Source organism: Zingiber officinale, chromosome 8B (genome assembly GCF_018446385.1).
Source record: "Zingiber officinale cultivar Zhangliang chromosome 8B, Zo_v1.1, whole genome shotgun sequence".
NCBI lineage: Eukaryota > Viridiplantae > Streptophyta > Magnoliopsida > Zingiberales > Zingiberaceae > Zingiber > Zingiber officinale.
Window position 1 is genome coordinate 36683080 of NC_056001.1, and position 115310 is coordinate 36798389.

General features: G+C 38.1%; 11 protein-coding genes and 1 long non-coding RNA gene across 16 annotated transcripts; 6 read left to right on the plus strand and 6 right to left on the minus strand.

Annotated features, from left to right (window-relative positions):
* Positions 1-6183: 6183 nt before the first annotated feature.
* Positions 6184-7025, minus strand: LOC122014238 (protein NETWORKED 3A-like). The gene has a single exon (XM_042570410.1). The coding sequence runs from the start codon at positions 7023-7025 to the stop codon at positions 6636-6638; it is 390 nt and encodes a 129-aa protein (XP_042426344.1). The 3' UTR covers positions 6184-6635.
* Positions 7026-44147: 37122 nt separating this feature from the next.
* LOC122016420 (protein MAK16 homolog A-like) lies at positions 44148-49402 on the plus strand. 2 transcript variants are annotated; one of them, XM_042573716.1, is made up of 10 exons: positions 44148-44437; positions 45583-45717; positions 45824-45933; positions 46853-46971; positions 47052-47149; positions 47291-47378; positions 47455-47595; positions 47676-47784; positions 47958-48106; positions 49027-49402. In XM_042573716.1, the coding sequence occupies exons 2-10, from the start codon at positions 45656-45658 to the stop codon at positions 49072-49074; spliced, it is 924 nt and encodes a 307-aa protein (XP_042429650.1). In that variant the 5' UTR covers positions 44148-44437; positions 45583-45655; the 3' UTR covers positions 49075-49402. The 2 variants fall into 2 exon arrangements, with proteins under 2 accessions (XP_042429650.1, XP_042429651.1); XM_042573717.1 differs by having other exon boundaries at positions 44148-44415.
* A 1168-nt stretch (positions 49403-50570) lies between these two features.
* Positions 50571-52444, plus strand: LOC122015267 (cysteine-rich receptor-like protein kinase 10). The gene is made up of 5 exons (XM_042572065.1): positions 50571-50777; positions 50885-51024; positions 51098-51311; positions 51501-51895; positions 51973-52444. The coding sequence occupies exons 1-5, from the start codon at positions 50708-50710 to the stop codon at positions 52378-52380; spliced, it is 1227 nt and encodes a 408-aa protein (XP_042427999.1). The 5' UTR covers positions 50571-50707; the 3' UTR covers positions 52381-52444.
* Positions 52445-52499: 55 nt separating this feature from the next.
* LOC122015266 (DNA repair and recombination protein RAD54-like) lies at positions 52500-70457 on the plus strand. The gene is made up of 21 exons (XM_042572064.1): positions 52500-53110; positions 54653-55036; positions 55317-55403; positions 55523-55763; positions 55873-55998; positions 56186-56242; positions 56321-56407; positions 57481-57576; positions 58220-58270; positions 60637-60711; positions 60814-60900; positions 61732-61823; positions 61898-62030; positions 68041-68160; positions 68240-68353; positions 68431-68514; positions 68852-68929; positions 69006-69064; positions 69146-69347; positions 69445-69543; positions 69902-70457. The coding sequence occupies exons 1-21, from the start codon at positions 52884-52886 to the stop codon at positions 70205-70207; spliced, it is 2805 nt and encodes a 934-aa protein (XP_042427998.1). The 5' UTR covers positions 52500-52883; the 3' UTR covers positions 70208-70457.
* Positions 70458-71181: 724 nt separating this feature from the next.
* Positions 71182-72004, plus strand: LOC122013335. Its single transcript, XM_042569593.1, has one exon. The coding sequence runs from the start codon at positions 71313-71315 to the stop codon at positions 71697-71699; it is 387 nt and encodes a 128-aa protein (XP_042425527.1). The 5' UTR covers positions 71182-71312; the 3' UTR covers positions 71700-72004.
* Positions 72005-81549: 9545 nt separating this feature from the next.
* Positions 81550-85237, plus strand: LOC122014629 (65-kDa microtubule-associated protein 7-like). The gene is made up of 11 exons (XM_042570952.1): positions 81550-82005; positions 82218-82421; positions 82618-82878; positions 83075-83290; positions 83367-83522; positions 83612-83771; positions 83862-84013; positions 84094-84181; positions 84255-84328; positions 84432-84506; positions 84601-85237. The coding sequence occupies exons 1-11, from the start codon at positions 81946-81948 to the stop codon at positions 84928-84930; spliced, it is 1776 nt and encodes a 591-aa protein (XP_042426886.1). The 5' UTR covers positions 81550-81945; the 3' UTR covers positions 84931-85237.
* Positions 81849-82308, minus strand: LOC122014631. Its single transcript, XR_006120726.1, has 2 exons — positions 82170-82308; positions 81849-82043 (listed from the first exon to the last, which is right to left on the minus strand). It is a non-coding gene; the product is annotated as an uncharacterized LOC122014631 (long non-coding RNA).
* Positions 85238-85406: 169 nt separating the features above from the next.
* LOC122014630 (protein Barley B recombinant-like) lies at positions 85407-87415 on the minus strand. 2 transcript variants are annotated; one of them, XM_042570954.1, is made up of 2 exons: positions 87375-87415; positions 85407-87057 (listed from the first exon to the last, which is right to left on the minus strand). In XM_042570954.1, exon 2 carries the CDS (start codon positions 86948-86950, stop codon positions 86108-86110), a length of 843 nt encoding a protein of 280 aa, XP_042426888.1. In that variant the 5' UTR covers positions 86951-87057; positions 87375-87415; the 3' UTR covers positions 85407-86107. The 2 variants fall into 2 exon arrangements, with proteins under 2 accessions (XP_042426888.1, XP_042426889.1); XM_042570955.1 differs by having other exon boundaries at positions 85407-87054; positions 87375-87413.
* A 212-nt stretch (positions 87416-87627) lies between these two features.
* On the minus strand, positions 87628-90956 carry LOC122016310 (protein GAMETE EXPRESSED 1-like). The gene is made up of 5 exons (XM_042573562.1): positions 90169-90956; positions 89355-89821; positions 88686-89273; positions 88307-88620; positions 87628-88224 (listed from the first exon to the last, which is right to left on the minus strand). Exons 2-5 carry the CDS (start codon positions 89813-89815, stop codon positions 87797-87799), a joined length of 1791 nt encoding a protein of 596 aa, XP_042429496.1. The 5' UTR covers positions 89816-89821; positions 90169-90956; the 3' UTR covers positions 87628-87796.
* Positions 90957-91092: 136 nt separating this feature from the next.
* Positions 91093-93791, minus strand: LOC122016311. Of its 2 annotated transcripts, none has more exons than XM_042573563.1 (2): positions 93158-93789; positions 91093-91298 (listed from the first exon to the last, which is right to left on the minus strand). In XM_042573563.1, exon 1 carries the CDS (start codon positions 93680-93682, stop codon positions 93158-93160), a length of 525 nt encoding a protein of 174 aa, XP_042429497.1. In that variant the 5' UTR covers positions 93683-93789; the 3' UTR covers positions 91093-91298. The 2 variants fall into 2 exon arrangements, with proteins under 2 accessions (XP_042429497.1, XP_042429498.1); XM_042573564.1 differs by having other exon boundaries at positions 91219-91698; positions 93158-93791.
* A 5128-nt stretch (positions 93792-98919) lies between these two features.
* LOC122016372 (putative vesicle-associated membrane protein 726) lies at positions 98920-101624 on the minus strand. Its single transcript, XM_042573642.1, has 5 exons — positions 101264-101624; positions 99701-99839; positions 99505-99625; positions 99363-99425; positions 98920-99178 (listed from the first exon to the last, which is right to left on the minus strand). Exons 1-5 carry the CDS (start codon positions 101451-101453, stop codon positions 99032-99034), a joined length of 660 nt encoding a protein of 219 aa, XP_042429576.1. The 5' UTR covers positions 101454-101624; the 3' UTR covers positions 98920-99031.
* Positions 101625-102306: 682 nt separating this feature from the next.
* LOC122013415 (diphthamide biosynthesis protein 3) lies at positions 102307-105692 on the plus strand. Of its 2 annotated transcripts, none has more exons than XM_042569691.1 (3): positions 102307-102435; positions 102524-102877; positions 105449-105692. In XM_042569691.1, exon 2 carries the CDS (start codon positions 102613-102615, stop codon positions 102859-102861), a length of 249 nt encoding a protein of 82 aa, XP_042425625.1. In that variant the 5' UTR covers positions 102307-102435; positions 102524-102612; the 3' UTR covers positions 102862-102877; positions 105449-105692. The 2 variants fall into 2 exon arrangements, with proteins under 2 accessions (XP_042425625.1, XP_042425626.1); XM_042569692.1 differs by having other exon boundaries at positions 105465-105692.
* The last annotated feature ends 9618 nt before the right edge of the window (positions 105693-115310 follow it).

The window sequence follows — 115310 nt, forward strand, 5'->3', positions numbered from 1 at the left end:
CAATTAATCAATAAAATTAATTATAATTTCATGTCCCTCAATGGTTCCACATACTCGAGTTAATATTTATTCATGAATCCAACTCGTATGCGAGTCAAACTTTTGTTTGATCATATTGAACCAACCCTTCATTAGACATTAATTTCTCATTCACTCGATAAATTGGTTTACGACGATCTACTCACAAAATAGTCATCTTATCCCTATTAATTTATTGGTCACTAAAACTAATTTTCCAACATTTTCAATATCATATTGAATAACTTCTTAAGTTATTCAATATATCATTTCCCTATACACTTTCATATTTCTATCAGAATATCCTCTGATTTAACTGTTTTTCTATTGTGAATCTCATTTAAAGTTTATTTTACTTTTAAAATTTGAATTCTATGATAAAAATTTAAATTTCTATACTATTTAATCTATTTAAATTATCTAAATTAAATTTATCACCTAAACTTTTGTTAAAAATGTAATAATTTTTTTTTTCATCGCTCTTTTGTTTTCTTATCGTTCAATAATATTCTATTGCATTAGCCTTTAATACATCCCTCTCTCTCTCTTTTGTATCTCATTTTCTATATAAGCGTTCAATTTATTTATTTTTACTTTATTCAATATTTTATTGGCTACTATATACTTTTTAAAAATTTTCTCATTCTTATAAGCAATATCTTATAGACTATTTATTTATCTTTCATTTTTTTTTACTTTCTTATTCTATCACCGAATTTACTTTGTGGTGCACGTCCATTTGATTCATCGAGTACAATCTTGACTATTATTTTCATCTTCAATGTCATGTTTTATCTTTTGTTGTGTTCAAGTCACTGTGTATTTCTAATATTTATAACTTTCTCCTCTCCTTAAATATCTTTTGTTTCTTATTCTTTAATTTTCATCACTTAATTGTAGGAGTCGTATATATTTATCTTCTATTGATATTATACTTAAGTCATACATCTTACATTACTAATCTATGTTGGATAGTTAAGTTTTTTCTAGGGATGATTTTGTAATCTTTATAATATTCTTAACCATAAGAAAGTCAATTTAAAATTTATTGTTCTCATTTTTTAATGTGACCAAGTGTTTTTTTATCTTTTATTGAAAAACATATTAATTAGTGTAACATTATATGCTATTACAAAATTTAATATAGTTTTTCCTTTTTCATTTTTTGTTTCAAACTTATAATCCTTCGTGCATCTTCTTATATTTCTCATTTTTTCATTTATATATGTCTAATTAGATCTTCTTCTATTAAAATCATTTCGATTAGCAAAATATTTTGTATATATATATGCTAATTACATTAATTGCTTTATTTCATCATCTATATGTTGGTCTCTTGCATTCGGCAAGAGGGTGTGAATTGCCTTGCACAAAAAAATAAAATACCTTTCTCAACTTGATCGAACTTTAAAACAATTACACACTTAAAGAAATATTACAGAATAATATAATTAAAATAAGTACGAGACACACAAATTTACTTGGTTGACAATTAGTGTATTGCTACTCCAAGGTAAGTTGGTTCAATAAGAAAATCTCCTTCTCGAACAAAACTTTAGAGGCGGAGAAGCCTCATACATGAAAATGAAGCTCGAAAGTGAAGAATTGAATAAAACTCGAAGTACATAGTGTGTTGTTCTAAAAGGAGAAGACAAGTACTCTATTTATAGTCCACTGGTCGAATACAACTGTTTACTGACGTGACATAGTCTGATCCCAATCTGGGTGCCTGGAGCTGGTCCGAGCGCTCAAACCCTCACAGATGTTATCCGCATACAAAGGCGCCTCGGGGGCTCCCTAGGTACTAAAAGTGGTTTGAGCGCACGAACATCAGTCAGCTCAGAGTTGACTTTCTGATTCTGCTCCTTTCCGATTCCGCTTGCTTAGGTGATCTCGGTCATCTAGAATAGGGCTCACCCGAACTCATTTTTCGGCCTTCTCGAGCCATCTTTCGTTCAGGGTTCTTGTTCCTCGGAAACGCCGCGTGTTTCCTTCTCGTCCGCCAGCGTATTCTTCCACAACACCTCGTCCCTTGGACACACCTACCCAGTCGACTCTCTCCCATATCATCCTTCTTGCTAGCTGCGTCTTTTGCTCGACATTCTGTGCTCCTAAGTTCTTGCACACTTAGACACAAGACATCTTGACTTGATTGATCATATCAAAACTATCACGGGATACTTACACTATAATCCTATTCTTTTTCTAACACTTCTACTATTTTCTCTTTTATCAAACTATCTATAATACTTACTTCATTTCTTATTTTACCCCTTTAAGCATACCATAATTTAAAATACAAATTTTCTATCATCTTTCTCTTTTCTCTTACCCATTGTATATCTTATATACATAAAATATTAATATTCTCATAATAATAGTATCTACTACTTTAATTACTTTATTAGTGAGTGATCATAAATGAGATGTTCTAAATATTAGTCAATTAATTTTCTTATAATATTTATACTTATCTAACTTAACTTTTGGCGTGAAAATTTTTTATATTTAACACTATGAGAAATGTTATCCTACACCTTATCTTACACACCCAATGAGCACTTAATTTTTTTTTCGATTTGAATTTTTTTTACTTAATATAATAATTCAACCCTTAAATCTGATAAATTTTTATTCATATATACACTCAAATTCTCGTACAAATATAGTGGTCATTATTAATATATTAACCCTAGAACATGTTTCTTTCAAGAAACATTCTAATATTAACATAATAATTTAATAAATTTATTTATTAAATATTTGACAGTGAAAGCTAACTGTGCAACTCTCGTCTTTTTTTCATCATGACTTATGATTGATATTAACAGTTTTAATTATATTTTTAAAAATGATGTTATACTTATATTATATAAAATCAATAATTTTTTTAAACTATTTTTTAATAAATAAGCTAATATATATATATATATATATATTTAAAAATGATGTTATACTTATATATATTATATAAAATCAATAATTGTTTTAAACTATTTTTTAATAAATAAGCTTATATATATATATATATATATATATATATATATATATATATATATATATATATATATAATTGAATCCATTTATGTCTTGTAGCCGTTCTTGTAAGTTTATCCACGTTTATCATTTGTTCATATAAATTAACAATTTCTACCACCAGAATAAATGCCTTCGCATTATCCGGTATCTAATATGGAAATAATGATGATGAGAATAATAATAGTATATTTATTTTTTTTAAAAAAAATCATTATAAATTAAACCGTTTCCTCACTCCTCACTGATATCCCATCGCCTGTCGAGCCCTTCTCCTTCCAGCAATGGCTGCCCTCACTCCAATCGAATCCGCCGACGAAATTACCGTTGATGCTTTTCCTTTCGCCCGTGTCTACAAGAGCGGCCGCGTCGAGCGTTTCATCGGCACCGTCGTCGACTCCGCCATCAGCGTCGTCTCCAAGGACGTCCTAAAACAGTTGAGTATTCCTAATAGAGTGATCCACATTGAACCTGATATGAATCATATCAAATCCATATTAAATCTGATATTGAATCATATCAGGCCCACGTTGGGTTTGATATGGAATCATATCAGGCCTAACATGAGCTTGATATGATTCATATCAGACCTAACATGGGTTTGATATGATTCATATCAGGTCGAGCTTGATATGGAATCATATCAGGCCTAACATGGATTTGATATGATTCATATTAGGTCTAACGTGGAGGTTTTTTGATAATTTTTTCTTCTTATATTTTAACACATTTCTAAAAGTCAAAATAAATAATAGATAGCATATTTGAACTCCTTGCAACATCAGGAATCCATAGGAACTGAAATGGATGTAATCGGAACTCTCTAGGTCCATTAGTGGATTTCGATCAAAATCTACTTATGGACCTAGAGAGCTCTGGTTGTACCCATTTTAGTTCATGTGGATTTCTAATGTTGCAAAGAGTTCAAATATACTATCTATTGTTTATTTTGACTTTTAGAATGTGTTAAAATACAAAAAAAAAGAATCAACAGAAATCTTCACGTTATGTCTAATAGGAATCATATTAGACCCATATTAGACTATGCATGCATGCAAATAAAAAAGAGGAAAGAAAAGAAACGATATGCATAAGAGAGATGAGGGAGAAGATAGGAAATAGAAGAGGGAGAACAAAAAATGATAAAAAAAATTTAAATTTGTGAGAAGGATAAGAAAGAAGTGCACTTCAAAAATATATTATTTGATAAATATCAAAATAACATACCTTCTTTTATCAATTAAAATTTATAAATGTGTTATTTGATAAATTGTCGTTTTCTTTCTTTTCGTCTTTCGTCTTTGTTATCGTCGCGGTGGACCATGATGGGCGGAAAGCGATATCGGTGACTAGTTATTTGACCGGTGTCGTGTCGTAAGCCTTTGCTTCCGTGGCTACGTGTATGGTCAAGCAATGTGCATTTAAATAATTTGAAATAACGTTGTCGTTATCAAAATAAATTTAAGAGATTATTTAATCATATTAAATTTTCGTGAGGAAATTTTCTTGGACGTATTTAACATTCATCAAATTGGTTATATTTATAAATTTAAATAACTCATCAAGTGAAATATTAAAGATATACATCTTCAAATTGTTAATGTTTTCAAATAAAAAATTTGAATTATTTATAAATAATTAATAGGACATCATCAATAACAATAATAATAAGAATTATATTCTATTAAGTTTAAGAAATATTTTTCTCAAAGAAACAAAAGAAATTAATGAAGGGCTCGGCAGACACGCTGAGTCTACAGAATAGGTGACGCATGCCATGACACCATTACGCTTGGCTTGCTCCATTTTTATGGACTAATTGTATCCATTTGTGGTTTGATTTTATTTTATATGACAAAAGGCCATTTGTTCATTAAGTATCTCCATCAATTTAATCTCTAATTAAAAAAGATAAATTATTAATGACTATTATATAATAATACAAGTAATTAAGATATAAAAGAAAGCATGCTTAAAATTTTGACCCTAAAATTTTATATAGTAATACTTTATATTTCAATCATTTTGAAGAAATTTTATTTCTATATACCATCAATTTTTTCCCTTGACACCATTAATATTTACATATCTATTTTTTGATCAATTTTCAACCATATAAAATATATCTGATTTATCCATACTATAATTTTTATTTAATTTTAAAATTATTATCATATAATCTATTTTAATGTTTCTCTTGTTGTCTTTATAAATTGTAATCGGCGCCGATAGTGACAGAGCTGTCAGATGGCCAGTTCTTGGTGGATGGATCAGCTCGTTAGATATATGTGATTTGATGGATCGGCCTGTCATTTTGGGGGCCGGATCTCCTGGACCAGAAACTCCTGGTCCCTCTTTGGACCGCATACCCCATATAAAATCTTCCCTCACGTGCGAAGCATGTGCACACGCCAACGCATGAAAACAAAGCCCTAGCCTCTTCCAACTCTAGTGTCGCCTCCGTCCCTCTAGCGCCGTCTCCAGCGCCGGCCTCCCCCGTCGCCTGCGGCCTCCCTCCAGTGCTGTCTCCAGCGCTGCCCTCCAACGCCATCCCCAGCGCCCTCTCCAGTCGCCTCCCTCCCTCCAGCACCGGCCACGCCGGGAGCATCCTCTGCACGACGAGCATCACCGGGTTGGTCGGCAGGCTGGTGCCGCTCACCTATTCACTGTCGAAGGCGGCGGCGGCGACTGCAGTGCGGTTATCCGCAGCGGAGCTGAGCAACCACGGGATAAGGGTGAATTGCATCTCGCGCGGTCGGGTTGCCAACGCCATTCAGGATCAAAGCGATCAGAGAAATCTTCCCGTATATGGAAGAGCAGCAGGCGGTGGAGATGATCGAACTGTCCTCGGCGGAGTTGGCAAGGACGAAGTGCGAGGTGGAAGACGTGGCGAAGGCGGCGACGTCCTTGGCTTCGGATGAAGCTAAGTACATCAGCGGCCATAATCTCGTGGTGGATGGAGGATTCACTACATCTAAACGCTTAAAACTTTCACCATAGTGATAAATCCTGAGGCTGTGAACTGATTTTCATTAATAAAAAGAGATCATTTCATTTTGTCTCACAGTTTATTATTATCTTGTTTTTTTTTAAAGAAAAACATATCTCTAAATTAGTTTAATGAAAGATTCGATTGATTTAGTTCGCCAAACTTACAATTGTAGTTTGATTCTTTGATTTCCAACGAAACAGCTTTCCAGAGAACATATCCCTGGTCAGCTTGTTAAGCTCAAAGAAGCCACTCTTTCTCTCTATGTCCTTGAGGCATTTCCTCAAGGTAACGTGCCCCCACGGGCGGGATCAACCGGTTATGACATGGTATTCTTGCAACATGGGTCGAGAGGTCGAAGGTCTGCGGCAGCAATTGCGATAACATCAATATCTGTCCGTGCTAAACACCTTCGACCGCCATGTCATCGCCGGGCCCGTATTCACCGTGATTTACTCCCTCTCATACTCGTGGGGCAGGGGTGAGGGGGCCGCTGGGCGGCGGGACCCGCCTTTGCAACAAGGTAACGTTCTCCTCCTTCAGCATATCCAAAGACAAAGCAAGCTGTCTGATGACCGTGATTTACTCCCTCTCATACTCGTGGGGCAGGGGTGAGGGGGCCGCTGGGCGGCGGGACCCGCCTTTTTGCAACAAGGTAACGTTCTCCTCCTTCAGCATATCCAAAGACAAAGCAAGCTGTCTGATGACCTCCCTCCTCTTCATTTTTCCCTGCTATTTCAACTCTAAGTTTAGCATTCTCCTCTTTGAATCTTTCCGGTTCTTGTTTCAGTTTCACCAAATGACCGTTACTCCCTTCATCTGGCGTCGTTCTTAACTTCGTCTCTGCTACAATTTCTTCTTCGGGATCATCAATTTCTGAGTCCTCTGAATCGATCATGTTCACGAGCTGAGGCCTCTTCTTGTAGTACATCTCGGCACGTTTAGCAAACGAATCAGCATCCTCCTCTGTAAGGTTTAGCATCTGCCTGGTTTTCTCTTCCAATTCTGCTTAAGAAAGAAGCATACTGAAATGTGTTTGGTCATTTGTCATTACAATTTGGCTCAATTTAGGTGTTCCTGGGTGACGTCGCAGGGGAGGAAGGTGGCCCCGGGGCAAGCATCTGCCGTGCTTGACGACCGCGAGGTCGACGACGGCAGCGACTTGGGGCTCCTAGGTGACGTCACAGGCGGCGAAGGTGGCCCCGGGGCCGAGCTCGGCGGCAACATACTTGCCGAGCTTGTGCTGGATGTCTGCGAGGAGGGAGGGAGGCGACTGGAGATGGCGCTGGAGGTCGGCGCTGGAGGGAGCGCTAGAGGGAGGCGGCGCTGCTGAAGATGGCGCTGGAGGCCGGCGCTGGAGGGAGGGAGGCGACTGGAGAGGGCGCTGGAGATGACGCTGGAGGCGGCGCTGGAGGGAGGTCGCAGGCGACGAGGGAGGCCGGCGCTGGAGGGAGGGAAGCGACGCTAGAGTTGGAAGAGACTAGGGCTTTGTTTTCATGCGTTGGCGTGTGCACGTGCATCGCACGTGAGGGAAGATTTTATATGGGGTATGCGGTCCAGGGAGGGACCAGGAGTTTCTGGTGCAGGAGATCCGACCCCGTCATTTTGACGGGTCTATTCAAAATGAATTACGAATTAAACCGATCAGTCTGTACAAAAAATAAAAATTATAAACCAAATCCATACGATTTATTTAATTTAATTATTTTATAAATAAATTTTGATTTGAAAGTGTATTTCTATTTTAAAATTTTCATTTCTTTACTCCTCAATTGGCGGATCGGATCCATTCCAGCTTAGTCCGACCTGATTCATTTGGAACCGTAATCCACGCCAATTAATCCGTTTAAACTCATTTTTAATTCAATCAATTTAAATTATTTTACGAATAGATGCATGTGGTTATCGAAGTATATACATCGGAAATTTTCCGCATCCAAATTAGAAAGTTTTCAAATCGCCCATCATGAGAATGATCAAAGTGTCTATTGCTTTTGGCACCGTTCCCGTTCTACCCATTCTATCCACAATAGGTTTTAATTCTACTCCGAGCCATATTTAAAAGATTAAAAATAAAAATATTTTTGGGATTTGGATGCAAGCAATGTAACATCTCGAGCTTTCCCGGCATCCATTCGTGAAAAGCAAATTTCTCTCACCTTCTCTCACATGTGAATATTTATTTTTAATCTAACTTTTAAAATTAAAATTAATTATAACAAAAATGATTATACACATCTGAAGTGTCTCATAGCCTAAGTCTCCAGATTATATATATATAAAAAATTAATCTTTATCCAATTGTAATAAATTTGTCACCGTCTAATCAATTGGACATCTCATAAAAACTACTAAAATCAGAATTAATTGTAACAAAAGATAATTATATTCATCTAAGACGTCTTCCACAACTCATCCCTGGATTATATTAAAGGAGGTAAATCAAAGAGTAAAATTATAATCAACTATCAAGTTGGCTAGGTAATGGGAAGGGTTTTTTCTCGAGGGCATACACCCATCGAAAATTAATCCCTTGTCCCATTATAGAAAGTATGACACCCTCTAGCTAGCTACTAAAATTAAAACCAATGGTGGCAAATGGTATCAAATTCCCAAAAATCTAAATAGACTAAGTTTATGAGTGGATTTCGGTCAAAACCAACATATTGACTTAGAGAGTTTTGATTGAACTCATTTGAAATCCTATGAGTTTCTGAAGTGCCAAGGAATCCAAATGTATAATTCTTTACTATTTTCGGACTTCCCTAGTAGTGTCAAGGAGGAAAAAAGTCTTCCAGACCTTCTAAAAGACCTTAAATGATATTTATATGTTTGAAATTGGATGGTTACGGGTTAGCCCCGTAACAAATAATCGATCTCTAAACAAACTTTGTTTTACTTCTAGAATGCCCCAAAACTCATCCTGAGTTAAAAGTTATGATCTCTACAAGATGAAACTATCACTAAAGAATTAAGCTTGAAAAATAGTAATGGAGAGCATATTTAGACTCCTTGCAATATTAAAAATCCACAAAATTTGAAATAAGTATAATCTGAGCTCTTTTGGTTGATCGTGTAAGATCAATGCATATGAGAAGGGGGGATAAATCACTTATATTTAAATTTTGTTCTTTTTAAAATGAGTGCGTTGCGGAAAAAATAAACTAAGAAAAATAGAAAGAAAATAAAATATGATTATTTTTCTTAATTTGGAGCCTTCGACGATTCTTACTCCAAGACTTAGACCTTTCGACTTTTCTAACAGGTAATCAACTAATCAATCGTAATTGAATACACAAACGCAAAAGAAAGTGTAACAACGTCTACACTTTATTTAAGCAATAATTAACTTTAAACTAAAAATGTTACCTGATCCGGTCCGGAAGCTGAGTCAGACGGGCCGTCGGGTGAGGTGGTGAGAATGTTGACGAAGTCACGACGTCTTGGAAGGGGGTGTACTGAGATGACTCCCGTGTTGACCAAGTCTCCAAAAGTCCTCTGGTCAACGCTACCTGCAACCAGTGACCGGGTTTACCCGGCCCCCGGTATCCCGATGCTCGAGATAGATCCAACGAATATATGAGTACAAGACTAAGCTATGAAATAATGAAAATGCATATGAAATATGAACGAGGAACGTACCCTGGCCCAGGGGGGCGCCCTCGGATGGGACGCGACTAGAATTGTCGCGACCCGGAAGAGTAGATGACTCCGATCAGGCTGGAGAGCTGGATCTGACAACGAGAAGTAGAACGCGGCATGAGCCCAAAAGACGAGCTGCAGGTCGGGAGATAATAGCGCCACGTAAGCCGGGGCACGAGATCGGCACATAAGCCGAGACCTGAAATCGGCACGCAGGTCGAGACAAGACATCGGTACGCAGACCGGGATAAGACACCGGTACGCAGACCAGGATAAGACACCGGTATGCAGACCGGGAACTGATATCGGCGCGTAGGCCGGGAACTAGATCGGTACACAGGCCGGGACACGACACACAGGCAGGATGAGCGCGTAGGTCGGAATACCGTACCCAAGTCAGATCGGCGCAAAGGCCAAAATACAATAAAACGGCACGAAGGCCAGGAACACAACGGGAACTAAATACAGTCCAATCAATGACAACAGCCACGGTGGAGGCCGCACTCGGCCACCGACGACGGGGAAGGGAGAGGTAACCCGGAGGCGACACTGTACAAGGGGAGAATGGAGGCAGCAGTCCCCTCCCCTGGGCGGCAGCGTGTAAGAGGGAGGAAGTGGAGTGTCCTGGAGGCAGTTCCGGCGAGGGGAGGAGAAAGAGAGGCAGAGTCCGCGGGGAAGAGGTGGCTGCAGCGGCATCACACGAGGAAGTGAAACGGCGGAGGCATTTGAGACAGGCTCGCGGGGGTGAGGAGAAGGGCAGTGGCTGGTCTGCCCCGCGACGGCATGGCGCGGAGGACGAAGGAAGCAGCACTGTCGTCGCCGGCGTCGAGAGGAGAAGGAAAAAAGGGGGAAGATGGGCGGTCGTCGAGCCGGCGGCAGCGCAGCGAGGAGAAGGAAGATGGTGCTGTCGCCGTCACTGTGGGGAAGAAGAGGAGAGGGTTGTCGTCGCTATGGTCGGTGCTGCGAGGAGGAAGAAGAGGAGAGGCTATCGCCGGCGTTGCGAGGGTGGCGGCGAGAGAGAAAGAGAGGGAAAGGGAGGAGAGGTAGCGACCAGTGGTGAAGAGAAGGAGAGGAGTGGAGAAGAGGCGGCCGGCGACCTCGGCTCCGGCGACGTCAACGCGAGGAAAAGGAAGGAAACCCGCTACTGTGGCGGTGGAAAACCAACCACGAAAAACCCACCTCCTCTTTTTTTGCTACAGTGCCTCCCCCTTTTCTTCCAAAGCCCTAGCCAGCCCCACTAGACTAAAACGCCCTCCCATCTCCACTTAATTACACCTCTACCCCTGAACCATATCCACGTCATTACCCAATGCTTAGACGGAGATCTGAATGCACTCGTGCATTGGTGTTTGTCTGTCTGTAGTAGTCGAGTATAGCAGCGTCGTAGTACAACAGTAGTACGAAGTCGAAGCAGCCGGAAGATCGAGGAATCACGTAGAATGTTGTGACTAAGCTCTTGTTTGAATGCTCCTTATAAACAGCATTGGAGGGGCCTCTAGTGGTTCAGGGCGCCTCCAATGGTGCTTATCTGATCCGAAGACTTCGGCCTTTATTCGCTTGAAGACACCTTCCATAAGTTCTAAGGTGTCTCTAGTTCACTTAGAGGCGCCTTCATTTAGCTAAACTTCATCTACAAGAGTTATCTGTGTGGAGGCACCTTCAGACATTGAGGGCACCTCCAGTCAGCTCTGAGGCACCTCCAGTCAGTTTCGAAGCACCTCGAGCACTGTTCATCTAAGATTAACTTTTTCACTTTGCTCCTACCAAACACTTTAGTTCAAATAACAAAAGGAATCTGCAAAATAAAGTTAAAACATACAAAATAAGATGAAATAAATTTATTAATTATATCCTGCTTTACCAAGACCAAGATTTATTCTTGGTCTCAACTTGGTATTTCAAAATAGATTTAAGTTGGACCAGCGCCTACAGTGCCACTAGGACTCGTCCTCACTGAATCACTCTCGTCCAGTGCTTACCTTACTTATCATTTTCAGACTTACTTAACTCTTGACCTATAAGATCTTCCTGTCAGATGCTTTATATAGACTTCAATCTATTGTCAAGTTCTATGGACCAAACTGAACTTCCTGCCAGATATCTACCTATCCGAACTTCCTGCCAATTATCAGGTCCTCCAAGCATAACTGGACTTCAGCCTAATGCTAGGTCTCATTAAATCTGCTAGTCTTGCACACTTGGTAAATAGATTAGAACACACAATATCTAACTTTACCTTTTTGTCATCAAAACCTGATTATTAGTACTAATTGTATCAATATTTTTTCCATTTTGATGTGATGCAACCTAGGTTAAAGTTCGAGAAAAAATGCATGATTTGAGTCAATTTAATTATTTAATTATGAGTTCTCTAACCCAACTCATTATTCTTCTCCTTTGGCATACATAAAAACAATGTAAGATACAATAAACAAGCAAAACATCAATACTTTTGAACACATCTAGAATAATATAAGTTAAAATATCTGCTTTCAAAAATGTCTGAAGGAAGATCTTTTCTTGAAAATATCTCTTTTTAAATTTGCCTTAAAAAATCATCTTAGATTTTTCAATCAAGATTCCCCCTCAATCTAACACATCTTTAGAAATTTTTATTAACTACAAGAAAAATTCCGTATCTGTCTTATGAGGTTTTATCAATATGAGAGGGTTACCATATTTTTTAAGTTAAGGTTCACTCTTCCCCTTTCAACACACATCAAAAAGATTTAACTAATTGATTTTTAGGTGTGCACCAACAATAACTTTTGAAAAATTAAAAAAATATTTCTAAGCCATGAAAAATATTTTAAGTGAATGGGAAAAAAGTTTTGACAAACATAATTAAGACACATATTACTTTTTCTAAAAACACTTAAAATATTTGAGATAAAACATTGTCTTCAAAAATCTTTTAAGTACTTAAAAAAAATTACCAAGTACATGAATTTTCATAAAGAATTTTTAAAAGAATTTTCAAACTTTTAAAGATTTTTCAAAACATTAGGAAGAATGTGTTTTAAAATATTTTCAAAGTTTTTTTTACGGAACACATTTTCAAATCAAACTATTTTTCAAAATATTTTTGTTAAAAATATATATTTCTATAGTAATTTTCAAAGATAATGGTGAACACATTTTCAAAGTGTTTTACAAAGAAAAAATATTTTTCAAACAGAATTCCATAATTATGTTGAACCGATTTTGTCAAAAAGTTAAAGATAAAATTTCCAAGATATTTTTTAAAATATTTTATTTGAATATCTTTATAAAATGTGTCTTCCAATTGAATCTCCCCCTTTATCTGACATTTGCTTATAAACTCCTTATTAATTATAAGGATTACATATCTATGTATTTGGGGATCTAGAAATTTATAGTTTACCTAGAAAATATAGACATTAAGTGTTTTTTGACAATCATTTTAAAAATGTATGTTTTTGAAAGCTATATAAGTAATTGCACTTAATCACTCATGAATCATTAATATCTTGAAAATTAAAGTATTTTCAATTTACTTTTCTTAACATCTCAACCATTCTAGATTTTCAAATATAGTAACTTTTTATGATTAGAAAGATACTTAATGATTTTGTCTGAAAGTGGAGAAGATGACGGGCTGGGAACGTGACTTTGTGGTGGACTAGAAGTAAACTCCTAGCTATCCTGTAAAACCAGGGGTGTTAGTGCTATGCCGAGAAAGAGTTTTCGACGTTGACCCTTCGACGTTCAAGTCAGCCTTCAATTTAGTAGAGAATAGCAGAAAGACTGTAGCTAAAGCGTGTAGAATAACAAGATATCACATACCTCCACCTGTGTATAATGTCAGTGTAACATCTATGCACGCATGTCAAATCGTATGCATGTTTTCCAAAGCTTCCTAGAAAAAGGCGAGTCAAAAAGTGTTCCTAACATCTTTCCTTAAGTGAGCAAACAAATATCTGATGTGATAAGCTAGAGGCTTCTAAAGTACGATTTGCATGATAGACATGCTCTATTGTTGGCGGCATAAACTACCAAAAAAATATGATGAGATATGGAGGTGGATCCCATTATTGGCTGATTGGAGCTCGCTCGATTAGAAGCTTCTAAAGTACGATTTGTCTGTTGGGCATGCTTTATTATCAATGACACAAACCTCTAAAAGGGTATGATAGGTGGGTCCCACTATAGGTCAACCAGAGGCCGCTCGGCAAGGACGTCCCAGCTCGGTCATATACTGAATAGAGTTATCTTTCTTCACCCAGCTTTTTCAATGTTGGAGGATTGCCTTTCATCCGACTGGCCATGGCATCCAGCCATGAAGATGGTCCGGGGGATTTACGACTTGTCTCTTAACCATAGTCACAAGTTCTCAGCGGATGACCGTCCGGATAGTCATGCCCTTTTGAACCGCTACACCCGGTCGATGGACCTGAGCTTTGACTATCTTGAATTTGACCCCCACGTCAGTTGTTCTTCCCTACTTTGACCCATATTCGATGGGACCCCTCTTTATCACTGTATCACAAGCCATCCTCTCAAGTCTAGTCGAATGAGACTGTAAGCCCGACTGATTAGATGATTAGTATGTTCTACAACTTTTCTTCCTGATCGGGTGTTCCAGGATTTAGAGCCACTGCTCGGCTAAAACATTCACTGCTCCTGTCATTTGTCAATGAGATGCCTTTTCCTCGACAGAACGTGCTAGGGTTTAGAGCTGCCGCTCGGCTATTTATATTCCGAGGTTGATGTTGCTTAGATCTAACACGGACAACACTTAGTTGTTTTTAACTCCCTTTTGATCTCTACTCCGATTGGCATTCATACTTTGAGGTTGATGTCACTTAGATGAAACATGAACAACGCTTAGCCATTTTTTAACTCCCTTCTAATCTCTTCTCCGAGTGACTACCCTCACTTAATGTCTTTTAATTGCTGCTGACATCACCATAATTTCTCGAAAATTGTTCAAATCCCTAACTATTAATGCAAAATATGTTTGGTCATACCTTTTAATCATGCACTCTCCTTCCTCATTAATGCCATTGGTGGCTGAGTGTCACGTGTCGCAATCCTCTACTAGCACATGTATGATGTGATAGACGACTATAGGGATTTGATCTAATGGTTGCCTTTTTGAACTCAACAGCCAACATTAAATCTCGTTTTCCAAAACTCTCGATCAAACGGTTAGGGTGATTGCCCACAGGGGTTTAAAATCCTTAATTTCATTCTTTCACATATATGCACCTTCGTCTTCTTCGTATCTACACCTTCACCTTCTTACTTTCTCCTCTCTATTCGTCGCCGACGATCCTTTTTCCTCAGTAAGTTCCTCTTTCATTTTCCTTTTAATACTTACTTTTCATCCCCCTTTTCATGGCACAATCTCCTTCCTTACCCCCAGCCATCCGGGGTATAGTACACCTCCATCAAGTCTGATTTTAACAATGATAAGGTAGATCAAATAAATATGACCTACCACATTTCCGACAACTACCAAATCGTCATTCCTTCCGCCTATGCTCACCCCCATACACCTCCAGATGGTTTCCTTCCCTTCTTCAAAGACCAATTCTTTGTTGGTCTGTGATTTCCCATTCATGCATTCTTTTCTTAAGTCTGAAGGTACTTCCAAATTCTTATGCAACAGTTAGTGCTTAATTCATTTAGGTTATTGTGTGAGGTTGTGATCTTGTTCCGTATGTACGAAATTCCTCTTTTGTCCCGTATTTTCATTATTTTTACCACTCAAAACTGTCCAAGTCAGGCACCTTCCTTTTTCAAGCCCGAATGAGGGCTGTCTACTTCGAAAAGATGCCCACGTATAACAAGGGTTAGAAGGACCACTGTTTCTTCATCTATCTTCCCGGTCGGTCCACTTTCTCGACTGGGTGGCAAATTGAACTACCAAAAGTCCCTGCTTTGAGAAAATACTAATGGGAGTCGACCTACCTCCAAGTAGTCTCGCATCTAGTCAGTCAGAAATATCATATCCACAAGTTGCTACAAGAGGGTGTCCTATATATGTTTGGACTGAGTCCTCTCCGAACATGGCTACCCAAATCCCTCGGTAAGTCATTCCTCCTATCGTTTTTAAATCTAATTGATTTTTTTTCTTTTGCAGCTCAAATCATGCTCAAGTCCTTACTGAGCGTCACAAACAAATTAACTGATGCGGTGATCAACTCCCGAGGGGCTGCTGAACTGGAGAGCCAACGATTAGGCCTTTTTGGAAGAGCATACTGGCAAGGTGGAAGCAAGCTGGGGGATAGGTAGTGACGCCGCGGCTAATACTGTCGAGCTACCACCAGAGCATTCCTCCATTGTGCCTATAGAAGTTCCTTTGAAGTCTGCTACTTCTAGCGACCCGTTGATTTAACGCAAGCACAGAAAAGGCCCTTGCTGGAGGCTTCTTCTTGCTTGGCTACCTTTGTTCCAAAAACTTCTATCGCCATGCTAGCGATGCGACCCCCATCGAAGCGAGGTGAAAGTTCTTCTTCCACAATTCTTGAGAGGGCAGCCAGCCTGCTGACTCCTCCATCTTTTGATCGAACGCTGACTCTGACCACACTTCTGTCCAACATGATGATTGATTAGACCTTGGCTTATCTGTCACTGGTGTCGATCGGTCCTTCGGCTCACATCTCTACCATCCACTCCACCCCATCATCCAAATCGAAGGGGAAGGCCAGCTCGGAGGCGATCAACGCCATCTCTCAAAGGTCTATAATAGTAGTTCTTAGACTACCTACCGATGAATGGAGGTACCCGGATCCTGACCAGCCATGCACACCTGAGCTCAAGATAAGAATACAGGGTCCTTTGGCTTAGAATTTGGTGGATGCTAAAGCAAGGGCGACGATGATTCTGCCCGGCGAGCTCTCTAGCAGCTTTAGCAAAAAATCCACTAGAGTTTGTTCATTCAGACTTTGCACATTTGTGTTTCCTGCTCTGACTTACATGACTTCTTTTTCCGCCTGTGCAGTTTTGGGTGAAGAGCCTGGCTATGTGCCAGATACTGACCTTCCTCGAGCATAAGAACAAGCAGCTGCAGGCCTCGATCGAGGAAGCAAGTGCCTCACGAGCCCGGGTTGAGCAATTAACCACCAAGGTGTACCGATTGAAGAAAGACCTGGACACTTCCTCCGAGCAACTCTTAGGCCCCGAGCAGCTCTTAGGTTCCAAGCAGGTACTAACGGTGGAGAAAAATAAAAATCATAACCAAACCCTCTAACTCGACCAACTAACCAAGTAGGCACATCATTTTGAGTTAAAGATCAACTCTGCTAATGTCAGGAAGCTTAGGGCTATTGAGGACTCGGAGCTAAAGAACAAGGAAGCTCGGGTTCTGGCTAAAAAGCTCAAGGATGTAGAAAACATCTTAGCTAAGGAGTGGGTCGGTCGTATGGCCGAACATACGAGCCACGAAAGTCAGCTTAGCAAGTTCAAAAGAACAGTTGATGAGAAAGATGCCTAGCTATGAGCACTGAAGGCCGAGTTGGCCAAATTTAAAGGAGAAGAACCCGTGCGGTTAGACACCTACAGGGTGGAATATCTCTACTCAAAAGAGTTTAACCAAATGCTCATAGACCGGACCATTTGCTTGTTCAGCTTTGGTATAGAGGCGACTATTAAGCAGCTAAAGGAGAACGACTATCTTGTAGTGAAGCTCCCGGTGATGTTCATAAAATGGGAGAAGATCATGGAGACGCTCCCCGACAGTTAACCGCCGATCTGGCATAGTTTTTCTGCGCATTTAGCGACAACCCCTTGTATGTGCTAAGTATTTCATGTAAAATGCTAAGTCTAGTTCAATGCACTCCCGTTTTGCCTTCTTGAGTTTTTTTCTCTATATGTGTTCTAATTGAAAACTAGATTCTAACATTTGAGACTTAGTTTTCTTGGTCTACTCGAGTAGTACGGTGCGTGAGAGCTGGGCCTGCTCAAAACCTTGGTTGCATGACATGATATTTTAGTATACTTGGCACGAGGGATTTGTCCGTGTATAAGTTGGTCGAACGACTCAAGAGTATGGAAACCTCATAGCTTAGTTCACTTATAACTTGTTCGAACGGAAGAGTCATTGACATTTAGGCGTGAAGGATTTGCTCGCTTATAATTTAGCCGAACAGCTCAAGAGTTTGAAAATATGAGAGCTTAGCTCACATATAACTCACCCGAACAGGTAGAGAATCTTTGACACTTAGACATGAAGGCTTTGCTCGCTTATCACTTGGCCAAATGACTCAAGAGTCTCGAGACGTGAGAGTCTAGTTCACTTATAACTCGGTCACACAGCGCGAGAGTCTTTGACACTTAGAAGTGAGGACTTTGTTCACTTATAACTTGGTCGAACGACTCAAAAGTCTAGAAGCGTGTGAGCTTAGCTTACTTATAACTCACCTAAATGGCTCAAGAGTCTTTGACACTTAGCCGCGAGAAATTTACTCACTTATAATTTAGCCAAATGACTCAAGAGTCTAAAGGCGTAAGAGTTTAGCTCACTTATAACTCATTTGAATGGGTCAAGAGTCTTTAACACTTAAGCATGACAACTTTACTCGCTTATAACTTGGTTTAATGACTTAAGAGTCTGGAAGTGTGAAAGTTTTGCTCACTTATAACTCACCTGAACGGGTTGAGAGTCTTTGATATTGAGGCGTGAGGGCTTTGTTCGCTTATAACTTATCCGAGCGTCTCAAGAGTCTAGAAGTGTGAGAGCTTAGCTCACTTATAACTCGCTCGAACGGGTCGATAGTCTTTGACACTTAGGTATGAAGGCTTTGCTTGCTTATAATTTGGCCGAACGGCTCAAGAGTCTAGAGGTGTGAAAGGTTAGCTTGCTTATAACTCTCCCGAACTAGTCGAGATCTTTGACACTTAGGCACGAGGATTTTGCTCACATATAACTTAGTCGAATGACTCAAGAGTTTGGAGGCGTGAGAGCTTATCTTGTTAGTGTAATTTTCCTATGTCAAGGTTGACCGGGTTCACTAAGCTTGAATTGGCTCAAGCTTGAGTCATGGTGTTTGAGTTTTGATGTTTGACAATGTATAGAGATTGCAGGTGCAATCATTCATTTGGGGAGATTGGTGGAGCAATTCTCCTTTGGTCAATGGTTGACCAGTTTGATACGAAGAAAAGTCAAATATATCAAGATTAACCGAATACTTAACTGGGAAGTCCTAACTAGAAGTTAGGCAAGGGCAAGTCCAACGGAGAGGTTGGTAGATGATGAAAAATCAAGTGGGTCAATGTTGATCAAACACTTGATGTGGAAAGTCCTAGTGAATGAATCTAGGTAGTTGGAAAGTCCTGATGAGTGATGACAGACAGATAGAAAGTCCTAGTGAGTGAAGCCAGACAGTTGAAAAATTGATATGAGTGAAGCCAAGTGAAAGACCTAGTGAGTGAAGCTAGGCAAATGAAAAATTCTGGTGAGTGAAGATAGGTAAAAGACCCAGTGAGTGGAGCTAAGCAGTGAAAAAATCCTAGTGAGTGAAGTCAGGTGAAAGCCCTAGTGAGTCAAGCTAGGTAGTAAGAAAATCCTAATTAGTGAAGTTAGGCAGTAAGGAAGTCTTGATAAACGAAGTCAGACATGTGGAAATCCAGGTGGGTCCAGGGTAATCAGATGTACATCTGGTGTTTAGAAGTCCAAGTGGGTCTTGAAGGACCAGACACTTCGCACGAGACAATAAGTCCAAGTGGGTAAAGATTGACCAGACACTTGGCACGGCTAGAAAAGTCCAAGTGGGTCAAAGGATTGATCGGACACTTGGTAACGAAGTTCCAGCACGTCAAGGTTGACCAGATGCTAGGCACGAGCGAGACCCAACAAATCATAGTTGACCAGATGTTAGATTTGAAACCCTAGACTTGAGTTAGTCAAGTTAGGGTTGGTCAATTGATCAGCCAATCGATTGAACCACAGCCCAATCAATCAGTTATCGATTGAGGCTAGGCCAATCGATCAGGCAATCGATTGTAGGTCGCTCGCGAAAAGCACAGTTTGCTCCCCAATTGATCAGTCGATCGATTGGGATACTCTAATCGATCAATCAATCGATTGGACCTTGTTTTCTCGCAAGATCGCAAGGTAGATGGAATTAATCGGTAAATCGATTGCAGATTTATTTATGAGAGCATTAGTCGATTGATCAAAGTCTCCCCAATTCATTGGTCAATCGATTGAGATATGACCATTGCGCAAGTTCAAGCTATGGATGGCTAGGATATGATGTGACAATCAATTGGGAGCATGCCCAATTGATTGGGAGCTCTAGAAACGCAGATATAAAGGTGACAATGAGTTCAAATAATATAGGCCTTTCACTCTGATTCTCTCTAGCTCTTCACACTCTTCATCGCCAGATCTTGAAGTGTTCTTGGGATAAGTGTTGCTACACTTCCAAGAGTCAAGAGGCATCCTTAAGCTACACAAGATCAAGCAAGAAGAGGTTTCTTTTATATTTTTGTATTTACTTCTTGCTTCGAGTTGTATCTTGTTATGTGAGTGTTGTATGAGATTTCTCCACCTCTGATTTTTCCGAGAAGGAGTTATTTTATTAGTGAAGGGTGTGCTCGATGTGTTGATTCTTGGATTAGTCACATCTTCTTGAAGTGGATACCAAGTAAATATACATATTAGCATTGAAGATCTTGACTTCGATTTTATCCACTATAAACTAACATCTATGAAGTAAGAGAACGAGCAAGATGAGCTATTCAACCCCTGTAGCTCTAAAGTGACCCAACATAGTTGACTTATAACTCACTCAAATGGGTCGAGAATATTTGACACTTAGGTGTGAGGGCTTTGCTCGCTTTTAACTTAGCCGAACGACCTAAGAGTCTGGAAGCATTAGAGCTTAGCTCATTTATAACTCGTTCGAATGGGTCGAAAGTCTTTGACACTTAGGTACGAGGGCTTTGCTCGTTTATAACTTGATCGAAAGGTTCAAAAGTCTGAAACATTTGCTGATTTTTTATTTTTAATTTTTCTGCATTCATGGAACAAATATTTTGCAATTTACATTAATTCAATCACAAACTTACTACTCGGCTTGGTAGGGTTATAGATGGTTTGCACTCCAAGGTCATTCCAGGTTCCTCCCATTTTCAACTTGTAAATACTAAGATCCCAAACTGAGCTTCTAGATCACTTTATATGGTCATTCATAAGGGGCCTCTAACTTATTGACATTGTCGACCGGCTTGACTCATTTCCAAATCAAGTCGTCAACCTGGAAAGATTTGGGAATCACCCTTCTGTTATAGTTTTGTTTCATCTTTTGCCAGTACACCATTAGCCGAATGACTACTTTATCCCTGATTCCGTCTATGAAGTCTATTTCCATAAGACGCCACTCGAATTTTTCTCGTCATAGAGCTACACCCGATCAGACTCCACCCCTATCTCGACTAGCACCACTGTTTCTCCCCTATGTACCAAGTGGAATAGGGTTATGCCGGTGGCTTCTCTGGGTATGGTGTATTAGACCCATAGCACGTTCGCCAATTCATCCACCCAACTTCCTCCAATGTGATCGAGTCGAGCTCTGAATCCTCTAAGGATTTCTCTATCAGTGACTTCTACCTGACCATTGCTTTGGGATAGGCTACCGAAGTGAAGGCCTGCGTAATACCATAGCCGGAACGTTACTCTCTTAGCCTTCGTTCTTAAAATTGCTTTCCATTATCAGAGATGAGCTTGTGAGGGACACCGAACTGACACACAATATTTTACTATAAAAATTTAACAATCATCTGCTCGGTTATCTTAGGGAGCGGTTATGTCTCCACCTATTTAGATAAGCAGTCCATGTATATAAGGAGAAACTTTCTTTGAATGGTCGTCATGGGGAAAGGTCCAACAATATTCATACCCCACTGGTCAAATGGATAAGACATGATGGATTCCTTCAGCTTTTCAGTAGGCGAGTGTGGTATGTTTTGGTACTTCTGACAAGATAGACAAGTTGCAATTGTCTGGGCGACATCTACTTGCAATGTAGGGCAAAAGTATCTGGCTAATAAGGTTTTCCAAGCCAGTAATTGACTGCCTGGGTGACTGCCACAAGAACCTTAGAGTACTTCTTGTAGGATGTATTGAATGTCTTCTGATCTGATGCACTTGAGCAATTGCCTCAATAAATCTCTTTTGTATAGGCGGTCTCCGATTAATTTAAACAACCTGGCTCTCTTTTTTATTAATCGAGTCAACTCCTGGTGGGCTGGCACGCTGCCTGAATAGAGGAACTCAATTAAAAGTATCCTCCAATCGCTGAAGGCTCCTCTTTTGGCTGATCTCTTGAAGGCTCCTCTGGATTTGCTAATTTGGCCAGCTCGTCCGCCTATTAGTTGTTCGCTCGAGTGATCTTTTGCACAGTCACCTCTTGGAATCCCGCCTTTAACTTCTCGAAAGTCTCAACATATAATTTCTGCATAACATTATTTATTTCAAAAGTACTTGTAATTAAGTTGCTAAGCCACCAGTTGGGAATCCGAGTGGATTAAGACTAGGGTGACTCCCACATACATGGCTGCTTGCAGACAGGAAATCAGAGCTTCGTATTTTACATCATTGTTCATACCTCGATAGTCTAGCCAAACAGACAACTACATTCGATCTTCGCGTGGTGATATCAAAAGTATGCTACTCCGCTACCTTGCCGGGTGGACATCCCATCTACGTATATTTTCCATGTCGCCTCTAGCTCGATGTTCTGTATTTCAGTCACAAAATCGGCTAAGACATGGGCCTTGATTGTCGATCTAGGCTGGTATTGTATATCTAACTCGTTCAACTACATAATCCATTTGATTAGGCTCAGACACCTCTGGGTTGAGGACTCTCCCTAATATGGTGTTAGTTAACTCAGTTATGGGATGTGATGGAAAATACGGGTGTAACCTCTTAGAGGCGAGGACCAGCTCGTACACCAATTTCTCAAGATAGGTGTAGTGGCATTAGACATCTTTCAATAAGTGGCCCAAAAAATATACCGGCTGCTGTTCAACATCATTCTATTGCACTAGCATAGATTCGACTGCTTGCTCTATGGATGATAGGTATATCCAGGGTGGCTCACCAATAATGGGCTTTTCCAGTATAGGTAAGGAAGCTAAATAATTCTTGAGATCTTCCAAATCTTTATCGCTCTCAGTGTCCCATTGAAACATGGTAGCTCAGCATAGGACTTTGAAGAATGGGTGACTCCGATCAGTCACTGAGCTTTCTTCAAGTTGTGCAGAGGGGGCATGTCTTGGAGTGCCTTTACTTTGCTTAAATTTGCTTCGATCCCCTGCTCGGTTACAATATAACCAAGAAATCGTCCACTCTTTACTCCCAATAGGCACTTGCTAGAGTTGAGCTTGACTCCATACTTCTTTAAGGTCCTGTAGGTCTCTTCTATATCTGCACAAAGGTCAGCAAATCAGAGGGATTTTACCAAAATATTATCGATGTATATCTCCATATTTATGTCGATCTGCCTTTGAAACACCTTATTTATCAATCTTTGATAGGTGGCCCCGACGTTCTTCAACCCGAAAGGGATGATGTTGTAGCAGTAGGTCCCATCTGTCATGATAAAGATGATCTTTTCTAGATTTTCCTTGGAGAATGGAACCTGATGGTAGGCCTGATATGCATTGAGCATGCAAATTAACTGACAACTTGCTGTAGAGTACACCATATGATCTATGTGAGGTAACAGGTACTTGTCCTTCGAGCAGGTTTTGTTTAAATCTCGGGAGTCGGTGCAGACCCGCCATTTGTTACCCAGTTTCGAGATCAGTACCACATTGGCGAGACAGTTCGGGAACTGAACTTCATGGATGTGTGATGACGAGTATTTTGATGCATTATTTTGACTCTTATACTTAGCATGTTTTACTTCTCATATGTTTAATTTCGCTCTTATATTATGTTTTGCGAGTAGGAGCCTATTTCAGACTTAATTATAAATTTTCTATAATTATGGAGTTAAATCTCATGTTTTTAATGTGATTTTATAGGAAACCCAAAGAGCCATGAATTAGGGTTGGATCAGATCAAATCTGGCTTGATTTGGAGATCAAATGGAGGAGATCAAGCTAAATCAATATGAACCGTTGATCCAGAGGTAGAGAAATCTTCTTCCTTCATTCAGATCTAAGCCATCCAGCTGTCCATCCAAATTTGAAGCTATGTGGACCATAAGATCTAAAGATCAAATAAACATCAATTTAATGATTTCTCCAAGTGGCGACGAATTTTAGTGTTTCCGATGGTTGTGAGCGACGACAAAGACATCTCAGTTCATGCTCAACTCATCAGAGTGGTTCTCCAGCACTTCCCCTTTCTTGGCTTCCATGTTGCTCTCGCCAACATGGATTGTAAAAGCTAGGGCTTCAAGGAAACAACGGTGGGGGCAAGCTCTGACCATCTTCACCTCATTGAAGGGGTTCTCTAGTGGTGTCCTCCACCTCTAGCGTTCTTCCTTCACTCCTACCTCCCTGGGTTTGGACGTGCAGAGGAAGAAGTGCGGCGACAGTCCATTACTTTTGATTCTTCGGTGAAGTTCCCTCCCTCGTCTATAACCAGTGTTGATTAGAGACACTCCTGCCCTCTAGGGTTCTGATGGTCAAAATTGTCTTCTGAAGATCTCCGATAGTCATCCTACTTCTCCGACAAGATTGAAGGATCGAAAGATGCGATAGAGGGGGGGGGGTGAATATCGCACGTTAAGAACTTTTTTTCGTAATATAAGAGCAAGAGCAGTGCGGCAAAAAATAAATGACTCATTTTAATTACTTGGTTCGGAGCCTAGGTCGACTCCTACTGCAAGACTCACGATCTTTGATCGCACCATTGAGAAATCCATTAAAACTCTTCTTTCCAAAATCCTTCGGAGAGAAGCAATTTGTACAAATGCAATGTATAAGATAGTAACAATATACTATCTTATTTTAATCTAAGTACAATGCAAGCTAATAAATAATAATTATACCGAAAAAAGAATATCGATGAAGTTTGTCAGTGTTGTGTTGGAGCAATAGCTTGCTTGAAGGTGCATTGTAGAATAGTAGCACGAATAAAGCCTTTACACAGAGCTGAATTGAAAACTGATTATCAATCTCAGACCTTGAGCTTCACTTTTATAAGAATCGTCATCGTTCGGTCAACTGATCCTTCGCAGCGTCGTAGGAGCACAAGAGAACAGATTGTGAGTTGTTTCGTTGTTATGTTGACCTTCAGCCTTTACCCTCCTTATATAGGAGGTTCGGGTAGACCCGACCCCGGGCCAGGTCTGGCCCGGACCCGACCCAGGCCCGTAACCAGGTCAACAGGCCGATTGCCCGTTGACCTGGTTCGCCGGGTCGAACCGGAACCGGCCCGGCAAGTTGCCGGGTCGGTTCCGGTTCATTCGCTGTAAAACTAGCAAACCACCGGTTAACCGGTGGGTTGAACCGTCGGTTCAGTCGATAATTTTTTTTTATCTTAAACGGCTTGAACTGCCCGTTAACCGACGGTTCATAGCCGTTGGAACCGTCGGTTAACCGGCGGTTCGTAGCCGTTGGGAGAGTTTTTGAGGTATTTTTTTCAACGGTTAGGATCATTTGACCATTTTTTTATCAATGACTATGATTTAGTGTCCGTTACTATCAAAACTCTATAAATAGAGAGCTCATTTCATCATTTTCCACACACATATTCTCTACTCTTAATCTCATTTTCGTATTCTCTAATCTCTAGACTCTACACGCTTTCGTTTCCAATTTTCAATTACAATGGAAGGAGGCCACGGAGGTGCATCATCTCGAGCTCGGAAGGGAAAGCAAATAATGAATCCGCGAGAGGAGGACCTCAATATTCAATCCACCGATGATGAGATCGAGCATCTTCCGAATCCGACACCTGAAACACAAGGAAGTACCAATGCAATTACTTCTAAGGTTCATGAACTTCCTCCTCTAAAGTCTTCTATTTTCACTAAACATTTTGAGAAGGTCACTCTTCCGTCGGGAGAAATGCGTGCAAAATATAATCACTGCAATGCTTCCAACAAATTCCAAGCCGACGGTGGCTATGAGTCGTTGAAATGACATGTAGAAACGAAGCACCCAACGGAATATGGACTCGACCGTTCTCAAACATAATTATCAAGATTTTCTTCAACTAGCGGTAGTACCGATTCCGGTTTATTTTTATATTCGGATAATAAATTAAGAGAATCATTAGCTAAATTTGTTTCCGTAGAACATCTTTCTTTTAGTTTTGGATCTAAATGCACATTTGAAGATTTTTGTAAAGAATCTCTTAATCCATGTGCTAAACGTGTTCCTAGAACTACATTTACTCGTACAATTAAAAAATTAGTAAAACAAGAAAAAAAATTTAATTGATGAATTTAGTAAATTAGATAATAAAGTTTCTTTATATTCCGATATTTTGAGTGATCATTGGCAAACACATTCGTATATGAGTGTGACTTGCCATTGGATCGATAACTCTTGGAACCTCCAAAAAAGATTATTAGCTTATAGAGTTTTTGATGAATCACATAATGCTCATAATATCGCACAATTATTATGTTTAATTTTAGAAGAATATGGTTTAACTCATAAAATATTTTCAATATCATTAGATAATGCTAGTTCCAATATCGCTTGTATAGATGATCTAAAATTTATTTGTCAACCTATTATTGGAGGTTTATTTTTTCATATTCGTTGTGTATGTCATGTTTTAAATTTATGTGTTCAAGATGGTTTAAAACTTTTAGAAAGTTATATTAAACCAATTAGAATTGTAATTTCTTATTTATGGTCTCATCCATCTATAATGAAACAATGAGGTAGGTTTTGTAAAATTAATGGGATGAGACCTAAAAAATTTCCACGTGATGTACCAACACGTTGGAATTCAACATACAAATAATTATTACAAGATTCATTTCAATATAAAGAATTATTATGTTCATTTTTTACACAAAACACTAATACTAATATATATTTATTTTCACAACAATGGAATATTTGTAGTAGTATTTGTGAAATTTTAAAAGTATTTAATGATGCAACTGAACAACTTTCCGGTGTTTATTATCCCACTGCTCAATTAGTTTTAGAAAATTTTTCTAATATAGTATTAGTTTTAAATGAACATATTAATAATGAATCTTTATCTCCTTTCATCTTAGCTATGAAAACTAAATGGGAAAAATATTTTTATTTAATTCCTGAAATTTATTTAATTGTATTTGCTTTAGATCTTAGATTTAAATTAGAAGTTTTACAAGAAATGTTAACTTTATATTATGATGCTTTAATTCCTATTAAAGATTCTTCTTTCCCTGATCCAGTTAATATTATATATAATGTTAGAATTTATTTATATGATATTTATAATCAATATTATGTAAAATATGGAACACAAATTAATATTTCTGAAATACAACAAACTACTAGTAGTAATTTAAAACTTACAAAAGCACAACTCTTATTAAAAGAATGGACAAAACATCCACGAGGATCCTCAAGTTCCACACAGGAACTTGAGAATTATTTTACGACTTCTTTTGATTTTAATGAAGCAGATAGCGAAAACTTTGATATCTTAAAGTGGTGCTCACAGAAGGCTCAAAGCTTTCCCGTTCTCTCCGTGATCGTAAAACAAATTTTAACTTGTCCAGTGTCAACTGTTGCTGTGGAGTAGACGTTCAGTGCTGGCGGTAACATATTAGATGAACGACGATCAACTTTGTCTCCCGACTCATTGGAAGCCCAAACATTACTGGACGATTGGACCAGAACAGTGAAAAGAATCCAAGGAATGCAACTTTCAGATGACAAAGTTGAAGATTTTGATACTGAAGGAATAAATATGATAGGAACAAGAAATGGTAGTGAGTGAAAATGTAAAAGGATAAAAATGTAAAATAAAATGTAAAAGGATAAAAATGTAAAATAAAATGTAAAAGGATAAAAATGTAAAAGAACTATGTGGGATTTGATTCCCCTAAAGGGATACGTAAGCAACTTAAATAAGTACAAGCCCTTTTTCTAATAAATTTTAATTTTTAATGTTTAATTTTAAATTTTAAATTTTTTTAACATAATAATCTTGAACCGTGGCAAACTGTGATGAACCATGAACCGAACCGTGAACCGATGATTCCGAACCGTAAACCGTAACCATCTTCGGCGGTTAAGGTTAAGGGTTGACCTGCCTGGAACCGTCGAACTGGCGGTTCCAAACCGTCGAACCATCGGTTTCGAACCGTGGTCAGGTCTGGGTTCGGGGCGCTCGGATCCCTTCGGGCGCCCTGAATATGACGTAGCAGACCCAACCAGGATGCTCGACGCGGCGAAGTGACATTTGGGGATAAAATTCACCTCCGGGTGCCTGGACCTGTTCCGGGCACCCGGACCTCCGGGAGCCCGGATCCATCCCGGGCACCTAGACCCTGGTTTTCCAGCAACTTCTTTCCTGCAAGAAAACATTAGTCCGGAGGCAAACATACGATATATATATTCTGCAAATCAAAGTGTTAGCACAGTTTAAAATTAACAAGTAGAGTATTAGTTAGATTCTGTCTCCTCGAGACCGAAATCTAGTCACGGTCTCGACTTAGATATCCGAAATGGGTCTAAGTCAGATCGACGCCTAATGTTCCCTTCCTGGGAACGCGTCCTCACAGTCACTCCCCTCCAATGACTTACCTTCATGTACCTGTCAGACGTCCGGTCAGCCCTTCGACCTATCTGGGCTTCGTGCCAGCTATCTGGTCAACCCCTCGACCTAGATGGACTTCGTGTCAAACGTCCGGTCAACCCGTTGACCCGTTTGGACTTTGTGCCAAACATCTGGTCAGTCCGTCGATCTGTTTGGGCTTCTCCTGCACACTCGGTCAGAGTGTTAGATAACAACAAAACTAACTTAACATATTTTGTCATTCATCAAAACTTGAGTTAGACCGTTAGTGCTAACCGCACCAACAATCTCTCCCTTTTTGATACAATGACAACCTGATTAAGTTAGTGAAAAAATATACAAGTAAAAACAAGCATAAGATTGTTAAGTTAGCCTTTTAAATTTTATTATTTTTGTTGTTTGTTTAACTAACTTAAATCAACTAACCCTCCCCCTTTGACATTAATCAAAAATTAACATAAAACAAATTATAATTAAACATGGAACAAAGTTTAGAAAAGTCTAGAAATGTAAGTCAGATTATCTTGGGGGAGTTTAAGCTAGAAACATAGACTATTTTATTTAAAATCATAGTTAAAAAATAACTAAGTTTTAAAGCTTTAGAAAAGTAACTTTCGAACTTGTAAAAAATTTTAAAATTTGCAAATGTAACCTAATTTTTGAAATAAGCTTTGCAAATATAATTTTCAAATATAGCATTTTTATAAAAAAAATAATTATTAGGGCTAAGTCCAATTTTCAAATCAAAATTTAAACACTAAATGAGATTTTATTTTTCAAGACACAGTTTGTAAAATCCAACTTTTAAAACTAACTTTTGAAACTAAGTAAAATCTCTTTACAAACCTAAGTTTGTAACCTCTAATTTTCAAAATAAATTTTCAAAAATATGTTTTTAAAACCAAGTAGTATATAATTTTCAAAATGAAGTATGAAAAAGCTAAGTTGCAAAATTGAGTAAAGTCTATTTTTCAGAATTAAGCTTGTAAAATTTAATTTGCAAATATACGTTTGTAAGTTCCAAATTTCAAAACTAATTTTATTACATTTTCAAAATTTGTTTGAAAAATCATATTTTCAAAACTAAATAAAATCTAATTTTCAAAATCAATTTTCAAAACTAAGTTGGATCCAATTCTTAAAAACAACTTAGTTTTATATGAGTTAATTTTCAAACACATTGAAAATATTTTTTAAAAAATATTTTCCAAAAACTAATTTCAAAATAAAGGGAAAATTAGTATGAAAATAATTAAATCTCCCTCTAAACCTGACTTAATTTAAAAAAAAAAAAAAATTAAACCTCCCTCTGAATTTGATATTCTCTTAATTTATTACACTCCCTTAATTTTTTTTAAAAAAATTTTAAAGCATTTTTAAAATGATTTTTAAAAGAGTTTTTAAAATAATTTTCAAAGTTTTTAAAATGATTTTTTAAAATAATTTTCAAAGTTTTTATAATGATTTTCAATTTTTTTTAAAATAATTTTTAAAGTTTTTAAAATGATTTTTAAAAGATTTTTTAAAGTTTAAAAATGATTTTAAAAATATTTTTTTAATTAATTTTTAAAAAAAATTTAAAATGAATTTTTAAAAGAATTTTTTAAATATTTTTTTAAAGAATTTTTAAAATATGTTTAAATAATTTTTCAAAGGATTTTTAAAAAGATTTTTAAAATAAATTTTAAGTTAAAAAGATTTTTAGTATAAATTTTAATTCAAAATAATTTAATTTAATAAAATTTGCTTTAATGTTAATTAGATTTAATTTAATTTTAATTAAATTTTAATTCAAAATAATTTAATTTAATAAAATTTGCTTTAATGTTAATTAGATTTAATTTAATTTTAATTAAATTTAATTAAATTTTAATTAAATTTAATTTCAGTTGGATTTAATAATTTTAATTGAATTTTAATTAAATTTAATTAAAAATTGCTTTAATAATTTTAATTAAATTTAATTCAATTTAATTAAATTTAATTTAATTTTAATTAAATTTAATTTAATTTTAGTTAGATTTACTTCGATTCAATTCGATTTGTCTCGATTCGATTTAAAGTCCTTAGTCATCTTACCTGATTTATATTTTTAATCAGGGAATCCTATAATTTTGTCAGATGAGTTCGGTTTAGTTTTAGGGTTTGATTTAACTTTGTGTTAGATTCAGGTTTAGCATTGTGCTCAACAAATAGACATTCTTGGGATAAACTTTTGAGCTATGATGAGTCACTTAGACATCATTAGAGTAACCATGTTTTTGAGATTTTCAAATAGTCCTATCCACTGAACTTAATACAAAACCTTGGTCTAACTGGTTAGGATCCATAAATGGCAGATTGGGTTAGTTTCACTTAGCCAAATGTACCAGGTCGAAACTATATTTTCTTAGACATGCATAGACTAAGCTTCCGTAACGTACTATCATCCAAAACTTCGGCAATACCATAGGTCAAGTTAAACTATTATCCCTTTTTATTTTAATCCTAATTACCCTACCAGGTAGGTTAGTTTTGGTTACCCTATCAGGTAGATTATTTTGGAGGTGCCAACTAGTTTGGAGCCTCCCCCTAAATTGTTGATTTTCTTTTTAAGATTTTTGTATATTTTTATTTAATCTGTAAGTTTTTAATTTTGAATTAATTAGATGAGGCAAATTGTCTTTCTTTAAATGAGTGTATTTAATGTTTAAATTTTCATTCAATTTTAATTTTATTAAGTTAATTGAATTATCTTTCTTTAATAACTTATTTTTAATCTTTAAGTTTTTATTAATTTTTAAATTTGAATTAATTAAATTATTTGAATTATATTTCTTTAAAGGTTTATCTTTTAGTCTTTTAGTAATTGTTAATTTTGAATTTTCTAGATTATCTTTGTTTAATATATTATCTTTAACATTTAATTTTAAGTTTGTTAAATTTAGTTTTGATTTTATGTGTTTGATTTTATCCTTATATCTTCTTTGTCTTTTAAGTTGATATGATTACTTAAATTTATTAGGTTAGTCTTATCTTTGTTAATTAAATTATCTTGGTTTTGGATAGCATGTTCTAGATTGATTTTATCTAGATTATTAAATACTTTATTAAAATATTTATTAATTTTATCTAAATCCATTCTCTCATTTTTAACTTTTAAATTCGAATTTAGTTTAATGTTTGACTTACTTATGTCTAAATGTTCACTTAAGTTTAAATTGTCTGAATTATTTGAATTAATTTGGTCATTATTCTGTTTGACCAAGTCAAGGTTGATGTCAAATTGATCAGAGTCTTGATTGACTTGATCAGAATGTAGATTATTTTGTGATTTTGAATTTAAATAATACAGATCTAGATTATCATGCAATGGGATAAGTTCATACTTATCTGAATCATCATGCAAATTATTTAAACTACTACTTATAGGGGTATTTTGGTAAATTACACTAACCTTAAGCGCATCCCCTAATTCAGTAGGCTTTTGAATTGGATTTGAATCGAGTCCAAAGTTGATTTTGACTTGATCATCTACCTCCAACGACTCCTCGTGAAGCTTGGTCAAATAGGTTTAAAATTCGTGGGCATCCTTGATTTTTCCTATCCTACAATTAACTTTGTTAAGTAATAAATCTGAAACTAACTTTATTACCTTTTGATTTGCTTCTGAGTTTTGTGTTGATCTTCTCAGTGCCAAGCCACTATCAAAGTCATACATGAAGATGAAGCTTTTCATCTGCATCATTCATAAATTGAATTCATGCCTCTCGTATATCTCATATGGAGGTGGTTCGTCGACGCTCCGTTCTTCTAGAAGAGACATTAGTCTTGCACACAAGGAAACAAAAGAAAGATCCCAAGACTTGGTCTTGGATTAGCAGGGCTGGAGGAAAAGAAATATGCGAAAAAAAAGATAATAATTTTTTTAATAATAAAATATTTTAAAAAATATTATTACAAATTTTTGAAAATGCGATATTTCGCTAATACCGACCAATGGTGAAAAGATGAAAATGAAGTTTTCAAAAACGGTTTTTGGAGGGAAAAACGATTTTAAACCCAGATGATGTCTATTTTACTTTTGAAAAGAACCTCCCTTGCTTGATTGATGGTTGCACCAAATCAGAGCAGTACTTGCTCTGATACCACTTGTTGGATCGATGAGTTCGCTAGAGGGGGGGGGTGAATAGCGATTAAAAAAAAAGTAGAGCGCACAGTAGAAAGGTAAAGACAAAAAAGTAAAGCAACGCTAACAAAAGTTATTTTTACTTGGTTCGGAGCCTGTGCCGACTCCTACTCCAAGGGTTGCACACAAGGGTATTTTCGATGGGCAATCCACTAGCAATTCAAAATGAATGTTACAGAAGAAGTACAAGAATTACTTAGCAAGGAAAAATCCACAATAAGAAAAACAAACAAACTAGTGCTAGTTGGAGAATCTTTGCAGCGCCGCAGGAGCACAAGAGAGCAGATTGCGAGTTGCTTCGTTGTTGTGTTGACCTTCAGCTTTTACCCTCCTTATATAGGAGGTTCGGGCACCCGGATCCCTTCGGGCGCCCTAAATATGACGTAGCCGACCCAACCAGGATGCTCCATGCGGCGAAGTGACGTTTGGGGATAAAATTCACCTCCGAGCGTCTGGACCTGTTCCGGGCGCCCGGACCTCCGGGAGCCCGGATCCATACCGGGCGCTTGGACCCTGGTTTTCCAGCAACTTCTTTCCTGCAAGAAAACGTTAGTCCGAAGGCAAACATACGATATATCTATCCTGCAAAACAAAGTGTTAGCACATTTTAAAATTAATAAGTAGAGTATTAGCTAGATTCCGTCTCCTCGAGACCGGAATTTAGTCATGATCTCGACTTAGATATCCGAAATGGGTCTAAGTCGGATTGACGCCTAATGTTCCCTTATCGGGAATACGTCTTCACAGTCACTCCCCTCCAGTGACTTTCGCTTACCTGCCAGACGTCCAGTCAGTCCTTCGACCCGTCTGGGCTTCGTGCCAGCTATCCGGTCAGCCCGTCGACCTAGCTGAACTTCGTGCCAAACGTCCGGTCAGCCCGTCGACCCGTTTGGACTTTGTGCCAGATATCAGGTCATCCCATCGACCTGTCTGGGCTTCTCCTGCGCACTCGGTCAGAGTGTTAGATAACAACAAAACTAACTTAACCTATTTTGTCATTCATCAAAACTTGAGTTAGACCGTTAGTGCTAACCGCACCAACAGAACTGTCTTGATCTCAACTTGAAAACCTTCTCAATTTCTTCAGTTGGATCAGCAACCTAGGGGTTGTTGCTTTCTAGAAGACGACCTCACCATCACTCCTCCAGTTTCATACCTCAACTTACTTGCCAAATATTTATCTTTTAGACTTGTTTGGACTTTCTCTGCTCAGTTTCTGATCCCTGATCCACTAAGACTTTTCCTGTAATACTACATTAGCTAATAACAATAATAGTAATACAGAACCATATGGTAAAACTGAACTTAGAATTACCGAGATGTGCTGGTCCGATCTACAACCTTGCTTGGAGTTCACTCCTCCAAGACTTTCCGTTACCTAAGGTTACCTCCTCCTAGGATTTTCTCTGTCTGACTTCACTCACCAAAACTTAAGGTTACCTCCTCCTAGGGTTTTCTCCACCTAGCTTCACTCACCAAGACTCTGTTGGTGCAACATCCCTCAGGTCAAGGTTGACCTGGTTAACCAAGCTGAGTCTTGGTTTGAGTTTAGATGTTTGACAATAAGATATTGATCGAAGAAGAGTCAAGTAGGTCAAGGTTGACCGGATACTTGACTGGGAAGTCCTAGTGAGTGAAGCTAGGCAGAAAGAAAGTCCTGGTGAGTGAAGCCAGGTGAAAGTCCTAGTGAGTGAAGCTAGGCAGAAGGAAATCCTAGTGAGTGAAGCTAGGTGAAAGTCCTGGTGAGTGAAGCCAGGTGAAAGTCCTAGTGAGTGAAACTAGGCAGATGGAAAACCCTAGTGAGTGAAGCTAGGTGAAAGTCCTGGTGAGTGAAGCCAGGCAAGGAAGGAAATCCAGATGGATCAAGGATGATCGGACATCTGGTGTTGGGAAGTCCAAGTAGGTCAAAGGATTGATTGATACTTGGCAAGGGAAAATCCAGATGGATCAAGGATGATCGGACATCCGGTGTTGGGAAGTCCAAGTAGGTCAAAGGATTGACTGGATACTTGGCAGGAGGAAATCCAGATGGATCGGATGATCGGACATCGGTGTTGGGAAGTCCAAGTAGGTCAAGGGAGTGACCGGATACTTGCACGACGAGTAAAAGTCCAAGTGGGTCAAAGGATTGACCGGACACTTGGTGGGGAGTCCTGGCAGGTCAAGGGAGTGACCGGATGCTAGGCATGATGTACCAACAGGTCAAGGTTGACCGGATGTTGGTTAGAGTTTGGGACTTGGTTTTGGGCAAAAACCAAGTCTGGATCGATCCGTGGATCGATCCGAGCTCGGATCGATCGGTGGATCGATCCATTCTTCGATTCAGACGATCCCGGATCGATCCGTGGATCGATCCAGAGGTCTGATCGATCGGGACGATGCTGCACGGATCGATGGAATAGCCGGATCGATCCGTGGATCGATCCAGCGCTTATCGCAGGCGCTCTGGATCGATCCGTGGATCGATCCAAAGCCTCCCCGATCGATTCGGAACATTTGAATCGATCGGGATCCGACCGTTGGCGTCGTTTATAGCTGCAGGCGTGCGATGGCTGCGAGCATCTCTTAACCGATTCATTCCAGCTCTTCATCAGCTTCTCCACAGCTCTCTACAAGCACGTGATCGCCAGTTCTTGAAGGTTCTTGGAGGCTTTCCAAGTCAAGAGGCGGATCCATTGCAAGAGGAAGAAGTTAGGGTTAGAGTTTTCACTGCATTTCTTGTAAGCTTGTACTTAATCTTTACTACCCTTTCTTCTTCTTGTACTGAGAGTCTTGTAGGGCTTCTCCGCCCTCGGTAGTTACCGAAAAGGAGTGTTTCATAGTGGAGGGTGCGTGCGTGGTGTGGATCCTTGGACTAGTCACCTCCTTTGGAGGTGGATACCAAGTAAAATCCTAGTGTTAGCGTGGTTGTATTTGTTTCTTTATTTTCCGCTGCACATCCAAGAAGAAACAAGCAACGCCAAGCAACGAAGCGCACCAAGCGAACGCGACGAGCTATTCACCCCCCCCCCCTCTAGCTACTTTTGGTCCTAACAAGTGGTATCAGAGCGAGGCCGCTCTTCACCGGAATCATCGCCGGAAGGGTCAAGCGTAACAAGAAAAGCTAGAGGGTGAAGAAGTTGAAACAAAATCTTCAAGTTCAAGATTTTATCAAGCTCAACTTCAAGATGCAATTCCAAGATGGACTTGGATTTGACACAAGGGTGGCTCCACCATACACCTCTACAAGCTTCGATTCTTGGAAATCAAGAATCGAAAACTTTCTTATGATGGAGATAGAGCAATGGTTTGCTCTTACGGAAGGCTTCGAAGCTCCAACAAATTCCAAGGGCAAAGCTCTAAAGAAAAGCAAATGGAGCCCGGAGCAAGTCCAAAGGTGCAAGGCCAATGACAAAGTGACCAAGCTTTTGGTCAACTTATTGCCTAGCCACATCTTGGCTCAAGTTGGAGAATTCGAAGATGCCAAGGAGCTTTGGAGCAAATTGGCCAAGCTTCATGAAGAGATCCCCTCCACTGTACGAGATCAAGAAGAATCCAGAGAGGGTGACTCTTTGAAGCAAGACCAAGAGGAGGATTCCGAGGTTGAGAGATGCTCAACCTCCGAAGAAGAGGAAATCCAAGAAGCTTCATCCTCAAGGGAATGCAACGAAGGGAACAAGGAGGGAGCATACTCCTTGTTTCATATTCAAGATGATGAAGCCTCCACCTCTAGGATTGAGGGGGAGCAATCCTTGGTGACACCGGATCAAGAAGAAGAAGAAGCTTCTACATCCGGGTCAAGAGAAGAAGAGGAGGAAGAAGCTTCTACCTCCACAAGTCAAGAAAAATCAAATGGAGGAGAATCAAGGTCCGATCAAGAGGAAGCTTCTACCTCCGGATCCAAAGAAAAAGATGCCACTCCTATGAGCAAAGGTATAAATATTTCAATTAATAATAAAAATCATATTATATGCTTTGAATGTAGGGAACATGGGCACTACAAGAGCAAGTGCCCTAAATTAGCCAAGAAGAAGGGCCAAGTGGCACAAAAGGGCAAGGTGAAGCCCAAGGAGACCATCCCCAACACAAAGAAGAGCAAGGAGCATATTATATGCTTCTCTTGCAATCAAAAGGGGCATTATCGTAGTCAATGCCCCAAGGGGAAGAAGATGGTCAAGGCTCGAGGAGGCACTAGTCAAGGGGGAGCCTCCAAGGTAAAGAAGAAGGTATCTTTTATTGAGCCTAATCCTTTACATTATGGTAAAAAGCATGCTAGTTCTAACTTATATCATTTTAATGCAATTTACCATAAGAATAGAAAGCATGAGGGCTTTAAGGAAAAGCATGTGGCCCTACATGCTAAGACTACCACACCTAAGGTTAGGGAGGTAGATAGAAATCTAGGCAATCACACTAAGGATTGTAGTTATAAGCCTAGAAACAAAAATGCTCATGGGTGTAATGGAAAATCAAAATCTAAGGATTTAATGATAGAAAATCAAGTCTTGAGATCAAGACTTGATAAAATGGAAAAGACCCTAAAAAGGATGGAAAATATCCTATTAGGGCAAAATGAGCATAACTTAGGGTTAGGAAAATCAAAGTCATCAAATAGCCATAGAGGTTTGGGATACAAACCAAAGGCTAAGAAGGATGTGCCCAGTTACCATAGAGTTCCATATAGTTATGGAACAAACCCTAGGTCTAGTGGTCAAGTCAAAAATACTAGGGAAATCATCCCTAAGAGTATTTTTGCAACCAAAGTGACTAAGACTTCTAAGAAGACTAAGAAAGTCACTAACAAGGTCACAAGGGAGGCTATCCCTAGGGTTGACCTAGAAAATGTGACCAAGGCTTCTAAGAAGCCTAACAAGGTCACTAGGAAGGTATCTAGGGAAGTTATCCCTAGTGAGTACCTAGAGCATCCAAGGAGCACCAATAGGTGTTGGGTTCCTAGGAGCATCTTCTCTACCCCATAGAGGGGGTTAGAGAGTGTCAACTCCGATTGGAAGGGTAGTTAACCCAACCTTGAGGAAATTGACACTCAAGGAGCATTTTCAAGGTTTTTGTTAACCTTCGAAAATGAAATGGAACAATTAATTACTCCTTGAAAGAGTAAAATGTGCCTAGTGGTGAAACTTTGACTTTAATCTTAAAAGGCACATATTGGGAAATTCATAAGAGCTACCAAGTTGGGATTTTGGTATGTTCTTAGGAAATTTAAGGCAATCCGGGCCTTAATTTAAAAGTGCTACTCTTGTGGAAAAATGAAATATGCCAACATTTGAGGATATGCTTACTTTCAATTGGCATACATTAATCAAGGGAATTAGAAATGCCAATTTAGGCTTTGGCATTTTCTTTAAGCACTTTAGGGCAATCTAGGTTTAAGTTTTAGGATTAGCTAAGATTAACGATACTTAGATAGGTAATCTAGGTATATCTTATTTATGCTAAACCTTGCCATGATTGATTGCTCAAAATATGCCATGACATCATATTTTATCTTATGTCTACTTTTGCATTCATGACTTATTATGAAAAATACAAAAATACCATGTCATGACATTCATACATCATGTAGTTATAGGATATTTTCTTTTGATGTATGCCATAACATTATCATGCATTAAGTTTAATTCCTTGTAATCAAGGACAAAAGGCATTTAACAACACTTATTAACAAGTGACATCCTAGGTGGGTGTCTAATATCTCCAAAATGCCTAGATAGTATGCATGATCCCTAGATTAGGGCAAAACCAATCTCTACATCTCACAAAGACCTATAAGATGACTTGTATGTGTTTTAGTGCACATTAGATACAAGTGAGATGTTAGGATGATGAACAAAACTCAAGATGTTGATTTAGTGCATTCTTTTGAGTTTAGTTTCATCAAAACACATAGATATGTGTTTTCCCATCATTGGGAAAGCTAATGTACAAGTCATGTGCATTAAGCCCAAGGAATATGGTGGGATATTGGTTTGAAAAAGTTTTCAAAATGATTTTGGAAAACCTTGGTGAAGGCTATCTTTTGATAGTAATCACCATTGAATAGTTAGACACAAACTTGAAGAAAACACTAAAGTTTTTGCAAGTTTTCAAGTTTGTGTCAATCTTTGAAAATATGATGTATTTTCATAGAAAACTATTTTTCCTTGATAATATATGCTCTAAACAATGTCTACACGAAATTTCATAATTTTTGAATTTTTGTAGAATTTTCTAGGGGTTTCTGAAGTTGACTGAAATGGAATTTCAGCAACTATCAGAGCTCCGATCGATCCATGGATCGATTGGAGTGCCTGAATCGATCCATGGATCGATTCAGAAGGCAAATCTCGCGAGCAGTAGCTCGCTGGATCGATCAGCCGATCGATCCAGGTAGTCTGAATCGATCAGTGGATCGATTCAGAAAGGTTCAATCGATTAGAACCCAACTCCAATCGATCCAGGACGCTGATTTTGGCTGGGAATGTCTGATTTCAGCACTCTAAACCTATTTTAGTCTAGGTAACCATTCCAAACCCTTAAAATATATTTGTATACATAAAAAGGGTGTTTTCGTGTTGAAAACGAGGATGGAATGGTTAAGGAAGACTTCATTGAAGTTTAGGTTGAGGTTTGTTTCAAATTTTGAACATTTGAACCTCAAAACTTCTAAATCTGGGTTTCCTAAAGGTTTAGGGATTCCAAGTCATTGTTGGTGCAATGACAGAAGTTTACCACCATGTCTTTAGGGGGAGGGACTCTTTAAAGGCATGAAAATTATTTTTTTTCATGAACCTTGAAAGGTGGTTAACCTTCTTTAAAGAAAATGCTCATGGACGAGCTTTTGAACTTGAAATGGGGAGTGGGTATCCTCATTATTTCAAGTGGAAACTCAAGTGGTTAGAAAATGCTCAAGGTTGGGTATTTGTCTACATTGAGGGAGAAGTTAAGGATAAATGAAGGGTATGGGACCTTCATTGTCGTGTTGATCACAACGAGTGATGTTGTGAACAACGATGAGCAACTCTTCAGGGGGAGAGTTTTTCAACAATGGATTTGTTGAAGTGTACCCAAAATTGGAGCATCGGTTGATGTGTGTCCAAAGATGGGTTGATGTGTTTTATTAGTAAGGGGTTGATGTGTGCCAATAGGGGGAGAATGAAAGGGCTTGTGAAAGGGAGTAAGTTAGGCTTTCATTACCTAGAGGGAGTTTGCCCTCTTAGGGGGAGAATGAAGAGCTTAACTTATGCTTTCATTACCTAGTGGCATGAAGAATGAGGCTATGGGATTAGCCTAACTTACATGTGGTATTGTAAGTGTTATTGTGGTATTGTCAAACATCAAAAAGGGGGAGATTGTTGGTGCAACATCCCTCAGGTCAAGGTTGACCTGGTTAACCAAGCTGAGTCTTGGTTTGGGTTTAGATGTTTGACAATAAGATATTGATCGAAGAAGAGTCAAGTAGGTCAAGGTTGACCGGATACTTGACTGGGAAGTCCTAGTGAGTGAAGCTAGGCAGAAAGAAAGTCCTGGTGAGTGAAGCCAGGTGAAAGTCCTAGTGAGTGAAGCTAGGCAGAAGGAAATCCTAGTGAGTGAAGCTAGGTGAAAGTCCTGGTGAGTGAAGCCAGGTGAAAGTCCTAGTGAGTGAAACTAGGCAGATGGAAAACCCTAGTGAGTGAAGCTAGGTGAAAGTCCTGGTGAGTGAAGCCAGGCAAGGAAGGAAATCCAGATGGATCAAGGATGATCGGACATCTGGTGTTGGGAAGTCCAAGTAGGTCAAAGGATTGACCGGATACTGGCAAGGGGAAATCCGGATGGATCGAGGATGATCGGACATCCGGTGTTGGGAAGTCCAAGTAGGTCAAAGGATTGACCGGATGCTTGGCAAGGAAGGAAATCCAGATGGATCAAGGATGATCGGACATCTGGTGTTGGGAAGTCCAAGTAGGTCAAGGGAGTGACCGGATACTTGGCACGACGAGTAAAAGTCCAAGTGGGTCAAAGGGATTGACCGGACACTTGGTGGGAGTCCGGCAGGTCAAGGAGTGACCGGATGCTAGGCATGATGTACCAACAGTCAAGGTTGACCGGATGTTGGTTAGGGAGTTTTGGGACTTGGTTTTGGGCAAAACCAAGTCTGGATCGATCCGTGGATCGATCCGAGGCTGGATCGATCGGTGGATCGATCCATTCTTCCCATGAATCGCTTCGGATCGATCCGTGGATCGATCCAGGTCGCGACCGTCGATCGGGTCGCTGCTTCGCGCGATAAGCGCCGGATCGATCCGTGGATCGATCCAGCGCTTCGAGTACGAGGCGCCTGGATCGATCAAGCCTCCCGATCGATTCGGAACATTTGAATCGATCGGGATCCGACCGTTGGCGTCGTTTATAGCTGCAGGCGTGCGATGGCTGCGAGCATCTCTTAACCGATTCATTCCAGCTCTTCATCAGCTTCTCCACAGCTCTCTACAAGCACGTGATCGCCAGTTCTTGAAGGTTCTTGGAGGCTTTCCAAGTCAAGAGGCGGATCCATTGCAAGAGGAAGAAGTTAGGGTTAGGGTTTTCACTGCATTTCTTGTAAGCTTGTACTTAATCTTTACTACCCTTTCTTCTTCTTGTACTGAGAGTCTTGTAGGGCTTCTCCGCCCTCGGTAGTTACCGAAAAGGAGTGTTTCATAGTGGAGGGTGCGTGCGTGGTGTGGATCCTTGGACTAGTCACCTCCTTTGGAGGTGGATACCAAGTAAAATCCTAGTGTTAGCGTGGTTGTATTTGTTTCTTTATTTTCCGCTGCACATCCAAGAAGAAACAAGCAACGCCAAGCAACGAAGCGCACCAAGCGAACGCGACGAGCTATTCACCCCCCCCCCCCTCTAGCTACTTTTGGTCCTAACAGACTCAACATTAGATCGACCCACCAAGGATTCGATATCGGGTCCTCCAGACCTATCGAATCCACCTGGTTTCCACGATCTACCAAGATTTTCCTTGTCTGGTCGTAACTAGGACTTCCCTTGCATAACCGCAGTTAAGACTAGTTACTCGGTTGACTTCTCACCCTTGTTTAGCCGCGACTAGGACTTCCCTTAATCAATCTCATTTAGACATATTTATCGGGCATTAAAACTTAGAGGTCGATTGCACCAACAATTTCCGCAGTGTTGTCTTCCCTTTCGTCTTCATTCGATTTGGCCAATCCCGTCGTGGTTCACCTGACATAAGCTCAGATCGATGGAGAAAGATCAGCCCTCCATTACTTCCGTTCAATTCCATCAAAGAGGTTCTTCGATGGAAGATTTGCTCACTGTTGTTGACGAAGCAAGCTGTCCACCGACTCTTAGCTACTGCCCACCGGCTCTTAGTTACTGTCCACAGGCTCTAGGAGTTTCAGATTCAGGTTCTTCATGTAACGACGAAGAGTAGTCTGATTGGAGTTGATCATGGAAAAGGGAGATTGGTTAACTATGATTTATTTGCTGTTCTTGTTTTATTTTGTAGTTAAGTTCTTATGCGTGTTTGATTGTTTCCTGTTTAGTTGTTAGCTTATTTTCATGTTTGATCTATATGTTATTTCCTTATGATGCATGTTAGACTATTTAGTTTTGGTACTTTGTTTAGTTTCATTATGCATGATTGTTAATTTTGTCTCATAGTGTGATAATATGGTGCAAGTTTATCAATTATGTATAATTAGGTTTTGTTTATTGTTGATTAGGTTTGTTTAGTTCACTCGTATAATTTAGTTATAAGTCTTGCAATTTCATTTGTTTTCGTATCATGCCTATTAATAGATGTTCTTATGTCATAGAGCAGCAATGCGGTGCGAGTTTATCTTCGATAGTTAGGTAGGATTTTAGTTCCATTTCTCGCATGTTATTTTTGTTTATAGTGTTATCCATAGTGTAGAGTGACACTGAGCTAGGGGTTCATTGTTTCTTATTAGTTAGGATTTCATTTATTGCATTAGGTTTAGAGAACAAAACGCCCAACAAAAACCCCGCTAGTTTGATTTGAAATGAAAACAAACGTCCAACTATTAGTTCTACGAGAGAGATAATCCGGTCCTCTACTTTATTATTGTACTAACTTCGTTTTGTAGGTTAGCCTTTGTTTTTTAGACTAACACATTTTATAGGATGAAAGGAGTAAAAATTGACTCAAGCATCGGGTGACCAGTGACCTAAGGCGCCTCCTATTCGAGTGGAGGCGCCTCGGATGTTTTGGTCGAAGTCCCCGCGTGGAAGGGCACGGAGGTGACTCCCATGCGGATGGAGGCACTTTGAAGCTTGGTGCTGGAGAGCTTTGAAGACGCCCTCAAGAAGATAATATCCGTAGGTTGCAAATTTTATCGATTCCGAAGATAAGAGGTACAAGTTGCTTTTGGAGGCATCTCGAATGAAGCTGGAGGCACCTTCAACCATCTATATAAGCCCTGTTGGAGCAACCTTCATTACAAATCTTCTCTACGAACTACAAAGAGTTTTTTGCTATTATGAACACATCTGATTGCTACTATGCTACTGCTCTGCGACTTTCAGCTGTTGCCAGCAGATCGACACCAACTCTTGAGCGCTTACGGATTCTCTTCTTGCGTTTTGGTAACTAAACTAATTATTGTATTTATTTTTTACTTGAAAAAAGAGAGTCTAGGCTGTTACACTTCTATTTCTTCAATATCTTGTATTCGATCCCTTCTTCTGACGGTTCCGGAAGATATTTATAGTGGATTGTCCATTGATACGGTCCAAGGGATCGTGTGTCTTGGAGTAGGAGTCGCTGATGGTTTCGAATCAAATAACTTCTCGAGTTATTGTTTGTATTTTTGTTTTCTGTGTTGTGTTATTCCGCTGCCTTCTCGTTCTCAAAGTTGAAAAAGATTGATTTTTTAAAAGATACATGCTTCACCTCCTCTTACGTGTGTAGAGATCCTATACAAACTATTGTAATAGACTCCACCCTCATAGAAAATTAATTTAATATCATATTAGATCTTAGTAAAAAAGCTAAGAAAAAAGTGTTTTCTAATATAGTCGGTTCAAGGCATTTATAAAAGTTTATCCTTTTTCAATATTGTCAATATTAAGATACGAGACTAAAGAGAACCTGAGTTAGAAAAGTTTGTAATAATATGCCTATGGAAATTACAAATAAATTTTAAAATGATTTTCGATGTGAAAAAAAAATATTAACATAATTTAATTTTAAAATTTATCAAATTAATCAAGAGTTAGTTAGTAAGGTCCATATTCTTCATAAAATTGTAAGAAATTCATTTCATTGCTCAACGTTTAATTTTATATAACCTAACAAATTTAATTATTTTTTTATTAAATTTATTTTAATTTTTATTAAGATTAGGATTATAATTTTTAACCAAATTTATAAATAACACACACTTAAATAATAAATACTGTTTTAGCAATTTGGTTAATTTTAAAATTATGTTTTTTTATAAAATATAATTATTTTTTAAAATTAAGTTATAATATAAAAAACCATTATTTTTAAAATATTTTGTTATATAAATATGTTATATATATATATACAATTTATGTGATATCAATTATAAATTGACTTCTCTATTAAAATATATTTTAAATTGAATCAATTAAATTGTATGATATAAACCCTACCCTTTCTCCAGCTCTAGCGAGTTCCGACCTACCGCGCTAGCGTGTCGCCGCCGTCGCCCTCAGCACCTCTCGAATTGGTCGGTGGCATCGCATCTCCGTTCAGCTCCCAAAACTACGTCTCGAGGAGGTTATCGAGTACTCAGCCCTCGTCGGTGCTCCTTTTCCATCGTCACGCAAGCAAGCCGTCGTTTTTTTTCTTCGAAGAGCACTGCCCGCGAATCCTTCGAGCCCGCGAGTGCCATCCTTCTTCAGTTATTTCCTCGTTTACGGGTTGCTACCTCTATCCCCGCAGGTTTGATTACATTTAGTCACCGCAAACAACTCGATCAGTAACCTGTTCTTATGGCCGTAATGTTTTAAGTCATTAGAATGTAGCATTTTGATTTTATGTTTATTATGAACTTGATTTTGTAGTGAAATTATGTTTCTGTGCATCGGTCACTATTTACATGTTCTTGAAGTTCATGACATGGTAAATACGTGGACTCGTAACATTAGTGATCTGCTTAGAAGTTACAAGGAGTATTGCTCTTGCTTGGCCCATTATTATTATTATTATTATTATTATTTTGCTCGATTAATAGTTAGCTGCATTTTCCACAAATAACTATAGTCTAACTTCGCTTGCTGAGTTGCTGTTAGCATTAAATTTGTTCAGGGTCAAAATTTAATCTTTTTATATTTATTCTTTTTGTTTAAATTTATAGTTTTGCTGTTACAAATTGTACACTTCTTTTTGTTATAGGATAGTTTGATTGATTATTAGGATATGGTTGAATATTTGCTTTTGACTGTCACTGAAGGATAAGGGTGGACATTGAAACAGAAATAAAAAAATGAATTGGAACCAAAATAAATAAAATATATAAATTTGATTTTAACAACCTTTAAGTTGATGCAATATGATATGCCATTTGATAAGTTTTTCATATTAAACATAAAATCTATCATTTTTTTTACATTTTCAATTGAAATTTAGACCACATTTATTGTCTCAGTTTGTTTTCAAATTTTCTATTAATTACTCAATTTGGTCTGAGATTTCAAATAAACCAGTATATTGAATCAATGCAAACTCTTACCAACTGAACTCTCTTGTTTATTAGAAGCAACCAGTATCAAATATTATATGAAGCCATTGATATATGTTATCACTTTTATTTCCCAGAAACCATATGTAATATAGAATTCTAAAAATAATAGAAGAAAAATATTAATTCTGATCTGTAATAAATTTTCTTGTACAAGTTTCAATTTCCTTGAATCTTATATCTTTATCCTATTTATTGCTATGTTTCTCATCTGAACTGTGGTTCACTATTCTTTTGTATTTGTTGAAGTATTTAGCTAGTAATATGTTAGTGTTTAGTACTTTTGACGGCTGATGGTTCTCTTACTTTTTTTACTTAAATGGATCTAACCCTAACTTCATAACAGGACTACGAAGACTCTCCTGCTCCCATCATTTATCCATCTCTATTGAGTTCCTTGAAGAAACCTATCTTCAGAGATGCAGCACGATGATTTGATATGGCAGGTTATCAAGAACAACCACTGCAGCTATATGTGCAAGTATACTCTCCTTGTCTCTTTCTCTATTAAGGCTACTAGTTCAGTCAAGTGTTCTAAATAAATCCCCCAAGTCCTAAATTGTTGTTGCCTTTGGCCATTGTTTTAGGATCACAACAGGGTCGTTCTGCAGAAATGTATATAATGTCACTGGCATCTGTAATCGTAGCTCCTGCCCTCTTGCGAACAGTCGATATGCTACTATTCGTGATCATGATGGTATGGAACTAGATCATGATATTATTTTGTGACGTCCGATAATTGATTCTACACTCGTGTTCAATTTTCATATTCTTGCCATGAATGACAGTAACTAAAAACACTTAAACATAACATGCACGCTAGTAATTCTGGCAGGGAACAATTTCTCAGAATATAGTTTATTTGAAGAATTTTATTTTTAATAAACTTGCATTGACAATGTTAATAATTGGTGAATAACATGTGATTGAATTTTATTTTATGAATTCTTATCAAATAGAGTATGTAATTTTGGTTTGTGGTGAGTTTTGTGTTTCTTGGGGTTGATTATAATTAAATGGGTCTTATTTCATCTGTGAACATTGGTCACTCTGACTACCTAATTATATTATCATAGTATGGTCAAATAAAAAAGATAGCTCAATAAGTATGTAGACATATAGGTTACCAATACAGTTCTTTCAGTCATTGTGCAATTATTGCCAGGAGAGATTACTTCATTACATAGCGTTACTACCTTAGATGTTGTACCAGTGGACTATCTCTATGAAAATTTCTGCAGTTATCTATGACGTTTTTGACCATTGCTTGTTACAAAAGATTGAAAAATGTTTTGTTGGAGGGCGTGGCGGGGAGTCAACAGCAATCTAGCCCCTAACAGGTCAAGCTAAAAGATCAAACGAAATGCACGTTATAAATGTGGAAATGTAACAAAAATGTAGCCTCAAAGCATGTGGAGGAAACAGAAATGTTTGGGCAAGGGAAATGGATTGCATATATACTGAATTGGAAAAATGAATATCATGATAATGAGGATTGCAAGCTGCAACAAAGAAAATCATTTTTTGTTGTTTTGGTACTTTGGGATGGAAGTTTTTTATATTGTTCCTTTCTTTCAAATTTTCTGATTCTTTATATTCCAACTTATCTTCTGCAGGAGTTTTTTACTTGTATATGAAAACAATTGAAAGAGCACATAAACCAAATGAACTGTGGGAGAGAGTTAAACTTCCGAGAAACTATGAGAAGGCTATAGAAACTATTGATAAACATTTGGTACTTGCTACTCTCACTGATTAATTATTTTGAATTATATCTTTCAAATGTTAAATGCTTTTAGCTTTGATTTTTGTCAGGAGTTCTGGCCTAAATTACTCATACACAAAATAAAACAACGATTAACCAAAATGACTCAATGTCGAATACGCATGAGAAAACTTGAACTAAAAGTGAGGTATGCAGTAATTTTAGTTAGTGCCTAGAAAGAAGTATTGTTATCATATTCAATTGTGTACAGCGTCTTTGTCATCATCATCTTTATGCCATTTGCTCTTGGGAAATGACTTAACTTGCAATCATTTGCTATTTACCTCAGGGAAAAGATAATGACCGTACCCAGAAAGGAGAAGAAAAGAGAAGCTAGGAGGGAGGAGAAAGCAGAAAAGGCTGCAGTTCTCGATAAGGTTATTTTCATTGCTTGTATTACTCTTCATCCTGTGTATACATTCAGTTTAGTGTAACTGGTTATTTTTGTGGCAGAGCATTGAGACCGAACTGCTAGAGCGTTTGAAGAAAGGTGTTTATGGTGATATATACAACTACCCTGTCGAGGCATATAATAATATATTGGAAATGGAAGGTCTCCAGCCAACTGCAGTTGAAGAAGAAGAAGAAGAAGAAGTAATGTTGTGACCCATTTTAAGTCATCTACTTTTCTCAATTGGTATTGGTAGATAATTCAATTTGTTCTTATTTTAAAGGAGGCAGAAATAGAGTACGTTGAAGGCTATGATGGACTTGAAGAGGAAGAGGACATGGAAGATTTTGATGGTTTCATGAATGATGAAGGCTTGATGGGCAATGATGAGGGTAAAAATTTCTTGACCGGTTCCTTTTGTTCTTCATATTTTTAGATTGACGTAACAAATTAAAAAACCAGCAATATGTGAATTCCTTGATGACTAGCTTTACCCAATTCCAGCATTGGTAATTTGCTCAGCTTGATTGTGAACTTCCTCAGTAATAAACTAATTTTGGTGCAGGTGGAATGTATGAGGATGATGAAGAGGCCGATCCATTAGAACAGCAAATTGCCAAGAAACTAAGACCATCATATGGATCTAAATCGCAAAAGACAGACAGTCATTATTCTGTCAAAAAGCCAAACAGAAAGGGTCGGGTAATCATCGAGGTATGCATCGTCTTCTTAATCAATTGGCCCTGCAAAAAATTCGTTAAGATGTGATTGTTGATAACTAGCATCTCAGCATCACTCATCTTCTTCAGTCCTGCTTGTAACAGCTATAAATCATGTTGGAAGTTTTTTCATTTTTCTTGTCTATGGAAACTAACCTCTCGCCTGGCACTCTCTCTCTCTCTCTCTCTCTCTCTATCTCTCTACCATCTTTTGCCTTTTCCCTCCGGTCCATTTTTTTCTTTCTTGTTTCCAATTTAGGCAAACGTTACAAAAGGCTCCACTTGTTGAGTATCTAAGCGTCTATTCTATTTCTAATAACTTCCATTGAGGCCTCATGAAAGAAGTAATTCTGAGATTATCTACTAAACTTTGATCAAACTTGACTGTAAAAAAATCATGCACAATGTGTTTGCTCAAAACGTTTTTGTAGGGTCAGCTCAGTATTTTTTCAGGGCTCCTCAGTAAAGAAATTTTGAAAATGGGGTTCTAGTTAGGTGCTTTGGTACAACAGAAGCCTTATTTGCTCCTTTACTCTATTTTTTTAGCTTTCTTTTTTCAAATTACTGTCTCTTTTATCAATCAATCAACTGTTCTCTACTTTTCACTCATCAATAATGCTTATATTCTATTGCTTTGTTTTTTTCCCTTCGCATTGGAACCTCTAAGGTTTATGCGGCCATATGAAATCATTCAGATCATTGTGTTGACATCTATTGGTAGATAACTTTTGCAGAGTTTGAATTGTTGTTTTAACAAGCTATTGAATACAATGGACTATTAACGAAACCAATTTGCTATGCTAATACATGGCCGTCACAGTGATCGCATGAATCTATTCCTTTCTTCTTTCGCATTATTCTTGTAAACATTGCAAATTTTTTGGAAAATATCTGCATGCTTCGTTTGGACTGCAGGTCGAGGAGGAAGGAGAGCCGAAGCAAAAGACACTTTTGTTAAATTGATTTTTGACTTCTACTTCAGTAAAGTCACTCGGCCATTTTCAAAGAAGATTAGATCATAATTTGGAACCGACATCGAGACCGTGCTATTGATGAACGTCTAGTTTATTTTTACTGATAAGTCGTGTGCTATTGAGACCTCATGTTTCTTCAAGTCTCTAGTGATAACATCGAACCAGACATCTGTGCTTCATTGTGACCCCATTCGAAGAGGTTGGTTTACACTTTGCCTGGTTTGATCAGTAAGCAACATATTTTCCTGTTTTTTTATCATTGGGGTCCTCATAACTCATAAATTTCTTATTTTAATATTCTGTAGTTGTCTTTAAAATGCTATTAAGTTGTGCAAGTGACAGCTAACAAGTTCGGTAGATCATGAATCCTCATGGTTTGGTAGATCTTACAAATTGCACTTTTTTTTTTCCCATTTTTTAAGAATTTTTTTTTCAACTTATTATGTAAAATCTCATTCAATTTGAATTAAATTGTTCATCTAGCGACATCATTATCGTATTTCTAATTCCTTTTTTTATGGTGTAAATTGTACCATTTCTATAACATTAAAAATAATAGACATAAATAAGACCATAGTATAAAATGCATAATTCAATTTTATACTAAACTAGTAAATAAATATATTTAAATTATCCACAAATTTTCCTCATAATTATTAACCCACTAAATATTAATGAGTTACATTGGTTACCCTTCAGATTTACTTATTTTATATATTTAATTCCTAACGAATACAAATAAGCTTAATAAATAATTTATTCGTAAAACCTACTCAAATTCAAAAATTGTAATTTAATAATAAAATATAATAAATAAATAAATAAATAAATAAAGTAGTTAAAAAATTGAATTTTTTTAATGGGGTGCTGGGGGAGCTGAAGATGCAAGGTACTCTACTTAATTAACTACTCCTTATTTGGTAAAATAGAAGAAAAAATTATAAATAAAAAAATAATAAATGGCACATTTTAAATCGTGAAAATACAGATTTTTTTAAAAAAGAAAATTAGAGAAATAATTGAAACAGATAAGGTTCAAAGTAGTGGGATACTGGGATGAGATCAGGATTAATGCCATTTTTATGTTAAATTTTAAAAAAAATTAAACATTATCTAAAAAAATGCTAAACAAATTTATCTGTAAAATTTAGAAAAGATCGATTACGATACGAATTGAGTTTTGATTTATAAGGAGTCACAATCTTGTGACTTAATTCAGGTAGCGAGAGAGAAATGACATGAAACACTTGAAATAAAAAATCCGCCTAGTGTGATTTTCTTCGCCGCCGGGTTGACCTTTTTTAACGTCAGCTTTTACTGGTTGCCTTTGCTGAAATCTTTGAGCGATAGTTATAGGTATAGCTGTTGGTAAAAACTCTGACCCGGTTGCTACCCGCTTTCCTAATGGTGAGAATACACTATCTCACGGGACGGGCGGAGAGCTGTTCCTTATCAAGCGGGGTGTGTTTGATCGTCAATTCACCTTCCGCGCAGGTTCGTCCTTCCGACGGCTTCTCGATATATTTAAGGAAAGAAATGGCCGATCGAGACCGATGGGTTGATTTCCAAATCGAGCTCGTCGGAATCTCTCGCGCCTGCTCTCTCTCAATTCATCGTCGTCGATGGGCAAGAGTCGCAGGAAGTTCTTCAGAGGCCTCGGGAAGCTCTTCTGCGGAGTTGGCGTCCACCAAGGTCGCCCTTTTATTCTTCTTCTTGTTGTTCTTCTTCTTTCGCTCTGTATTCTGTATTTTCGATCTTCCGTTGCAAATTGATTCCTCGATTCGCTCTGGCGGTTACAGACGGGAATGACCAAGAGGACTTGGAGGCGATCACCGCGACGGAGCAGCGGGTGTTCCGGTACGACAAGCTGGCGGCGGCCACTGGTAATTTCAGCTCCAAGCACAAGCTTGGCGAAGGGGGATTCGGCCCTGTTTACAAGGTACTGTTCCTGTAGTCGCTGGAGAAGAAGATGAATTGGGGATTGATTAGGGTTTCGGTTGATGCGGAAACAGGGGCGGCTGGAGGACGGGCGGGAGGTGGCGGTGAAACAGCTGGGGCGGGGCTCGCGGCAAGGCGCGAGGGAGTTCGAGAACGAGACGCTGCTGCTGTTGCGCGTGCAGCACAAGAACGTGGTGAAACTCCACGGCTACTGCGCCGATGGAGACGACAAGCTCCTCGTCTACGAGTACGTCTCCAACCAGAGCCTCGACAAGTTCCTCTTCTCCGGTAAGCACCACCGCCATTAATCCTCCTCCTCCCTCGCCCTCTTCCATCTGCTTTTCATCTTCCCTTAGATTTCCTCTTCCGATCTTCGTCAAGATCTGAATTTGATTTTCAAAGGTTCAATCTTTCTCCCTTTAGAATCTTAAAAATGATTTTTTTTCTCTTTCGTTCTGTTGGTGATGGATTGAGCAGGAGAAGAGGGGAGGAAGGCGGAGCTGGACTGGGCGCGGCGGTACCAGGTGATCCTTGGGGTGGCGCGGGGGCTGCTCTACCTCCACGAGTCGGCGCACACCACCATCATCCACCGCGACATCAAGGCCAGTAACATCCTGCTCGACGGCCGGTGGACGCCCAAGATCGCCGACTTCGGCATGGCGCGGCTGTACCCGGAGAACCAGACGCACGTCAACACCCGCGTCGCCGGCACCAACGGCTACATGGCCCCCGAGTACGTCATGCACGGCGTCCTCTCCGTCAAGGCCGACGTCTTCAGCTTCGGCGTACTCCTGCTAGAGATCGTCGCTGGTCGCAAGAACACTGCCTTCGCCCCGCTACCAGACCCCGACGCCGGCAATCTCCTCGAATGGGTATACGATACGATCTTTAACGGGTACTTGATGGAATCGCACTCGGTTTTTTTAACCAAATCGTGTTCGTTTATCAGGCGTGGAAGCTTTATGAAAAGGGGAACAGCGTGGAGCTGTTGGATCGGGCCCTGTCGCCGGCGATCACCGCCGCCGACGAGGAGCAGGTGGGGATGTGCGTGCAGCTGGGGCTCCTCTGTACGCAGACCGACCCGAAGCATCGCCCCGACATGAAGATCGTCCTCGTTGCACTGTCAAAAAAGCCGGCGACGATGGCGTTGGAGCAGCCGATGAGGCCAGGGATTCCTGAAACCAGGCACCGGAGGAGATCCCATGGAACCACCAGCACTCGGGGATCCACTACTACCCCCGTCGCGGCTGCCTCCGGTGACAAATCTTCCTCCGCTTCCTCCTCCGCCACCATCACAACCACTGCAACCACTTCTACCACCACCACCACCACCCACTCGAGCAATTTGCTACACTAATCTTGTCAACATCTTGATCTAAATTCAAATGTAGTTATTTAATTATAGCATATTCCTTCGTTTAGTTATAATATATTTTTGTTTAGTTATAATTAATTTTTAAATCGGTATAATAAAGGGATTAAGTTAAATTTTGGATGTATATTTAGATATGTATCAAATTCGTAAAGACTATATACTACCTAAAATCATTTAAAATTAAATAATTAATATTTTAGTATTTCAATTGTTTAAAGATTCTTGTAATAATGTCAATATAACAAAAGTAAATAATATTTTTTTGCAATAAATTATATAGTGTTTTGATAATAAAAATATTTTGAATTAATTAAAAAATTATTGTAGATTTAAACTATTAATCTAAATATATTTGGATCAGGAAACGAGAATCGCTAAAAGCATCGGGATCTCGTTTCCTTTCTTTGGCCGAATTGGCGCCAAAAAATTGCTTCACTTGCAAGCTCGCAACCTGCGAAGCGGCGGCGGTGACGGCGACGGCGACAATGGCGTCCAAACAAGAAGAAGAAGGGGAAGAAGAAGAAGAGAGAGAAGGGGAAGAGTTCGCATCTTCCGACTCCGAGCGAGGCGAGGAAGGATCTGATTACGAAGAGCAAGATGATGAAGAAATCGAACAAGAAGGCGACGAACCCGAGGAGAACCAAGCGTGCTCCTCTGAGTCTCCCTCGTCCGATCAGGATAGGAAGTCCCAGAACGTTGCCGCCCTTTTGAGGTAAACTACCTTTTTTCGGCCTCGCGTTGCTGCTCGTAGCGCAAGTGGTCGGTGGGATTGCGGAATTTAGGGTTTCGATCGTTACTGAAATTGATCATTTCCGGGGGCTTCCGATCTTTGTTGATGAGATTAAAATGCCGTCTTTTACCTCTGTTATTTTGCTCGGATTTGGATGACTATCAGTAGTTGTATCTCATCGCCATGCCCAAGCCACACTCCACTTTTTACCGTTATTTTTATGGTTCACAGTGTTGTTATTATAAGGATATGCTTTTCTCGTTTGGAAATTTAGTAGAAATGTAAATAAGACGGAGTAGATTGAAATGTAATCAAATGAATGTGCTCCATGAACATAATTTTGGTTAAATATTATATAAGACATTCATGATAATAAGTGCTGGATTGATTTCATTCTAGCACATCTTTTAGTTCGTATCAACACTAGCATGAGACCACGGGTTTGACAACTCTGGTAAGATAGATGTCAAATCACCCCATGTAGATTGAAACAGGTGCGCCTAGGTTATGGAAATCTACCCCTATCACAAAGCATGACAAAATAAAACGTGGAGAATTGCCTTGCATGCAAATGCACCAAGAATAGGCCACAAGAAATACATTATATGCACTAAATACCTTGTATGCAATCGAGAATTACCCTGACTAACACAATAATATGGCAAACACAAAGACACAGGAAAAGTCCACAAGTAATAAAACGTGGTTCAATGTGAGCCTAATTTAGAAAGAAAATTTGAATATTTTAATACGAGAGAAAAAATAAAAAAACAAATTTGGGTAAACCCCCTTATGGAAATCAACGCAAGAACCTTCAATATGTCATTGTTGACATGGAGCTAATCCGAAGGACGTATCTGCTCTTGCCTGCATTCTTACCATAGAACACATCAAGAGGTGCTTCACAATGCTGTACAATTCATTAGAGGGGCTAAAGAAGAGTGTAATACGATATGGTGGTGGGCTCATCGATTTGTGTTATATAATCCAAAATTGATATACCAAAGAGAGTTCAACTAAAAAATTGAGTTTATCAGTTTGATTTAGGTATGTAAGCTAGGTAAAATTCTCTATTTTGGTTTGAACCTATGCATACCATTCTGAATTAAATCATCTGGTTTTATATATATATATATATATCAATTTAGTTTTATTTGTTCTTACTATACTGAATGGTTCCCACCCTAATGTAACCATCCTCAATTAGGCAGAGTGGCAAAATAATAACAGTAATAATGCAGGGAAGTGGGATTCATTCAACTATACAAGTTCGTACATACATTTTAACCTAAGAAATAAAGTCTGCAGATCTTTGACTGTGATACTAGTCGAGGTTATATAAAAGCAAGGTTTTCATTGTTACATGGGATAATAGAAATAACAATTTCTACATAGCATAACTGGTAGTTGCTCAGCAGAACATTTAATTAGCCCTGGACATCATTCTGTATCTTGATTTCATGTTTGTGAAATTTGTTTTGTGTTAGCTTACTTAATTTTTCTGATCTTTGCTTTATTTGTCAGAGGAAATCTTCATGTAAGAAGGCAGCCACTTATTCCACGAATTCTCTCTGTCTCTGATGGAGCAGCAGTGGCTAGAAAACCATTTAAGCCACCGTGCTCCAAAAGATACAAGGATCAAAATGATGAACTATCTCGACGGCTTTGGGCTCGTAAAAGGTTTGTTCCATGGGGTTCATCAGCACCAAGGAGACCATTGGTAGCCATTGACTACATTCAGCATCCACCTAGCATTAATAGTGATGATCCTGAAAGAGAAGATCAGCTTCTGCCACCTGGGATAGAGCCTTTAATTTTATGGCAGGCAGATGGAACAGACAAAACAAATGATTTACCTCAAATTGAGGTAGATGCCTTACTTGTTCGCTATCTTCGTCCTCATCAAAGGTATTGTTTTTTTTTTTGCTTCTCTTCCAGATGACCATCTTGTCTGTAGATAAATCCTCATGTTTTCTTTTACCATGTGTTAATATGGTTTTGGTCTTTTGGACCTGTTCAGTTGTTTAAATGTAACTATCTCTTTATCTAGTCAAGGTAGGGTATCAATTTAGTTGCTATGAAGTGTGCTGAGAACTTCAGCTGAACCCATGATATTTGGAATCAAGGCCACCTAATGGGTGTGTTTGTAATGCCCTCATATTAATGTGCAACCCCTCATATTTTGTAGGGAAGGAGTTCAATTTATGTTTGAATGTGTGTCTGGGTTATCTGGTTCTGATGGTGTCTCTGGTTGCATTCTGGCCGATGACATGGGGTACATGGCTTTATCTCATCTTTATCAAGAACAATAGTTTTTTTGTTGTTGATTCATGTGGTCTGCATAATCTAAATCTGATGTTTCTAATTACCTCAATTTTTTGTTAAACTTTTCAGTTTGGGTAAGACACTGCAATCAATAACTTTATTGTATACACTCCTTCGTCAAGGCTTTGATGGGAAACCAATGGTTAAGCGTGCAATGATTGTTACTCCCACAAGCCTTGTTAGCAATTGGGAATCAGAGATTGATAAGTGGATTGGACGAAAAATTAGAGTTGTTGCTCTCTGCGAAACTACACGAGCCGATGTTCTATCCGGGATTGAAAGTTTCCTAAACCCTTGCAGTGCTTTTCAGGTTTTTTTTCTCTTTTTGTCTTTGAAAGTTCCATCAAGCCATAAATTATTGATGAGTATCGCAGTTTAAGGGATCAAGTTTATGGTTCTGATGCATGAATGTCTTTCAGGTGCTTATCATATCTTATGAGACATTCAGAATGCATTCGTCAAAGTTTGATAAAAATGGAAGTTGTGATCTTCTTATATGTGATGAAGCTCACAGGCTTAAGAATGATCAGACGCTAACTAATAGAGTATGGGATATTATTATTTTTTGAAAATGATATTCATTTGCTTCTGAACTTCTTTTCCATTATCTTGATTAGGGTTGCTATTCATTATCTTCATTTTAGCATCACACTGATATTACTCGACTTTTTCTTCACACACAATTTAAACCTCACCTCTTTCTTCTCTGTTACATCTCCTTTATTGAATTAGGCATTGGGTGCTCTTCCTTGTTTAAGGCGTGTCCTATTGTCAGGAACACCAATGCAGGTAGCCTGATTTTTTGTTCTTATAATGCAAGAGTTTTCTATGAGTTTATTATATCTCAACTGTTTTTCTTTCCTGCAGAATGATCTTGAAGAATTTTTTGCCATGGTAAACTTTACAAATCCAGGAATTCTAGGAGATGCTTCATATTTCCGACGATACTATGAGGTGACTTGATGTTTGATACCTTGATAAAGTATTTTCTACATGAATGTTGTGTGTACATTTGGCTATGGTCTGGCAAAAGTATGAAATTTGTGTTTCTTTTTGATGGTTCTAATGGGAAATATCAACTTATAGTTTTGCTTTGCAATAACATGAAACTTTTAGTCAATGAACTTGCCCCTTTAATCATGTGGAAGATGTCAAAAATCACAAAAGATTAAAATCTAAAATCATGAAGCTCAAAATTTAGAATCTCTATCAAACTCTTTTTTACATGTTAATTTTTGTGAAATATTTTTTTTGTTTAATCTAAAATCCTTGACTTCTGAACATGATTTTTGGTTTGAAAATGGTGCTCACTTTGCAATACCTCAGAATACTAGTTTTATTCAATTTAGTCTGATTTTCCTGGAATTCATTATTTCAGTTCCCATCCAACTTATACTCTATTGGAGAAAATTTATGATTATATTACGGCTTAAATACTGCTTGAAAAAATCATTCTGAAATATAAATTAATTAAACTTGAATAGAAACCTTGGTGTAATTAATACCTACATATAATTACTTAAGAGATTGATTGAAGGCTGTATCAATGCTTGACAATAGAAATAAAGAACAGAAAAAAAAGAAATATCCTGCTATTCCATACTGGCTGATTCCAATCTGGTTTAGTTAATTTGGTTTGTGATGTTTCAAATTTCATAGTGATCCAATCTATCCTTTCTTGCGCTTTATCAATGAACTTATCATACTTAGGTTGCACTTAAAACAGCTATTTACAATCTAATTGAGTATAGTGAAGTCCCATATATGATATAACCTATTGTTGTCATGCAATTTCTAGATTGATTTTCTATGTAAGCAGGAGGCTCTGGATTGCACTTCAATTCAACTTGCTTTGTTCATGTCTGCATTTTAAAAATCTATTTCTATAGTTGATTGATGAATTTTAAGTAATTTCAAGTTCAGCTCATGAGAGCTAGTTCGTGAACAAGTTAATAAATATCATGTTTAGAGAATTATGTAGCTTTTATCATTGCATTTGTTTCCTTATTGTCTTGTTCTACTTCAAGGCACCAATAATTTCTGGACGAGAGCCAACAGCAACTCTAGGAGAAAGGAAGTTGGGTATTGAGAGATCAGCAGAACTGAGTGCAAAAGTAAATCAGGTAATTCTTTGGAAAACCGTCTGAAAACTTAATTACACTGCACTACAACAAGATGTGATCATCAAATATATGTACTAATGTACCCTGAGATGCCTGTATAGAGAACATAGAGATGGGACAATCATGATTGCATATATACCAATTTAAACTCCTAGAAGAAGCTCAAAAATTCTAGACATCATCTATGATATCCTTTTTTTCTTGAAGAGTATATATGTGAGTGGTAGTACAACTATTTATCAGGATATGTGAGTCTAGATGCATGATGTAGTATACCAAATTTCTTGGAGAGTGATAGCAACAAGTAGATGCATTTAAATATTTATGAGAGTGAAACTGTTTGCTGTTTAGAAATAAGATGTATTATGACAGTAGCATCAGCAGGGAACAGTGATTCTCTAATCATGGTAGATCAACCATCTTAGAGATAGAGCCTACACTACAAAAACTCTTTATGAGATTTTATTCATTATATAAAACTAATTTGCATAATTTTTTTTCTTGTTTGTGTCTATATAATAGCTCCATAAATTTTAAATTTCTACAAATCATAATAGAACAGTTTCTCAAAGCTGGTTTGTGAATAAACACTTTATTGCAAAATTCCTTGTGCTTACTTGCGATCTATTTTGTCATATTTCAGTTTATACTTAGAAGGACAAACACATTGTTGTCAAATCACTTACCACCTAAGGTATGCTGTCTCTTCTTATAACCTTGAAAGTTGAAATTTACTTTGCCAAAGACGAGCTTAAAATTCTATCGTAAGATAAGTGATGCTCTTCTTGACAAGGTTTACAACTCTGCACGTTAAGTTATTTTTCTGTTTATAGGACAATGATTGATAATGACACAGAAGCTTTCTGCTGAGATCTAGTGTTGCACATTCTTCTAGATCATACTTTTATGCATACCACAGGCACAATTCCCAACTTATGTATTTGCACTTGTAGTCTTGTACTTAAATATTTGGTAGGATTTTTGTGTATTCCCATTTTCTATATTAAATGCATAAACACCAGAAGAGCAGTAATCATTAGTTATAAGTACATGCTATCAGCACTAATTAGTTAATATCTGCTATTGGCACTAAGGAGGATTTTTCTTCCGTTTCATGTAGCTAAGCTTCCTTAATAGAGAACAATCACAAATTTGAATAGTAATGTACAACCCAGCATCTTGAAATAAAGTTCCCAGTTTTGCAATATTGGAAGAGAGCCCCACTATATTTGTTGTTAGGGAGAATAGATTTTACGTTTCAATAGAAAAGTTGATAGAGACCATAAGTGGCACTCACATATCTGTTGCGACATGTCGTTTACTAGCTATTAAATTTCAAGTATGCGTCCTTTTTGTGATGCACAATTATTATGCTCAGGCTAAAGTTCAATTGGAAAAGAGAATTTCAGTTTCTAAGAGAAGAAAAAAAGTCACCTCCTATGTTGCTTAGAGCATAGGAGATAATATTTCTTTCAGTGTTGTAAATAGAGGTAGGCGGTGACGGGGTCAGTGGCCGCCCACTGCCTAGGCGGTTGAATTTTTTTTACTATTTTTTATACATAATATTATAAATAATCATTATTTTTTATAATATTTACATTTAATCAAATATATTAATTAAAAATTAAATATTTAGAGCATCCACATCAGTTACCCTATTCAAAGATTTTATCCTAAATTTTGAATAGGTTAACTAAAAATCATCTGCATCAGTTACTCTATCAATTCCCTAAATTTAGATTTGATGAATAGTGATTCTCTAAATTTAGAGAATGAAATCTTTACCCTAAAAATAAAATAATATTTCTTTTTAATCTCTCTCCTTCTACTCAATCTCTCTCATTCCAGTCATTCCATAAATATAATAATAAAAAATAGAAGAAAGTGAAGAAAATAATAAAAAATTGATGATGGAAATTTTAGGGTATTTGATATAGTGTGTAGTGAAAAGTGATTATCTAAATTTAATAAAGTGGGTCATTTACCCTAAATTTTAGATATAGTAATAGAGAAACTGATGTGGATGCTCTTAATATTTTAAAATAAAAAATTATATATATATATATATATATATAATGGGATAATTTTATTAGATTTTAATTAAGTCTATTTAAATTATTCCAATCATAGTTAGTAGTTGATTAAAATTATTAATCTAAAATAATTTAATTAAACACTAACTTACAACTAATCCGTGTACCCTGTTTTGGCAGGGCAACGAGTTTGATGCTCGTCCGGATCGCATGACGAGTTCGGACGCGTCGTTGAGCCCGAGCAACGTGTCAGACTTGTTGTTGGATCGGGGTGACTCCTCCGAGCTCGTCATTGAGCTCGGGCAACACATTCGGACGTGTCGCAGGGCCCGGGCAACGCGTTCGAGCTTGCGCGATGCGTCCAAACTAGTCGCCAGGCTCAAGCGATGCGTCCAGGCTCATCGCGATGGCGAAACGGCAAGCACGACGGCTCCTGGAGCGGCAGTGGCGGAAGAAGGTGAGTTACTGCCTAATGCACCGCCTCAGCCTGAGGTGGTGCAATTGATACCCGCCTAGGCGGCTTTAACCGCCATTTAGAACACTGATTTCTCCCAAATATTTGTGGTCCCCACGTCCATGCCACTTCTCAAATATCCTAAGTTTCATAATTAATATCTCACCAACCCAAAATTTATGAGTCTCATCTATCAAATATTCCAAATTTCACACTCAAATATCTCACCAACTAAATATTTATGGGTTCCATTCTCATTTTATTAATTTACATTTAATTTTACATTTAATCCCAAATATCCCCGCCCACCCCACTGTCATGCTGCAGCGTTGTTGTGTTTTTTTTTAAAAAAAACAGAAATCACGGGGCAAAACTCTATGCCCGGTGATTTAATACCCTCACTTTTATTCTCTCCAATGGGAGATATTTGAAGTGAGGGGATATTTGGTGAAATATCCCCTTCAAATATCCCTCATTGTGGTTGCCCTTATATATACATATATTTATTTTTTTTTTCATTTTTATTTTTAAATAATTTTAATTTTTAATACGAACTTGATTGTTATAATGCAGATAATTGAAGTGGTATGCTGTCGATTGACTCCTCTGCAACTTGAACTCTACAACCATTTTATTCAATCAAAAAATGTCAGAGCTCGTTCTTGTGAATATGTAGTACCTTTTATTTGTGAATTCATTAAGTAATTTTGCTAATGAGAGGTTTTTCTTCAATATTTTTCATTTCTATAGGTTAAGAGAGTCATATCTGAAGAGATGAAGCAATCCAAAATTTTAGCATATATAACTGCTCTAAAGAAGTTATGCAATCATCCAAAGGTAAATACTGATCATTGCAACTTGTTTGGCGAACATAGCTCCATGACATTATCACAATAAAAGTAGAGTATGAGCCATTTTTATTAGCCTTTTAATTTGCTTTCATTCTGCAAGTGATTGTTTTGAGTTCATTGTTAAACATTGACATCTATTCCATATAAGCTACTCATTATCTGGTGGCTCATATTGTCCAGCATCAAAGTGTTTATTAAGAATAAAGAATGGAGATCCTATGTGTGGGCATACATATTGCTAGCACATTGGTATGAATTATTTCTTTTTGTGTTGTTTGACACATTCAAGGTGTTTAGTATTTGCTGCTTATGACTGTCAAGTAGATCATCTCAAGTTTTTTTGTTGTTTAACTTCCGATTTCTATTTCTTCAATGCTTGGAAGAAGATGGTTTCCAAGGCACTTTGGAAATTTTCTTAGACATAGCAAACCATATTTGTAAGGTTTAAGTCTTTATCAACCTCTTAAATTTAGGTGATTACAGTTAGTGATTGAACTTTCAAAAGTATGCAGTTGGAAATGCCAGTAGATGATGGCACAAGGGATGCCTTTATATCTCAACTATTTGCCCTTTTGCAGTCTACTACTTGGTTCTTATCTCATCATTTTGCTTTATGTAAGGCTTCAATGCTGGCAATACCTTGGTAATTTAGTCACTTTTTAATATGGTATATACGAGTTAACTTCCAAAGAATTGTTTTAGTCATTAATTAAAATATGCTCATATTATTTATTGTTCTGGCCTCTTGCTTTCTCTTTTTTGTTGGCTCTTAATTTCTATTTACTGCCATATAATTGTTTTTCCTTTCTTTGATCAGCTCATATATGATTCTATCAAAAGTGATAAATCAGGAACATCAGGATTCAGTGACTGCATACGATTTTTTCCTCCTGAATTATTTTCTGGAAGGTATAATCAAATACTATTTTATTTGATTACTAACCTCAATTTTTCATTTGTCCCTGATTTTAATTCTTTAATAGATCTGGCACCTGGACTGGTGGTGCTGGAGTATGGGTGGAGCTATCTGGAAAAATGCATGTCCTGGCACGACTACTTGGACATCTTCGTCAAAAGACAGATGACAGAATCGTTCTTGTATCCAACTATACTCAGGTGCATTCTTGTAGATAGTTAACTTCACTTGCCAAAGTGCTAGACTCGTTTTTCTCTCTTGGTAATAAATGAAGAAAATTAATTGCTAATATGCAACTCGGAAAGAAACTAATTGTTGTCAGCTTATCCAATTTAGTCTCCTTAATCTGCTTTTTTACGTGTACTTTACTTTAGTATTCAAGAATACTCTGGCAATATTTATTGTTTTCCTTTTGTTTGTTAAATATTTCTTGTTTTCCTGTTTCATAGGTTCAGTTAGTTCGCATGGAATGATTTGAGTTATATTGAAAACAATAATTTTTTTAGCTTATATACATGATCAAACACTATTCTCATGTAGCAGCCATAAGATCCTTGTGCAGCACAATGACAACTTCTGCATACACAAGCCAAGTGTTGAACTTTTTCTTAGTCGTTTTGTTGGGGGCATTCTGATCATTTTAGATGTATTTCCAAGCACCTTCCTGTTTTGCCTTAGTTTTTAGTCAGCAGGGATTTGTCAAGGTAGCATCAAGATGTCCACGATATATAGCTCTTTTTAGAGAAATAATGAGGACATGACCTCTGGTGTATAGAGATGATTAACAAAGTTAAGTCCTAGATGTAGCTTTTATGGTTAGACAATGCTTTTAGGTTTCTTTTGACGGATAAGCGAAACTTTCTTTAAAATTCATGTTCAGTTGGAGTTCTGCCATGGCATATTTTCCGTTTCATAATTTCTAGTTGTTAGAATAAGTATAGGGGTAGTTTGGTCTTTTGGTTAATTTGCTCTTTTCTATATAAAGGCCTAACTCGTGGTTCCCAAAGACACGAGATTTTAGGTTTTGCTTTGTACATGGTATCAGAGCGAGGTTAAAACCCTAAACCTAATTTCCTTATCCCTCCCGAGCCAACCCTAACTTCCTTTCTTTGCACCGCTGCGTCGCTGCCTCACGACGCAACCTCACGACGGCGCGAGCTTTCCCTCGTCGCGCCTCTCTCGCAGCACCTCTGCGCCGCCGCCGCCTTCTGTTCTCTGCGACGCCGCCGCCGCCTTCTGTTCTCACACGAAGCTAGGGCCTGCCCGCGAGCTTTCCCTGCGCCACCTCCTCTTTCTTTCTTCTCTCCGGCCGGAGGCTTCTTCTGCTCTCTTGCGAGTTGCGCTGCGCAGGGAGAAAAACGCGATCTTTTGGCGATCCGCCGCTGGTTCTCCTCCAACCAGTACTCTGCCGCTGGTATAAGTTGGTATCTCTGGGTGTTTGTCTTCATTTTCTTGTTGCTGAATGTTAATGGTTGGCACACATACTTTTGGATATCATTCATCCCTCTGATTCTGCTGCTTGCTATTGGCACTAAACTGGAGCATGTGATTACCCAGTTGGCTCATGAGGTTGCTGAAAAACATTCTGCGATTGAAGGAGATTTAAGTTGTTGGTTGCCCTGTTTTCCAGCCCTCCTACTTGGCTGTCTGCCGTTGTTGGTTCTCCTGGCAAAAGCCTTTCCAAAACAGATCCGTCTGGTTCACAGCTCTATTCATGGCTGCATCTGGCGCCCCAAAGCCAGATACCTCAATCTTTACCAACCATATAACTGCACCTCTTTCTTTCGAACAGTTGGATGGTAAAAATTATATCTCTTGGGCATCTCACATTGAGCTTTGGCTTGTTGGACAGGGTTATGAGACACATCTCACTCAAACTGAAGAAGATGTTCAAGTCGCCGATCGTCCTCTGTGGAAGAAGGTTGACGCTCAGTTATGTTGTATTATCCGAGCCACCATCCATTCATCTCTTAGGAATGCCTTCCGTACTTACAAAACCTGCAAAGATGTTTGGACACAAGCTCAACAACTCTTTACAAACACCTCTCGACGACTCTATCAAGTTTGTGAAGATCTCATGATCATCCTCAGCGCCCATCAGATTAAGGATTCAATGTCGACTTATCTGGGTTCAGTGTCTAGCCTTCTTTGTGACTTCAATGAACTGCTCCCACCTGCGGCCGATCCTATTGAAGAGCTTGAAAATCGGAAGAAATTTTTTATGTCTTTGGCTTTATATGGTTTGCCCACAGATTATTCTCATGTCCGTGACCAGATCCTGGGCAGCTCCACAGAAGCTACCATGGAAAATACCTGGGCGACTCTTCTCCGTGTCCCGGCCAAAGTTTTGACGATGCCTTCTTCTGTTCCTGTCGACTCGTCAGCTTTGGTCTCTCGACACAAAGGACCTCCACCTCGCAAGGGTGGCAAAGGACGCCCTTGGTGTGATCATTGCCACCGACCGGGACACACGATTGATAAATGCTGGAGTTTACATGGTCGTCCTCCTCGTGCTGCTCAGATTGTTCAGAGCTCTGTTGCTCCTTCAGCTTCCACTTCACAGTTAACACCTGATTCGACTTCAACACCTTCTTATATTGACTTTCTGAAATGGTTTGAGGATCGACAGACTTCGGGTTCCACTGCTACCATTGCAGACACTGGTACTTCCTTTGCTGGCATATCTCATTCTTCAGGTCCTTGGGTTCTTGATTCTGGGGCCACCGATCATATCACTGGTAATAAATCCCTTTTTTCCTCTCTCACTACTTCTGGTAATTTACCAATGGTCACCATGGCCAATGGTTCCCAGACTCAATCCCAGGGTATTGGTATTGTTCATCCTTCTTCATCTCTTTCAATTCATAATGTTCTTTATGTTCCCGACGCTCCTTTTAATCTATTGTCGATAAGTCAACTTACTCGATCTCTTGATTGTGTCATTTCTTTTACTAACACGTCTGTTTCCTTACAAGACCGGAGTACAGGGAGGATGATTGGCTTCAGATGTGAATCTCATGGCCTATATCGGCTTCAACAACCCTCTTTTGTTGGTTCGGCGGTGGCATCTCCACTTCTTATCCATGCTCAGTTGGGACGTCCCGGTCTTAATAAGTTGAAACAGTTACATCCTAGTCTTTTTCACTTAGAGTCTTTATCTTGTGCGTCGTGTCAATTAGGCAAGCATGTTCGTAGTTCTTTTTCTCCTCGTATTGAAAGTCGGGCTATGTCTCCTTTTGCTTTGGTTCATTCTGATATTTGGGGTCCGAGTCGTGTTTCCTCTACAATGGGGGCAAGGTATTTTGTTACTTTTATAGACGATTTTTCCCGTTGTACATGGTTATATCTAATGAAGGATCGTTCAGAATTGTTTTCTATTTTTGAATCCTTTTTCTTTGAAATAAAAACTTAATTTGGTACTTCCCTTCGAAGCTTACAAAGTGATAATGCACGCGAGTATTTGTCTACTCAATTTCGTACCTTCTTGACATCTCATGGTGTGCTGCATCGCACGTCTTGCCCTCATACCCCTCAACAGAATGGGGTTGCAGAACGCAAGAATCGTCATCTCCTTGAAACCACTCGGACTCTTCTTCTCCATTCTCATGTCCCTCATCAGTTTTGGGGTGATGCGGTACTTACTGCATGTTATCTCATCAATCGCATGCCTTCATCCACTCTCCAGGGTAAAATACCTCATCAGGTACTTTATCCACATCAGTCCCTTCATCCTCTACCACCTCGGGTCTTTGGTTCTATTTGTTTTGCTCATGCTCTTGATCCCGGCATTGACAAACTCTCTCCCCGATCTCATAAGTGTGTCTTCCTTGGGTACCCACGGTCTCAGAAAGGGTACAAGTGTTATTCCCCTACTCTTCGTCGATACTTCATCTCTACTGACGTCACATTCTTTGAGTCGGTTTCCTTTTTTGGTCCTTCTGCTTCACAGGCCGAGGTTTCTCCCTCTCCACCTGCACCAGTGACTATCTCTTACCCTCCGGAGGCGCCTCTATCACCTCCGGCCTCGTCTCCTCCTTTGCAGGTTTATCAGCGTCGTCCTCGTTCTGCTTTGCCGCCGACCAACACTGACACTGCTGTGGGCACATCTTTGGAGCCAAGTCCTTCGTCGTTTCCTCCGGTCCCATCTCCTGACTCTGATGTTCCTATTGCACTTCGAAAGGGTATGCGTTCCACTCGTAATCCTTCTCCTCACTATGTTTCTTTAAGCTATCATCGTCTTTCCCCATCCTATTATTATTGTCTGTCTTCCCTGTCGTCTGTTTCTCTTCCAAAGACTGCAGGTGATGCCTTTGCTCATCCAGGATGGAAACAAGCTATGCTTGATGAAATGAGTGCCTTACAGAGCAGTGGGACTTGGGATCTCGTTCCTCTACCTCCTGGGAAGTCAGTGGTTGGTTGTCGATGGGTGCTTACGGTAAAAATTGGTGTAGACGGCACGGTTGATCGGCTTAAGGCTCGTCTTGTCGCTAAAGGCTATACTCAGGTATTTGGATTGGATTATGGAGACACCTTTTCTCCTGTTGCCAAGATGTCTTCTGTGCGTCTTTTTCTGTCTATTGTTGCAATTCGCCATTGGCCTCTTCATCAATTGGACATCAAGAATGCATTCTTACATGGTGACCTGCTCGAGGAAGTCTACATGGAACAACCTCCGTGTTTTGTTGCTCAGGGGGAGTCTTCTGGTCTTGTATGTCGCTTGCGGAAATCTTTATATGGTCTCAAGCAGTCACCCAGAGCATGGTTCGATGGATTTAGTACCGTAATTCAGCAGTTTGGCATGACTCAAAGCGAGGCTGATCATTCTGTTTTTATCGCCACTCATCTACGGTTGCATCTATGTAGTGGTTTATGTTGATGATATTGTCATCACAGGTAATGATCATCTTGGGATTTCACAAGTAAAACAACATCTTTTCAAACATTTCCAGACAAAGGATCTTGGCAAACTCAAATATTTTCTAGGGATAGAAGTGGCACAGTCTAAAGATGGGATCATTATATCCCAAAGGAAGTATGCAATGGATATTTTGGAAGAAACAGGAATGTTAAACTCAAAGATAGTCGACAATCCCATGGATCCTAATGTCAAGCTCCTACCAAATCAGGGGGAGCCTTTTTCAGATCCTGAACGGTATAGGCGATTGGTAGGGAAACTAAGCTACCTTACTGTCACTCGTCCGGATATCTCATTTGCAGTGAGTGTAGTAAGTCAGTTTCTTAGCTCTCCATGCAAAGAACATTGGGATGCAGTGACTCGCATTGTTCGATATATCAGGGGTGCACCAGGAAAGGGTCTTCTATATGAAGACAAAGGACATACTCAAGTCGTGGGATATTCTGATGCAGATTGGGCAGGATCTCCCTTTGATAGAAGATCCACTTCTGGATTTTGTATATTTGTCGGAGGTAACCTTGTTTCTTGGAAAAGCAAAAAACAGAATGTTGTGGCAAGATCCAGTGCAGAGGCAGAATATCGAGCTATGACTATTGCTAGTCAAGAACTTATATGGTTAAAACAGTTGCTTCAGGAATTAAGGTTTGGAGAGGTTACACAAATGTCACTTATATGTGACAACCAGGCCGCTATGCATATTGCCTCAAATCCAGTCTTCCATGAGAGAACAAAGCATATTGAAGTTGACTGTCACTTTGTCAGAGAGAAAGTCATATCTGGAGAAATATCTACTAGCTTTGTCAACTCAAATAATCAACTAGCAGATATATTCACTAAATCACTTAGAGGTCCTCAGATTGACTACATATGTAACAAGCTTGGTGTATATGATTTATATTCTCAAGCTTGAGAGGGAGTGTTAGAATAAGTATAGGGGTAGTTTGGTCTTTTGGTTAATTTGCTCTTTTCTATATAAAGGCCTAACTCGTGGTTCCCAAAGACACGAGATTTTAGGTTTTGCTTTGTACACTAGTCATTTGTTTTGTGTGAATATTTCTTTGCCATACTCCCATGAAGGGGAGCCTTGGCGCAACGGTAAAGTTGTTGCTTTGTGATCAAAAGGTCACGGGTTCAGATCCTGGAAACAACCTCTTGCAAAAAAAGCAGGGTAAGGCTGCGTACAATGGATCCTTCTCCGGGACCGCGCATAGTGCACCGGGCTGCTCTTTTTTTTTTTTTACTCCCATGTTCAGTAATGCAATATGATTGAAGTGCATCCTCTGGAATTCCTTTAGACATTGGATCTCTTTGCTCAATTGTGCCGGGAAAGGCGGTACCCCTTTTTGAGGCTTGATGGAACTACATCCATTGGAAAAAGGCAGAAGCTGGTCAATTATTTTAACGATCCATCTAAGGTTGGCAACTTCTTTATTTTGACCCACAGCAAATGTACAATCATTTTTTCATCGTAATGATATGGCAGATTCCAAGCAGGATGAGTTTGCATTCCTTCTAAGCAGCAAAGCTGGTGGCTGTGGACTTAATTTGATTGGCGGAAATCGTCTGGTTCTTTTTGATCCAGATTGGAATCCTGCTAATGACAAACAGGTACTATTTTCACTAGACTGCCTTTCTACATGCTATAATGGGTGGTAATTTTCAGATTGTTTCTGTTCTCTTTGAAGGCTGCAGCAAGAGTGTGGAGGGATGGACAAAAGAAGCGAGTCTATATCTATCGATTCTTAAGTACAGGAACCATAGAAGAAAAGGTTTGAACATTTAAATTTATGGCCTAATATATCCAGGAAATAAAATATTTCACATTGCAATTTCATTATAAAATTTTTGTTTCTGAGAAACCTCGTGAATAATATTCCTTAACAGACTCAAATTCTAACTTGAGTGCAACCAGATTGGTCAGTTTAAGAAATCATTTGGGCCTGGTTAGTTGCGTGCTGTGCACGTAAAGTCGTAAACATGTGTTTGTAGAGTGTCAAATATCCGTAGTCAGTAGAGTTTCAAACCATAAACTCACAGTCAAAAGTTTCACTGAAGTATAATTCAGTTTGTAATGAGAGAATGCAATACTGATACAACCTTCTTTAGGTGTACCAGCGTCAAATGTCGAAGGAAGGACTTCAGAAAGTTATTCAGAAGGAGCAAGCAGAAAGTGAGATGCCACAAGTGTGTAATTGTCCCAAGCTTTTACTCTACTTTCCTTTCTAGCAGTTCCTGATGCTCGAGATACATGTTATTTCAGGGGAACTTTTTCTCTGCAGAAGACCTGCGTGATCTTTTTACTTTTCATGAAAATGTCAGGTAGTTCAAAATATTACTTTTCATGAAACTCTCTTAATTAACTAATTTAGCATTATGTTTGCTGACTTTAAATTCTGTAAGGTCTGAGATTCATGAAAACATGAATTGTGCGCGTTGCAAGAAAGAGCCAACAGCAATGGACAGAACTTCGAATGAGATAGAGTTAGATAATCTTGGGGGCTCATGTGAAGGAAAAGAGCAGCCCAATGTTGCGGTGAATGATATTGGTGGATTTGCTCAAGTTGCTGGATGTTCACATAAATTGCAAAGCTCACAGCGACAGGCTAGAACTTGTTTCCTTAAGCCTTGTATCATTTCTTATAAACAAAGAAAAGCTAGATGTTCGCTGACACTATTATCTTTTCTCTCACTGTTTTCAGCTCGGAACCCCATCCGAAGAAGATTTGGGAAGCTGGGGCCATCACCCAGACCCAGCAACTGTACCTGATGCAATTCTTCAATTGTCAGCTGGTGATGAGGTTTGTAACATCCAAGTAACTACTTATATTGTGCCTTACATCGATAACTTTTTCGAAAATGAAGAAAAAAATTTACATGCATAATTGTTCCTCGTGTCTTGGCAAGTTCATGATTCCTTATTATATAGTACCTTGATGCCTTTTTAACTACAATAATGGCAGGATCAGGAATATTACTTTACAACATGTTTCTCTCCTATGACTAGATTTTATTTCGACACAGAAATTAATCGCAGGTGGCACAGGCATAGCCTGAAAAATCTTTCATGAACTTATTTAGTTTTTCGTTTTTTTCCTTACGCGTGAGTTCGCTGCTAAATCTAAACACAGATTTAACATGCTTGATTCTCCATTTCAGGTGGCATTTGTATTTACTAATCAGGTGGATGGAAAGCTTGTTCCTGTTGAATCTGCATCAAGATCCCAAAACCAGAACCAAACCTATGGGAACTTAATGGTGTCTGCAAACTTTAAACAACAAAACCAAAACACTCGCCAAAAGAGTTTAGCGACTGTAGGCACCACCGTGTCGTGGGAGTCAAAGTCGATAAGAAGAACATTGCCCAAATTACATGCGATTGAGAAGCCTAATGCTTCTTTTGGCGGTCTATCCTCCCTCAAAAGGACACCTACCTCTGCTTTGTCTGACGATGATTTCACTTAAACCAGCTTGTTTGATCCTTTATTAAACCGAAACTGATCCTCTGCCGCCACACTCAAATCGGTATATACCACAGAAACAAAGTTGCAGATACTCAACACATTGGTGAAGGTCCCTTCTATATCTATAATCAAACGAGCCTCTTTTTCTTGTTTTTTCATGTTGCAGTCATCATTATTATCATGTTTTTGCATAAAATTGTCATTCGGTTTGTATTACTTTTGTGAACAAATATGAAAATAATTAATTTTAGTGTTGTAGCATAACACCCATAATTAATATAACAAATAAAATTATTTTAACGTAATTAATATTATAATACATGAATTACTAATTTAATTAAAATTATTCAAAGTAGATTAACTAATTTTAATTAATTTAATAGAATTTTAACAAATTTTTGCAGTTTTCTTTGACCATGTTAGTAAGATTAGATCATTTACTTTATATAATAATGTTGTAATTTTTATTAAATTTAGTTTAAAATAATTTTAATTAAATTGAAACATATCAAAGTGATTTTGACTATCATAATATTAAAATGTTTTTCATTAAATTAAAGGGACTAAATTAAATAAGTGTTTGTTTTATCATTTTTATTTATATAACAAAATTAAATTAAATCACTATATCTAATTTAAAAAAAAATAATCTCCATATATTATACAATTTACCAAAAGTTAGAAATATTTTTAAATTTAAAAAAAAAAACGCATTTTTACAGTCATCACCCTTTCATATTTTGCTCAGCAAATATGTTAAAACCTCTCGATTTAACTATTTAAATAAAATTTCCAACCAGAACTTAGATTTCATAAAATTATTACAAATAAATATTACAATATTTCACACTACTACTAATTTGGAGTTTCATTAACCCTCCATTCGAAGATCTCCGTCAAAAGAGCGTGGGGCCCCGGCTCTTGAGCCAACAGACATTCAAATATCGGTAAGGTACCCAGAAGTGTATGTTTATTTACGTGCGTTTCCCTTCGCTCATCTCCCCCGTCAAAGCACCTGAAGGAGGGCGTCACTCCTATTCGGGATCTGTATCGGGCTCCGATTAGGGTTTGCGGAGGTGCCGCTCGGATCTATCGATCTCGCTTCCATGGCTCTGGAATGGGTGGCGCTGGGCTACACGGCCGGCGCGGAGGCGATCATGCTGCTCTTCCTTACGCTCCCGGGCCTCGACATTCTCCGCCGAGGGCTCGTCGCCGTCGTCCGCAGCGCCTTGAAGCCGCTCCTCGCGGTGGTGCCCTTCTGCCTCTTCCTCCTGGCCGACATCTACTGGAAGTACGAGATGCGGCCGACCTGCGAGCAGGAGCACGCGTGCTCCCCCTCCGAGCACGTCCGCCACCAGAAGTCCATCATGAAGAGCCAGCGCAACGCCCTCCTCATCGCTGCCGCGCTCCTCCTCTACTGGCTCCTCTTCTCTGTCACTGGCCTTCTGGTCCGCATCAACCAGCTCAACCAGCGCATCGAGAAACTCAAATGAACACGGCGATTTTCAAAGTGCAGGCTTGGCCTTTCTATCACTTCGATTGTCATCGCCCAATTTCAATATTTTAATGTTAAAAATATAGTTTTGATCGCATCCTGTTATTGCTAATCCATGCATCTTTTGATAGTTAAGATGGAATGCTATAGGATCTTCGAAAATAATTGGATGATTGGCCTTTCTATCACTTTGATTGTTGTGGCCCAATTCCAATCTTTTGATGTTAAAAATATAGTTTCGATTGCATTCTGCTATTGTTAATTCATTCACCTTTTGATAATTAAGATACTCTTTTACAATAATTGGATGATTCACAGCAAAATTGGCAATTTCATATATTGTTCTTTTAAGGAATCTCATCAAACTTTAATTTTTTTTGTCTATTCTATTTCTTCTATTAATTCTTACGCTTGTTGGTTCGCTTCCTTCTTTTAACGAAAATTCACTTTTTGCTTGTATGCTCCCTTGTGAGGAACGCGGAACTTCACATTTGTCAGATCCACAATGCACTTTGAGTTTTTGTTGACAATATTGGAATTTAATCTCCTCACCATGTTTGTGAGCAAATAAATTTGTTGAAGTTCTTTTGACACCATATCTAGTTTTATGAAAACTTTGCTTGCTTATCTGTACCCTTGTGAGGAATGTAGAACTTCATACTTGCTCAGATCTATAATACACCTTCAGTTTTTGTTGCTACTTTTGATCAAGGGAATTAACCCTTGATCAACAAATCTTTGCTCGATTTAATAAATTTGTCGAAGTTTTTACAGATATTACCGGTCTTCATTTTTGACACCATGGCTAGTTTATCAAGAACTTCACTTCTTCCCTCATGTTGAAATGCTTAACTTCATATTTCATCAGATCAATACTGCACTCAAGTTCTTGCTGATATTCTTAATGATACCATATATAGTTTAGCAAAAACTTAAGTGTTCGTATACTTCTTCCCTTGCGTTAATGCGTTGCACTTCAAAGTAAAATTGCTCAATTTCCTAATTGCATTGCCGATCTTCCTTCGATACCATGATGTTTTATCAAAAACTTCAGTGTCTTACATCTCATTGCTTGTGTGGAATGCAGTAACCCCATACTTGTTGCATTCGATCTATTGCCATATTGTTGAAAGGTTAACTGACCTCATTTTTTTGGGTACAAACATCGCCACCTCACTGATCTGTATGCTAATCTTTGGATTAGTAAATTTGTTTGAACTCTTACTTTGCTGATCATTGCAAATGTTCTTGTTATTGTTGATATTTTTCTTTTGCAGATCTGTTTCTTTAGATATGTTTAGTTCATTCTATAGACTTGAAGTAGTTCCTTCAAATCTAAACATCTTGTTTGGTTCTTACAAAATTCTAATTTTAATTTTTTAAAAGACAAATTTGTGAAATAGAAATTTATCATTATCCCTTTTATAATCATGTTAGAATTGGAGTTTAGCAGAATATTGAATTGATGAAAAAGCTTATAAAGCTGTACAAGAAGATATCATCAATCAATATATTCTTGACAGAACCTGCTGCAATGAAAATACAATTTAACACGAAAGAACAGGAAGCTCTCTATTATATGATTCAAATATCCATCACAAAAATTTGTGTCACGGGGTAGGGTTGTGCTTTTCGAATTACTTTGATGAAAATTTTTTATAGTGCATCGCCTTTAGAATTAATCGGATGAAAAAAATCCATCACAAAAAATACAGGACATCATTATTATTATTATTATTATTTTTATCAAACTTGAGTTTAAATTAATGGTAAATTAGAGAAAAATTTCCAATGGTAATCATAACTTTGCATGCAATCTTTATACCTAAAAAACTTTGTTTCCACTCCGCATACAAAGTATTACTTGTTTTAACTCCATCATGCAAATATTGATACCTAAATTTCCCTTCAGATTTTTTAGGTACAAAAAGTTCAAAATTGAGTACAAAAAGTCTGAAAACGAGTATAATTCTTCTTAAAGTCAGTACTTTATATTAAAAATCGAGTATATTTTCTATCAAAATTATCCTTCTTATTTTTTAGATATAAAAAGTCTAAAAATAAGTATAATTTTTGTTAAATTCAGTATTTTACACTATAATCCAGTACTCTATACTAGGATCGAGTATATTTTCTATTGAAATTAATTCATATTTTTTAGGTACAAAAAGTCAAAAATTGAGTACAAAAAGTTCGAAAATGAGTATAATTCTTCTTAAAGTCAGTACTTTATATTAAAAATTGAGTATATTTTCTATTAAATTCAGCACATTAAATTAAAATCGAGTATATTTTGATGTGAAAAAAGAATCGTACTCAATTTAATAGAAAATATATTAGATTCTAATTTAATATACTGAATTTAAGAGGATTTATACTGATTTTTGGACTTTTTTACCTAAAAATATCATGGGCAATTAGGTAAATATGTTTGACTGGGGAGTGAAAAGAAAGTTTTTCATAGATGAGAACTGCATGTAAAATTGTGTTTACCAATAGGAGTGCATGCAAATTTACCCTTAAATTAAGCTAAATGATGATCTATTACAGGAAATTTATCAAATTTGAATGGAAAAAAGGAGCAAACTCGAAAGTGAGTAAATAAATTTTAAAAAAGCAAGTCGCTACTATGGAAGTTACCGTACTGGCTTTTCTCGCCGACGATCTGCCGGCGACTGTGCCTCCACCGCGTCCCTTGCCACCCCGCATATTCCGACGGCATGGCGCGCCCATGTCTTGCCTGCCTTCCTCCTCAGCATCATCGCAGGGAAGGCAGAGCAGGACGGGGGCGGAGTGGCCGTGGCTGCCGCCGCCTCCCTCCGCCGGGCTCCGCCGCCGCCGATGATCCTCTCCAGCTCCCTCGTTATCCTCTCTATCTCGTACGAGTCCATCAACGGCACGACGCCGGCCGTTCCGGGCTCCTCCTCCTCCTCCTCCGCCGTCGCCGTGGAGCCGGCGGTGATAGCCTCTCTCTTGAGCCGCGACGGCAGCCGCGGCCGCCGGTGATTGAGTCGGCTTAGGTCGGTCTCCGACACGGTGTCGCGGGCGTCGACGGCGCCGGAGCCGTGCTTGTAGTTGTACCACGCCCAAGCGGCCGCCTTGGGCATCGCCAGGCGATCGGCGTCGGCGGCGGAGCTTCTTCGCCTCGCCCAATTCCAATTCATGGTCGCATTAATCGCGTGGTTCGATTTGCCTGCACTACTTCTTCGTCCTATTTTTCCTTTTTTAAAAAAAAAAATAAATTATCAAACAAGTATAATTAATTTTGTCTTTTTTCTAAATCAATCTAATTTAAACAAAAAAATGATATATTTACACTGATTTTATTCATTTATATTTTTTCCCTTGTTTTTTTTTGCACGCAACGCGTTGGCCCCACCTAGTTGGTCACGCATTTGGGCTTGGGCCATGTTTGCTCGTGCAGCCCATCAGTAACGGGCTTATACTCAATTTTGACTAGTCCAGTTTCCTCAATTTGATTGCATAACTCGCCTAGCTCGAATCTCATTCTCATTCGGCTCGGTAAAATTGCTCGACTAAACGTATCTTGATTCGCTCGGTTGGAGTCGATAACTTAATTTGTAAATTGACTTGCATGATAAAACATGACTAAATGTCTCGAAATGCAAAGGATGAATTTAGATTAGAAATTGCGACACCAAGCCAAGTGTATATTCGGTGGATAACTAACGATCGAGTGATTGTCATTTGGACTAAATATCTATTAGAGTATCCACGGAATCTTCATCCAAAATATAAAATATAAAATATAAAAATTATTTTATTAAATTTAGATATTTTTCATTAAATAATACATCAACTTTCTTATAATTTAACATTTTTTTTTTCTTTCCTTTCTTTTTTAATTATTATTAGATAGAGGAGAGAGAAATCTTTTATTATAGAGGAGAAAGAAAATATTATTTTAATATTTAAGGAATGAAATTAGTTTAATAAATTTAGGGAACTACTATTCATGAAATATATATATATATTTAGTAAATGGATAAGATAACTGATGGAGATATTTTAAAATGTAAAATTTAAGGTAAGATTTTATTTTTGGTAATCGATATGAGGTTTAAAGATATTCAAACATTTAGATTTCTAAAACAAAAATGTAAGAGCATTTATACCCTATTCAAAAATTTTACCTTAAATTTTGGATATGGTAGCTCAAAAATTTTTACATCAGCTACTCTATCCATTCCCTAAATTATGCAAGTACTTCTTTAAATTTAAGAAATGGATTTCATTTTCGAAATATTATAAAGGAGAGAGAAGAAATAGAGAAGTTGATATAGGATGTATTGAAATTATGAAAAAAAACAGTTAAAATAAATATTAAAAGCATGATTTATTAGTAGGCGAACCCGAATTAATCGGGCGAAACCTGAACATTATATAAAAAAAGATTTATTAAAGTACTCATTAAATATCTATACACAATATTTTTTATTGAATAAAAAATATGGCCTCCCATATGTTTTTTGTCAACAAGTGTCGGCAATTAATTATATTTATTAAAACAATTATTGTAATTTTTAATAAATTTGGTTAGGCAGATTTGATAGCACAATAACCAACTAATTGGACCCACTTCATGATTATCAATAGAAGACGAAATGGACAAAAAAAAAAAAATCTAATTCTGAATCTCCTCATTGATATATGACCTTGGCCCCATCGTATGTCAAGCTTGACCTTAACCTAATACCCATCGTCTGCGATCTCATCCGCGATCTCACCCCACCTTGTCCGTGTCCGGTGTCGTTGTTCAATCCCAATGATCAAGCAAAATAGTAATAGAGGAATGCAATTCCACTTAAAAGTATATTTGTGGAATTGCAAGTAGCATTATAGGTTTTGAATGCTTAATGATGGTTGGAACAAATTTTTTCTTTTTTCTTTTTTTTTTTTTAAAAATGGAATTAAGAAATTGTTATTGGACAAACCCTAGTCATTAATTCAAATGATTATATTAATGGAGAGTGGAAGATAAGGATTCCAAGTAGGGAGGTCACATTAATTGAAGGCACTCGTGCACCTTCTCAAGTCTTTATCATAATCAAATAATTACATTAATAGTATATATTTAAAAAAACTAATTTGTTATTAAAGACATAATTATGAGCTTTCGTGTGCCTAAAAACATCGAAATTGTAGTAATAATAAAAAATATTATTAGATATTATTTGTCGGTGAAGTAATTATATATACACACTCATGATTAGGGATGATGATTTATTGACAAATCATATTAATAATAAATATTATCAACAATAACTATTATTAAGAGTTAGTTTTCTTCCCATATCTAAAAATGTTGACCATCAAGACACTATGGGAACTTCTCAATTTATCTTAGTGGTTGATGAAAATTTTTTATAGATTGGATTGGTCATCTTCATATAGGGATGGAGATAGAAATTTCATATCGAGGATGCGAAAGGTATCTGTTTACATTAAGGGGAGGTGACCGTGTCAGCGTCTCTTTTTTGCCCAGCATAGGTGACCGTGTCAGCGTCTCTTTTTTGCCCAGCATTTTTAATTCGTTCGAAGAATTAGATATCTGATTAAAAAAAATAATTCACCATTGTTGACTAACGAGGACGAAAACTTGCAAAAGATTTCGAAATCGAGGCAAATTTGTAGAGTTCCAACCCAAACCATAAAAAGAGTTCACAAACATATTTAGAGGTGTAATCGAGCTGAGCGGAGTCGAACTCTTGAATATTTGAGTTTGACTCGTTTATAATCGAGCCAAGCTTGAACTTTATTTAACGAATATATATATTCATGGCTCACGAGCTTATTCAAACTTTTATAGAGCCTAAACGAGTTTAATAAATATAAATTATAAATTTAAATATTTATTAAAATTAAATTATATATTTAGAGAAAATTATAATATTCTTATTAAAATTTATAAATTTATTCTAATAAATAAATTTAATATATTTGTCTATATATTTTATAAGTAATATCAAAACTGTTATTTTTTTATTTAAAAATAGATTCATGAGCTTAACGAACATATTCACGAGCTAACGAGCTGAATATTGTGAAGCTTGAGCTTGGTTTGTTTATCTCAACGAACCTCATTAAACGAGTTTTTATCGAATCGAGTTTCAAATAGCTATGAGCGATTTGCATCATTTACACCCCTAAACATATCTAATCCTAATAATTTTGATATTGACCACGACAATCGTTAGGGGGTTGATTTTAAAATAAAAAATTTGTCTAAAATCGTATAACTCAAACACAAACTATATCGTGTGTTTATTTCCAAATCCTCGCTTTAAAAGTTACTTTCTTGGACTCTCTCTTCTGACTAAGATGGTACATGAATTAAACATTTATGAATAAATTTGGTATTCAATTTAGTAAGAATTTATTTATGTTCATTTAATACACATAATATCAATTGAATAAATAAATTTAAATAACTCGTTAAACTACATGAATAAATTTAAATACATACGTGTTTATAAAATCTTATCAACATACTAAATAAACAAAGAAGATTTTCAAAATGAACAAATAAGTTTATATTATCAAACTTAATAATCAACCAAATAAGTTAAAAATATAAAAGTTCTAAACAATCAAACAAACTTCAATTAAGAGCTCGTAACATCTAAACAAACCAAGCCAAGGTTGAATGAAGTTCAAACTCATAAAAAAGAAACTAAGACAAACCTAAAGCATCATTTTAAACTTAGTTTGGGTTGATTTGATTATCTTATTAAATAAATTTGAACACTATATGTTTGGCTGGACTTGGCTTATTTGTAGCCCAATGATTATAAAAGGTAAACCCTAAACTAATGACACGATATCTAAAGTAATTTAAACGTTCAGTTAATTGCTATTTATAATAATTTTAAGATGAAAGAAAAGGAGTGGTTTTATAAACATTTCCTTTTTTTTATTCCAATAGTTAATCTTATTAAAGAAAATTTTTTTAATTAAGAAATATTTTACTTTACCATTAAAAAAAAGGTAAACTAAGCTAAGCTGAACTAAACTCAAATTTATAAAAAAGAAATAAAGCCAAACTTAAATCATCATTTTAAACTTAGTTTGACTTAGTTTGGTTATCTTATTAAACAAGTTTGAACACGACAAAGTTTGACTCGACTTGACTCATTTACAATTCAACTTCTTGTTGGATAATCTATCAGAGATAGAAATTTTAGATGAATTAAAATTACAGAAAATTAATTTTAATTTATCTGTCGAGATGACCTGAATAGATAATCTCATGTTATCGGTTTTAAAAGTTAGGACAAGTCATTAGGCTGTTTGGAAGATGGTTGTTTTGTATCGCCAGTCCAAGTCCCAATCAAGTCCGAGTGGTAAGTCAAATCGAGTGCAAGTCATCTGAGTGGATGCAGAGTGCAGTTAAGTCGGGAAAGGAAGCCACCGAGTGGTTCCTTCAGTCATGAAGTGAAGAAGCCAAATGCTCCGCTTAGTCGGGAAGCAAAGTCGTCGAGTTGGGAAAGAAAGAGTTGTCGAGTTTGGAAAGGAAGAGTCACTGAATCTGGAAAAGAAGAGTCGCTCAGGCCTGCATTCAATGCAGTTTAATTTCCTTGAAATATAATTGCCCCACTAGTGATCACTACCAAGTTGGCTTGGCTTAGTACCTTATTAAACAAGCTTGAACACTATAAAGTTTGGCTCAACTTGACTTGTTTATACCCCAACTTCCTGTTGGATAATTTGCTGGAGATATTGGGGAATTTTAGCTAAGTTAAAATTATAAAGAATCAATTTCAACTTATCTGTCGAGATAACCTGAGTAGATAATCTCAGGTTGTTGGCCTTGAAAGTTAGGTCGAGCTACTAGGTTGTCTAGAAGATGACTGTTTTGTATCACTGAGTCTGAGTGGCAAGTTGAGTGAAGATGCAAGTCGTCCGAGTGGATGTGGAATGTAACCGAGTCGGGAATGGAAGCCATTGATTGGTTCTTTCAGTTGGGAAATTAAGAAGTCGAATGCTCTCCTTAGTCGGGAAGCAAAGTCGCCGAGGTCTGTGTTCAATGTAATTTTCTTAAAATAGTTTCACACCACCCATGATCGCCGGCAAGCACGGGTGGATCATGGCGAATTGAGAGTGACAAATTTTACCTTGATTGATCCGACATTCGAAGATCGTGCTCATATACGAATCAACTTGGTTCAGTGTAATATGAACCTTAGATTCGCACTCTATACGCACCCACGAGTAAAAAAGAATCTCTCCATATATATTGTTCACATTATATATACATGTATAACAATATAAATCAACACCAATACTATCAAACTTTTAAAATGAAACTAAAAACTCATTTACAATAAAATCTCCTTTTTCCATCTCTTATTCTTCATTCACATTTTTAACATTTCCGATACATTTTGAAAGTATTTCCAAAAATCCATTCTTATCTTAAAAAAAATTTCAAACACAAGCGTCTTGTCGCTAATCTTTCCTACCAACTTGACCTCCTTTACCACCAACAAAAATGATTAAGCTGCCCCTACCATTCATTAAACTACCCACAATACCTAATTCCACCACCTAATAATTAAAGTTGAGTAGATGATTCTTTTGTATGAATTACACTACAATACATTATTAAAAATACAAAAAAAAAATCATATCTAATTTTTAGATTTTTTCATCATAAAAAATCTAAAAATTAGCTGGATGCCAGCAAGGATCGCAGTGGCTAATTGGTGGTGAGTCACATCAAAGCTTGAATCATTGAAGGGGCCCCTTCCAAAACAAGGTCAATTTTCCCCCAACATTCTACTTTCTCCTCACCTTCCTTTCCTTGCTTCCTATTTAATGCTCAACCAATTCTCACAAAGGGTAGAGTTAACTATTGTTCTAAACCTAGATCCGATCGATCGACTGGTTCGATCGACAAAGTAAAAAACACATTGGTTACAAGCTTCGATCGTAGTTGTGGTTCGCATCTCATTGACCTCTTAGAGATCCATAATTTTTACTTGTTTTACTTTTACTATGAAGATAGAACCATCTTTAACATTGGCAAAGAACAATAGACAACCAAATACTTCAATATTGACAATAATCTACAAAAATCTCTCCATACTGAACTTTGTAATGGCTTGATGAAATCTCAATTTGAAACAACTTACAGATTTTAAATAGAGAAAAAGAAAACTACTGAGAACAATTAATTTTGGTATAATTATTGAGAGTGACAGGGACACTAAAGTCCTCATTTCAAGACAAGTTTGGCCAGCTCATCAAGTGGATATGGTGCAGGGTTTGTTCACCTTCCTCTCTTCTTCTTCAGAAGATTTTCCTTCCTGCATTATTATTTCAAGCCAAGATTTGTTAGGGAAAAAAAAACTCAGAAATATTGAATCAGTTGTGTTTTTCAGTTCAACAGTTCACTTGAAAATGCAGCAGTGGCATCTACCAACACAAATCATTGGCCATCCCTCGATTATTTTTGCATCATTGAGGTTTGCCTTTATGTTCCCTCAGTTAGTAGTTTTCAAGAGGAAGGGGAACCGAATGACCGACTCAACCAGTTGACTTGAGAATCAGAATTGAGTTCGGTTTGGTTAGAACTGAATTAGGAAAGAGGAGAGCTTTTGGTGTGGTATCACTATTAGGTTGGTGTAGTGGTTTCAGACAATCACAATCTAGGTGGTAAGTCAAGTGATAATTCACCGGTTTTTTCTCCGGTTCGTTCGCTCGGTCGGTCCAATTCGGTTGAGTTGGAAGATGTTGTAAGCTATGATCAGCTCTTCACTGCTCCTGAGCACACTTCTTGAGCACTGTGTAACTAAATTGTCTTGGTCCTCCAGCCATTTTGAGCTCCCACCCCCTGCTAACATTGTCCTCTCTACTCACCACTCTCTCCCCCTTTGCTTTCCCCTCCTTCCACTGCAGTTGCAGAGTGCTGCAGCAGCAGCAGCCTCCCCTTTCCTTCCACTTTCCCTCCCTCTTCTTCTGGTAGCTCATGCAGAGTACCATGGGGGCCCCTGATTGGGGGGGGGCCTTGATGAGTGAGCTCTTCTGAAGCTTTAGGTGGAATTGATAAATAAAAACAGAATTGGAAGGAATTAAGAGTTTTGGAGGAAAGAAGAGGATGCTTACCTTCTCTGTTCTTTATTTGCCTCTTGGGAGCTTCTAAATTCTAGAACTTTTGTGCTTCCTCTTCTTCTTTGCCTTCCTTTCTTCTTCCTTTTTGGGTTGGTTTGGAGGGAAAGGTGATGGTGGGAATCTCAGATGGAATGATCAGGAGCTGTGGTGCTTTGCTGGAAGAGCTTCAGGTTTTATTTCTTCCATCTTTAATTTCTCTGATGATAATCTGAAGAAAACATAGAAGTTTCTTTTAGAAAATAGCATATATTTTGGGGGTTATTCACGGATGCCATAGTTTGTTGAAGTATGAGAAAGAAACTTCTGTGCATTTGTTGAATCAACAAAAATTTACCTATTGATCTCAGGCAAGGCTCATATTTTCCCTTTTTTTGAATCACAGCAAATTTGGGAGGAAATTGGGGAAAGTAAAGCAGACAAAGACCGCATGCTCGCAGATGCCGAAAGGGAGTGCATCGAAATTTACCGGAGGAAGGTTGATGAAGCTGGCAAGGCCAAGGCACAGCTTCATCAGTCTGTTGCTGCCAAAGAAGCAGAGGTTGCAGCTCTGGTTGCCACCCTGGGAGAGCATTCCTTTCATTCAATGGTATATCTCAATACCTGTTTAACTGACAAACTTTGAACAATTTAGATGAAATCCATAGAAAGATTACTTGTATTCAGAAATAATAAGAAGAAAAAAAAAAACTGATCGACCATTTTGTCGAGGTACCATTAGCTACCAGTTATTTTCTTCTTTCTTTTCTAACTGGCGGAGTGCTTTATAACCCCTCTGAATCCAGAAAGACAAGAAACCAGCATCACTGAGACAGCAGCTAGCTTCAGTCATTTCTGTTTTGGATAATCTCAGAGCAAAGAAGGATGAGAGAGCCAAAATCTTTTCTGATATGCGATCTCAGATAGAGAAGATCAGTGAGGAGATAAGAGAATATGAAAACCAACAGGATAACACAACAAATCCTATCATAATAGATGAACATGATCTCTCAACAAGAAAGCTCGATGAGTACCATGCCCAACTTCGTACCCTCCAGAAGGATAAGGTACTTCATTCTTATCATGAACAAAGTTTGTGCATATGTGCTTTCGTAGTGTGATAACTTCTTTGTTTCCTAACTCCGTAACCATTTTGTTATGCTCTTCACACACTTCACAGATGAGACTTATGTATGCATAACTTGAGTTCAACTATTTGCTTCTACAAAATATGATTAATTGCTCAAATTGTCTGCCTTCCAGTCCGATCGCCTCCAGAAGGTTTTGGAGTACGTGAATGAGGTGCATTTCTTATGTGCCATGCTCGGGTTAGATTTCAGGAAAACAGTGGTTGAGGTGCACCCAAGTTTGCAGGAGACATCACCAGGGAAACCTACAAGCATTAGCAACAAGACTCTTGAAGGTTTGGCCAAAGCTATCTTGAAGCTAAAAGCGGACAAAAAGATTCAACTGCAAAAGGTAATGGGTGATTATTCCCTTTTCAGAACTCTCAATCTGCAGCCCCTAGATTTAATTGGTATAGTTTCTTGTATAGATGCGTGAAAATATGGAGTCACTATATGAGCTGTGGAAGTTAATGGATACATCAGAAGACGAGAGGAGGTATTTTGTAAAACTAGCACGCTACCTTGACTTGCCCGAACAGAATGTTACACATACAGGTTTACTCTCGTGTGAGACGATCGAGCAGGTCTGGGAATTGGAGTTTACTTCGAGTTCCCCTTGTCTGGTAGAACATTTGAAATAACTTCAATTATCTGTGGATTAAATGTTTGACAGGTAGAGTCTGAAGTTAGTAGGCTAACCAAGCTAAAAGTTAGCAGAATGAAAGAACTAGTTTTGAAGAGAAGGTCAGAACTGGAGGAAGAATGTAGAAGAGCACATGTCGAACCTGATACAAGCACGGAAACAGAGAAAACCACTGCAATGATCGACACTGGTGTTTTTCTTGGTCCTTGTGTTTGAAGCTTGAGAGATTTTTGGCAACTCTTTCTTCTTAGTCAATTGTCTGATATATGCTGCATCACAGGTCTTGTAGATCCTTCTGAACTGTTAGCTAATATTGAAGCACAAATAATAAAGGTGAAAGAAGAATCGATGAGCAGAAGAGATATCATGGATAGAATAATCAAATGGCTTGCCGCTTGTGAAGAAGAAGCTTGGCTTCAGCAATACAACCAGGTATTTCTGATTCTCTAGCGACCCAAATAAGATTCAGAACAACACATTTAACCTGTGGATTATATTTGTTGCAAGTGCAGGATGGAAAGAGGTACAATGCTGGAAGAGGTAGTCATATAAACCTAAAACACGCAGAGAAGGCACGAATTGCTGTTAGCAAAATTCCAGGTACTTCATCATCTCACCTTTAACGCTGAGTGCAACCTTCATTAGTATGTAATTGAGTGAAGAATGCTTTCAGCTATGGTGGACAATCTTATTAGCAAAACATTTGCCTGGGAAGATGACAGGAAAAAGCCCTTTCTATATGATGGGGTGAGTTGGGAATTTCTGCTAACGCTTACAGTGCATGTAACTCTTTGTTCTTCTACTCGCTTCATTTGATAAGATGCTGATCAACTATGCTCGTGGATCACAGGTTCGCTTGGTATCTATTCTCGAGGAGTATAAACTTACTAGACAACAAAAGGAAGAAGAGAGGAAAAGATTTCGCGTAATTTCCTTTCTCAAATTATTAGACTACATGTTTTGCAAGTTTCATTCATATAAATGAGAAGTTTTATTAGAGCATACCTTCATTGTTGTAGGACCAGAAGAAGCTGCAAGCTTTACTGCTCTCGGAGAAGGAAGCAATGTTTGGTTCAAAATCAGTCCCAAAAAGGAGCAACAGTTTGAACAGGAAGTATGCAAATGGAAACGGATTCATGACACCAGCACCACGACGGATATCAGTTGGAAGTGGAACTCCAGAGCTCCTCACACCGCGCTCATATTCCGCGCGCGAGAATGGGTACTTCAAGGAGCCAAGGAGGTTGTCAATGGCACCATTGAACTTTGTTGCTCTACCCAAAGATGACTCCATGTCCACACTCACATCCATCAGTGGTTCAGAACCTGAGTCTCCACTCCTAAATTGAAACTTATGGGTAGATGTGTTTTGTGATAGCTAACAGTCCAGGAAGTTGTTCATCTTTGGTTACAAATTCAGCCTCGAGTGTATAAAGAGTGTGAATTAGTTCGTGTCAGTGTGTCACTGTTTAGGACTTATTGTTCCAGTTAGGTGATGTTTGGGTTGGCTGACATTTAGAATGTAGATATTGCTAATTGTCTTGGCGTTTGTATTATTTTTACTCAAATTGCATTGCTTGTTTTTTTCTAGGTTTGTGCTGACGATGTATTCGGTTGTGAATAGAAACAAGGATTGAGGCTTGTTTTCTTATGTAAGGAATATATCCATTGTGTATTGAGGCTTTAAATTATCCCTTCTATGCTGCATCAGTTACTTAAGCACAAAAAAGTTTTTTGTTCATGTTCTATGGATACGGTAGACAAAAGAATCACCCTAAAGGATTCAACGGAACGTATCTTGAATCTTAACTTGAAGCATTTATATTCAAAGCAACACAAATCATCAGGTAAGTAAAACTACAAAAAACCATTTACTGAATACTGAATAGTCGATAATAAGTGCCTAATGTTGCACAGATAAGAAAGGGGCATTGAGCTAAAATGCCTACTGTATGGATCAATCACAAGCTGAGGGTGGGCTACATCACCTTGAGTTAAATATTTTTCTTCCCTTTCTGGTTTTGATCTTAGCTACGGTGTAGATTCCAAGTGTGATCTATGATAAAATGTGTCTCTAGCATGGAGAAAAGAAATTCTTACCAAGAGATTCATCAAACTGAAGAGAAAGGATGCAGTTAATAGAACCTATACTTTTTCACAAAGAACCATTCTAAATTACAGATTTAGAGGAAACTAATGAGGTAAAATGAATAACTATTTTGTGTTCCAGGCAAAACATAAATCAAGAGACTGTAAAATTCTCATCTGGCAGAATTGACAATTCAACTTATGTAAAGAGCCATTTGACAACAGCTTGTTCATCAGAACTACATGTTGCAAATATTAAACAGAAAACTACAAAACTTCTGCCCAACTAAAGATATAATTTCCGAAAGCATGTAAAGACACATCAACCCTACACACTATCAAAGAGCCTCTGCAAAAGTCGATATGCTCATATACAGGTAAGAGAAGGCTAAATGCAGAGCTCAGGTACCTACATAGCTAATGAAATTTGTACAACTTTTACCTGATTGTTACAAATTTATTCGTACCATGTTTTGCCCAATGATTCTTCAAGTCAATTGGGTTAGACAAACTATATCCTTCCCCAGTGAGCTTCTCCAGGACCTTCTTGAATGCGCCGAGGCTCATCTTCCTGCCAGCAATTCGCGCCCCTCTCTTCTTTGTGCTCATAGGGAGTGGGTGCATTGAAATATAAGTAGTGCAGCAAGCAGATTGCCACCCTCCAACTCCCCACTTATAGCATTGTCGCCGACTGCCTGTGCAAGAGCACACTGGAGTAGGTATGCTTGAAATGTCCAGGTCAAATCCATTTATAACGATATCAGTACTCTTCTTTGCAGTGCTTGCTCGATCACCAGAATGGCCAGTAGACTCATCATTTGGTGAAGGAACCTTCTTTGGCTTCTTAATCCTTGGGGCCTTGCAAGGGTGAGGCTGCACTTGGGATCTTTTTCTCAAAGGTGCCTCCTTTACACTTTGCAATTCATTTTCAATCAATACGACCGCCTTTCCATTCTCTGGCGGAGGCGCAGGTTGTTGCACCATTGGCAGTGAATGGAATCCATGAGGTTCAGAAAGGATCGAGTAACCATGATTGAAGGGGAGCATGTGGACCATTTTGTTGTCTCTGTGGTTGATCCAACCGTTTCGCACAAAATCCATTGGAACTGATGGCTGAGGAGGAGTCTCACAGTCATGGCGGACGAAGCCTCCATTCGGAAGAAGCAGCTTCGTGGATTCGCACTCGGTTGAGACCATGGACATGAGCTGTAGCCCCAAGTTGCCTTTCAAGGTCTGCTCGTAGTAGGCCCAACCACGCATCCCCATTCCATCCCCATCCATAACGTAAGGTAGAAGAAGATAGAACAGCCAAAACTAGCAGAAAAGCCCTAACGATGATCCTTTTACAGATTAAAAAAGTATCAACCCATCCGCCGCATTGTTGCCTTCTGATAACAAAAGAAGAAGAAGAAAATCGCAACATCAAATGCACAAATCCTGTACAAATGTAAGCTAAATCACGCGAGGACAGACAAATCCAACAAAAGGCGGCATTTTTGACACAAACCAAACGGCAAAACAAGATCACACAACAAAAAGGCAGAATAAGATGGGGCAAAAACATATACCAGAGCTTCTATACAAAGAAAAATGGAAGCTGCAAGGGAAGACAAAAAGATGGAACAGGAAGAAAAAGTGAAGAAAGAAACAAAAACCAACAAAAAAAAAAAAAAAAGGAAAAAGAAGAGGAAAAAAGAGAGCGTACTTTGTTGAGAAAGAGATGATGTTAGGGTTCTTTTCTCCCTGGCAGGGTGCAAGATCTATGCTATTTATAATTGTGAGAAATGCGATTTTCATTACTTTTGCAATAAAAAAAAGAATTTTGAAAATAAATTATATATATATATATATATATATATATATATATATATATATATATATATATATATATTTCCTTTTGCATTGACTCTCATGTTTGTTCTTAATCACAAAGATGACAAATTTGAAACTTGCGTCCTTATCACAAGCTTATCCATTCTCTGAACTCGAACTAGTTCACAAGAGTATTTTTTTTTGGCAAGATTCATATTTAGTTTTTTAATTGAGGTAAACTGTTCATTAAAACAAACCCTTCCCAACTCAATCCACATTGATCGAACGAACTCAAACACACTCAAATAACACATCTCATCGTTGCCGAAGGCGAGGCCGGAGGTTGTACTTCCGGTCGTCTGGAACCAAAACCACTGAATTCTCTCCGACTTCCTCGAGCAACGAGTAATCAGGATCAAGTTTTTCATCTTCATCATCGGGCAATTCCTCATGCATCCATGATAACCAGCTCGTACTGATAATACCATCACTCTCCAAGCATGAAGACGACTCTGCATTCTGTTCCATGATCCGAACCTTCTCCACCAACGTTTGCAGCAGCTGATGATTCAAAATCTCATAGTCTCTGTAAGTGATCAGGGAGTGAAGTATTTGGGTGGTAGCAATGACTAGAAAGGAACTTCTGGCCAGGAACACTTTCGATAAGATTCGAGATTGTTGATTGAAGTCATCTTCGCCATGCTTAACTATGAGAGCCTCGATCACGAATGTGGCACACAGACCTGAAGACCATGAAAGTCCGAGAGTGATTTCAGCTTTTAATAATAGCATGAATCCAAATGGTAGATCAGTATGAGTTCTTACCTAAATAAAGGCGTGCCCGGATTCTGTAAGTCTGCTTGGTGCTGGTGAGCATGTGGAGAAGGAAGATGGTGCAGGAGTAGAAGAAGAAAGCCTTGATGGATCGCGACTCGACTAAGATCGCGTTGTGCAGCGCGAAGAGCTTGTCTAGTGCAGCAAATATGTTGGCTTGCTTCGATTCGAATTCTTCCTGAGCTGCTAATATCGATTGAGAGTTCTTGATCAGACGAGCATGAGCACTTTGGATCTGTTCTTGTCCTCGCAGCAACTCCTCTTGCTGCTTATGACCGAGCTCTGCTAGGCTTCGCAGCGTTCCCCTGCAAGAAGACATGGAGTGAAGCCATTGAAAGGGAATTGAGCTGAACGAATTTGGTGAGCTTACCTGCTTTCTTCCATGGCTTGTGATTGGAACTTTGCGAGGGTATCGAGGCCTTCGAGCGCCATGGCCTGCCTGTCCAGAAGCTGCCTCTGCTTCTCCAAGGAAGCGCCGGCGACGTCGCCAATATCGTCGGCTTTGGTTTGGAGTTGCTGCATCTTGGAGGTCATGGAATCGCCGACGACCTGTATTTCCTTCTCGATCTCGATGGTTTCCTCCCTCAGCCTCAGCATTCCATCGTCCAGGCTCTTGTAGGAATCCTGCAAGTCAGCGATGCCGGCCATGAGCTTCTCCTTCATATCGAGCTGCCCTCCTCTGAGCTCCGACTGGGAGGCTGCGATTTCCTTGGACTGTGCGAAGATCGCCTGCGAGTGCTGCAGCACGCTGTCGATCTGCGCCGCCACCGCGCTGGACGATTGCGCCAGTTGGTGCGTCTGGAGGCCGATCGAAGACAGCGAGTCCTGCACGTCGTTCGCATTTTGCAGCAGTTTCTCCGACGATGCTTCTATGGCTCCGAGCTTCTCCTCTGCAAAGTGAGCTGATCTCGATAACTCGTTCACCAGCCGCTCCGTCTCATGCTTGAATGCATCAGTCCTGAGAAAGAAAACAGGGAAGAAATTGACGCAAAGCCTGATCTTAAAGTAGGCAAAATCTCATCTTGTTTCAAAAACTTACTGCAATTGGTGGCAGATGGAATTGGTCTCCAGGAAGAACTCGAGATAGATTTTGTGCTCCAAATCGTCCAATTTCTTGAGGCATTTCACCATGGCCGCCCCTTCGCCGCACGAAGGAAGAGCTGACCTGCCCGAATCAATCTGAAAGCAATCGCTCAGCTTCCACGCCAATCTCGACTGCTTCTCCTTGTCGGATACGATCTCTCCGCAGCTGGAGAAGAGGCTTCGGTACGCGTTGTGCCAGCAAGTGTTCGGGCCGGCGAGCTTCCTCCTCGCGTCCTCCACCAACTTCACCCCTCTCCGGTCGTCGAAATTTTCCACGGAGAACTGCGCGGCCACTCCCCCGACGGGCTCGCTCGGCACGCCTTGCTGTGCGGAGGACGGAGCAGAGAAGGGCCAAGGAAGGCCATGGCTCCCGAAGCATAGACACAGGAAGAGAAGCCATGACAAGGAGTGCATCATCAACCTCTATCAGAATTTTAGTCCGTGAAAGAAACAATCGATCGAAATTTTCAAGAACAGAGAGACAAAAGAGGAAGAACAATCAATGCGTGTTCTACCTACATATATTGCGACCATAAATTGCGTTTAATATGGTTTTTAATTCTTGAAAACATGCTCCTTTCGTGAAACTCTTATAGTAGAAGATCATATCAGGACAATCAAGAGAGCAAGCTGTTCCATGAACTGTGATAAAATCTTAGGCCGGCAATAGGAGACAGAAACCAACCAATCATGCTCTAAATTGAGGCAGGTAAGTTTTGAAATCTTAATACTGCGGTGGAAGAAGCAAGCTTGCAGAGGAAGAGACAAACCTGCGCAAACTTGGAGAGGAAGGAAACAACAGAGAAGCTTTTTTCGTCTTGGCTTGGAGTTGATGCGCGGAAGGGAAAGCGACCTGTTATGGCGTTTAAGGAGTCGGTTTATCTTCGAGGAGGCACGTCCAGTTGCAATGAAGAGGAGCGTCTATTTATGGGAAAGAAATTAACGAAAGCCAGATTTGATTGAGACAATTTAGGAAACAAATAATTATAACAAGAAAAATAGTAATAAATTTATACAAATATATATTATGTAAAAAAATCCCAAGTGGCGGCGGCCCATGGACGGTGTGCTCCCTCTCCGCTCTGGCCGCTGACGGTGGCGGACCAGAGGACGACGGCGATGTCCTGGGATTTACGTGGGAAGCCGCGGAATTTCCGGCCGGCGCCGGCGGCCGTCGAGGAGGAGTTATCTTATCATAAAAAATTTTCTAAACGATGAAAAAAATAGGTCAATAAACTAATTTTAAGGTGTATAAATGCACAATTAACTGAGTCATCTTCCATTTAAATCTTTATCTGTCCCTGCACCCTCGGCGACGGTGGGGGCATGGAATATATTTCACCAGATCTGCCATTCGGGGTAGCAGCGGCGAAGGCAGCAGCACCAGCGTAGTGCTGCTAAATACCTCCGGCCAGAAGCAGCGGCTTCTTCACTTAAGGGTACTCATCAATACTCTTCGCCACTCTGACCGACACTTTCTCCGTGGTCCTACTCTACTGCCCAGTGGCCGGCAGGCGGGATACTCTGCTTGCTGCCGGCACCACCGCCGTTTCCCTAAATGTACACAATCGTTTTGTTGTTTGAACAACCTTCCAATTTATTTATTGTACAATGGTCCTAACTAACAATATTTAACATGATAAACACGGCCAGTATCCCGTTACACTAAATGTAGTCAGAAATCCAACAAGAAATGTTTCAACTTGGAGTTCGTGGTTCTGTAAATTGTTCGTGTACAGCAAATATACATGAGTTTTGAGTGCAGTAAGTATTTACCAAAACTATATTAGTTGCAGTGACAGCCAAAGCCTTTTTTTTTCTCCAGAAAATTACACTTCATTTAGATATTGTGGGAAGCATTCTCCAACTTATTCGTCGTATGGGTGGCGTCATTTTGGAGCTGCAGAGTATTTAGAAAAAGCAACAAAGAAAAAAAAAAGAGTTAAATAATTTGCTACATAATTTATAGGCATACAAACTATATGGAATTCATTGCTACTATCCATTATCATTCAAATATCATCCATGCAGCATGATCTAAATGAACGCCATTCCAAGTCACAAGGTATGTAATACTGATATGAAATTAAATTAGATCATTGTACTTAACAATTGGTTCAGAACACATTCTATGTACACAATGCACAAGAAATGTGGTCATTTTGCTTGCTGGAAATAACAAATAAATCATACACATTGCAGGCATACACTTGTCTCACATCAGCCAACCAATTCTTCTCTATGCCTCAAATATCCTCACCCAGAAATCTCCTAAGTAAAATGGTTGCATCAGAGGTTCCCTAGAGAAGAATAAGTGCTCGGTTGGAATAAAGGCACAACTATAGGTGACAAAGATTAGCAAAAACCATCAAGAGGAAACGGGGGGAAATGAATAAAAATTTTCAGGCATCAAATATAGAGTAAAGGCAAATCATGGGGATACATTGTCCGAAAAATTCAATACAGAAGAGGCTCTGATTTTCAATGAAACCAAATGTTGCTGTTTATATCACTTTACAAATTTATAGTAAGGTAACTGATAAAGTGAAAATTTACACAAGTTGAAAGTGTTGGAGAATACTTGGCACGTTGGATTGGTGAAAAATGATCTATTTCATGGATCTTCAGGGTGAAAATTCATCAGACTCGGGATAGGTAAGATTGACACTTGAAAAGTGTTTTCAGAATTTCAACTTCATAGGGTCCAGGAATATTGGCAAAACAGATGATATACAAGAAATACTTTTCTTTGAATAGAAAAACAGATGATACTCTTCTTCTAAGACATTTGACAGCATGTTTTCTGCTATCAATAATGAATCAAAGACCAAAAAACTAGTTAAAAATTTCTTTATAGCCTATATAGACAAACATATGTTTGTATTTCTGTGTTTTGAAGACCTCAGGCAGGCCACCAGCATATTCTGACATTGTCACAGTTCCTTAGACTAAATAGTAAACATCAATCAGAGTTGGTTAGCAGCCAACAAGCCGTCGCCAGATTTAATTTCAAAGTTCAGTCCTGATATGATACTGTTCCAACATAATGTAATTTTTATATTGTTTAATGACAAACTGCTGACTCAGATTGTGTTCCTAACAGAAGATTTGAATTGATGCGTAGCCCATCGGTGCTTTTGGTTAGTGATTATCCAATGTATTATCATACTATAAATACTCTCAGTACTTCCTGCTACATCTGGAATGCAAACTCTTGACCAAAAAAGAACCTTATTTCTTAAATCAAAAACTGATCTTTTTCAATTATCAGTTGCAATGTAAAAGTTTCCTTGGCCAAAATCCTATAAGAACAGCCAATCTAAGCATGCTTCTGAATGTCTCCTCTATCAGACTTCAGTCACTTTAACAATAATATTTAAATTTCAGAATGAAACTGCCCTCACAGAATGAAATCTATTCTCCCACATAATTACTCTGAAGAAATCTATAAAGTTAAGTTGGTAATAGAAACAAAATTCCCTCCATATCTAATAATTATTCCTTTAGATTCTTGAGTAGCTCTCAGCTGAGTGCAAGGGTGTACATCGGACATGGATCAAATGTTAGATAATAACTATTCTTTGTCGATAAATTCCTTAAACACTCTATTCTCCTTTATCAAGCACCAGTGTGCCTACAAAGATGGATGCCCCAATCTCAGAAGATACAAAAAGACAAGCTAATTTCTTGGTTAGGAAGGAATCCTACCAATAATAGCGACAAGAAAAGGACATGGAAAAAGACGAGAAGCACTCATACCTATAGCGACCAATCGAAAAGCTCCTGGGTACCATCTAGGAGCTCCTTATTCCCGTTGCAGGAGTGCACCGTCCGGAACTGCTCGACGCCGAGCTTGCGCGTGATCCACCCGACCTGGAAGTATATATACTGGGAGGGTGGGAGGTCGACCTTGATGGCGTCGACGTCCATCCAAATCAGGAACCGGCGAACCTTGACTCCTTTGAGGTCCTCGATGCCGCCGTACCTGACGACGCCTGAGACCTTGGTCTCATAGTAGACGAGGTACTCGAAGTCGACGTAGCAAGGGCCGTAGAGATCGACAGAGAAGCTTCCGTTGGAACTCAGGGAGAAGGCCTTGACCGTGTCGGGGAGGAGGCCCGGGGGGAGGCCGTACTGGGGCAGGAGATCGTAGATGGTGGTGCCGTTAGAAGCCGAGGAGAGGTCTTCGGCGGCGGAGAGGGAGAGAAGGAGAAGAAAGGAGAGGAGGAGGAGGAAGAAGAAGAAAAAGTGAGAAGAAGACGTGGAAGAAGAGAAGATCGCCATGGCGTCCTGGAGAACGAGTCGGGTCGAGATTTGGGGAGCAAAGTTCGAGGTTTCGCTGCGTAGTTGCGTTTGTTTCGGGGCGTTTCGCCGTTTTGGATCTTTTCCAGATCATAATTAAATCTAAATTTAAGGGCCCATCTATTATTTGTTCAACGGACCGGGCCTAGGTTAACGGGCGGAAACCGAAGCCCATACCCGTTAAGCCGCAACGAAAGATTCAAGTTTTTTTTTTGGGGTTCCAATTCGAACCCTTCGCTCTTTAATTCTCCTTTCAGATCCGACGCCTTCCCTCCTGTTCCACCTCGGGGCAGCGCGCCGGCTTCCTCCTCCGCCATGGAGTCTCCTCGGACGAAGAAGCGGCGAGTCTCCGACGAAGCGCCTCCGCCATTCTACAAGGCCCTCCTGTGCCTCGACTTCATCGCCACCGGGTGCTGCCCCTACGGGGATTCCTGCACCTACGCGCACGGCCGAGACTACCTCCGCCAGGATCCGAGGATAAAAAGGGTGGATTCTGTTGTTCACCTAGGAGCTCCGGCGGTTTGGGCTCCTTCGGCATGGGACAGCCGCCGGTCGCCGGATAGGAAGAATCCCCAGGAGCGACGGGAGCTAGGGCCGCCGCGTTTAGGGAGGTATGCCACCTCTTTAGTTGAATTTAGTTCCCCATGAATGGGATTTTGCATATAAGTTAATTGTAAATTAAAAATAAAAAGCAGTCTTTACACAAAGATCCGGACAAGATGTTGGTACAGCGGCGCTAGCAAGAGGGGGTGAATTGTCTGCAAATGAAAATATACCCTCCTCAAGACTTTCAACTCAAAAATACAACACTAATAAAAATAAAAGAATAGAAATAAAGAGGAGACAGAATTTTAACTTGGTTACAACCCAGGGGTTGTTAATCCAAGGCGGTCGAACAACTCTACTAGAATATCTCCTTCACTGTAGGCGAATAAGCCTTTTTTACACATTTAGAATGCTCAGAGGTTGCTAGGAACTTAATACAGAGTTGAATGATTATTTCCTAGTTCCAAGAGCCTTTAGATAGTTCTTGGAAACTCTATCTCGAGTGTTGAAGGCGCCTCTAAGAGGGTTGAGGGCGCCTCCAAGGAGTTTGATCGGATAAAGTTTTATCTGATTGCAAACGTTCATTTTTACTGGGTCTGAGGCGCCTCCATTACCCTTGAAGGCGCCTCAGACAGTGCAGGCAGCGGAGGGGCCTTCAACACTTCGTTGAAGGCGCCTCCAGCTAACTTTCCAGCTTCTTTTGACTTCATTTTAACTTCTGATGCTCCAATAGCTTGGGTTATTGCAGCCAACCAGAATAGGGCTCACTCGAACCCAATTCTCGACCTTTTCCTCGAGCAGGCTTTCGTCCCGGCTTCTCGTCCCTCGAACGCTGCGCACGTTCTTCTTATCCACCGGAGTACTCTTCCACAGCTCTCTCGTCCTTCGGACACATCGAGCCTGTTAGCTCCCTTCCCGTGTCGTCATTCTCGCTAGTTGCGTCTTCTGCTCGACTTCCTGCGCTCCTAAGTTCCTGTACACTTAGACACAGGGATGAGATAACTAGCAGGACCTAACCTAACTTGGTTGATCACATCAAAACACCCACGAGGTCCAACAATCTTCCCTTTTTTATGTGCATCAACCCAAGTTCAGGTTAGGGTAAAAACAAACAAATAGTAATTTAAGAAAAATTACTAACCTAGCATTGTAAGCACAAAAATTGCAATAATAGAATTTGCAACCTCAAATATTAAGATTTTTGATTTTCCTAACTCCCCCTAAACTTGTACCTAACTCTCCCCCTTTGATCACAGCAAAAAGAGTGGGGGAAAGGGAATCATTTGTAAAAGAAAATTTCTAAGACATAATTATCTTTAAGAATTTTAAAAGAAATTTTGAAGTTAAACAATTATTAACGTTTGCAAAATATATTTTTAAAAGGAATCACTTGCAAAATGACTTAAAAAATTTGTTTGAGAAAAATTTCTAAGTAAAAAGAAATTTACTAGAGGAACGCTAAGTAGGTTTTAAAATTTAAATTATTTTTAGAATAATTTTTAATTAAAAACTTAGTTAAAAATGATTTTAACTTAAATAAATTGAGAATTTTCTAAGTCACGATTTTATGCAAAAAAAAAAAAAAATATTTTTCTAGAAAAAAATTGTTTTTGAAGAATTTCCAATAAAATGTTTAAATTTTTTTTTGAAAGCATTATATAATTCTAATTTTAATACTTTTATCAGAAAGTTAATTAAATATTTTATTTCGATATTTTGGCTTCCAGGTCGTGGTGAGACACTAGGCCTTCTTGGTTATTGGAGCAACAACCATTTCCTTAGACAAAGCTTCATAAAGAAACTCACTGTTTAATTTCTTTTGAAAGCCTTAACTTAAAGAATTTTAACTTAGTAAAGATTTTGGAACCCAGTATAAGTTCCTTGCTACAGGGTTAGCTAAATATTTGGGCGGTACATAAGTCTTAGGAATCTTTCTAAGTTGCCCCTGATATTTTCTTATATACCAATTTAGCTTTCCATAAATTTTAAATTTTGATTTTTGAAAAACATTTGTTTTTGAACATGCAATAATTTTTAAATTTTAAATTTGTATTTTCAAACTGCCATTTTCTGATTTTAAGTTGTTAAATAACTCTAAGGGGCATGATTCTTTTAATTTTAATTTTAATTTAATATTTTATTTTTCTAATTTTGCTAGATCTTTCGTAAGTACTTTGATAAATTGAAACGACTGAGTAGGGGTGAGATCACGTACTTTACTTACCTCACTTAGTGATGCTCCCCTTTCATCGTAGCTTTTCTCTTCTGATTCTCCCCCTTGATCTATGCTCATCTCTGAGTCCGAGTCATCTTCAAAGAGATGGTTGACCATGCTACTCTTGAGAAGACTTCGACTTCTGACTCGAAGGATGAAGAATCATCTCATGTAGCCTTCAGACTTTTGCGTGTAGAGGACGTCGGTCTCTGAGGCTTCTCCTTATGCTTTTTCTTCAACTTAGGGCAGTCATCCTTGATGTGTCCTTCCTCGTTGCAGTTGTAGCATTGGACTGTCCTTCTGTTGCGTTGATGCTTCATCGATTGCGATTTAAATTTATTAGTTTTAACAAATTTATTTAACTTTCTTACCAGTAGTGTCGGTTCAGATTCGTCGATGGATGCTTCGGAGTCGGGATCGTCCATCTCGGCTTGTAGGGCAGCGTTGAGTTTTGACTTCTCTATAGGTTCTGCAATTCGAGACTCGTGAAGTTTAAATGTAGAAAATAAACTTTCTAAACTACTTACCTCAAATTCCTTAGAGATGTAGTAAGCGTCTACTAAGGACGCTCACTCTGGATTTCTTGGGAAGGCGTTGAGCGCATACCGGATGGAATCTTGGTTCGTTACTGATTCGTCGAGATTTGTTAGTTGCGTTATCAGCTCCTTGATTCTAGCTTGGAGTTGCGCTACCTTCTCGTCGTTGTTCATCCGGAGATTCGTTAACTGAGTCCGGAGGATGTCGCGCCTTGCTAACTTTGCTTCTGAGGTGCCTTCGTGGAGCTCCAGGAATTTTTCCCAGAGGTCTTTAGCGGAATCGTAGCTTCCGATCCGACTTACCTCCTGGGCAGCAAGACGCTGAGCAGGTGGAATCTCGTCTTTCCGTTGGCCACGAAATCGACTTGCTCCTTCTTCGTCCAATTGTATTCTTCCTTGTCTTTGGGGGCTACAAAACCATATTTCATAACAAGAAGAATATTAAACTCAGTCTTAAAAATTACCTCCATACGACGCTTCCACGTTGCGAAGTCTCCGTCGAATTTCGGGGGATGGATGCTGGTTCCGACCATCGTCTTGATCTTTGTGCTTCAGTCGGCGGTCAGTCCTTCTTAGGCGATCTGACTCTGATACCACTTGTTGGTACAACGGAGCTAGCAAGAGGAGGGTGAATTACCTGCAAATGAAATATACCCTCCTCAAGACTTTCAACTTAAAAATACAACACTAATAAAAATGAAAGAATAGAAATAAAGAGGAGACAGAATTTTAACTTGGTTACAACCCAGGGGGTTGTTAATCCAAAGTGGTCGAATAGCTCTACTAGAATATCTCCTTCACTGTAGGCGGAGAAGCATTTTTTACACACTTAAAATGCTCAGAGGTTGCTAGGAACTTAATACAGAGTTGAATGATTCTTTCCTAACTCCAGGGGCTTTTATATAGCTCATGGAAACTCTATCTCAAGTGTTGAAGGCGCCTCCAAGAGGGTTAAGGGCGCCTCCAAGGAGTTTGATCGGATAAAGTTTTATCCGATTGCAAACGTTCATTTTTACTGGGTCTGAGGCACCTCCATTACCCTTGAAGGCGCCTCAGACTGGGTCTGAGGCGCCTTCAAGGGTAATGGAGGTGCCTCAGACAGTGCAGGCAGCGGAGGCGCCTTCAGCACTTCGTTGAAGGCGCCTCCAGCTAACTTTCCAGCTCCTTTTGACTTCATTTTAGCTTCCGATGCTCCAATAGCTTAGGTGATTGCGGCCAATCGGAATAGGGCTTACTCAAATTCAATTCCTGACATTTTCCTCGAGCAGGCTTTCGTCCCGGCTTCTCGTCCTTCGAACGTCGCACACATTTTTCTCGTCCACCGGAGTACTCTTCCGCAGCTCTCTCGTCCTTCGGACACACCAAGCCCGTCGGCTCCCTTCCCGTGCCATCCTTCTCGCTAGCTACGTCTTCTGCTCGACTTCCTGCGCTCCTAAGTTCCTGCACACTTAGACACATGGATGAAATAACTAGCAGGACCTAACCTAACTTGGTTGATCACATCAAAATATCCACCGGATCCAACACAAAAGACTATTTCTAAAATTCAAATATGTGATCTCTACATCATACAACGACTTTATCGTTGCGCCAAGCCTTCTAAATTAATTGTAAATAACTGTTCATTAAGTTGTATGGTTGAACTGACATAAAGATTATGTTTCTTGATTACAGTTCATCAGTGTCACGTTATTTATCATGCTTTTATCACTTGTTTCATGGCCTGGTGCTTGTTTGCTCCTGTGATACTATTTTCAATAGGAACTACTCAAATGGTTGCTTGTTTAGTCACTTAATTTGTGTGCCTATTTCTGTCTAAAACAAGCATTTTTCGGATGCTCATTTTTTGATGTTATCCAAGTTCACCTCTTATAACAAACAAATAAATGCTCCCAACAAAAAATTATGTATATAAAAGAGTCGAATCTATACACTTCGCAACATGTAAAGGCAGTAGAATCAATATCAAAGAATAAATGAATGGAATGAAGTCAATACATCCAAAACAAATAGTTGGTGTAGCAATCGATCACATCAGAAGCATCTGAAGCCAGGGCAAATTGATAAGATTATGAGCAGAATAAGGAGACCGATGATGCCGAAAACAGCCAACTTTATCTTCATATTGTCTACCCACATTTTCCTTTTCAGCTTTGTGCCTTGTTGCCTGAAATCTTGTGCCTGAAATATCACAACATAGCATATCAACTAGAGAGCTACGATCATGGAATGATTGTGTAATGAGACGAATAGGTTCAGATATGAAAGAGGCCATGACTTCTTTTGCAAATTAAAAGCAGCATAACTTGCTACCTTTGATGGCAATTACCTCCACATATATGACAAATAAATGTTCAACTCATACCTGGGAGCGAAGATCTTCAGTTTTGTCGACGAGAAGTTCAATTTTCTCACCCCGCTCAAGAACCTAAAACCATCAAAAATGGGAAAGAATAATCAGATGCCAGCAGCATATATTAGCAATCAAACAGGGGAAACAAAATCACCTTCTCAATGTTCTCCATCATGACTCCTTTTACTTCAGAAACTTGAGCTTTCACTTTGGCTATCTTGTTTATCTCTTCGGGGTGATCAATACAGAATTGCATGTGCTCTTTAAGCTTTGACCTGAACAAAAACAAAAATTCAAAATTAACTGCAGTTACAAATGACAATAACTAGTTTAGGGAAAGCAAACCGTACTTGAATTCTCGGTTTAGGCCATTGGCTGTGGCGGTTGCTGCTTTTGCTCCATATTTTTTACTGAAGTCCTCCTTAACCCTCTCCAGCAAGGCCATGGGAGTTTGTTTGCCAGCTGACTCAACAGCAACTACACAGTATGCTGCAACCATTGTCATGGCAGACTTAAAACCAGTTTATCCTTAATTAGTTGGCCAAGGAAAAAGATGGTATATGAGGTCATCTTCATCGATATCGTCATCAAGTTATGCTCCAACCATTTGTAGTCAGCTACATCAATCTTATTACTCTATGACTATATTACCAGTAAAGATTTGGTCCTCAGAGTGTGAAGTTGAACAATAGATTTCATGATTTGCTTCCAGTTTTTTTATTCGAATAGATATCAAACTGTTATGGTCAACTTATAACAATTTATAAAAGTATGTCAGCTAAAGTAGTTTGGCTCAAACCTCAGTTGGGAACAAGGCAAGGGGAGCTCAAGTTAAGAAGGTTCTGTCAAGCGGTGATGAGGTCGAGTGGAATTCACCTAAGCTGAGTTTAATTCACTTCAGCCCATTTGAGTTGCTAGGTTTTCAAACGAGTTGTTTTAGCTTGGTTTTATGTTTCCAGTGGATGAGTTTAGGGGAGTTTATGTTTCCAACGATAGCAGGATTAATGGATTTTCTGCCCAATCTAACTCGAAGTAAATCACAACAATTAAGCATAAGATATTCCAACCTCAAACTCTTACCCAAAGTCAGTATAAGCTTCAGTCCCAACAAGAAGCAACAATACACTTCATTTAAATATGAAAAACAAAAAATCAATGTTTATACAATTATCCTAGTAAAAACTATCCTATATCACATTACCAATATGCTTAGTCGATTGAAAATTGCAATAACAATTGGCATTGCCCTGGTTTTGTATTTGTTGATAGTAGCTAGCTGTTCGGTTTGTTAGCTTAACTGAGTTAATTATGTCGAAACAGAAACTTTGCAATGCTGACAAGTTGCAGATCTATCGTCGCTAATTAAGAAATACAAATCAAGGCAGTAAAAATCAAATAATAGCCACATTCCCAATCTCTGATTGTATTGTGAAATATTTGTACAATTAAAAGACAATTTTATATCGGCATGGATCAACAAGTGAGTGAGATAGCTGAGCTATGAAGGTCAACCATATTCCAAAATCAATTTCACAAATCCATAAAATAGGAGAAATTAAAAAGAAGCTCACGATCCTTGTGAAATTGTCAAGGATATGAAGGTCAACCATATTTCGCGAGTGAGATAGCTCAGCTATGAAGGTTAACCATATTTCACAAAATCATATATTGTGAAATATTTGTACAATTAAAAGACAATTTCATATCTGTATGGATCAACAAGTGAGTGATATAGCTCAGCTATGAAGGCCAACCATATTCCAAAATCAATTTCTCAAATTGCGCAAATCTATAAAATAGGATAGATTAAAAAGAAGCTCACGATCCTTGAGTGTCAAGATTGCTTTTGGGGGTCGGGTAACAAGATAATCAAGATCACAGAAGAGTGAAAAGGGGATCGGGAGCAGACTCACTGAATCCATTCTCGACGAGGTAATTGAAGGTGTGGCCGTCGCAGTTGTAGGTGAACCTGTTGTTGGAGGAAGGGAGCTTCTGGAGGCATTGGGAGGCGACGGAGGTGAAGTTCCCTGTGAAGGCGGTGTACTCGACCAAGATGACGGTGCCCCGGGCGACGAAGCTGTAGATGAGCGTTTGCTGCCCCATCTTCCCGACCCGGGAAGAGGAAACCCTAACCCTAGTAGGTGAGCGCGGAAGGTGGGAGGGAGGACGGAAGGATGAGCAATGGCGGAGGAGGATTGGAGTCTGCGGAGACGAGAGAGGAGAGGCGATTGATGCGGTTTTGTTCTGCTCCTCGTCTCGCCACCTGCCATCGTGGGCGTCGCTCTAATTTTGGTTCGATGACATTTAAATTGAATTTAGGAAACATTTCATTTCGCCCCCTATACTTTTAATCTTTTCATAATTTCAAAACTATTGGTCTCCTATAGGCTCTAAACGAGGTGAACCAAGTTAAATGTAATGTTGTTTTAAGCTTATTTAATAAGACGCTGAAATTATTATTCAAATTAAGTGAGTTAAGTTTCTTTTTTATTTTTTAAATTATTTATTAAATTAGTGAGTTTGATATTATAGACTTTTTATTTATTTTGAGAGTTTCTTTGCCAATTTAAAGATTTGATAAGAATTTTCTAATGCATTTTATTTAATTGTGAATATTGTTCATAACTATTTTTCACGAACAATTTAGATTTTTTTTTCATTTAATTGAATAAATCATTCATCATTTAATTTTAATAAATCCACACATACATATTTAAAATAACACTATTAATTTTTCATAATTTTATAATGTTTTAGAATTATAAAAATAACATTAAAAAAAAGGCTTCTATGGAATTTTTCCATGAGGTTCGGGTTCCTTCCAAACCGTCCGATCAATGGGCAGATGCTACTTAACAAGGCTGCCGATTAATCAACGGCACCTTTTGATTGCACTGGACCCCTAAAAGATTTCGCAATCGAACCGATGAAACCCGGTCAATTCCTTCGATCGTCCGGTCCAGTTTTTCCCTAGACACCAACTTTAAGCGCCTTTTAGCGTTACGTCAACCTGCGCAAGGCCAACCCTAACTGCTCCATCGGCGACGGTGAAAATTTGCTTGATATCGATCGGTGATTCTTCGAGGTAAGATCCAAATTGTCTGCTTGCCTCGTATTCTTCCCGTTTCATGCTTTTGAGATAGGTTTTGATCCTTTGATTTGCGAATTCGCAGTTCTCGTTTTAGTTCTTCAACCTAGCCTTCTCTCGGTGCTCGGAGAGAGCGGTCAAGATAAGAAACGTGAGATTAGATAGCCATTTGAGATGTCGTACGACGAGGTGGAGATCGAGGATATGGAATGGAACGAGGAGTTGCAAGCTTTCACCTACCCCTGCCCTTGCGGTGACTTATTTCAGATCACTAAGGAAGATCTTCGCCTCGGGGAGGAGATCGCTCGCTGCCCCAGTTGCTCCCTCTTCATCACGGTCGTCTACAATCCTGAGGATTTTACTGATCGCCCTGACAAGTCGAAGAAGACCCCCGCCCAGCCGTCGCCTGTCGCAGTGGCTTGAGCTTCTTCGGAATCAGGTTGGCTTACATCTCTACTTCCTTGGATAGCCGCAGTTAGTAAACAAATTCCTTGTTTGATCACTTTGGCAACGTTGAATGCATGTAAAGGTCTCAAATTTTCTTTTTCTTTTTTTGATAAATGAAGCGAAAATATTGTGGAAATTAGACATAAACACTATCACCCTGTTTGGAAACAACTTAAGTGAAGGAATTGAATTGAATTCCATTAGGAATTAAATTCTGGCAGAAATTGAATTCAATTCCTATGTTTGGAATGGATTAGTGAATAATAGAATTGAATTGAATTCCTTAATTTGGAATCTATTTGAATTGAATTCTATTTTTATACATTTACCATTTTATCCTCATAACTAATCATTTAATAATCAAGTTAAGTATTAGAGAATAGGAAGAAGGGATCGCACAGTTAAGACAGCAGTATGAAGAAAGTGGCGCACGGGAGAAACGGTGCAAGGAGAAGTTTTCGACACAAGGAGAAACGACACACGGGAGAAAGGCAAGACAAAACAAGAGAGTCGGCAAATGGAAAAAAGGGTTTTAAGTTAAAAGGACAATTAAGTAAGTTTAGTTGTTCATGGTAAATCCCTATCCAAATCTGACCATTCGAGGTCTGATTTACTATTCACGTTTCGAATGGAATTGGAATTGAATTCCATATCAAATCCATCTCAAAAATTCATTCCAAACTATGGAATTGAATTCCAATTACCATAGGAATTCAATTCCATAGGATTCCAAACAGAGTGTATATTTTTATATGTTAATATTGTTTTGGTTGATCATATTTATGTTTATTTAATTTGAAAACATCAAATTTGGAAATTCTCCTAGAGAATTAGGGTTGTTACGCAAGTGAAATCAAATGTGTAAGTGCTATCTTCTCTTGTTTTTCTTTCGAATGAATTGTAGTGCTTCAGGGTTTTTTGAAATTAAAAAAAAACGTAGGGAAGAAAGTATTACTACTATAGCTTCGTTGTGCATAAAATAATAGAGAAAATCATGTTAATTTTCTCAAACTAAATAAGTAAATAAATGCTAGCCAAGAGCATAGTATAATTATTTTCCATATTACATATATGGGTGAGGTGATGATTGAATCCTTGGGTGTGATTCTAGGGAGAGTGAAAGCTATTGATCTTGAGGGTGCAATCTTCTTGTTAACCTCCATTATGAGGGCCCTAATTATGAATCCTAAGAATCTATGGGTCTAATTAGTATTCAGGCCCATTTGTTGTGCACAAAATATTATCTCTGTAAAATATTTTTCTTAGAAAATTTTATAGGGAAAATTAGTTTTTCCTTCTCTCTGACATGATAAATATTTTTGAATCCTCTCCTCTCTCTTCCATCCTGAGCTCAATTTAGATTTGAGCAGCAATCCACCCAGATTAAGATCAACGGTCGTTTCTCAGATTGGGGGTGATATCATTGTTGCCACTCGTTGTCCAACTTCTAGCCACCTAGCATCCCTACCTTCATACCTTCTGCAGATCAACCATGCCATAAATCCAGCATACGACACCGTTGGGCATCAGGATACCGGTGACGGTTTAGGTGACTGATGGTGAGTAATGGTGGTGGGTTATAACATTTATTTTTCAATATTCTAGAAGTATAGCACCTTTTATAAGATCCCACTGGATATGAGTTTACTATTTTAAAAAAAATCTTGAAAATAGTTTATTAGCAATGATAAAACTGGGATTCTTCAAAAAGTATACTTGGAAGCATAAATGGTTGATCCTTATAGTATATATTATACCACTCTCATCTCATTAGTTCTCTCCATTGTCCTTTAATTGGTACTAGGTCTAAACCTTGTTGTCCTGTTGTAGTTTGTATTCTAAAGTATATTTGTATAATCAAATATGAGAATTGTGTTATTCCATGAAAATTTGTAAGCTATAGAATTACCATTTCTGCAAACCAAACGCACCATTATTGTCCTATATTCCCTATATGATTTCTAATGGGAAGGCATTTCGTTAATGCTCATTGACACTCCGTGTGGAATTGTTGTAGGTTTGGAAGTATTGATCCACCAATTAGCTACAGATTCATCTGGCAATATCAAATTTTTTTTTTTTTTTCTATTTAGACAACACTAAGGTTAAGGTTAAGGTTTTTTTATCACTATGTGATACTCGAGAACTTCGAGTAAGGGATCACACTTCTTACCTGCTAAGATGGTACACAATCAACAGACTCTAAAAGTATTGATTGTTCCAGGAGATTGGAAAAGTTGAAGCCTTGGATGTGCAATAGACAATAACAAAGGAATTGATGCTTTAACTATTCAAAATAGCAGCATACACTATTCTAATTGTCATCTTAATGTTTTATCTCAATTTTGAATTATTTAAGACATTGATCATCGTTCACTATGGCAAACGAGGATTGGTAAACGAAGGAATGCTACCAATCAGTGGATTCCACTGAGATTGATTTCTTGTTGGTTTGTTTACAATTAGTTGAAATTGTTGTATCTTCAAGGCGCATCATTTATCTGTTGTATATCTTTCATTTGTGTTTACTTGGCTTTTTTATGATTTTTTTTCTCAAATACAGTCATATTTTTGCGTAGCTGAGCTCTGGCAACCAGAAGTTTAACATCATTCGATATATCAAGTAGTCGCTGTAACACGGATAACATGGCGTGTAACCTTTGGTATGTTTTGATATATGGATATGTGGAAATGGTTTAGATAATCTTGTAGCTTTTGGTATGTTTTGATACATGGATATGTGAGAGCTGAAGACATCGTGTAGGAGGAAGACGTGTTTTGATACATGGTTTTTTTTTCTTTTTCTTTTTTCTTTGTCCTTTAGATTGATCATGTTTCCTTTTTGAGGTTGGGCATAAAGGCCTAAAATGGCTATTTTTTTCACAAATATTCCATTGAAAAAGCATGATATATGCTTTATATAATTTTTTAAAATTTCATTAGAGCTAAGGTTGACTTATGTGGAGAAACTGTGGGCAGAGATGAACAAAGTAAAATTAAGAAAACAATAACTTTTATCGAGCAATTAAAAATATATCATCGTATTATTATTTAGGATTAAATGACAGAGCCCATTGGCACGTCCAATGGCGTACCATTATTGGAGTATCCTACTACCGACGCTTACAACCGTTTCGCAGCCGCCTTCTGCTGCTGTGGTGTAGCCACGTGGCAGGTAAAGAAAAACTTTTGAAGGAAACACAACCTAAGGGCATGGCAATGGGGTTTATACTATGGGAAATTTTTTATTATAAACTCCACCCCATTATGTGGGTGGATTATAATTTTTTTATAAATATGCTCTACAATGTTATGACTAGTTTATTTTTATTTTTAAAATTATAAAGAGGATTTATACTTTTCCTTTTATGCCCGCGTGAGAGGCCCACTGTCTTATTAATTTTTTGAAATTAATTTATTAATTTATTTATATTTTTATTAAATATTTATTTATTTTTATCAAATTATTGTATTTACATAAATTTAAAAGACTAATATAATTATAAATATTAAATTAAAATATTAATTAATATTATATGTAGTAAATGAAATTATAAATAATGATAAATTAAAAATAAAAATAAATAAATTGACAATGGAGTCATTAAAAAAATTATTAGAGAACTTTATGATAGTAAAAAGAGGTTTATAAAATGAATGGAATTTTTAACTTTTAATGTAGTGGAGTATAAATCTTTCTAAAAGGTTTATGATTATGGATTCCTCATTATCATCACATTGCAAGATTTGTCAAAGGTTTATAAAATTAAAAAATCTCAAAAAAAAAAAATGAATAATTGTAGAGGTGAGAGGTTTCAGTTAAAAGCATTTGAAAATTAAATTTACTATTTCAAAAATTGAAGATGGAATTAATAATTAATGATGGGATATATTGCATATTTTATCATTTGAAAGTATGAAACATTTAATTAAAATATTTTATTTTATAAATTATGGGTAATAATTAAAGTTATACTGGCTCGTTTGAAAATAAATATATTCGTTAAAAAAATACAAATAATTATAATTAAATTAAAATTTATAAATTAAGTGGAGGAAGTGAGGGACGGGGAGCCGGATCTAGCGGCGACGACGGTGTTGGAGGATCGATATCCGCGTGTCGCCGCTGTCTTCGAGGCCTCCTGTGGATGTCAATGTTGCGTCGTCTCCATCGTTGTGGTCGGTTCTTCTTCAAATCTTGGAAGGGAAAATAAGCGAGGGTTGAGGAATAAGCGGTGATTCCTCGTCTCAGCCTCCGAAGTCGATCGAGGAGTTGTCGTTCAGCTCGCCCGAGGTACAGGACTGAGAGACACAAGTGTGTCGTGATGGCAAACCACTCCCTCGCACCAATCATAAGACTATCTTTCGCTACCACGTGAGATTCTTTGGCTTTCTTTTTGTTGGATTTGTTAATACCTTCATATCCTAGTTACATTATTAAGGTTGGAACGTTGATTCGGTGACTAATAAATTAAATAGGGATAAGACGGCTATTTCATGAGTAGACTTTCGTAAATTAATTTCTCGAGTGAATAAAAAATTAATATCTAATGAATGGTTAGTCCGATATGATTAGACAGAAGTTTGACTCACATATAAGTTGAATTCATGGATGAGATCACATGTATTGCTGTAATTTTCCTTAGGTTAAGGTTGTTCAGGTTGATTAGGCTTGAATTGACTCAAACTTGAGTCTTGATGTTTGAGTTTGATGTTTGACAATTTATAGAGATTACAGATGCAATTGTCCATATGTGATATTGACGGTCAAACGTTGATTAGAAGAGTTAAGTATGTTAAGGTTCACTGGATACTTGAATGGGAAGTCCTAACTGAAGGTTAAGCAAAGACAAGACTAACGAGAAGGTTGCAAAAGAAGAAAATCCAAGTGGGTCTTATTGTAATGACCCGGCCCTTTGGCCTCTTGGGCGGCCCTTATGGCGGTCCAACTGGCGACCTCTCATGTCGTCGACCGACGACCTTTGGCCGTGCCGTTACTCACTAGGACTTTCCACCCCTGGCAGTGGATTTTTGCCTCCCCCAGGATTCGAACTCTAAACCTCCAGGCTTAAGTATTAGAGTTTATGAATCCTGGTAACCAAGTGAGATAATCTCACTTGGTTACCAGGATTCATAAACTTTAATATTTAAGCCTGGAGGTTTAGAGTTCGAATCCTGGGGGAGGCAAAAATCCACTGCCAGGGGTGGAAAGTCCTAGTGAGTAACGGCACGGCCAAAGGGTCGTCGGTCGACGACATGAGAGGTTGTCAAATGGGCCGATGACATAAGGGCCGCCAGTTGGGCCGCCACAAGGGCTGCCCAAGAGGCCAAAAGGGCCGGGTCGTTACATCAGTGTTGACTAGATACTTGGTGTGGAAAGTCCTAGTGAGTGAAGTTAGGCTAATTGGAAAGCCTTAGTGAGTGAAGCTAGGTAGATGAGAAGTCCTAGTGAGTGAAGCTAGGAAGATGAAAATCCTAATGAGTGAAGTCAGGTGAAAAGTCCTAATGAGTGAAGTTAGGCAGTGAGAAAGTCCTAGTTAGCAGACAGTTTGGAAGTTCTAATGAGTGAAACTAGACAGATGGAAATCCTGGTAAGTGAAACTAGATAGTGAGGAAGTCTTGGTAAGTGAAGCTAGACAGTCGCAATCCAGGTGAGTCAAGGTTGACCGGACATATGACGAGTGGACACTTGGGACGAGACGGTAAGTCCAAGTGGGTCAAATGGTTGATCGGACATTTGGTGACGAAGTCCCAGCAAATCAAGGTTGACCAGATACTAGGCAATGAAAAGTCCTAACAGGTCATGGTTGATCGAATGTTGGGTATCAGAACCCTAGACTTGAGCTAGGTAAGTTAGGGTTGGTTAATCGGTCAGGTGATCGATTGAGCCAGAGCCCAATCGTGATCGATTGGGAGAGTGCTATGGACAAAGGTGGCCCAATCGATTGGGGCTACGCCAATCGAACTGATCAATTGGCAGTCGTTCTGGCGAGCACAGAAAGGTTCTTAATCGATAATCAATCAATTGAGCTACTCCTCAATCGATCAAATCAATAGGTAGCCGTAATCGATTTCGGGTCTTCTATGAGAGCACAAAGGCAATCTGAATCGATCAATTGATCGATTGAAGTCTCCCCAATCGATCAGCCTATTGATTGGGAGATGACCATTGCGCATGATGTGAGGTTTGTGTTGGTTAGTCCTAGGAAGATCGTACTGGTTCCACTGTACAAAAATTTTATACAAGTGTCAAACCTATCCTAATAACCTATTATGTTATTTAGAAATTAAATTCGGAATCGCAAACGGAACTTAACATTATTGATTCCAAATTTAACTTATCTGTTCTTAATGGTTTAGACTTGGATCGCAAACGATGCTTAACATTATTGATCCAAATCCACCTATGTTATAAATTCAATTAAATATTAATTTCAGAAATTGGCTTCCAGGTTAAACATGGCGAGACACTAGGCCTTCTTGGATATGGGAGCAACCACCACTTTCTAGACAAAACCTTTCAAGGAAATCTAATATTTAATTCCCTTATATAACCCTAGATTTAATCAAAATGAACAATCGAATCACAAATTCGAAAAATAAAAAAAAACATAAACTCGAATCACAAATTCAAAATCTAGAATTATATGTCTCTTGTGTTTGGAATTCATACAAAAAAAAATTAGTATGATGCGGAAAATAATTACTAGTTATATCTTTCTTTGTATGCAACGACCTCATGATCTTCTACCGTATTCCTCTTTTTATCTCGGACGTCGTGTGGGCGACGATCTACCGAGACGAGAACCACCCAAGCTCCTTCTTCTCCACGCTAGTTTCGACCACCACAAAAAAACTCCAAGAGTGTGAGGTTCGGCCACCACCACCAAGCTCTAAGGGATGCTAGAAACAAAGTCTCCTTTCTCTCCTTCTTCTCCAAGCAAGATCCGACCACCTTCCAAGCTCCCAAGGATGAAGAGGTTTGGCCAAGGAGAAGAAAGAAAAAGGAGAAGGGGAAATAAGAAGGGCTGGCCACACCAAAGAAAAGAGGAGGAGAATAGAATAGAGTTGTTTTCATGAAAGCATCCCTACCTCTTCTTTTATAATCCTTGGTTTGACAAATAAGGAAAATTTAAATAAACACTTCCTTATTTTCTTTGCCATGAAAAGGAAAATTTTAATTAATTAAAACCAATTTCCTTTTCTTAAATATCATGGTCGGCCACCTCATTACTCCAAGCATGGAAAGTTTTAACACAAAATTAAAACTTTTCCGGAAATTTTAAAATAAAAATTTCTTTAATAATTTTCCCTTCATGGTTGGTTGTAAAAGGAATTTTATAAATTAAAATCTCTCTATTAAAATATGTGGATGATTTCCAAAAAGGAAAGTTATCTTTTAAAATTAAAATCTTCCTCTCAATTTACAAATAAAGAAAGATATCAAATCTTTTCTTAATTTTTTGTAGAAACTTATAAAAGGAAAAATTTATAATTTTAAAACTCTCTTTTAAATCATGAACATGGTTACAAAAAAGGAAAGTTTTATAAAAAAAATAAAAAAATTCCTTTTAACTACAAATAAGGAAAGATATCAAATCTTTCACTTAATCATTTGTAGAAAACTATGAAAGGAAATATTTAAATTTTAAACTCTCTCTTTTAAAATCATGATATCCACAAAAGAAAAGATTTTAATTAAAATCCTTTTAATTTGATGTGGCCGGCCACACCAAGCTTGGGTTCAAGCTAGGGCCGGCCACACAACTTGGCTCATCCAATTTAATTGGCCGGCCCAAACTTGGGTTCCAAGCTTGCTTGGTCGGCCACCTTAGGATGGGTATAAAGGTGGGTATAGGTGGGTATAATACTTTATAAATGAGAAGCTACGATAGGGACCGAGAGGAGGAATTGGTTTTGATCTCCCGATGAAATTAAGCTTCCCGTGTTCGCCCCGAACACCCAACTTAATTTGATCAATAATAATTCATACCACTAAAGAATTATTATTGAACTACCGCACCAATCCCAAATTACATTTTGGGCTTCTTCTTATTATGAGTGTGTTAGTCTCCATGTGTTTAAGATGTCGAATGTCCACTAATTAAATGAGTTACTGACAACTCTCTTTAATTAATATCTTAGTCTAAGAGTAGTACCACTCAACCTTATTATCATTTCGGACTAAGTCCACATGTAGGGTTCAACTCTTGGGTTTAACATGACAAACCTAAGTAATATTATTTCCCAACTTATCTGACCTATTGATTTATCGAGCTAAATCTCACCCTTTGATAAGTCAAAGAAATAAATACTAAATATATGTGCTTGTTATTATATTAGGATTAAGAGCACACACTTCTATAATAACTAAGGTTTTGTTCTTTTATTAAGTCAGCAAAAAAAGAACTTACCTTAAATGGTCCTGCTCAATACACTCAGAGTGTACTAGTGTAATTTTATAGTTAAGATAAACTAATATCAAATTACACTATGACTATTCCAATGGTTTGTTCCTATCCATCTTAGTCGTGAGCTACTGTTTATAATTTATAAAGAACTGATAACATGATCTTATGTGTGTGACACCACACACCATGTTATCTACAATATAAATTAATTGAACAACTACACTTAGCATGTAGATATTTTTGACCAATGTGATTCTTTATTTCGAAATAAATGTTTACAAAAGCTAGGCTTTTAGTATACACTCTAACACTATATACAATACATACAAAGATGATCAAAGTAACACCACTTTAGAAAATTGTAGCTTTACATTCCCTACCCAATAATTTTTCTTACAACACTAGATAATTAATCTGATTTTATGTAGAACATGCCCCTCAAGATTGATGTCAGTATATCAATTCTAAATTTTTTTTATGTCACCTTGTTTGAAGTTCATCTCTAAATCATATAGAAGACATCGAATGTATTACATCACAAAGAAGCCATAATCAACGCTGTAAATAACATCAACAATTTAATCTTTGATATTTAATATACAATTGTTATATTCATACAGTTTCTCATTTACTTACCTGACTTCTTGTTGTGGACATTCTATTGTAAGACAAACTCATTTATCCAATGGATGATGACTTTCTAAATATGGATGAATAACAACAAGTTGCTCATGAATATATTATTTTATCTTTGACACATGTAAGAATGAACAAACAATTTATCAAATAAACATCAACTATAATTTTTAATTTATATTGCAATACTAACAGACACATGAATATTGGATGTTCACCATTGATTCAAACTCATATTTTGATTTAGAGCTACTTGCATGAGAATTATAATGATTGAAAGTCATTGCTTTGGTGTCTACCACCATCAAGTGAAAGTGTGCACTATCAGTGTATAAAGGTATAAAATTATACCTAACCCCTTCATCTTCAATATCTATCTTTATCACTTGTTGTTGCATGCCAAACTTCATTGCGAACTTTTTTGCCAACTACAAATATGCAAAGGTATATTTACTTAAGAAAATAATAAAATACCGTAAGATATTATATATTATCAAATCATTTAAATTCCTTACCATGAAGAAGGTGGAACGATATATAAACTTGTTATATGGCCTACCAGCCGAGGATGTCTCCCTAAACAAAATTTTACAATAGGTGTCAATTAACTCCCCTTTTGTAAACACCTCTTCATTCACACCAAATAAGAAGGAAGCCATAGTTAAACCAAAGGGTGGTTCCTCACAAACAAAATTTTTTGTACACTTGCTAAGTAAATCAATTACTATAATAAATTAAGAAAGGAACCAGATATTTTTTATAACTTTTCACTGAATTAAATAGACTATGTATTTCAGAATTCACACTACCATACTTAAGGTTTTTCATTTGTTTTAACAGGTAGGCCACATCTTTGTCTTATTTTTTCTTCTTCGAAGTCTTAAATTGCTTCTTCACATATTAGGACCATAAATATTTAACATATTTAATTAATAATTTAAATCTAACATCTAAAACTAATTAATATATATATACACACTTATGACAATGACTTTTTTCTCATTTTGTTGAGTTGTGCAATCCTAAGTGCATCATTTTCCATCTCTTCTTCAGAATTGCCTTCCAACATTGAGATAATCTCTGTTTCTTCTTCCATATCATCCCCATCAAGTTTTCCTTTGCCCTTGTCCATAACATCCTTAGCTTCACCTTCTTTTACAATTTTTTCAATCTCTTCTACTGCTATGATGTTCTCGATAGACTTGCATATTTGTATTTTGCTTTGCTTCCTCTTAGGTAAAAGTTTTCACCACAATGGACTATCACTTGAAGTATCCATATAATCATACCGACTACAGTCACGTACTCTCCTACTCTTTGTTCCAAAAGCAACTAGGTCTTGTGGATCGACTACACGCTCGCTTGATTGACCTTGCATGCCTTTATTTTCTATTATTTCGATTAATTCTTTCACCCTTTCATTCAGATGCATGTTTTCCAATGTTAGCTCCCTGATTTGGTTTGCTTGAATGATGCATTCATAACATTCCTTATTACCTTACCATCCAGCTTCAGTGTCATCTAATTGTGGTGTCTTCATTCGACGTAGAATATCATCAGCCAAATCAAGGTTCTCAACCAATATTTTTTCAAATTGGGTAGGGATTAATTCCATCATAACATGTAATAAAAATAAATATAATAAATTGTATATTTACTTTGAATAAGTGGCAGTCTTCAATATTTACCTCTTTAGGTGATACTCTAACAAGGTCCTCACCTTACTAATATGTGAAGGAAGATTCCTCTACTTGTTTATTTGTGCTCCTTCAATATTGTATAATTTTTGGATTGAAACATGCTCCAAAAATCATGCCTGATTCAAAATAATAACTGTTACATAATCATAAATGTCTATAAAAATCATCAAATTTAACATAAAAAATATACTCATAAGCAAAAGACCAATAAATCTCTTTAGGTAAGAGAGTGTGGTGGTCTTGGGGTCATATGTCTGAGTTGATGAAAATAATCCCTAATCGTAGCTAATTGTGGAGCCATAAATTGATCGATGACTTCAACCCAATTGAATCTACCAAGATTCTCAAAATCATCTACTATATCTATAAGACCTAAAGGAAGTTTATACGTATTAGAAAAAATTAAGACACAAACAAATATATACAAAATATAGAATTTACAAAATAATAAACATTAGCATGTGCTTCAACTCTATTGGAATAAAATTTTACCAACTCCTCAATTCTTGATCTGGTTATGGTTTTGTTATTTGAGAAGTGAGCAAAAAAGAGGTCACTCGATGCTTGATTTGAATTCATAGGAATCAAAGCACCTCGGTCTGCAATACCAAGTAATAAAGATTCGTCTCTTTGTGTAAATGAAAAAGATACACCTGAAAATCATAAATTAATAGTTATATTGTAAGATATTTTTTTACATATCAAATAAAAAAATAAAATATTAAATTTCTAAAACTATTTAGTACTTAAGATTAAAAACTGGGAGCTATACCTGAGAATCTAAAGGTTTGAGATGTTAAAACCCAATTTTGAAATATATTGACTAGTATATCACGGATATGCTGGATTTCTTGTATGTCTAAGAAAACACAAAAGTGGGATTATTTGATCATCGCTATATGATGATCATGTAAAACAATAGATCTATGATGCCTTCCTTTGATTATGGATGATCGAAAAAAACTATTAAAGTGACCTACAACATATAATTTTTACAAATTTAATTTATTAACAACAAAATTAAAATTGGTAGAATGTTTTCCAAATCGAGATGCACATTATTCTGGAGGGCCTGATATGAGATCATATCAGACTCACGTTGAACCTGATATTTTACCATATCAGACCCACATTAACTCTAATATTTTACCATATTAGACCCAGTGTGATGATCTCATATCAGGCGCTTATATCCTATGGTTTCTGGATATATCTTGTGGGTTTCTAAGGTGAACATGTTCATGATACTTACCTTTGCTGTCGCAGTTTCTTGCTTCATTCTGAAAGAAGAGTATTTACAGCTAACAAAACCCTAAATATTTGAATGGACAGACCTCTGTATGGATTTCGTCGGAGACCCTCAACATATATACGCCGCCTTAGATGTGTGAATTTCGTTAGAAAGCCTTGACGTCACCTTAGATGGACACACTGAGTGGATTCAGTCAGAAACCCTGGACGCTGGGACACACGAAGTCAAGGTTTCGGTGGGGAACAATGACCATGGATTTCCACGAGGTGAGAAAGAGGGGAATGAGTCTCGCATACATCTGAACCATTTTATTAATTTTAAATTTAAAACTAAACATATGTGGCTCAGATGCATTAGAAAACGAGGTCTGGAGGGAGGGGATTTAGGTGGTTGGCAGGAGGAGTAAGAAGGGAATAATACTATTTT

What these genes read in the sequence shown, in the direction of transcription:
- LOC122015267 (XM_042572065.1), top strand. Translation starts at nt 50,708, where the DNA reads ATGGGCAAGAGTCGCAGGAAGTTCTTCAGAGGCCTCGGGAAGCTCTTC. An exon ending in GATTCGGCCCTGTTTACAAG is followed by an intron (nt 51,025 to 51,097) that starts GTACTGTTCCTG and finishes ATGCGGAAACAG; the next exon opens with GGGCGGCTGGAGGACGGGCG. An exon ending in CGACAAGTTCCTCTTCTCCG is followed by an intron (nt 51,312 to 51,500) that starts GTAAGCACCACC and finishes TGGATTGAGCAG; the next exon opens with GAGAAGAGGGGAGGAAGGCG.
- LOC122015266 (XM_042572064.1), top strand. Translation starts at nt 52,884, where the DNA reads ATGGCGTCCAAACAAGAAGAAGAAGGGGAAGAAGAAGAAGAGAGAGAA. An exon ending in ACCCTTGCAGTGCTTTTCAG is followed by an intron (nt 55,764 to 55,872) that starts GTTTTTTTTCTC and finishes AATGTCTTTCAG; the next exon opens with GTGCTTATCATATCTTATGA. An exon ending in TTGTATCCAACTATACTCAG is followed by an intron (nt 62,031 to 68,040) that starts GTGCATTCTTGT and finishes GAATTCCTTTAG; the next exon opens with ACATTGGATCTCTTTGCTCA.
- LOC122016310 (XM_042573562.1), bottom strand. Translation starts at nt 89,815, where the DNA reads ATGATGCACTCCTTGTCATGGCTTCTCTTCCTGTGTCTATGCTTCGGG. An exon ending in CAAGCCATGGAAGAAAGCAG is followed by an intron (nt 88,621 to 88,685) that starts GTAAGCTCACCA and finishes GTCTTCTTGCAG; the next exon opens with GGGAACGCTGCGAAGCCTAG. An exon ending in CCGGGCACGCCTTTATTTAG is followed by an intron (nt 88,225 to 88,306) that starts GTAAGAACTCAT and finishes CATGGTCTTCAG; the next exon opens with GTCTGTGTGCCACATTCGTG.
- LOC122014630 (XM_042570954.1), bottom strand. Translation starts at nt 86,950, where the DNA reads ATGGATGGGGATGGAATGGGGATGCGTGGTTGGGCCTACTACGAGCAG.
- LOC122014629 (XM_042570952.1), top strand. Translation starts at nt 81,946, where the DNA reads ATGGTGGGAATCTCAGATGGAATGATCAGGAGCTGTGGTGCTTTGCTG. An exon ending in AGCATTCCTTTCATTCAATG is followed by an intron (nt 82,422 to 82,617) that starts GTATATCTCAAT and finishes CTCTGAATCCAG; the next exon opens with AAAGACAAGAAACCAGCATC. An exon ending in AGCCCTTTCTATATGATGGG is followed by an intron (nt 84,329 to 84,431) that starts GTGAGTTGGGAA and finishes CGTGGATCACAG; the next exon opens with GTTCGCTTGGTATCTATTCT.
- LOC122013415 (XM_042569691.1), top strand. Translation starts at nt 102,613, where the DNA reads ATGTCGTACGACGAGGTGGAGATCGAGGATATGGAATGGAACGAGGAG.
- LOC122016372 (XM_042573642.1), bottom strand. Translation starts at nt 101,453, where the DNA reads ATGGGGCAGCAAACGCTCATCTACAGCTTCGTCGCCCGGGGCACCGTC. An exon ending in CCTCGTCGAGAATGGATTCA is followed by an intron (nt 99,840 to 101,263) that starts GTGAGTCTGCTC and finishes CAATGGTTGCAG; the next exon opens with CATACTGTGTAGTTGCTGTT. An exon ending in GGCCTAAACCGAGAATTCAA is followed by an intron (nt 99,626 to 99,700) that starts GTACGGTTTGCT and finishes GTTTTTGTTCAG; the next exon opens with GTCAAAGCTTAAAGAGCACA.
- LOC122016311 (XM_042573563.1), bottom strand. Translation starts at nt 93,682, where the DNA reads ATGGCGATCTTCTCTTCTTCCACGTCTTCTTCTCACTTTTTCTTCTTC.
- LOC122016420 (XM_042573716.1), top strand. Translation starts at nt 45,656, where the DNA reads ATGCAGCACGATGATTTGATATGGCAGGTTATCAAGAACAACCACTGC. An exon ending in AAACTATTGATAAACATTTG is followed by an intron (nt 46,972 to 47,051) that starts GTACTTGCTACT and finishes GATTTTTGTCAG; the next exon opens with GAGTTCTGGCCTAAATTACT. An exon ending in AAGAAGAAGAAGAAGAAGAA is followed by an intron (nt 47,596 to 47,675) that starts GTAATGTTGTGA and finishes CTTATTTTAAAG; the next exon opens with GAGGCAGAAATAGAGTACGT.
- LOC122014238 (XM_042570410.1), bottom strand. Translation starts at nt 7,025, where the DNA reads ATGCTAAACCTTACAGAGGAGGATGCTGATTCGTTTGCTAAACGTGCC.
- LOC122013335 (XM_042569593.1), top strand. Translation starts at nt 71,313, where the DNA reads ATGGCTCTGGAATGGGTGGCGCTGGGCTACACGGCCGGCGCGGAGGCG.